At 37.2% G+C, this 138,849-nt stretch overlaps 3 protein-coding genes across 3 annotated transcripts; 1 reads left to right on the top strand and 2 right to left on the bottom strand.

Moving 5' to 3' along the window:
• Nucleotides 1-10,279: 10,279 nt before the first annotated feature.
• Nucleotides 10,280-10,708, bottom strand: LOC149782330 (cytochrome P450 2U1-like). Its single transcript, XM_089935115.1, has one exon. It carries the CDS (start codon nucleotides 10,706-10,708, stop codon nucleotides 10,280-10,282), a length of 429 nt encoding a protein of 142 aa, XP_089791241.1.
• Nucleotides 10,709-74,736: 64,028 nt separating this feature from the next.
• On the top strand, nucleotides 74,737-112,059 carry LOC149782329 (cytochrome P450 2C23-like). Its single transcript, XM_089933711.1, has 4 exons — nucleotides 74,737-75,308; nucleotides 88,911-89,429; nucleotides 102,712-103,152; nucleotides 103,643-112,059. Exons 1-4 carry the CDS (start codon nucleotides 74,951-74,953, stop codon nucleotides 103,795-103,797), a joined length of 1,473 nt encoding a protein of 490 aa, XP_089789837.1. The 5' UTR covers nucleotides 74,737-74,950; the 3' UTR covers nucleotides 103,798-112,059.
• A 3,095-nt stretch (nucleotides 112,060-115,154) lies between these two features.
• On the bottom strand, nucleotides 115,155-128,555 carry LOC149782328 (cytochrome P450 2U1-like). The gene is made up of 4 exons (XM_089933709.1): nucleotides 128,420-128,555; nucleotides 121,743-122,267; nucleotides 116,203-116,643; nucleotides 115,155-115,565 (listed from the first exon to the last, which is right to left on the bottom strand). The coding sequence occupies exons 2-4, from the start codon at nucleotides 122,152-122,154 to the stop codon at nucleotides 115,369-115,371; spliced, it is 1,050 nt and encodes a 349-aa protein (XP_089789835.1). The 5' UTR covers nucleotides 122,155-122,267; nucleotides 128,420-128,555; the 3' UTR covers nucleotides 115,155-115,368.
• Nucleotides 128,556-138,849: the final 10,294 nt, after the last annotated feature.

Genomic DNA, 138,849 nt, shown 5'->3' with positions numbered 1-138,849 from the left:
AGGTTGTTTAGTCGACAATAACTGATAACACCAGCTCTATTCGCTCCATCAAGAGTAAATATGCTTCTTAAATTCATCTAGATAAATATTTGTTTTCAACGTGTCCCATTATATTATTAACTTTTCTTAATTGCAATCTTTAATGTATCTGTCGAGATATTCTTTGGCGTCGTTTATTTTATTTTCTTATGAGGCGTTTGTTATTTCAATATATCTTATCAGCATTCGGTATTTTTTGCCTCCACAAGATACACATACTAATGTTTTCACGTTAATGCACACTCCACAGTTCACGCAACGTTTTTGTCCAGCACTGCCTCGTCGAACACCGGCCAAATATATATCTGATAATAAACGCCGTTGTACAAGGCTAATTATGGGCCCAGCAGAACTGTAAATACGGCGTCGCGTGGTGTACTGATGTCAATAAATGCGTTTTTACACGACGGTACAAATACTGTCACGGTCGTTAACTACTACGATTGTGATTAGCTGTAGTTCATTTACTTCATGGTCTTCAATAATGGCATATTCGTCAATAAACCTGTTGTCGATGCTTAACGAATTTCAATTTGACGTTGTAGAGTCGCCAATAGACTATTCACCTTAATTATTCCCCTCAACGTAGACTATTTGAGCTTTAACGGGAACGATTTCCATCTCTGCCGGTTCTACTGTGTTATTGTTCAGATGATACAGGTAGACAAAATAGTTAAGTCACGATTCCAGGAACGGATACACAAGGAAAGCTAGCTCTGATTGAAAGTGTTCAAATTTCCGCAGTTTATTGAGCGGGCTCTGTCACAACAATCGTCGAGTGATTGTAAAGACGTTATTGGCTCCGCCAACGACTGGTGCGTCTATCCACGTTAAACAAACAATTAGCTGGTTATGCGCAAGAACACAAAATGAGTCAGTTTGATTTTGATGTTTAATTTATCATGACTCGGAAACAACGACAACACGATCACTGCCCCTGCTGTAACATAATAATGTTGTGGCAACATTTTCTAATTAAGTATGACAACTTACCGTGCGCATAATTGATAATTGTCTCGGCCACACGCGAAAACTTCGCAATGACATGTCTTGAATTTAACAGACTTAGGGGAGCGAACTCCCTCGAGTAACAACCTCCGATCTTTCTTTCTTTCCTAGAGCGAATCCAAACTGGTGGTAATTGTATATATTCAGGAATTACCTGTAATCGTCCACGGACAAAATCCACGTTGAGGAGCTGTTGAATCTAGTCTGTAAATTGAAGGCCTGCCAATTGATTTTGCCATCCTCGAAATTTCATGTGTGTTTACAGTCCAGACGAGATCAGTAGCTTGCATCACCCTCAAGTTCAACAGATTCTTATACTCAGGATGTGTTTTTTCAGGATCACATCGATGGGTTTTATAGGAATTTCACGAGTGACTTCACTGTTGAGAGCGGTTTTCACATGAGGTAGTCTGGTAGCCCATTCATGAGATCTGACCATGGTCAGTAATTCCTGTGCGTACAGATGTCCAGACAATGGCTGAGCAAGTGTTAAATTAAATCATTCAACGATTAACTTAGCACGATGTACCGCGATGTGTACACGTCTGATCTTAGCGTTATGGTGTCGCCTCAGCAATCTTACTACACAGAGAAATTCTTTGCCAGGATCAACCAATGATAGCTGTGGTCATTGCAGGCCACCACGTAAATAATATCGTTAAAACGCGGCTGAGACTTCAGTTGTTGTATTAGTCCATACCGCATCCTCCTCTGATTATCTACTTGCAATATCAAGGACTGTCAACGCGTATTTGTATGTGTGCAGTTTACGTGATGTGCCAATGGCGGCATTTTGACAAAATCATGATATGTGCGTCAAGATCTTCGTTCGACGTGCTGACATCAAACCTTCCATACTCGATAGTTTTGGTACGTTGCAAATACATTTGCCATATTGATTATTAAGGCAACCAATCTGCGGAAACTGAAGGTGTGACAACTGCTGCATGGAGAGTTTGCTAATGGCTGTTGTGCCCTTCAGGTTTCATCTTAGACTACAATAAATCTACTCCATTATTACTAACTAGTTGACAATTACTTACCTGCACCCACGGCTAACTTACCACTCATCCCTGATCTTAGCAACAAGTTTGCGAGTGATTCACGAATATGTTATTTTGTTTATAGATTTCAACATGTGAATCAGCTTGATATGACGTTGATACAGATCTTTATTTTTATACGCGACATCATGAGTATGGCACGCATAATTAACCGCATTTACTGGAAATCCATTTGCTTTTGGTTGACATTCTTTCGTCAAGTCTAATATCAATTCGTGTTCCATGACCGCAATACTTATATCCTGGAAGATGCTTTTCCCCTGGGTCCTTAGCCTATGGCGTACCTGGTAATTTTACGAGTGTCTCAGCAATATCGCCGCCATTGACTGTGAAGCTTCTCACAATTTTTTTTTAGAGCCACATTTGGCATACTTGCTGGTAAGTGATCGCCTTTACGACGTTGTTGCTTTTACCCGGTTGTATCCGCGACCGTCTTGCATCAAGCACAATATAAACTCATGATTATAAATAATACAGTATTCGTGCAATATGAATGAGACTGACCTTTCATACACGCGCAAGCCAGCACTGGTCAAGAATGATCCAATGTTAACTATATTTGTTCAAATTTGGGCATGGTAAAACGCAGTTGTTGCTCCGTCTTATAATGAGGTAGCTCAAATTGGAAATAAGTTATTTAGTGGCACTGTCTGTGGATTCCCGACCGTACTATAATGTTCTTAAGGCATTCAATGATACCGCGGGCGATATAGGTGTTATTTAATTTATCACTGACATCACTGAAGCGCCGTTCATCAAAGATTTTGATGGAAGGGGGTGTACGTGTGAATAATCTTGTGGTTTACGATGATGTCATGGTTCACAAACAAACAATTCAATCTGGAAGTATTTCACGAGGCATACATAAAACACAGATGTCATTTATGGTACACAGACGTACACTAAAATCCCCCAAGGTGATCGGATACAACTGTATTTTGTTGATTATTCTTAACGGTGTTGACACGCATACAATACGGAATATTCATCAGACATAAATATAAATAAGTTTCGTACTTTTTCGCATACGCTCAGACAAATCCCGCATGGACTCATCACAATACGTTTACACGGTACACCAACACGTTGTCAAATTGGCCTCGATAAAATGTTTTCTTAAAGAAATACATTTACTTTATAATGAACCAAGAAAATATGATCGAGACTATTTTTGAGATCGAACAATTAATTACAGCAAGATGGTCTAGCAGTTCAGCTTGGTGTTCAAAATATTCAGATCAAATAGTCGCGACTGATATGGATATTGCAGGATGGCTAAAAATAATATACTATATTGTACGTAACAAGAGCTGAGCAAATGTGTAATACAGATCGATTGTTTTAAGAAAGGTTACTTACTGTTTGGGTGACTCACATTACGTACCGTGCTCATGTGCAGTTTATACACACATTAAAAATGAAATCAACTTCTCATGCCTAAACTTTAGGAGATATAACATCTATGAAGTATTCGTGCAAATGAATATATGACCATTGACCTAAGTCAGCAACTGTGACATTGACTTTTCACACAGTAACAAATTGACCTAAGTCAGCAACTGTGACAATGACGTTTCACATAGTAAAAAATTGACCTAAGTCAGCAACTGTGACAATGACGTTTCACATAGTAGAAAATTAATCTAAGTTCACAACTGCATGTCTGAAATTTCGTTCCAGACTTAAATGCCTCTAATTCGAAAAAGTACCCCCTATCATTTGCATCTTGGCATTTCATGATTATGTTCCTTTAAACATACTTAGCTTATCTGAACACTAGGCCTATGTCTCTGAAATCTCATTGATAAATTGAGAAAGCAAATAGGCGATTATTGAAACCGTAATAACCTTATATAATTCAAACAGTGGTAAAGAAACAAATACGATAATAAAGTTCACAAAGCATTTCGATATATCGCTCTGTCCACTGATTTTCGTAGATAGGAACATTAATGGTTGGGACAATATGCTTTCCGTTCACTGCATGCTCTAATAACAAAGCATGTATTTACTGAATGAACGTAACACACACTTGCAGACAATCAAGATGCATTGCTTCTAAATGTATGTTCAGCATATATTTTCATCCGAATGTGTGCCTGTAATCTGTGCAGGAATGTTGCAATTTATTTCCAACAAGATGACATCTGAGCAAGTTCATGTGATAGAAAACAAATAGTTTGCAGTTATCACTTACTTGTATGTATATCTTACACCTTGGTATTTACTAGTGCATATTGAATCTTTGTACCTATATATATATATCTTTAATATTGCATGTATGTGTTTTACATATCTGTACTTGCAGGTACATCTTACATTTTTGTTTTTATGTATATTCCACATATTTGTACTTACATGTATATATTACATCGTGCATGTGACTGTCTTACAGCTTACATCTTTGTACTTATATCGTATTTGTTTGTACTAACATTTATATCTCACATGTTTGGACCTATAGGTATATCTTACATCACTTTACTTAGAGCTATGTCTTACGTCTTTTTTTACAGGTATATCTTACATCTTTATATTTACATGTATATATTACATCTTTGTACTCATAGGTATATCTTACATCTTTGTATTTATAGGTATATCTTACATATTTATATTTACAGGTATGTCTAACATCTTTGTATTTACAGGTATATCCTACATATTTGTACTTACAGGTATATCTTACATCGTGCATGTGACTATCTTACATCTTTGTACTTACAATATATCACATCTTTGCACCCATAGTTATATCTTACATCATTTTACTTAGAGCCACGTCTTACATCTTTTTTCTTACAGATATATATTACATCCTTATATGTGCAGGTATATATTACATCTTTGTACTTATAGGTGTATCTTACATCTTTGTATTTATATGCATTTTTACATCTTTGTATTTATAGGTATATCTTACATATTTATATTTACAGGTATATCTAACATCTTTGTATTTACAGGTATATCTTACACATTTCTACTTACAGGTATACCTAACATCTTTGTAGAAACAGATATATGACGAGTATAATTTAACTATAACAGCACAGACAAACCTTTCTAGCATGGAAAGTCATTAAACTGAATCGATCTTTTCAACCAAATTAATTGGTGTCATCATCATGTGTTTCCAATTCCAAAAGAAATAGTGGACTATGAAATGTACATATATTGTATATTTTGATCTCCATCTCTACAAACATGCAAGCTCAGCACAAGTAGAAACTACCTAGATATTAGCATGCTTAAGAAGCGCAGCGCAGGAAAAATTAATCAAATTTAGCGCATTAAAATATATTCATAAAACAAAAACGAACAAATGTGTGTGTATGTATCTACAAAGAGCACCTGTGTGCATAGGTTATAAGGGGACTGTTTTGTCGCCCCAATGAAAACAAATGATAGTAAATTACAAATAGATCACACGTTTTCCTTATATTTTGTTACAATGATATGACAAAAACGCAGATGTTTAATGCAAGACAGTATTACACTTTTTTGTAAACTCGAAAAGTAAATATTGACAAGTAATATACAAATTTTCTTAATGTAACATAAGATCGTATTGATTGCTTGTATCTAGTTTATGAGTTATATCTAACCGTAAAACAATTTTAGGGGGCTTCTCTTATTGCCGACGCTTACTTGATTTCAAGCTTCGTTTGTTATGGGTTGAAGTTTCCTCATCTATAAACTGTCAGCGACTAAACGTACGTGACTACTTGTTATGTGTAACCTTTACAATAATCAGTGTATCTGCAATCCACAGTGACAAACGGTAAACATTTATTGGTGAAAAAACCTCTTGAATAACTACGGTAATGCATTTTTTTTAACAAGCAGTGTTACCGAGCATCACAATATAATTTGAAAAACAAATGATTGATAAATCGGGCATTGATTAATATTGGTTGCAAAACGAAATTAAATAACATTTGAAAATAGGATTTAGCGTCTGATACCGAACGCTCTCTCTCTCTCTCTCTCTCTCTCTCTCTCTCTATATATATATATATATATATATATATATATATATATATATATATATATATATATATATATATATATATATATATATATATATATATATATATATATCTGTATGTATGTATGTATGTATGTATGTCTGAAATGTGCGAGAGGTAGTAAACAGTGCATTTTAAAACAAAGGAGTCTAAATGTACACAATGTGCGAATTTGTTCTGGTCCTGAGACCAAGGGAAAATAAATCTAAAAATATCACAGGTAAACAACGAAACGCTGATACAATCATATCAATCATTATAGTTATTGCCGATTGTGTTACACACGTTTTCCTAAATGCTAGTTTCAGTCCTTCCTTACGAGAAAGATTCATCTTATCGTATTTGTAATTTTTTTAGTTTATATGCAATTTATTCCTTAAGTTCTGTTTGCCCCGCATGTCCAGATGATTGAGCAGTCTGTACAACGGAAACAGTTAACAAGATCATTAAAAAATCCTTCAATTGCACAATTACATTAACACCATGTTATTCTCTAAGAGGGAAATGTTTTTCATATATGTTACATTAAACAATATCAGTTAGCCAAACTATTCATAAGCAACATCACAAATACTTTAATCGCCATGCAAACTGAAGGTGCAGAATAAATACATATCTTGCTGCTCATTAATTTGAAAAACTATTTAGGCACATTCTGGCAATGGAAGGTACAAGAGTGCTCTGGAAATCCATAATTACATGTATGGATTCGTGGTGCGCGGAGAGGGTTTTGCGATTTGACAGAGAGAGAGAGTGAAAATATCTAGTTTCACAATATATAACTTATTACATAGCAGAACATCTCAATCGCTGCTGACCAAAGTTGGAAGATTTTTTGTTCAACATGCGAATCAAAACATTAATAACTTTAAAGTTTTAAAATGCTGATACTGTAACCCCTCGCTCTTCTGCCCTCTACTCTCTCTCTCTCTCTCTCTCTTTCTCTCTCTCTCTCTCTCTTTCTCCCTCTACTCTTTACATATTATAAACACATCGATAAATATGGCTGACTTTGTCTCATGGCTCGAGCCACTACGCTTTCAAAAACTAAATGTCATCGAGTGTCGAAAATATTAATTATTTCAACATAGAGAAATAAATACAATTCAACCTTTATTACTGAGATAATTACCTTAACTACGGTAGTGCGAAATCACGCAACAAAACCTTTGAAATTATGACGAAACATAAATTTATTTCGTTTTACAATATGCAATATATACAATGCACCAAAGTTCACTCGTTGTTGATACCATTTGGAATATTTTGTTCAACTGTGAATTTAAAATTAATAATTTAAAGTTTCGAAATGCTTATAATGTCACTCCTCTCTCTACTTTCTAACTTCCCTCACCCTCTACTATGTACATTGAAAGGACACCTATACATATTGCTGACTTTGTTTCATAGCTAGCGAGACAACACATTCAAAAACTAAATTCCATCGAGGGTCGAAACCACCAATTGTTAAAACAACGACAACAAAAATAAATACAATTCAACCTTTATCACTGAGATAAAATATGTAACTACGTTAGTACGAAATCAGGCAGAAAAACTTTGAAATTGAAATTAAAACTAAACATAAATACTGGCAAATGCAGGAATAAGAACGATTCTAGAAAAATAGAATTGCTGTAAAACAAGGTTAGATTTAAAATAGTACACAAGGATCTAATAGATGGAGTTGCTGTTTTTAATAAAAGAAAGAGAAATAGAAACATTTCACATTGATCTGCAATATATATATATATATATATATATATATATATATATATATATATATATATATATATATATATATATATATATATATATATATATATATATATATATATATATGTTTAGGTATATTGGGGATATATTGTATATTGCAGAGGTTCCGGTAGTAGGTGGAATTCCTGATGGTTTGATCATAACGCACAAAGATAATGTAGTAAGCGTTCAGTTCCCTCTGTAAGTATTTATGCAATTGGCTAATTAAAAACAAACTAGTATTCCAGGCTCACATACATTAACTGACTGTGGTAACAAAATAAATGGAGCAAAAAGAAAGTGACATATGCTGAATGTACAGAATGGTGAATATTACAATCTACTTAAACATTAACAAGTAATGGAGATAAAGCTTTTCATCAAAAGAGTCAATATTACTCGCGTTGATTACAAGCAGCATTTAGACAGTTTTGACATGCATATGAAAAATACCACGATGTCTAAAACTGCATTTCTATCAATTTTCAAAACTGCCATTATAAAGCCTCTGCTGAAGAAACCAACACTAGAACATAACGATTTAAAGATCTACCGGTCAGTTTCTAATCTCCCTTTCATATAAAAAATCTCAGAAAAGGTTTTTTCTATCCCAGCTTGTGTCTCATCTAAATTCAAACAGTATTTTCAGCAATGTACAATATGCATATCGCCCTTGCCGCAGAACTGAAACTACTCCTCTAAAAGTAGTTAATGATATTCTCTCTGCTTTGGATAGTGGAGAGATTAAAGTCTTCACCCTCTTTGATTTGTCTGCAGCATTTGACACAACACACCATGATACATTACTTCACCGTCTCCAGCATGCATTTGGCATTCATGATACAACCTTAATGTGGTTCAGTACCGGGGCACAGCAATGTGGAATTAATTGCCCACTGAACTTAGACACAAAAACACAGTGATCTCATTCAAGAGTGTTCTCAAAACTCACTTATTTCGACTGCAAGAACAAGCTTAAAGACCTAATAATGGTTCCTACCTTAAATATTCTCAGCATGTGTTGCATGTTTTCTAATTTCACGGTAATTGTTTTTGTAATCATATATTTAAATGTTTTTTTTATATTATCTTATAGGTGTTGTCTAATGTTGTAAAGCGCTTAGAGCTTCTAAAGATTAGGCGCTATACAAAGTCCTCATTATTATTATTATTATAATTATTATTATTATTATTATTATTGTTATTATTATTATTATTATTATACTAATACATGTCTGTACAAAATACTCATGTGCGAGAGAGTGAAACAGTAAATGGGAGATGACATAAACGATGGTGTCAAGGAATTAAATTAAAAATATCTAGTTTGGTGAGGGAAAATAGTACTAAGGCAAATAAAGTTAAGAAATGGATGAACATTTCAAGACACGTGTTTTAAATGTTTATTAAAACGTTGTACATAATGCAAACATATTTCTCATCTCAAAAATGTTTAAGCGGAAGAATGGACACAGACACGCACCCAAACATGGAACAGCGAACATTAATAAATCTATATATCATGATACATAAAACCTAATATGCTATACAACCTGTAGACATTAAAGTGTGTCATAATTCCATAAAATGTTCCGTATCATGCTTCATCATGTCTCAGAATAGCCCGAATGTAGAAAGGTTTAGGTGAATGAGTAGCGACGAAGATTCCATACACATCTTTAATATCCAGTTTCGCGTGTTTCTCTAGCATTAGCACAAATCTCTGGACAAGAGCACTGATGAAAAGAAACAGCTCCATTTGTGCCAAGGACTCACCGAGACAGTTCCATCTCCGTGAAATTTTAGAAAGGGTCAATAAGGCGGTTGGTCAGACATTAAATGGTTTATTTGAACTCATAAATTGAAACGGTCTTTTGACTTGAATGGGCGATGCATCAATGCGATTAGCGCATTAAATCGGCGATGTTTGCAGCAAATGGACAGAGACTCTTTATCTCTTTCTCTCTTTCTCACTCACACACACACACATTATATATACATACATAAAATTCTTTTGTTCCCAAAATCGAACCCACCATGCTGTAGAAAAATTTGACATCCATGTAAGGTTCCTGTTTAAGCTAGTAATTTTTTTAGCAAGTTGTTATTTACTCTTTTATTTGTACCTAACTAGCGTTTAACAAATGTCCGGCATTGTTATACATATACAAAGTTTATCTTAAAATAAAATTCATTTCCATCAAACAATGTTAATGTTGGATCTTTTGCTGATTTGCAAAGGAGAGAACTGATTAATTTTTTTCTCTAACATCATTACCTTTCATTTTTGTAGAAAATTTAATGTATATGATTTCATGCTCAAACACATTGCTCGGGAAGAAGAACGGAAATTGTTCGGAATCTTGAAATATAAATTTTCAGTCAAACTTTACCAGTGAAGAACGGAATGAATTTGTCTTGTCTCAACAATCTTCCCTCCTCACTGACGAACCTCTCCGGTCTGAAGTTCTCAGGATCACCCCAAACTCTAGTATCCGACAGAACAGAGTGGATGTCTGGTACAATTCGCATGCCTTTGGGAATGTTGTAACCACGAATGCAAACGTCCGTCACTGGAGCATGTGCTATGTTTAAAATTACGATGGTGGACATTCTTAAAACTTCCATTATGAATGCCTCGGTATAAACGAGGCTCTGCTCATCCTGCATCGATGAGAGTCTCTCAGTCCCAACATTGTCTTTAATTTCTTCAGAGATCCGATTTTGTATATCAGGTCTTGTTGCCAAGTAGAATGAAGCCCATGTGATTGTGGTTGATGTAGTCTCCGTTCCTGCAATAAAAAGATCCATTACTATAGCTGCTAAATAATCCCCTGAAAGACGAAAATATGTCATTGAATGCAAAATGATACACATGTGTTGGTAATTAAGGTCAAAGCGTGTCACATCAAATTCATGACGTTGTCCTCACATCACATGGCTACTCATGTCCGCCAATCATAGTTATTATGAGACGAAACTATTAGAGGTTAATTGTGTAGATTAGAAGACTTCAGCGTTGATCAGTAACCAAACAACTGGTTATTATATACACGCTTCTGAAATGTGACAGAACCATCGATGTCTTTACAAGTTCTGGCACTAGCAAGAAGCAAGTATGAAGCGAGTATAGATACAAACACATACGCATCCACTATCCACTAAATAATGTCATGATTTATATCAACGTTCGGGTGGTAAACCGGCCGACCACTATTAAAGGCCTTTTCTTACACACACCATTTAAGGTTTTAGCCAGGTAACTATTATTGAGTTTAATTGGGTCGACATTGTTTTAAGACAAATTTTACAAAATGTTGCAGATATACTTGTAACTGATTATTCAGACTTCGCGACTATTTATTTGAATGCCATTTGCCCACTTTTTCAGATTACAATAAATGAATAACTTAGCTACATGATATATACGCACATGTCTGTGATTTTGCTGGCGTTGTGTGTTGGGTTTGATTCTAGATTATGTCTTAAAGGTGGTAACTGAGAATAGCGGCATGTTCATCTGTCCTTACCAGAAACATCTGTCCGCAAGTATTATTGCGTGCTGACGAAGACTCGCCGAATTTATGATTGTAGCAATAAACGACAACATCAACTAAAGCAACTAGGGCGAGAGCGTGGAATACAAATGCCAAAGAGAATGAGACAAACTGACATACTTGTAATTTTCTGAGTTTCTCCAGAGGCGCCTCAGTTAACCGTGAAGCAACTACCTGAAATAGCATCGCAGTATTATATCAAGATTCCCACGTGGGCTATGCAGGCCGTAAAAACACACGTGGTTGGTAATGATTGAGAACGTCTTCCCAGTATTCAGCTGTTATTGTCACTGATTCACTTACTGCATATATTATTTCAAAATTTAGCAACCTTAGCAATGACTGTTTAAAGATTACATACCAAATCATTCAGTTAATTCACCTGCAAAGGAGTGTCTGTACGAATACATGCGCGGATGTACAAGTCTGCTGAAACCCCGTCACCACCCACAGAGGCAATCCTTTTGCGGTTGTCTCCTGAAGTATGTCTGCAAAAGACATCGTAAACTCAGACAATGCATCGTCAGCCTTTTGCTTGTAAAACCCTTGGCAACTATCATGATCTATATTTGAAAGCAGATGTATTTGAGGAGATCTGGGGTACGGTCATTCGCGAGTACAAGCATTAAACAGCACACATCTTTCTTCACCATAATTGGCTTTGCGTAGACGCACTGTTGAATAAAACGTGCGTCCAGCTGAAGTTGTTGAATGCATTTACAAAATTCTGTTTGTGAAACGTTGATTTTATGATGCGATTTTGATGGCGAGCCACCCATACGCTGATTCCACCAATCCACTATTTCACGGACACGATCCCTCTGTCCCAAACGATTCCTCCATCTACTTGAAACATGCAGCTTGTAGGCAATAATGCATACCATGCCGGTCAGTGAATTTAAACGGAATTATCATTAGTGCAAGTGAATAATGCATACGAGAGTATAATGAAAACGGAAACTTCGGATGCATCTTTTATATTGACCTGTAATACCTTGGAACATCTTCAAAGCAGCCACAATAATTACCCACTGGCCCCAGAAACGCTGTATAAAAGCAAATGAATTTGATGAGATCTGAGGTATGGCCTTTCGCGAGTACAAGCATTAAACACTCACAGCTTTCTTCACCGGAACTGGTTTAGCTTGGGACGCGTTGTTGAATAAAACGTGCGTCCAGTTAGAATTTTCTTTAATGCATTTACCAAAATCTATTTGTATCTGTATCTAAAAATGTATGTTCTACTCCCTCAAAAACCCAAGCCAAACCAATTCCGGTAACGAAAGATGTAAGCGGTTTAATACCTGTACTCTTAAATGGCAGTAATCCAGATTGCCCAAACGCATCTGCTTTGAGTTATAAATCATCATAGTTGTCAAGGGTTTTACAAGCAAAAGGCTGACAAATATTGCACAAAATATCCTTGTGTAAGTGCGGAAGTATAAATGATACCTGACGCAGGATTACGAAACGCTTCAAACTCGTTATGTTCCAGAGAACTAACAGCGGCTATTTAGTACACGTACTAAAGCTCCAAATATATCTGCGAGTGTGTATGTGTTACCTTTTGCGAAGCTCATGATTGGCGCCCTACATACAAATGAATATGAAAAGAATGATCGTTTCAGACATTATTCCATGGCCTAGTCAGTATAATTTCACACAGACGTAAAACCAGGCCTCAATAATGCACAATCGCACGGTTCACCTGAAAGAGGAATGGATGACTGTTGTATAAGTAATATCAATAATTGGATAGTGTGTTTGATGGCTGCACCTGACGAAGGCCGAGCCATCAAACAATAATACTAATAATAACCTTATTAATAGAAGAACTATGGCAGAACCTCTTTGTTAACTACACGTAAGCATATTCGAATCAGAACAACAGCTACGAGGTGAAATCACCAATAGAATGAAAACACATGTGTGAAATGGTAATCTCGTTACGTCTTAATTTGCGACTCTGGCCACATATTCTGAACATCCCTGATTTACCGACAGTGAAATTCGGGTAAAGGTTCGAATGTTTATTAGCGAAATGAAATCTTCGTGTAAGAGGCTGCACCGTATGGTTTTGGGATTTGAAACCGTAATCATGAGTGGTATAGTGGTATGATAATAAAAGTTTATATCAATGTTGATATTAGTTAAATTCTTCTACCCCAAGTTAATATCTTCTTGTATGGGCGCAGCAAAGAAACACTTTTTGTCGGATTAGCGCGCAAGCTCACGTACATGCGTTTGTGATGTGAGGATATAGTCATGCTAGGTGTTGGTGGAAAATAAAAGACTGACCAAGCTCGTAAAAAGAATCGACATTCTTCAAAGACTTGTTTTATATGTCAAGAATCTGAAAATACGTTTCACTATATATTATTGCAAACATTTTTTTCGTACATTATTGAAAATGGTGTTCTGTTGATATAGCTATAGTAGATATGTTATTCGCAAATTCCAAATAGTCACAATGCCTCGTAAGTCTTATTAATATTCATTAAGCGGTAACTGCTCTTCAAATAATGGCACATGGTTCATACAGGGGAAAACTTGGTGAACCAAAGAGACAGAGATTTCGGAAGGAGAAAGAATTACATAATTAGTTACTCCACGTCATTAATATTTGACTACATAATATATATTTTACTTTTTCAGTCTGCTAATTTTATCGAAAGTGAATCACACTTAAAAGGAACATAATGATAAAAGCGTTTCCTGTGGAGTCGAATGTTTCATTTCGAGATCCTGAATAACCCTGGATAAAACTGAAACCATTAATGAGTTAAACATTCCGAACTAAGTTTCACCAAATATGACCATTATGCGAAAGAATTATATATACAACCAAACACGTTAAGTGTATTTGAATTATTATACATTCATTAGTCTGCAGATGGTGAAGGAAACGTGGGTTGGGTATGAATGCAATATTCTTTTCTCTTCTATCTCGAAAGCAAGAATGCAACAAGAAGTATATTATATTGTGCAAGAGTGCAAAACACAACGCATGTTTTGGATAGTGGACAATGGCGATAGAGATAAAGCTTTTTCTCACGTTTCGCATTACAAATATTAACTTTCGATCGTGCGTTCTAGTCAATATCTTCATTTTCAAATTAGAGGGGGGACTTTTGGCACCAGTCTACTTACATACATGGTGAGCAACTGAGTGAGAGGTAACCAAATGAAGGGTCTAGAAAGCAAGAACACCCATAGGTCAAGGAAATGAGCATAATTAATATCCGCAGAATGGATGACGGCTAGAAATTTACATGAATGGTCATTTAATACTTATGAAATCGAGATAATTTGGAACGGATAAGAAAAATATATTTGTTCATCGTAGAAATACCTATAAACTATATCGATGTTTACGTTTCAACTTAAATTTCTTGTGAGCAAAGTGTCATGTGGACTTTTTCAATAAGAATACATGTGTGTATGTGTGCTTGTAAATCACTGGCTTGCATCAACGACACACAAAAAAATAAAAATGAGATGCACAAATAGCGTCATGTTTTCTTTGCGTAAACCCACCTTGATATAATTTAATCGGATTGTCACATTGAATGACATATTATTTCGGTATAGTAGGTTTTTCCCTTGAAATGAATTTAATTCAAATTGGATATTTTAATTTGCAATCTGAGGAGGTTATATGTTTCTTTCAATATAACAGTATTTCAGCAAATTAGTCCAGCACACTGAGTGAGCCTATCATTCGCAAACCTCAAACTGCCATTGTCCCACATAATGTAACAAATACCATATCCTCATCGGTAAAATGCAATGTCTTCCTCACATCTGAATAAACTTACAAGACCCTTATTATAGAGAAGGGCATCTGTAAATTTAGCCAGAGAGCAAAGTAACCTGGTAACACTTTTTATTCCAATAAACTTATGTTTGAAACACTTCAGCCACGATGAGAGGGATTAAGGGGTAGTCGTCTACTAGATCCACGAACTGGACAAGTCAGCTTCAGATAGTTATAGCGTATGTGCTTGGTCTACAGAGAGGACGTATGCTGATGTCTTGATTGGACACTGACGGCAACCCGTTCTTTGGCGACGAAACCGATTTGCGTCATAAAGACCGCAGAGGTATCTGATTAAGACTGAAGGTATATTAAATCAACAGAGGGCATGTGATACATTGACTCTGAGTGTAGATGTTAAATCTATAAGGAAACTGGTTTTGTATGAGAGGAACTTCAGCGATGTCATGTCTAATTACTCGAAATGTGTAATTCAGCCACGTTAGAACCTATAAAAATTCCACTTCATAAACAAAGTGAGTGATTTAGGCCAGTGGACCTCACGATTGGTCAAGTCCAAGGGATCATAGGCATGACCAAGATCCTCTCAAACATGATGATGGAACGCCTCCGAAATGATAGCCCTTAAGAGTTATAGGAGAAAAAAGTTTCCCCTCGAACAGACAAACAAAAAATAGTTAGCTATTTGTGGGGCAGACAAACCCAAAGTGACGATGTTTGTGCCATTGCATCAGTCACTAAAACTAAGCCACTTCAGTTCCTACGCCTTTAAGGCAGGTGTTCTAGCTAGTGTACTTCTTTCTAAAACTGGATGACTAAATTTATTTTGCTGAAAGGTTCTCCAGAAAAGGACTAAACACAAAGAAATATGCAGTAAGGGCAAGGATGAAACACGTGGGTCCGGTGCTGTATGATAAGATTCTGCTACGCCTGGATATTATTGGGTAGATCTATTGCTAGATCGAAAATATCGTGGATCCAGTTTCTCCCAAATGAGAGAATCGAGCGTCGACTGACGAAACTTTGAGATCGGGTACCGGATAAACTACTATGGGCAGTTTTAGATTCCAGCTGCTTGCGAAAATATCGATCATTGGTGGCCCCCGTAGCAAGCAAATCTGGTAAACAACCGCATGGTTGGGGAACTATTCGAAACGGTCGCTATTGCAGGAGCACGTCATCTGCAATGCGCGCGTGTAGATGCAACCGAGCAGGACAAAAAGCCTTTGCTGTATTAAATAATCCGAGGAGATGCAGAAACTCCATATCTGTAACCCATTTCCTGATAGATATATGCTCTGCTAGATTGACGTCTCAGACCACTCGAGGCTGGGAAGACGTACGAGGTTGAAGTGAGTACTAAAATGCATCTTTGAGTGTAACAATATCGGACAATTTTTTCCGATAATAAAGCGTAGATGATGTTACAGTTAAATGTATTGGTTCTATTATTTGAATAAAATACAATCTACCGTATGTTTCTCGAGGACTTCATAGAAGTACGCCGCCGTGGGAGTAAATGCTGTCTCACGGAACATGAAGGCGATAGAGTTGAATACTATTTTAAAAGCCACATAACGTATGCTTAAGCCGAACGGAAGGGAATAAAATTGACGTCATGTTCCTTGGTTTGCGATTACAAGAGATGAAGCGGGCGACTGATTTCCTCATCGTCCTTATCAGCTGTAACAGAGTGAGATGGTGGACATTCTGAGTTCGACACTACTCGATAAAGTTCCTCTGTAGCTGCTTTACATCTATAATTTCAGGTTTATGATAACACCCAATATGTGGGTCATCCTGTTTGGAATCAAGATCTAATTCCCGATAATGCTTTCCCAAAGGAGTAGGCAATCATCTCTAAGGCTATAACGGTACAGTCCAAGAGGATGCACCAGAAGCAAGCGGCTTGCCGTATCAGAAGGATGCAGTTGCCAGATCGGTACCGAGGGCATGTCGAATCAGAACCGATTGGAACAGGAGTCCCTCGTACGGAAGGTAGTATATGCAGTGGTACAGCCAGAGAAGTGGTCATGATAGGAGAGACCACGGATCTATCTATACGATCGCGGAAAAGCTAAATTTCCATGTCGTGAAATGATACACAACATAACCCATACGATCACTGAGAAGTATGGGCTGATGGTCAGACGTTAAGATCGAAAGCCGTTACGTCATCACCTGGAGATGATGCTACAGGGCACAGCTTATTCATACCATTCATACTCCCCTGCTTATAATGCCTAAGGCCGTGCTCGAACATGCAGGGCGTTGGGACTTACGCACCATGGACCACCTTGAAGTTGGTGGAAACTTCCTCAGACTGCCTAAATTCTCGCATAAAACAGAATAAGTCGGATGGAATGGGAAACATTCATTTATAACTAATCACCTCTGATGTCGTCTGCTGTACAGAATAACCCACTAGTAGCTCAAGAGACGGCGTATATGGTGTTGGGGAAGTGACAGCTTCCTCGATCATCTAGGTGTAACAGTATCAGTAGGTAATTTTCCACGCATCTTCGTTGTGGGATGGGGTCAATGGCGTCACTCGCCAGGCAGGACTACATACATCATGAATTTCAGTGATAAATACATCAGTACTTTCAGCATTTTACATTGTATCTTTATCCATATTCTTTGTTTTTTTCCTTAGAACTGTCAACAGTGTAATCTCAGAGAAATTGACGCACATGCTGCGTATATCCGACAATGAACAGTTTGCAAAGGAGAAGCAAGAATCATGTAAAGCTTCGCTGGCGTTGAATATATTACACATATAAAATTTTATCATCACTGAATGTTCTGAAATGACGAAGGAACAAAATAAAGAAAGATTAATAGTTAACTACGTTAACAATGTCAGAGACACGCTCTGTGCTAGAACTGTTAAATAAATAGTGTCCGTGAACACGAACTGCAAACACGTTTTTCTAGTGATATAAAGACATGCACTTTGATGTCTCATAACGCAGAGACTAAGTTCACTTAGGTACAACAAATTCATTTAAATATGCTCGAAATAGGAAGAAGAAAAAACAATACGTTTCTTGTTACGAGTATCTTGTCTTAATCTCAGAAACGTAAAGGAGCGAAAACCAACACATATTGAAAATTCAACACAATGATGTACTTCCCTATAATAAAAAGTGAAATTGAAAAAGAACTTACAGTATCGTGAATTAAATCCCAAACAGTCCTAAACCTTTTATCACATGTCCTAATGAATAGAGTTCCACTTCAATGCCGGAGTTGTTCCAAATAGATTATAATATTGAATGTGTTGATGTGTCAATAGTCTTGAATGTCCTAATGTTCCAATGACCTGGAATGTGGTGATGTGTTCACAGTTTTTGGCGTATCATAATAATATAATCCAAAACTGCACTTGACTGAATTCACTCTAATTCCAGAATATTGGTTAAGTGTTACTCAGCACTTTGTAATTCAAGTGAATAGCGTAAATAAAAAAAATACCGCCCAAAATTAAAATCTGAGCAGAAGATAAGATTGATTACACTTCGGATTTTAAGGTAGGAATGAGTAATTTTTCAAGCAAACAATATTGATATATAAAGCTATGGCACAATATAAGAGCCAGGAAGTGGGTCTGTCTCATTTCTAAAACATTCATAGTTGTTAACAGGTTTAAGAATTTATAAGTTGCAAAATGACTTCCTAGACTCAGATTACAATACATATGTTACCTTTAAATAATAATGATTTGAATATTTAATGTAAAATTTATATTAGGTAGATATTGCGTTGCATACAAAATATATGTCTTCAGACAGGCTGGTCATGAACTTGATTTTCTAGATAGATTAATATATATATATATATATATATATATATATATATATATATATATATATATATATATATATATATATATATATATATATATATATATAATCATGGAATAAAGTAATACACAATTAAATGAAATATAAATAGCAATGTCACCTTTTAAAGCAGACAAACTAAGACGGAAATTACTGTAAGCCTCAATAGATGGGATGAAACAAACATAAATATCATGACGGTTTTGAGAGTCCGAGTGAAAGAATCTCTTAGTTTACTGCAGATACTGTAAAACTAGTGCCACGTGCAGTCAGCAGGGGCAGGTAGTGAACAAGAATGATTTGATTTCGTCAATATATTATGGAAAGAAAAGATGAATTTTCGTCTTTGCGAGGACTGGATTCGGGAGTTAGTTGGACTTATACTCCTATCGTTAATGTGATTGGACAACGTATTCGAAGGACACATTAATGTTCCTCTCATACAAATGCCCCGATTTATAAAGGACAATGTGTCTCATAGAAAAAGCACACCTCTTTATACGAGGAAATATTGCTCCTATAAAGGACTCTCGCTCATGAAAGAAAATTTTTAGTTCAAAACCTACACCGTTTGCATTAAGAATAAAATATGTCCTAACAAATACACTAATCCATAAAAGACAATGCCTCTTCTGAAATGAACTAATTCTCATAAATGACAATATTCCTACTAAAACAAGCAAATTAAAAATAATATTCATAAGGACATAGTTCGTCTTGAAAAGGATTCGTTCTCATCAAAGACATTGTCTATATACCTTTGCTTTTTATGGCATTTTGTATTCGTTTGTTTTGTTAGTTTTCTTATTCTGGTAGTGGCAATAAAATGGTTTCCTTACTTGCAAAATTACTCCTCGTTCCTCTGTCGTCCACCCTCTTCATTTCTGATCTAAAAGCATCAACGAAATCAGCGATATTCCCATCATCGAATTTCTTCACGTGTTCCTCAGTGAGTTCATTCACAAAATCTTTTACCACTTGCATTTTTCGAGTTATGTTTTTGACTCCAAATAAATCCCCTGGAATGAATCTTAATATGGGCCAGAACATCACCGAAGATCCAACTGAGACGAACTTTAGAAAGGAACTAAAGCCATCCATCAGTGTTTTAAACCTAGGATCTTCGTGACTGAAGTGGCCACCGAAAACGAGATGTGAAATAACATTTCCGACCCTTGTCTGTATAGCGGCCATCATTTGAAAAGGCATTTGGTTGAGTTTTTGTTTTATTTCAGACAGAAATAACTTCATTTCCGTATGAATTTTAGCTTCGAATGTTGACTTCCCGAATCCAAAATTCCGTAGAGTCACAAGATTAAATTTCCGTTTATTCCTCGACGTTTATCCCGAAACTGCTGTGATACCTGTTAACAAATCAAGAAATAACTGTTATAGTGATTTGTTTCAAATTGGAATAAATAGATGTTTGAGTTTCGTTTATACAGACAACATGCATGTTTAATGCGGTGAAAGACTTCGTCTTTACCAGTTATGATTACGACGCTGTCGGTTTACTTCTGAAATTGAAAATCGCTAAATTCAGTAAGGTTATATATTCGATAGACTTATTAGGTCTGATATATTTTTTCTACATATTGAGATTCCAAATGAAATGACTGTCACCGGATAAAGGTCGAGTTGTCATCTCGACTGGATTTAAGTACTATACGTGTGGAACATTTTTGTTTCCATGTGGGCTGTATATACTTCAATATTTTAATTATATAGTAATTTTTTCACATGTATTTATTCATCCACTTATATCTAAATATACAGATATTTAATTCTATAATTGTTAGGCTGAATGCTCGCGTGGCATATCTTATCATTGCTAAGTTTCAGCACTGAACAAAATAAATCCCATTCTTGTCAAATGAGTTATGTGGTCCCACTAGAAATATATAAGGAAACGAGAAAAGAATGTGAACGATTCTAAAACATTAAATATAAGTCTCTTTTGCGTGGTTAGTGTTTTAATAACGTGGTATATTTTATTGCAATGAATACGGTTTTATCTAAGGGCATATACCTATGGGTTTCTTAATCACATAGCCATTAAGCCTGCACCTTTGATCTAGTTCTGGATAAATGTTCAGTTCATATGCCAGCATCCCATACCCAGACTGAAATTTCTGGATGTATATAACATCTGTTTACCCTCTTGGTACTGATTCCCATTTATAATGTATGTGATGCATGCGACAACATGTGGACATTACATATGAGTGTCATCTAATACATGTTAAACAAACAAACACAAGTTATGAATGTATTAGACTAGTGGATTAAATATATACCTACGCAATATCAAATTAGTTCTTTCCAAATCATTCTTCACGTGAAAAATGAAACCACTTTTTTAAAAGTCACTTCGTTTCATTATTCTGAGTTTCATTGATTAAATATTGATTAATTTATTTCTGTGTTAGAAATATGCACATGAGCTCTATTTTCGTGAAATGTAAACAAATTGTTAAATATTTGGCTCCATATATAGTACAACATTTCTAATACATCTTTTTGAATCAAGCAATATCTCATTGTGTTACAAGTTAAGGTTGTCAAATCCTCCAATACTTTTCAGGCTTTCATACCGTCAAATACTTTACTATTTGTTGCTCGTCACAGCGATCAGAAGATACATACTATTTTACTTACATCGTTATTTCCATTTAAGATCAGGAATCGTGTAAAACTCCATCTGTATGTATAATGATTAATTGTAATGGAAACCCAAGTAAACACCTCTGACTATGTACAGTGTTGCTTAAGAGATGCACTATCACCAGTATAACGTTTATATTTAGATTAGATAGCAGCTCTGCAAAATCACCATGCATACAGTCCTTGTATGCAAAAAGCATGGCATAAGTCACCATTACATGATATGTTTCTGAGTTCCATGCACCTTAGAACGTTATCTACCATAAACCAAAGCTCTCTAAGATACTAGTTGGCAAATTTGTAATTTTATAATTTTGCAGCAAAAGCAAATGAGCAATAAAAATAACACGAGTGCGAAAGTAATTCTTCTAACAGTTTATGCCGACACCGACAACAGATCTAAAACATAGGTCAAAGGTTGTTAGCTCTAAGATCCAACTTTCGTGTGATGAAAACCACACGGACGTGAAATACAGCAGCTGTGGTGGATTCCAGACCAAACAAAGGTAAAATCCTGCTACTGCAGTTTTATCATAATTTTATTGAACATTGACTACCAAATCCAAGAAAAGAAGGCGAATACAAAATGTACAGAGGGCGAGAGAAAAATATAAAAAGAGACGTAGATAAAAAGGAGGGTGATCTTTTCCTCCTATAATAATAAGTCCCCCTAGATGGGCAGCTGGTCTGTCTGAAAATTCTACCCCACGTTTGATGAAGATCTCTCTTACGGCCTCATAACCACAGATGATAATCGTTGGACTGGGTCCTAGGTATAATTTGTAGATGTCGCCATATTTCTTTAGTAGCCTTCTTAGGGATATTCTTATATCGGGGTCACTCTTCAGCTCCCTTCCATTACCGACCAGAGGGATCCACGTGGGTCCAGGGAGCTCTTTGCAACTGTTAATCTGTCTCAAGAATAGGATTGGGAACAAACTAACAAGCAGTAATCCAAGAATAGTGGAAAGTGTTAGTCATACTAGAGTTGTATACATCTTGGACATTACTCCAACGTTATTGTATAACTCAGGTAGACTAGTGGATAAAGCTAATAATTCCCTTGACTGGAATACGGCACATCCATTAGGATTACCTGTGTGACTTATGATAGCGTGATTGAGAAGACTGCAAAAGTGAAAAATCCTTTCGTGAAAAGGTTTACGAATTTTAACAAATCTGCCCATGTTCGCCACAAGATATTTGGAGAACACGGTCAGGGGGTCATTGCAGATTTTTGCTGGTTTTTAACTTTGCTGCAAACAAAGAAAGACCTTAAAGTTCAAATGTAACTTATCAGAAACAAGATGAATCACTAGCCTCCTTGATGTTTGGATAAATTTGTTCTAGGACGAAGTACAGTGAAACCGATGATAGTACACATTTTATGACAGGCAGCAAATTGACTGCCATTCGGTTAAATGGATTTATTAGGCTTCTTGTATTGGCTTGTATGTAATGTGTTGGTCTATAATATTCCTTCAAAAAGATTATAAGGAGACTATTAAAAGTACGATTTTAAAAGAAAAATGAACTAATAAAATTACTTTTTGAATGGACAATGCATTTTGTTAATTGTACATGTTGGTATATTTTGTATGTTTAGAGAGAGAGACAGAGCGTATGTTGTGCAATTTGCAATATCCTTTTTGAAGCTGAAAAAGTACGAGTCGGATACAAATTTGTCAGTATATTTTTGACCCCCACATTTTTTATTTGACCCCCAGTTCTGACACCAAGTTTTTTTTTACCCTCAGTTTTACACCCCTGATTCACTGACGTCAGAACTGGTCGGCCTAGTTCAGCAAGCATACATGTAGCATGATGTCCCAACCAGTCACATTTTCCTTACGATAATGTGACTGGGTGGGACATCATGTTACATGTCTGCGGCATGATGCCGCATTGTAGGTCATCATTATAAACTGCCAGACTGCATACATCGTAGCAATATGACTGACAAACTCTTAAAGCTACGTTAAAATTATAAATCACGATTTCAGTGCTGCAACTTGATGACATGCAAGTGTTGAACCAAACAATTATACAATTAAATGCCGTTACATATGGTTATAAATAGATGAATAAATACATAAGAACATAGTCTTATAGGATAATGAACATATTGAACACCTATAACACTTAAATCTGATCGAGATGACAACTCGGCCTTTATATTTTGACAGTTACCTCTTTTGGAATCTCAGTATGTAGACAACAATGTATCTGGTATTTAAAGACTATCGAATGCATATCCATATAAAACAAAAATTTAAGTTCAGTAAACCGAAGGGTCTCTGTTATCTTGAAACGTCGTAAGCGTAACTGGAAAGACGAAATATTTCATCGCATTCATCATGGTTGTCGTCTATATAAAACAAACTCAAACATCTATGTATTCCATTCTAAAACAAATAACAATAACAGTTATTTCTCGATTTTTGACAGGTAACACTGCAGTTTCGTGCGATATGTGGTGGAATCAAATTTATTGTTGTGACACTTCGGAATTTCGGATTCGGTAAGTCAACACTCGAAGGTATGATATCCACGAGTGTGAAGTTATTTCTGTCCGAAATAGAAAATTTAAACCAATGGTCTTTTCAAATGATGGCCTCGTTAGAAACAAGTGTTGAAAATGTTACTTCACATCTCGTTTTTGGTGGCCACTCCAGCAGGTCTAAAACAATAAGGGATGGCTTCAGCTCATTTTTGTAGTTCGTCATAGCTGGATCTCTCGAGATATTCTGGCCCATATTAAGATTCATTCCATGGGATTTATTTGAAGTCAGAAACATTACTCAAAAAATACAAGTGTAAAATATTATGTGAATGAACGAAATAATTAACAGGTGACGATGTTCGATAACGAGAAAATGGAGGATTTCGTGATTGCTCAATTGTTCTGGTGTAAGATCAGAAATGACGAATGCGAACGACAGAGGAAAGATAAATATTTTTACAAGTAAGGAAACATTTTAACCTTTCACATCTAACCATTATATTGTCACTACCAAAATATACAAACTACCAAAATCAACTTAACAGCAATGTCCTTTAAAAGGATGTATATGGACCAATCCTTACGAAGGATAACAATGTGCATGGTTACTTTTAGCAGGAATATTTTCATTTATAATGATGGATCCTTTGCAGAAAAGCCCGTGTCTGTATCGGTTATTGTGCTTGTAAGGATCATTTTATTTTTTTTATAAAAAGGTGTACGTTTTCAATAGAGAATCGTCTTTTACGAGCGTTGTCTTTCATAGATTGAGTATTCTCCCATGTAAACAGGTAAGCTTTTCTGGGAGGCAAGTTGCCCTTTATGAATCGGCTATTTGTTTGAAAGGAACATTATTTTGTCCTTAAAATCGTTTTTCGATCACATTATTGTTTGGAATACAATTCCAATTACTTCCCGAATCCAGAACTCGATTGAGGCTTATGTCACTTTCGGAATAATTATGTCTTATTGAGCATTGTAACTGAAACAATGCTTCTGCTGCTAACCAAGCATACTGTTTACTTTCTCATCAACTTCAAAGTATGTTCTGCTTTGCACACACAGTATTTCTTATTGTATACGGATAGCTCCAGCACGTAAAACAAGCCCATGTTAATATTTCCCTTTCAGTCTCGGAGTTTGAGGACAACATGATCACCTGATATTCAATCTTTCTTCGGTAAAATTAGGTGGGTATCCTTTTGCAGATAGTATGCAGTAATTTGAAATAGTGGTTTTATCAATTTTTTGTTTGTTTATGGAGTCCCAAATCTGACAGTTGTCAATAAAGAAAATAGACTGGATCATGCATTTTATATTTTACCTACATTGCCCACCTTGATTTTGATCATGTCTGACCTGTGATAATTGTGAGTGTATCCGTCAATTCGCTTCGTAAACGTCAACCCAGTTCCTGATTTCATACGAAGAGAAAGATTTCCACATTCTAGTATTTATGATGCTATTAAACCTCCATACATTTTATATTTGATATAAAGTTTCCATTTCCCGTTTCGCGATAAATTATGCCGACTGATGTATACATGGACATGTTTACAAGTACGCATGCTAAAGGAGTCTGAACACATCATTTAATGGATTGCTTACGTTTGATATTCAATTTGAAATCTATTCACATGGTAATACTAAGAACTAATCGTAGAAAAAAGCCCTCTCATTAGGTGAAACTTAAAAGAACTATGTCATTTTGCAATGAGTAGAAGGTGATTAATCTCAGTCGTAGCGTCACTCTTACATAGGTTTTATATGGGTCAATATCCTAATTTACACAGGCCCTAGAATAATCTGTACCCGAGGCGATGATCATCTTCCGATCCCCCTCCCCTCACACCCCTCCACAATCCACACCTGTTCATATTGTCAGAGTTGAATAACTTATTACTAATTTTCTCTAAATCCGGCTCTGTCCCGATGCACATGGTTTGTATTTTTCTTTCCCAATGACAATTAATGGACTGTTGAAATTAAATAATAGAACATAAAGAACAAAATGCAAAAATTACAATACGTATACTTACTTGTACCGGAACGTGACTATAATTTGGTTCGGTTTTGTACAAGATTTCAGAATATGGAACTCAGAACATAGATTGTAAAGTTGGAAATAGTGCATCATTAGAACCATAATGCCGTATTTCTCATATGTTCGTAAACCGACTTTAAAACACTAACATGCATACGCTAGCATCATCAGAAGTCCACTATTCCTAAGTGAATGAATGTGCACTGAGTTGGTCTCCATATTCGGTGCAAATAGAAAATATCAGTTAAACATGTAGACCTACATAATATAAAATAAACAGTGCAGCTGAGATGAAGGCAAATTGTCGTATGTACTAACATTATCTGCGTGGCACATGAGTGAAAATGTGTGTGTGTGTGTGTGTGTGTGTTTGTGTGACAGAGAAAGAGAGTGCGATAACGAGACAATTTTATGTGTATGTATGTTAAGGGGAAGTTTTATCAGTCCGAAGAAAACTAATCATGTTACGTGGTCGAGTAATGTGACCAAACATACTCCATATCATATACTTCAGTGAAATACGGACACTTTCTAATCATACCATGCTACTATTAAAGACGCATTAACACAAGTGAAATATAAAAACATGTATTCGAATTAATTTTCATGTTTTTCATTCCTATATTTTTATATGTAAACCTATATCCCTATTGTTTCACATGTGAAAATATTAGATTTCCAATCATACAAAGCTAAGAAAGAAAGTTTGAGCCATTGTGAAATAGAGCGAAGGAATAAAAACTGACATACACTTCAGACATTCATATTAATATTTGATGAATAAATCTGACAAGACTTGTACTCGTATCTCTGAAACTTTTTCTCCAAAATTCCTTGACAACAATTGACCCGCTGGGATGCATAGCTGAATCGGACGTGCTTAGTTTTCAAATATGTTCAGATAGTTTAGAAACTGTCAAAATGCAATCTACTGTGACAGATTACATCAGACCAATCATAACGCTTCCTTAAAGCAAGAAAATGATCAGACCATGAATGCCAATGTCGTGAATTTGCGAAAGAGGGATGGGGAGGGTATTGTGCTGATGAATGGGTGTAATATTCAAAACTTCGTTTCTAGAGCAAGATCATCTTAAGTTAACAAATGCGATATATTGTAACTCGTGTTTCACCATTCGTCAAATCTGTGTACCACACATTCATATATATATATATATATATATATATATATATATATATATATATATATATATATATATATATATATTATATATATATATAGATATAGATATATATATATATATATATATATATATATATATATATATATGTGTGTGTGTGTGTGTGTGTGTGTGTGTGTGTGTTAGTATTATTAGTATCATTATTATTATTATTATTATTATTATTCAGACATATGTTTGAATCATGCAGGTAGATACCGATGGAATGAAGATGAATTAGATTATGTGATATCACCATTTCTGATATGAAAGTTGGGAACTTTACAGTTTTGAAACAAAGGTGAAGAATGTTAAAATTAGTTTTATTTATATAATGGTAACTTCTATATATTTAACTAAGGTAAATCTAGGAATACTTACTACTCTTCTTTACTAGAACTGACCATTATCATTAGTTGTATAATTTCACCAAGAAAACAATTCTTAATGATACAAAAAAAAAACGTTTTACGCGTGATACCGATTTTTTTTTCTTTAACAAAATTGTTTACTAAATTGAAGTAATGTCTAAAATAACTAATAACACACATGTAAGTTTTGGTAAAGAGAATAGTGGAAAAACAACACGGACTTCCACTTACACGTTTACATACACACTGCAACACACTAACAGGACAATTGATATATATATAGAGAGAGAGACAGACAGACAGACAGACAGACATGAACAGTCAGACACGTTATCTTTTAGTGTGTTCCGTTGTATGTCGTGATAATTTGCATTTAAAACGCAGTAAATACCATTCTATGAAACACTCGTAAAGAAGTCAAATTTAGAAAATTGTTATAAAGGAGGTTCCATGAAGTATTCGTATTGTAAATATGTTTGAAAATTAGGTGAGTCTGAGAAAGGGCCAAGTTGGGGAAAATACATCTTTGATCTATTGTAAATAATGGTGTGTCACCACGCTAAATGCAGGCATGATTTGTTGTAGTTTATCATATAACATTCATACAACATCATCCTATTCTGTTTTTGTTAAAGACTCAAGTCCATTTGAACTATTAAGAATGAAGAACCTTACGCAAACTAAATACATAACGCTCTTTATGTTAATGCTGAACAAAGTTTCTTAACAAAGTTTCTTGGTACTCACGACTGACATTCTAAATTAATATATTAACCCTCCAGCAGTACTACGTTCCGCTTTTTGGCCAATGTAAGTACGCCCTTGACAGAGTGAATAACAAGAACTGAACTTAATAAACCCAGTGTGTTCCTACGTAATGGAGCAGACGATATTGTACCCTCTAGTGTCTAATGAATCCAGTTGGTGAAATTTCCATATGAATACTGAATCACTGGAAAATCACAGGGGTTTGTATCGTTGCTTACAATTTAACTATGTGGCAAGTACTTAGTGGTTTATAGCTCTGTACAAGATTCATTCGAAAACATTTTAATGTTAAGAAAAAGGAACGGTGTAATTGATGTATTCAGTTGCATAACTTCTCAAATTACAAATATTAAAGTCGCTATATTATTTGCTTGTATCTAATTGACCGTGCGCAATTTCATCTATATAGTTGTCGCCGAGATGGCAAAAACCAGTCAAAGTTTGGTATTTCCCCAACAGGTTCATATATATTTTATTTTAATCTTAATATATATTAGTTTTCTTTGATGTACTTACATAAATTAAAACCACATATTTCTTTACAAGTTTGTTATGTTATTGCTTCAATACCAAAAAGGAAGGATAAGTGCTTTGGCAAATTTATAAATGGCATTTGTATCTCTCTTTCTCCAACATATTTAAAATGTACGTCCTCTCAAGTTATGCAAACTTTCCATCATTTGTAACAAAACTAGGGTAAATATTTATATAAGCCAACAAACTACACATATAGTTCTAGTACTTTTACTAAAATACATTTTAAATCTTATTCAAAGATTCATGTTTTACGCGTGCAGTCCAATTTTTTTTTAAAAGTGGACCAGTTTGTAAGCAATAAGGTATTATGTTTCATAGCAACTGACTCCATTATAAATCTTCAAATAAGGGCAAATGAAACATTTTACAATTAATTCCTGCTGAAAGACGATTTCAGAAGCATGAGAGGTTTTAAATCACTCGACGTTTTACGATACAAGTAAAGAATGGTATTTTTTCGAGCGTTTATGTTACGTATTTGTTTGATCGCCCTTTCCTTTGTTCAAATATATTGTTACAATGCTCCCAGGAAGAAACTAATGTATGTTTATTGCAAGAATGATAAATCTGCAGTTATTCTTTAAGGGAAGTAAACAATGTTATCGAACTGGACTACACAAGATACAGAACGAAATGAATTCAAAACAAATAGGGATTTAAAAATGTTCGATATTTTGCATCGATAATAATGGATGCACGGTTGTCAGTGAAATAATTTAACAGATCTGTTCTTGATATGTTTGTAGAAATATCGACTCAAAATGTGTATCAAACACCATATTAAACAATACAAAATTAAATGAGCATGTAATGTGGAAACATATAGGTTTACAAGCAGATATGAAACAGTAGTCATGCGATAAAATATATAACAAGAACATTATGAAATATTCATGTGTTATAGTTTATATTATGAAGGAAATATCTATCGATGTTTATGCAAACATTCCATGCTATTCCTCTCTTCTTCAGTATGTTTTTGAGGAGCATTTACCTCATGTATGTAAGTTCTTCGTTCCACAGGTAATATTAGCAAATTGGATAGACCCATATTTGTAGCTAGCGTATACGGTGCCAATGATGATCACATACATGAGATTGAACGATTAAAAGGTTCGTGAAGTTAGAAGAGGCTCACACTAAAACTTACTACAGATTAAATGTTGTTTATTTTCAATGATGTGCAACGCAAATATCGCAAACTACCGTACAATTATTTACGGCTATGCTTGCTTATAAGTAGGTTTCAACTGCAACTTGCTACAATCCAGATCTTCGCATTTGGTACAGGCAGTTTTCGGTCTATGCAGTTTGTTATAAGTAATCTGTAAAAAAATATAGAACTGATCACGGTATGTATTGTGTTCAGTTGCACTCGAATCCTAAGCAAGTCTGTTCGGGTAAGTTATATGTAGAAATAGAAATATCAATAAATAAATGACACCACCCTCGCATACGTCAAGATACAAGAAAATCGATTAAGTTTTACGAACTGCATAGCCTGGAAAATAACTTTTAGTTAATTTAAGCAGTCAAATGCCCTGTTTTGGTTGTTTAAGCCGTCGCAATCATAACGGAAAAGACGATTTCTTATATCGCATCAATAAGTGTCTTCCAAAAATATGATAAATGTCGCTGAATTCCATTCCGTCCAAAGAGAAACAAAAAAAGTTATTGCTTGATTTTTTTAAACAGGTATTGTAGCAGTTTCGGGAGACACGTGGAAGAATCTAAGGAAATTTATTCTCATGACTCTCCGGAATTTTGGATTTGGAAAGTCAAAACTCGAAGAAAAAATTCACGTGGAAGTGAAGCTTTTTCTCTCTGAAATTGACAATCTCAACCGAAAGCCTTTTCAAATGATGCCGCATATTCAGACAAGTGTTGGAAATGTAATTTCACATCTCGTCTTCGGTGGACACTTTAGCCACGACGATCCTAGGTTTAGAACACTAATGGATGGCTTTAATTCCTTTTTACATTACGCCTCCGTTCGATCTCCGGTTATGTTCATGCCCATGTTAAGATTCATTCCGGGAGATTTCTTTGGAATCAAAAACATTACTCGAAAATTGCAAGTGGTGAAAGAGTATGTGTTAGAACTTACAGTAGTGAATAGGGATAGTATAGGGTCTATGGGACTTATCATTAAAAACACCCCTGGGAACATATAGGGTCTATGTAAATTTAACATGGAGAAAAATCGTGGGACAATATAGGGTCTATGGGAATTAACATGGCCAAAAACCCATGGGACTGTATAGGGTCTATGTAAATTTAACATGGCCAAAAACCCCTGGGACTGTATAGGGTCTATGTAAAATTGAAACAGGGAGGGTCTCTATTTTTAAAAAAAAAAAAAAAAAAAAGGGTAGGCAATGGAAAGGCTATCTCTTTTCGAGAAATATGGCTGGCCCTGAAAAGGGCCTTTGGGTTTATGTTAATGTATTCATTAACATAAAGGGCACCGCATTGGTCTTCTTCTTGTCCTTAGGCTACGTCTCACTGTTGGCCCGTAAATTAGCACTCTTTTTAGGCATCCTTGTCTTTCGACGTAGATCCTACGTATCCACAGGCTGGTGTTTGTCCTGTGGACAACGGTCCACTTGGATCGGACATACATGAGCATGTCTGTCCTAAACATCATGGAAGACACAAGGGTGGATGACTCAACTGTGGTCCACATCTTGAAGCGACGAGAACAGGTGAATCAATGCACTGAACTGCGCTTATTTATAGGCAGAGGTAGGATTGAAACGGATTGAGTTCATTCACCAATCCGAACACGCGTTACAGAATTCAGTCAGCCCGCATCCAATCCGAAGAGAGCAGTCTGTGACGTCACGTAGTCTATATAGATTCGCTAGCGCTTGTGTGCAGTCAATCTATGCGACAGTGATTCAACATGACGGAAACTCAGAAAACGATTCAATGGGGTGCACCAGCAGGGGAGACCGCCCAAGGGAACCCGGACTTACTTTCAGAAGAGGTGAATTGGGATTTTGTGGATTTTCTCTCCTCGCAAGAATTTGTTCCGGAACCTTCGTTACCTTCTTCATTACCGCAAGTGGAGAATTTTAGACAGAGACAGAAAGAAGAATTGGAGAAATTTATACAACGACAAAAGGAAGCGGAACAGGCTTTTCTCCTACAGCAACAGCAACAAGAAGAAGAGGTAAGAAAAAAAACAACAGCAACAACAGCAAGAAGAAGTAGCAGCAAAGAAACAAGAGGGTGAAAATACAACGGTCACGGTACTGTTGGACATTTTAGCGGAGTTAAGAAGTCTGAAACAAATGTATCAGACTTCTTTATCACGACCGAAGAGAATACGACCTTCCCGAGCTAAACACGTCAACCCTGTGACTAAGCCTACCGTACCACCCTTAGTGATTTCAACCCAATCATTATCATCATCATCATCATCATCAACATTACGCAGTCCAGAAGTAGACCTTGGCCGTGGCAAAGGCATAAGGCAGTTAAAGTTGATTGCTTAAACTCACCCCTACATCATAAAGAGAAAAAGGCCCTTTTCAGGGCCACCCACATTTCTCGAAAAGAAATACAATTTCAATTTGCCAATAACTCAAAAAAACCCACCCATTTTACCCTTATAGTACGTGTCTGTGTATCAGTGCGTGAGTGTACGTTCTTATTTTAAAATCAAAACTCAAAGACACTTAATTTATATCATTCATTAATTCTTTTATCCATTTTTTACAATCCAATTCACAATTCACAACGCAACACTTTAATAAAAAGTTCATTGACTTCTTCTTTCTCCTTGTTTAGTCTCTCTGTTTTTTGAATTTCTTCACCGTCTTTTCCTCATTTTCTTCCCTTCTTCTTTTCTTCTTCTCCTGTTTCTTTGCCTCTTGTAAATAGAATTGTCTTTTTTCTTCCTCTTCTTCCTCTGAAGAATCCCTCTCTTCTTCCGAAGAATCCTTCTTTTCTTCTGACTCCTCTTGTTTCTTTTTTGGGCAATCTGGAGACCAATGTCCTTTTTCTTTACAATAATAACAGGTATCTTGACTTTTGTCTTTTTTAGTCCCTGTTTTTGTTCTTTTTTGACGGTCTGGACACTCTGAAGACCAATGCCCTTTCTTCTGACAGATATAGCAAGTATCTTGACTTTTATCTCGAAAGGAAGGAGAGTAGTCCGTAGGCTGGTCTGAAGAGAATTTTTTAATGACCCCTCGCAAAGCTCTGACGAAACGTTCCATCTGGTTAGTGTCTTCCATCGTTGTGCTCGGCTTGAGAGTGAAATGAATAGTGAAAGGATAAGACACACACCCTTTTATATACGCTGGTCTGCTATGACTATAAAGTAGCTCATCGTGTTTGAACTTGAGTCATTTGACTTTTTGCTTTCAAGATGAAACGATCCCATTCATTTGAGAAGAAAGAAGAAGAAAGTAAGAGGCAGAAACGTGATCTATCGCCTCGAACCAGGGCTGAAATCTTGGCACAAATTCATGCCAGTGATTTTGAAGAGGACATGAGTGAACCAGAATTTGAAGCCTCTAAACCAAGTTCACCACCCTTAGTCAACCCTGAAAAATACTATTCCATTCGAGAGACGGAAAAGCGCTCCTCTAGAAAATTTAGAACTACGGCTTACAAATACACGGTGAAGTTTAAAGATTTCAAGTCCGAAGTACCGTTAGAGAAAGCAGAAGGGTTCATCACCGGAGTGTGGGATTCTCTGCTCACTGCACTCAAGCGACAATGTCAACCCAAAGAAGACGACCGCTTGAGACTTTCCATACAACACGACGGTTTGAAATCCTCTGTTTGGATCGAGTTTAGCACCCCTGCAGAATTGACCGCTTCCAAAGTCATGGACAAGATTTAACACGTGCAACAATCTAATGACCAGTTTGACATCACCGATGGAAAAGCCACATTGGACATGACCCAAGTGTCTCCTCCTCAAGGGACCGGACGCAAAAAGATGTTATTGGTGAACGACCTTCGCAGCATTAAGCGTAGCCTTGTCCAAATTCACAATCCTCATGAGCAGATGTGTTTAGCCCGTGCCATCGTGGTGGGACGAACCTATGCCAACAAGAACGACACGGTAGAATGGAAAAGAGACTGGGAGAACATTCGACAATCGGACCGAGCCAAACAACGAAGTGAAGCAGAACTCCTGTTACGACAAGCTGGCATGTCCAAAGACACACCCTGTGGCATTCCTGAGATGCAAAAATTGCAAGATGCCCTAGCTCCACGATACACCTTGAAAGTGCACCCTCAAGAAGTGCGCGGGTCTTTGTTGTTTCGAGGGCAAGACTTTAAGGACGGAAAATACATTCATGTCTATTATCACGATGAACATTTCGATACCATTACCAGTATCACTGGATTCCTGGGATACGGTTATTACTGTGAGAAATGTGATTATAATAATCGAGAGCAACACAAGCATTGTGGATTGAAATGCTCAGGATGTTTGGCCTCTTCACCCTGTCTGAGCGAAGAACCAGTTCCTTGTTCAACTTGTCTGCGCACGTTTGTCAGCCCTACCTGTTACCAACAACATCTGAAAACGCAAGTTTCACAGAAGAAATGTGCTTGTCAACTCCTGAGATTGTGCCCTACGTGTGAACAAGTCATATGTACCAATGCTGCCAAGGCACACGTATGTCGAGGAAAGAAAAAATGTCACATTTGTCACCACATCGTGGACTTGGAACACCAATGTTACGTGCAAAAATACCAACCCCCACCAGAGAAAGAGGACGGTCACAAGAAGAAAGGCAATTTCATCTTTTTCGATTTCGAATGCATGCAAGAAACCGGCATTCACATCCCTAATTTTTGCGTGGCTCATCGAGCGTGCGAGAAGTGCATTCAAGAACCTATCTTCAGTCATTGCCCTCACTGCAGCAAGATTCCTGGAGGACGTGAAAAAATCTTTCGGGGGCCAAACACGTTAGCCGATTTTGCCCAATGGGTCTTAGACCCCGTCGACAAGACGTGGAGCCAAGAGGACATCGAACGTTACGGAGATTGTCATCGTCATGCCACAGTGATGGCTCACAATTTCTCCGGATACGATGGACAGTTTCTTCTCAGATATTATACGGAACAAGGCACCGAACGTCCTAAAGTGACTTTGAACGGAGCCAAAATCATTTTCATGCAAGTGGGACAAGTGCAGTTTAAAGATTCGATGAGCTATTTGGCCATGCCTTTGAGTCGAATGCCTAAAACGTTTGGAATGACAGAAATGGCTAAAGGGTACTTTCCACACTTTTTCAGTACGGAAGCCAATCAACACGCCGTTCTACCCCATTTACCTGAGGCTCACTATTACGACCCCGACAACATGCGTACCGAACAACGAGAAGCTTTCTACGCTTGGTGCCAGGCTCACGACTCGGACCCTTTCGACTTTCAGGAAGAAATGCTAAAGTATTGTCGTTCCGACGTGGACATTTTACGACGTTGCTGTGGACAATTTCGAGAACTGTTCATGGAACACGGAGGGGTCGATCCTTTGAAAGAAGCTTGCACCATTGCCAAAGCGTGTTCCTTATTGTATCGACAACGATTCATGCCTGAAAACACCGTGGCTGTCATCAGTCCTCAAACGACCTACTATGTCAAACGTCAATACTCGGTCAAAGCCCTACGTTGGTTACATTACTTGTGCGACAAGGAAGACAAGTGGATTCAGCATGCCCGCAACGGAGGGGGCGAAAAGACCATCGGAACGTATTCGGTCGATGGCTGGGACTTAGAAAACCCCAAGATCGTGTACGAGTTTAACGGTTGCTTATTTCACGGATGTCCCGTCTGTTACCCTGACCGTGGCACTAAAAATCAGTTTTTGCAACGAACCATGGAAGACTTGTACCAGGACACTTGTCAGCGGCGCCTAAAGTTAGAACAGCAAGGATACCAAGTGGTGGAAATGTGGGAACACGAGTACGATCACCGTATGAAAACCGATCCCGAGTTTAAACGCCTCGTGGAAAGTTACCAGTTCATGGACCCGCAGAACCCGAGGGATAGTTTCTACGGAAGAAGGACCAATGCCACCTGTTTGCTGTACCAAGCCGACGAAAAAAAAGGAGAAGAAATCAAATACTTGGACGTGTGTTCGCTGTATCCCTACGTGTGCAAATATTGTCGCTTTCCTGTAGGGCACCCGCAATTGCTGACGGAACACATCGACCTGAAAAACATTCGACAATACGAAGGCTTGATCAAGTGCAAAGTTTTGCCTCCCACGAACCTCTACCATCCCGTCTTACCTCACCATTGTCAAGGCAAACTGATGTTTCCCTTGTGCCGTACTTGTGCCGAAACGTGCAACCAGGACCAGCTTTGCCATCGCAGCCAGGAAGAACGTGCCTTGACGGGAACCTGGGTCAGCGTAGAATTGTTGAAAGCTCTGGACATGGGATACCAACTGTTAGAAGTGTACGAAATTTGCCACTTTCCCAAGACACATCAATACCGCAAGGGTGACCCTACTCCGAAAGGCATTTTCGCAGACTACGTGGATGCCTTTTTGAAACTGAAGCAAGAAGCCAGCGGCTATCCTTCCTGGTGTCACACTCCCGAAGACCAAATACAATTTAAAGAGAAATACTACGAACAAGAAGGCATCACTTTAGACCAACTCGAGAAAAACGAAGGCAGGCGATCGTTTGCCAAAGTGATGTTAAATTGCTTGTGGGGTAAAATGGCACAACGACCGTGTTTACCCAAGACGGAATATTTGACAGAACCTTCCCGCTACTTCCAGATGATTCACGACAAAACCAAATACATGAAACACGTGGACGTCGTTCGAGAGAATTTGATCTTGGTCAATTACGAAGAAGATCTGGACTTTGTACAAGACGACCCTTTTGGAAATGTCATCATTGCGGATTACGTGACAGCCCATGCTCGCTTAAAATTGTACGAAGCTTTAGAACTGTTAGAAGAACGCGTCCTGTACTTTGACACGGACAGTTGCATTTACATCCATCACCCGATTCAACATCACCTTAACATCGAAGGAGACCGTTTAGGAGCCTGGACAGACGAGCATCCCGACGACAAGATTCTAAGTTTCGTCAGTGGCGGTCCCAAAAATTACGGCTACGAATACCGTGACAAACAAGGAGAAGTGCACACGACGTGCAAAGTGAAAGGACTGACTCTGAATTATCGTACCAGTCGAGTGGTCAATTTTGGGGTATTGAAAGAAGCCTTGCAATCGGGAGAGGATGGAAACGTTAAAGTGACCACCTATCAACCGAACAAGATTGTACGTTTACCCACTCACCACATCGTCAGTCGACCCTTGGAAAAAGTCTATCAAATTGTATACCAGAAGCGAGTGCGACTTCCCAATCACTTTACGTTACCGTACGGTCACGTCGGTATTGGTCTGTATATAAAAAGGAACCCTAGACAAGATCGATAGTTCATTGGGACTACCAAGACCGAACGAACAAGATGAATACTTTGAAAGAGACATCGCTCCAGTTTGGGGATTGTAAAAAAGTTGTATCTTCCTCTAGTGTGACTAATATTGGATGGATAAGACCCAGGCATTGCGACGGAAAATGTCCGGAAGGAAACTGCGATTGTCCATGTGGTTACCATTGTAATTGCGTAACGGAGTTTGCAGACGAGTGCGATTGTGAGCCTTGCGATGGATACGATGCTGTACCTTGTGACCTGAGCGATGCCGTAAAGCATCATGGGAACTTTGTTCTCACTGCCCCTATCATGGAAAGTGATGCTGTGCGTGTCAAACCTGAGGGATGCGAAAGCGATGCCGCTCGTCCTCTTAGACATTTTACCGGGTTTAAAGGTGAATGTCGACCTTCACGTTTACCTCCCTACGGATGTCATCCAGCCCTGAGCAAACTCCTGCCCATGTCACTCAACCCTCATCGAAACGAACCTGTGAAAGACGAATATTCGTTTCCTGTGCGTTTGTCGGAATACTGCGACTTTGAAAATCGTCTTCAATCGTTCAAAGGAAAATGGCCAAAGTATCTGGGAGGACCGACCCCTGAAGAATTAGCCAGAGCCGGATTTTTCTACTTGGGCGAAGGAGATAAAGTCAAGTGCTTCAGTTGCGGTGTGTCACTTCACCACTGGGAACCGCAAGATTCGGCCTACGTTGAACATGCTCGATGGTCACCGAATTGTCATTACTTACCTTTAGTGGGACCGAGACATTGAAGTAACTTCTTACCATAATAATCTGTTCATGGATACTTTACAAGAGAACATTCGTGCTTTGCCTGTGGAGTTGAGAGAACGCATTTATCGAGAGCTGGTCAAAATACAAGTGAAACGTAAAGAACAATTGCATCCGTTACGTCACCGGTGTTTGAACCACTGGTACCTGAAGGCTATACAAGGATTGATTCAATTGAAAGTGTTTCATCGGACAGACATTGATGAACGATCGTCTAGTTTTAAAAAGGATTGGTTTGGTATGGACGATTCTACCTACATCATTGTAAACGTACTGCATCGAATTCCAGAGGAAGAGTTAACGAATTACCAACATCTTGAATACAATGTCAACTTGGTGAAAGAGGAAACTTCTGAACGAATTGTAATGTGTAGATTAGTGACTCAACGATTTAAATTCGACACTGAAGTAAAACCATGTTTGTGCAAACAGTACATTTCTTGTGTCAGACCAAAGAGGATTTAGTATGACCTATTCATGGATACTTTGCTAGAGAACATTCGTGCTTTGCCTGTGGAGTTGAGAGAAAGGATTTACCGAGAGCTGGTGAAAATACAAGTGAAACGTAAAGAACAATTGCATCCGTTACGTCACCAGATCTTTAACCACTGGTACCTGAATGGTATAAGAGAACTGATTCGTCAGAAATTCTTTCAATGGTCAGACATTCTTCAACACTTTGAGGTCGCTAATGATCGACATGTTCATAATTATGGTTACTTCGAGATTCACCTACAGCAATACATTGAGGAAGACAAGGTAAAGGATTACCAACATTTGTTACGTGGAATCTACTTAGCGGAAGAGGAAACTTCTAAACGAACTCTGACGTTTCGGTTACAGTATGCAAGATTTAGATTCCCTACTGGAGAACGAAGATCTCTGGCTAGAAAGTACGTGTATTGCATCCAAAAAAAAGAGAATATAAAAACAGGCTGCCATGCCACGGTATATGTCACATGTCATCCAACAGATTCCGTGGAAGGAACTCAATGACCATATTCAAACCGTGGATCATTACCATCAATTATTACAAGAACTGTATCCATTCAATTTGGGACGACAAGTGGTGTGTGTCTTAGTGACTTGTTTTTTGGGATTTCGTTTACCAGCCGATTCTTTGTGGACTCTTTACGATCAGTACTTACCACCTCAATGGCCTTAAATGGTCACGAAAAACTCCTTTTGCTCAAAGCCTTGCGTTTTCATCTGGATACTTCTCGACCTCAACAGGAAAAAAAGATTCGTCAACTTTTAGCTACCCAAGACGTGTATGACGATGTGTGTGTAGCTTGTGACTTACATCCCCATTGGACAGATGTCCGTGACTGGAAAGAATGGGGTTTTGAGGCTTGGACCCAAGAAGTGGCCCAGTATGCACGAGAGTTGTTCAAGGAAAAAAGTTACTTTTCAACCCGTGTTAGTGACGGTGCCAGAAGAACCCGTCACCCAGGAAAGGACTGTCGTGGACAGACCTGAAAGACCCTTTCGGGAGGACACTTGTGTGACCTTACCCCCTACTATAGAACTGGTTAGAACATTACCCAAAACATGTTGTACAGACACTTGTGTTTATTTCACGTTCATCGTTATCATGTGCCTTTTATACTTGTATTTAGGCCTTTGGCTTTTATGTATTTTTGTATTTCGTATTCATGTTTGAAAAAAACATTCAATAAACGTGTTCTGAAAAAGTATATAAACTCTTGTCTTGTTTGTTTTCGTGTCACAAGTGACATTTCTCACACCATGGCTACCTCTGCTGTCTCTGCTCCCTCTTCCTCTACTGTCAAAGTCATCGACGAACACTTAGATCGTGCCAGTTGGGAGGCTTTGTATCTTCGCCATCCCTTTAACATGCTCATTGCTGGACCTAGCGGTTCAGGCAAAACCGAATTCGTCAAACGTTTGATCGAACATAAACATCATTTGATCGATCGGCCCCCTCAACGGATCGTGTGGTGTTACAAAGAGTGGCAATCGGCGTACAGCCTCTTGCGAGAAAGTCAAGGCGATTCCATCGTGTTTGTGGAAGGCATTCCTAAAGAAGATGACGGCATCGTCTCTGACTCCCGTCAAACCCATTTGGTCATTTTCGACGACATGTTAGGAGAAGACGAAGAAGAAATTAAATTGTGGTTTACGCGCAAAGGGCATCACCGTAATGCCAGTGTCGTTTACATCACCCAAAATTTGTTTCAACAAAGTAAAGCCCATCGCACCATCAGTCTCAATGCGCATTACGTGGTCTTGTTTAAAAGCCTTCGAGATAAATCGCAAGTGCAAGTCTTAGCCAAACAGTTAGGAACGCCTTGGCTGACTCAGGCGTACGACGATGCCACTCAAACGCCACACGCCTATTTACTCGTCGATTTGAAACCTACGACTCCCGAGGATTTGCGATTTCGTACCCACTTGTTTCACCACTGGTGCCAAGACGGAGGGCCTGTCCTGTACACGTCTCCGTCCTTGACTTCATTTCACTCCCCATCAAAAAATCTATAAAAACCTCAGACCCTTTCTCGTCTGTCTCACACAGTGTGAACATGACGTCCCTTCAGTCGCATCTTCCCGTCAAATTGATTCGTGCCTTGTATGGCATCAGTGGAGAAAAAGATCCACAAACACGAGCTCGTGTTTTAGAAGCTAGACTCAAAGAAGTCTTACGATGGTTCACGGTGACGGCACGTCAATTACTCCAAGGAATCATTCAGATTCCTCATCAAACCCAACGCTTTTTCGATCGAAACAAAGTCGCTTTGGTCCAACTGGCCGATCCCCGCATCGATACTCAAACCAAAAAACAAATCATTTTGAAACCTGGAGGGAGCGGTACTCTAGGAGGGGTCATCATTCGCTCATCTTAAGATGGGATCCTAATGCCCCCAAAGTTATCCCCAAGACAAAAGTCCAACGAAGCCCCAAGAAGAAAAAGAAAAAGACCAGGTCCCCAAGAAGAATAACTTCTCCAGTGGCAGGACCCTCCTCTTACCAGACACCACCCCGGAAAAAGAAAAGAAGCCCCCAGAAAAAGAAACAGAAAAAAAGTCCCCAGAAAAAGAAAAGTCCACAGAAGAAAACTAGTCGCAAGAGGTACTTCGGCCAGGACGCAACCTTACACTCGCAAACCACGACCTGCCACAGCGGTGACTACGTCTCCGGCAGCCTCACGTTTGTCCACTTCTCCGTTAATGACACCCAGAACTGAAGAGTACTTGGAGACGTTGATCACACCAAGAACTTCTCCGTTGATGACCCCCAAAAGAACTTCCCCAGTGGCAGGACCCTCCAATTTAGCGGCAGTGGCTGCTGCTCACAAAGTACCTTCTCCCAAAATCAAAGTCCATGAAAGATCGGGTATGTTACAAAGTTTACTGGATTTGTCCAAGCAAAAACTGGCTCGATTTAGTCCGTTGCGTACTCCTGCACGACGTGTCATGCCTGTCCTCAAACTGATACGACGTAAAGACAATCAGTGGCGACGCGTAGCAGTATAAAAAGACCTGTGACCAAGTCGGGGTATCAGTGAACTTGTAAAAGATGTGACCTCCAAGAAGCCACAAAAGAAAGAGACAAAGGCAGTCGCGTCATCCGACAAAGCGCTTAGCCAAGCATCGACGTTACCCTAAGAAAAGACACAGTCGTTCCAAGAAAAAGAGGCGTCAACAAAGGGGAGGATTCCTTGGCGATTTTGGGAAAAACATTGTCACCTTTATGACAAAGCGATAGTCCCAAAAAAAAGATAAAAGGGTGTGTGTTAAGTCATCGACGTTAGTGTCTGTTTGGTGAATGTCCCGGAACCCACAAGCAAAGATGTCACCCTCCAGAAAACCCCAAGGAAAGAAAAGGAAAGGACTACCACCACGTTTAGCCAAACATGGGAACATGTTATCTGTCCTGTCCAAAGCTTCTCCACCCCTACGAAAAAAACTCATTCAAACGGCCCCCAAAGAGGTCATCGATACCGTGTGCGAATGTTGTTTGAACGTTTTGAAAGGCACGATCCCTTTGTCCAAACACCAGAAACAATGCTTAGGCAAACATCGTCACGTTCTTCGGAAAATGGTTCAAAAGAAAATTCCCATTCGTCAAAAAAAGAAGATGTTGGTCCAACGTGGAGGTATTTTACCTCTCTTGTTAGGCCCCATACTGAAAGGAGTCTTGGGAACCATGTTGGGAGGACTGGTGGGAGCAAGATAAAAAGGCCCTCGGAAGTCCCAAAATCTCAGAATCAACCCCTGACAACCCCATGGAAGGACGAAAACTAGCTTTAGTGCCTTACAAACGATGGATGGAATACCATCGGTGGCAAGAACAACGCACCCCGCATTTACCTCCCAATCCCAATTTGAGCGAGATGTCCCAGTTACAACACGAATTGCAATCCTTGATGGATCGCCAAGATTTGTCCGAAACAGAAAAATCGCAAAAGTACGGTCAACTCTTGCAAAGACTGCAACTCTTTCACCAGAAAGCTTTAGACGAAACAGCTTTACCCACTCTAAAAGATTTTAAGACCTTGATGAAAAGTCCAGCACCATCATCATCATTACCACCACCACCACCACCACCACTACCATCCCCAAGGGTCACCAGAGATGCTACCCCACAACGACCTGAGGAAGAAGAGATGCGCGAAGTGTTTCAAACACAGTCAGCAGCTCCCATTTCGAGTAAGATTGCAGCATCCTTGTTGACCCCGTCCCCCACACCCCAACGAGAAGAAATGAAAGCTTGGGTTAAAAAGATGATGTCAACGCCTCCTTCGACAGAAGTGAAAAAGAAAGAAGGGAAACCAGAAGCGAAAAAAGAAAAGAAAACCAAAGCCATTCCATTGCCACCTCCACCATCACTACCTTCGACTTCTACTCCCGTAGCCCATCGGACACGTAAATCCGTTTCCAAACCACCCTTTCGTCCCACCCAAAGTAGCATCACCGAAGAGTGGGTGACTTATTAACACACCAACACAAAATAAAAAATGGAAAAAGTCTTAGCCAGCATTTACTACGATCCCTCGCATCCTGCAGGTTACGCAGGAGTTCAAAAATTGTATCGTTCTGCCAAAACGCGACTGAAAAGTCTCCGTTTACCTCAAGTGCAACGATGGTTACAAGAACAAGCTACCTACACTTTACACAAACCCATTCGACGCAAGTTTGCCAGAAGTCGCACCCGAGTGGAAGGCATGGATCATCAATGGCATGCCGATTTAGCCGATGTCTCTCATTTGGCCAGCTACAATCGTGGTTACAAATATTTGTTTTGTGTCATCGACGTCTTTTCCAAATTTGCCTGGGTCGTGCCCTTGACTTCCAAATCCAGCAGCGAGTTAGTCGAGCCCTGCAACGGGTGTTGAAACAAAGCGGTCGTCACCCTCTTCGATGGCAAACGGACAAAGGCACCGAATTTCTGAACCAAGCTTTCCAAAAAGAATTAAAGAAACGTGACATTCATTTTTTTTACCACCGAGAATCCCGAAACCAAAGCCAGCATCGTGGAACGTTTTCAACGCACTTTGAAAGAACGCATGTGGAAATATTTTACGCATCACCACACTCTGAAGTACATCGACATCTTACCGCACCTGGTGCAAGCGTACAACCAATCTTACCATCGAAGCATCGGACGTGCCCCGCAAGACGTGACTCCCGACAACGAAGTGCTGGTGTTTGAGCGCCTGTTCGGTACGTCCCCGACGAGGGCTGTCCCCAAGAAAAGTGGAGAGTTGGCCGTAGGAGATTGGGTGCGCATTGGCAAAACCAAACGCACTTTCGACAAAGGTTACTTACCTAACTGGACGACCGAATTGTTTCGCGTCACTGGACGAGTGCATGGCCGTCATCCTGCCGTCTATAAATTGGAAGACATGAACGGAGAAGTACTCAAAGGAACGTTTTATTTGCCCGAGTTACAACGTGTCACCAAAAAAGAAGACGACGTGTACGACATCGAAAGCATTCTCGAACGCAGAACCCGTAAAGTGGGCAAACGACGTGTCAAAGAAGTCAAAGTACGTTGGAAAGGATATCCACCCAGTTTCGATTCTTGGATCGACGCTTCGCAAGTCATCGACTATAAAAAGAAGAAGTGACCATCATGCCCTTTCACACAGCAGACGCAGCTACGTCGACCACTCCTTCTTCCCCTAGTTCTTCTGTGCAAGATTTACAAAAACAACCCTTGTGGGTGTGGTGTGGAGAACGTGTGCCTAAAACGCAAATCGTCTTTTTCTGCCAAATCTTCGTGGTGTATTGTGTCATCGGGGCAGCCATCGCCAATTTGAGTTTGCAGCAAGGAGACAAACAATTGTGGACCATTTTATTGAGCAGTTGCATCGGTTACCTGCTTCCCAATCCCTCCCTGAAATTCTCCTCGAACGGGAACGTTGTGTCCAGTGCCAGTGCCAGTCACCACTCCAATAACAACCAGAACCCCATTTTGGGCGGAGACACGCCTCTGACATCCACTAACCCCTCGGACAGCCACAGAACTCTGGAATTATGAGTCACGAAAACCAATTTTACTCGACCTTACCCAGTGACAGTTCCATGGAGGTGTTTCCCAATAACACGTTGTGCTGTTACACGGCCAAATTACCTCAAGCCATCTCCTTAGATCACGAAGCCCATTGGGAAGTGGCTTTAGTAGAAATGATTCACCCTACACAAATCCAAAACATCACCGAAAAGCAAAACACTTTTGAGGTGGAAATCCTGAACCAACAATTACAAGAGGCCATGACTGACATCGGATTTTCAGGGATCACAAGACCAGCCAGCAATCCAGCCTTCAGTATCTACACCGTGAAAATTCCGGCAGGGTTTTATTTTAGTGGCCAACATTTGGTGGACACTATTGAGGACAGGTTCGAGTTCGCCTTTGGCAAAGCCCTGATCAGAATAAAAAAAAGTGTCACCCTGGAGTACCATAAAGTGGCTCGTCGCTTACTGATGAAATTTCCGGATACCCAAACGTTGTCCATCAGTTTTAATCGTGACTTGTTTGATATTTTAGGTGGAGACACAAACATGGCTCCAAATTTTAATCCGAAGATCAACAGCAATATGGAATTTTACAAGTATTTTCGATTCCCTGGAGAACTGAACCAAGGACTGAATTTGATGTTCGTGTACTCCGATGTGGTGGAGTATAACGTGGTGGGACACACCTCCGTACCGTTACTGCGTGTCATTCCTTTCAAAGTGGATAGTACCGCGACCAGTGACCAGGAAGGTGGAAACACTTACCACGTTCACCGCGAATTTGTCCATCCCCACTATTTGCCTGTCAGCAAGTCGTATTTGGACACGGTCAACATTGCTATAAAAGGAGATTTGGGACAAAATATTCCATTCACCAAAGGAAAAGTCACGGTGAAACTCCATTTTCGAAAACGGTTCTCTCACGATTCGTAAGTAAGTCATGTATCCAGTGTACCGAGGGGTTGCTCGACAGCGAGGACACAGTTTAGGAGACATGTTAAAATCGGCCATTCGTTCGGTGGCCCCGGTGTTGAAACCGATGGTGACACGCGGATTGCACGCCTTGAAAGATGCGGCACTGACGCAAGGCAAAGAATTTCTCCAAAATGTCATCATCGACAAACAAAACCCTAAAGAAGCCTTCATGAGGTCAGGCAAAAATGTCTTGCTGCAAACGGGCAAAGACATTTTGGGTCGACGAGACACACCTATAAATGCCCTGCACGCTACCGAGTCAGGCATTCAGCAAGGACAAGGCAGAAAGAGACGACGAAGAAGAAAACACCCTTTCACCAGACTTCAAGCGAGAAAGGCCAAGAAAAGAAGAAGAACCGTTCGAGACTTAGACGTTTTCGATTATTGAGACACAGCAACAAAAAATGATGCACCGAGAGTCTTGCGCTTGTTCCAAGACGGAACTGGATCTGTTTGCCATGCCCCCCCCCATGATGACCATGAAAGAATCCCAGTGGGTGGAATTTCATCCCGTCTCCTCACTGACCGATTCCGCTCCCATCGAGTTTGAAATCAAAGGACAGCCCGAAGATTACATCGATCTGAATAGCAGTTACTTGTACCTGAAAGTCAAAGTTCTAGATAAGACAGGAGGTGATATAGACACTGAGCCAGTAGCTCCCGTCAACAATTTCATGCATTCCTTGTTCAGCTCAGTGGACTTGTACTTGAACAACAAACTGGTTAGCAGCAGCATGGATACTTACCCTTACCGTGCCTACCTGGAAAATCTCTTGACGTACGGAATAGACGCCAAGAACACTCATCTCAATGCCTGTGTGGTATGGGAAGCTGACGAAGCAGGCCAGTTTGAAACATTCGAAACTGATACAACTGATAAAAAGAAAGAATACAATGAGGGATTTGTAGAACGAAGAAACAGAATCACGGGAGCCGACAAAAGTTTAGAACTGATGGATCGTTTGCATTTGGACATGTGGTTGCAAGAAAAGTATTTGCTGAACGGGGTGGATGTCCGCCTGAGACTGAATCGGAGCAGTACCGCTTTCCACTTATTCGCAAATAGTGACGAGTACAAATCCAAAATCTTAGAAGCCAGACTCTAGGTACGCCGTATGGAAGTGTTACCTAAAGTGGGAAACGACATCAGTCAGACGTTGAGGAGAACGACCGCCAAGTATCCCATACGACGCGTGGAAGTGAAAACCTTCACCATTCCCAAAGGACAGCAATCCATGATCCAAGATCATCTGTTCCAAGGACAGTTACCCAAACGTTTGATCGTTGGTATCGTCGAAAATGAAGCCTTCAACGGAGCTATCGCTAAAAATCCTTTCTACTTTCAGCACTTTGGCGTGTCCAAGATCGAAGTCAGTCGCGATGGCAAGACCTTGTGTACCCGACCTTTCGAACCTAACTTTAAAGAGAAGAATTACTTGAGATCGTACTTGTCCCTGTACGAAGCCACGGGACAGTTAGGAACCAACACCAGTCACGGTATTACGTACGAGGATTATGCAGGAGGCTATGCTTTGTGGGCTTTCGATTTCACTCCAGACCAAGGCAGCGACGAGGGACATTTCCACCCTATAAAATCTGGACAGATTCGTGTGGAAATTCAGTTTGCAATCCAAGACCCCAGCGCTGCTAATCCAACGTTAAACGTCATCCTGTATGCAGAATTCGATAATACCATAGAAATCAACAGTTTGAGAGAAGTCATTCTAGATTACTAGAAGCCATGGAAGACTGTTATCCCTCTTTACCTAGTGGAGAAACTTTAAAGATGGAATGTGAGGAGACTGTGGAAAAAAAAGAAGTGATCATGATGAAGTCGAGATGGCCAGAACAAGAAGCCCATTTAGTCTCCTGTTTTGCCAAACACTTGGTCGACAAAATGACGGAATTGATCAAGAAAAATTGTTATGGATGTCAAAACGATCATCCCAGTCAAATTCAACACGATAAATGCCTGATGTTGAGTCAAGAAGAAAAATTGGACGAGTATCTGGACGAAGCTTGGAGTCTCATCTCGAACAAAGACGTGTTGCATCAGTGGTATAAAGACTTGCGCGAACATTCTTGTCCGCCATTAACCACTCAAGAGATCCATCGTATCGAAGCTCTCCTGAATCAGAGTGAGGAAACAGAACGAATAACCGTTTATTCGTCAGACATTTTCAAGCAAAAAGTCAGGATCGAATTGACGACTTATTATTACCTGTGAAGAAGAAACACAAAACAATGGATACCTGGGAACTTTATTAGCTTTTGAACCACAGTTCGTATACGGCTTCTAGGAATCCTGTCGTCTGTGCTAAAGATGAACTCCCTCATCGCAAACCTAAAGACCATCAAGCTTACGTGATCAACACGGACGACAGTCATCTCCCAGGAACCCACTGGGTAGCCGTCTACTTTCCTCAAGAAGGATGTGTGGAATATTTCGATTCGTACGGATTGCCCCCTTTGGAAGACGATATCATCGACTTTATGAGAAGAAATGCTCAAACCACCCGATTCAATAACGTGAAATTACAAGGAACAGATTCCTTGGTGTGTGGACAGTACTGTGTGTATTTTCTGCATCATCGCAGCCTGGGCTATTCCTTAGAACATTTAGTGACTCATTTCGATCCTCGTTCTTCTGCTAGAAACGATGTGAAAGTAGATCGATGGTTTTGTGACCATTATGCTTATCTTTTGTCTCAAGCTAGGAAACGTAGTGTCCATCAATGGCCTAATGATTTCCAACAGTGGAAATCACAATTTCATTCACAACGTTGTCAGCCCTGTTTAAAGTAGATGGTTAATTGAGAAAAAAATGTTTGTAATTTGAAAAATGTTAGATGTTATAATGTTGGATTATTGTTAAAAGTGTTAGAGTTGTTGTTTAGTGTTAAGTGGTTTTTGAATAAAAAATGTTGTGTTTTGAAAAAAATGCCTTTGTGGTTTGTTTAGCTATAAGAATGTTGGATTGATGCTCTTTCATTTCTTACTATCCCTCTCATGAGACTCACTGAACGGACCGACTCAAAAACCGTTTGGGGATGTTTTCCTTCACGTCCGCGCTTTGACTTTAAGAACCGGGTTGTTTCCAGTCTAACCATCCACTGTCGACTCATCCTCCTAAGAAGATGTGCTCCAAACTAGCTAAGCTCAACGAAGCCTACGTGAATCTGCATAGGGTCAGACACAGTCTGATACCGAAACCAGAAGAAATAGAGAATGTGAGAATGTTAAAAATCACTGAAGACCTGATAGAAGAACTCTTCAGAGAAGAAATGAACAGGGAAAAAGAAGAATGGACAGAGAAGTACAGACTTCAGAGAAAGCAGCAACAGCAGCAGCAACAACCTGAAGCTGACAGAGGCTTTGTCGATTGCCGTATCGACACCAAAGAGTTCTTCTTCTCTTTCCGAAGAAGCAGACCTATCGCCAGAAAGTCTATCCTCAGAGGACATCGAATTCTTAGAAACTAAAAAAGGAATGCCATAGCAAACAAAAAACAGCCCTTTTCAGGGCTACCGAATACTCTAGAAAAGAAATAACGATCGATTTGCCAATGTGTAGGTAGAGTAGTGTGAAAATAAAGACTAACTCTTTTTTAAAAAATGTGAGGGTATGTGTTTGTGTGTTAGTAAGTGCTTAAGTAAGATGGTGTGGATAGTAGATTAAAATCATGTTTTTTTTTGGTGTTTGAGGTGTATATTTGGAGTTAGATTGGATTGCTTTGCATATGTAAATAGTCTATTGAAGTGATTTATAAAAAATTTTGAAATAGTGATGGGTAGCATAAAAAGTGAGTGAGTGTTTCTTTTAGGTCCGCGCGTTGTTGTTATTTTTTGGTCATGATCTAGGTAAGATCAATTTTATGTTATTAGGGGGATGTTTTCCATCACGTCCGCGCTTTCACTATAAATTGAAACTCGCTGGGCAGTCTAGCTACCCTTGTTGATTGATCAACACAGCCAGAAGAATGAATAGCAGAATTGTGAAACTGTTAGAACTCCAGATGCACCTGGAATATGCCAGGCGCATAGTAAACGAACTATCAGCGGAGGCTATCATAGAAGAAGCAAGAATGAAGAAAGAAGAGGAGGAGAGAAGAGAGAGGGAAGAAGAGGAAAAGAAAAGAGAAGAGAGGATGTCGTTCAATATTCCCGAGACAGAGGATTGGGGTGTTGAAGCGAATCATCATCCCTCTGCGCTCCCCAGAAGAAAGGTGAAAGAAGACTGGGGAAGAAGATGCGTGTGTGGCGCCAGGCCAGGAAGGTGCAACCATTAGATAGGTGCATCAGGAGTTCAAAAAAAACCAACAGCCCTTTTCAGGGCTACCCAATACTCTAGAAAAGAAATAACTATCGATTTGCCGATGTGCGTAGGTAGAGTAGTGTGTATATAAACACTAACTCTTTTTCAAGATAGTGTGAGGGTATGTGTTAGTGTGTTTGTGTTTGTAAGAGTAAAGGTATGTTTGTGCGAATAGTAGATTATGGGTTTCTTTATTGTTTCTTAGCAAATGTGAAGAGTATAGTTTGGGTTATATTATATGAAATGAAAAAAGTAGGGGGATGTTTTCCTTCACGTCCGCGCGTTGTTTGGTCATGATCAAGGTAAGATAGATTTTATGTTTTTTAGGGGGATGTTTTCCTTCACGTACGCGCTTTAAGTATAAGAACCCACAATATTCGTCGTTCAAACCATTCTACATAGAAGATGGCTTCAAACCACCTGGATAAATTTCAATCATTGCAAGACGTCTTTGACAATTTGGGCATGATAGAACAAATGCTCGTACGACTCGTTGAAGACCACTATTCTTATAGTCCGCATAGAGTAAAAATGGAAATTAACAACTTAAGAAAAGCAAAGGACATGATCAGTGGTGTGATGAAGGAAAAAAAGGAGGAGAAGGAGGATGAAGAGGAAAAGATAAGAATAAGAACATGGAACGAAAAAGTTGAAAAAGAAGAAGAAAATAAGAAGAGGAAGAAAGAAGAGGAGGAAGAGAAGAAAGAAGAGGAGGAGAAAATAAAGAAGAGAAAGAGTGTTGGAGATAAAATAAGAAGTTGGTGGATGAAAAGAACTTAGAAGCAGAAGAAGAAAACCCAAAGGCCCTTTTCAGGGCCCCCATATTTCTCGAAAAGAGATAGCCTTTCCATTGCCTACCCCTTTTTTTATTTTTTTTTTTTTTTATTTTTTTTTTTTATTTTTTTTTTTTTTAAATAGAGACCCTCCCTGTTTCAATTTTACATAGACCCTATACAGTCCCAAGGGTTTTTGGCCATGTTAAATTCCATAGACCCTATACAGTCCCATGGGTTTTTGGCCATGTTAATTCCCATAGACCCTATATTGTCCCACGATTTTTCTCCATGTTAAATTTACATAGACCCTATATGTTCCCAGGGGTGTTTTTAATGATAAGTCCCATAGACCCTATACTATCCCTATTCGCTACTACTTACTGAGGAACACTTGAAGAAATTCGATGAAGGAAAAATCGATGATTTTATCTATGCTTTTATATTGGAAATGAAGAAGGAGAACGACGGAGAAAAGAAGAATAATTTTACGAGTAAGGAAAAAAATTTAATCTTAAAACCCACACCAAACTTGTTTTAATATTGAAATATGAAAAAGCTACAAAATGAACCGGTAATGATTGTCGCTTATGAGCAGGTGTTTTTTTTAAAATATTTTTTATCAGGAATAGTATCCTTTATAAGCATGTGCACGTTTGTGGCACGACGAGTATCCTTTTACACTCAGATGTTCATTAGTATCGTTTGCTGACAAGTGTTCCTTGTTTGTAAGAGGAACATTGTGGTGTATTCGTAGAAGCTCTGTAGTAGGGTAAACTTTGTCCTTTATAAGCAATTGTTATTTCTAGTTGTAAAATTGTCCTTATGTGTAGGAGACCCTTGTTATGAGGAACAATGTCCTTATTAAGAATTTTGTACTTTTCGATGAGCGGTGTCCTTTATTAGCATGAGTCTTATTTTTTTAGTAACAACGTCAAATACGAGAGTTATTTCTCGAAGGTGAAGCTATATTCCTTATAAGAATGTGTTCTTTATATGATGAACAATGTTTTCATAAGCACGATTCGTTATATGGGGAGCAGTTTCCTTTATGAAAAAGAGTCTTTTTTTAGGAATAACATGTCCTCTGTGAACTTGTATTTTAGGGGTCTATATGTTCTTTATGAACATAAAATGTACTTTTTGAGAGGAGCATTGTATTTGATGATCAAGAATTCTTTTCTGGAAAAAATTCTCCTTCATTTACATGTGTCCTAGTTAGAAGAAACTATATATGTTATAATAATGAAACCTTTTTAAGGACATTCTTACTTATGCGGAGATTTAATTATACAGGTAAAAAATTGACTTTTGTAAGCATGATTTCCTTTCAAAGGAAGAACATCATTTTTATGAAGAAATGTGCATGTTTAAGAGAAATGTTGTCCTTATTGAGCAAGTGCAATATTTTGGAAGTATAGTGTCCTGAATAAGCAGACAGTATCTCTACGCAGGTGTCTTTAGCAGGTTTTACAGTATGAACTGACCAACTTGTTCTTGCAGCTCCTCGATATTTCTTTCCATTACAAAGATAAGTATCATTATGCAACATAGGGCAATTTAAAATATTTGTGGAATGAATTCCCATCTGTATCTAATATATTAAAGGGATTGAGAACTCCACTAGGTTGACATATGTACATGCCCGTATGGGAGAACATGTCTATAATTTAAATGATGATGATCCACTAGGTTAGCAACAAAGAGGGCGAACAGCCTCTAATTGACTTACTCTTGAATCGCAAAATTAATACTTCATGAAAATCGCCAAAAAAAAAAATCGCAAATGAAAGGATCGCTAGGGTGACTGGGGATGAACCAATTCACAAAAATGAATCCGTGCGTGATTATCAATTTTATTCTTATGACGCACGCGTACCTAATGTACGAGGAAGAATGGAATTGCAAGTCCATGATACAAGTAAATATTTTCTACCTCCGAGGCGTTTATTGACGTAGAAGGTGAGCGTGTAACAGATGTTGTTGCCAATACACCATACGACACCGGGGCTATGGTTGGTTTTGTTAATAATGGTATTATGGCGTTATTTGACAGCGCCACCTACATGATTGATGGATAAAACATCGATAAAATTCAGAAGGATGTTGATATTGCCACAACAACAATATGGCTAGCAAGATATTCCGACGATTATTCGAGATCGGCTTGTCCGTCGATTATATTTAACAAAGATAACTCTGATCATCCTGATCACAGTTAATTTCTTCGAGTACAAGTACCACGAGGTACCGCGAATGCCCCTCAACCACCTGGAGCGATAGATAGACCAGCTGCTAAATTTTTGATTCTGCAAAGCACCAACGACGATTACAATCTTGGATTTGCAACGCGTAAAAACGTGCTAAAAGGTAACCGTAGAAGATTTTCTTGCGCGATGCCACTGTCACATATCCTTGGATTTTGCAGAATTGTAAGAAAAGTTATCTTTGGAGCGAAAAACGCAGTTCTGCTATACGAAAATATAACGATCATGATGCTATTTGGCGTGCTGGTGGAGCTGCTGCTGGTAAGGTGAACCTGTTTAAACTTTCACTACTGATGACTTCAATGACTCAATCGATCGCTGACGAAGAACAATTACTTTCGTTCATGAACACAGGCGGGAAGTCATTGCTGTCATGGCACACAGTGTCCACGGATAGCATTCAGAGACATATTACCGAAGTATTTACGTTGCAAATAGCAACTAACCAAGGTGTTTCTGCACCAAGACACATATTTGTTGCGCTGCATAATACTGATCTGCTGGGTAGTCAAGAACACAGTCACGTGATATTTGACCCCCTTGGAGTCAGTGAGGTTTCTTTACGAATAAACGGAAACAAAGAACCATCCGAAGATATAATCTTGAATTTAAAAAATAATAGTGTTGCGCGCGCGTATCATCGATTAGTGTCGTATATGGGACGTGATCAAAACATAGACACTGATTTACAAATCTCACAGTTGGATTTTAAAACACTGTATCCGATCTATTACTTTTAACTGGATCATCTTGATTTATTCAGACAATATGTCGTTGATATACTCTTTAGAGCTAGAGTAGATCCAGGTGGTGTTAATTACAGAACACTCGCGGTTATACTTAGCGACAAGGCAATGTTGCTTGAAGGTTTTGTGGTCAAATGAAACTTGTTGCGGCACCAGTGGAAAATATGTGACGATTTAAAAACACGAGTATTTTATAAAAATGTCTTACCGCCACGTTAGTGTCAGTCTCTTGGTCAGATTAAAAAACTACAATCCGCCTCGGTGAATAAAACAAGAACCAGAATAACTCTAAAGCACGATCAAATCTCAGGCGGTGAAAAAAAAACTGCCGTTGACAGCGCGTCAACTTAAACACCTCGATAAAGCCAGACAAACCAAAACTGGAATACGACTTAAAGTTTCCACTGGTGTCGTCAGTTACACCGCTAAGACCGGAGGTATCTTTCCATTACTCAATGCATTACAAGAGCTGATAGCCGCTGCAGCCCAGCCGTTGCAAAAGCGGCCGCGCTAGGTGCTGGTGGAACCGCTGCTGGAATGGCATTACAAAAGCAACGGGAAAGGGGTTAAGGCTTCCAGGGACTCATCCTCGAGGAAATGGTCTGAGACTTCCAGAAACACTGCGTTAAATTTCGCCGATGCCAAAGTTTGACTTACTTATTGCTGCCAAGTAACTAAAAAAATTATAGAGCTGTTTTTATGCACGATCAGTTACCGCAGCGACCAAACAACACCGAGACGGGTATTATTAATCACAATAATAGTACCGGTTTAGGAACTCATTGGGTAGCATACGCAATTGATCCCAGTGGAATTGTCTATTTTGACCGTACGGGTTAGCTCCACCGCATAAATTTATGCACTATGTCTCTGCGGACGAAGTCAGACACAGAGAAACTTTCGAAAATGTAATGATATCGCAGAGGAATTCTTTGGTACTAACTTGAGGGCTGACGTGAAACTCTCTGATATCAAGACGAGCATTGAAATGATTAAAAAAACACTAGTTGTCGTAAGTTGATTTTCTGATATCGTTAACAAAATTGATCTGATTAAAGTTCCTCACAAACAGATCACCAATAACGTATACAGGATATCATCAGGATTCTCAACATGGTCACAGCAAAATAATACTATCAAACATAACACTGGAGTCAATGGTGTGTACATGTTGTCTGTGTTTAGCGCTGCAAAATTTGGTATATACACTACATATCCCTCGCGGCATTCAACCGATAAGCTTTCCGGGGTTGTGTCTGTTGTGTTAAATAGCGGAAACAAGAAACGTTTATACTGGAAGTAGCTGATAAAAAAATTAACCGCAACATCATACTGGTGGTGTCTGGAATTTGTTGCTGTGTACAATATAATGGATGATCAAATATTTAGATATGATCAAGTACTTGAATGGAAAACAATGCTAAAATCCATCGCTGACAAGTATACAACGAAAATAACAAAATACCAAAGACGTGTAGTTGCCATCGATGTTGTTGTATACTCGGTAACTACACTCGTTGCGTCCACCGGCATAGTATTGTCAGCGCTAACACCATTAACGGTAGCAGTAGCAACAATATGTGTTTCTTCCTCAGGATCTATTGTTGCTGTTTTTAATATTATCGCGAAATAGCTGTCCACGTGCACGAGCACAACATTGCACGATTATGCTGTAAAATTACACACTGCAGCTACAGCGTATTTTAAATTGTCGACGCTGATATCATCAAGCCTTGACAATACGACGATATCAGATTCTGAATTGATATAATGGTTAAGACATACAATAAAGTAATTGATTTAGATAACCATGATTTGAAAAATGGGAGCTTAAATAATGACAGAAATACTTTAGCAGATAGCCGCAAATGCAAGTCCGCTGATAACCACGATGACATCAGCAAGCTCATTCAACCCTGAATTCAGTATTAATTTTCCAACCGCCATTCCATTAAAACAAATCGCCCTTGCGCCGTTGCGAGTATAATACAGTTGGCCAATATCCGGTCAAGATCGTTCGGCGGTCTACAATCGAATAATGAGTTGGTATTTGCAAATAAAAATAAACCAAATAGAACACCTGACTGGGTAGTTGTTGGAATACCAACCGGCAGTTGTCAGATCGAACAGACCAAGGATGAATTTCAATGTACAATTAAATCTGTTACGGGGAAAGAATCCAAGATAGCCATAACCAGTACACGAACCAACGTTATCGTCCGCGATAGAGATCAATTCACCGAATTATGTCGTTGATATATATCAGTCGTCGATCATATCAGTGTTAAGATGGCCTGAAATTGCTCCACCGATACTTCCACCAACACCTGATCCAAAACAGTCTGATATCATCACCGACGAAAAGAAATTTATGAAGGAGCCAGAGTACAGAAAAGATATTTGGGAAAGGGAATTATTTATGACTTTTGGTGACACAACAATACCAACAGAAAAGCACTGGGGTTTGTTTACGACTTCTAATTTTACATTAATTGTAAACGAAAGATACATTAATACTTTTTTGGAAGCAATTATGCCTGAATTTATACGAGTTTATGTTAGTTTAAAAAATGTATTTGCTAGTATCACTCAATAGTATTCTGATGAAATAAAACAAATCATCGAAACGATGCAGCATTTAAATCAGGTTACAGACGATATTGAGCACATTAATTGGCGAATTTGTGATAATGTCATGAATGCTAAGAGTATCATGACTATGGACGATGCAAATTCGTTTCAGATAAGGTATTTCTTGATCACTATAAAATAACTGAAGAATAATTAACAACATCTGTAATACCATCACTTGCAACTGACAAACTGAAAAAATCAATCAGCAATTTTATCAACGAAAACTTTCCTAAAATGCTTGAACAATGTAGAAAGATAACACCACAGCAGGATAACATTCTCAGATACAGCAATGGACAACATGGACAAGGCCGTCATATTTCACCGGGAATTGTAAATATTACCTCAACGATCGCGGTCAATATTGAATGTGACGTAATTGATGGAAGCTATCAGACAAACAGAGAAATATCAAATCAAGCCCCACAAGGATATATCTTATATACTTTTGCACAGCAAGTACCACCCGGCTATCTGATTGTGCAAGAACCGATCAATCCTGTCTATCTACGATGTCATAATCCGCTATTATCAAGAATAAATGTCAAACTAACCAATCCGGCAACTTGCTTGACTTACAAAATTAAACACTGAGTCTGAATTTATATGTGAAATCTTAAAAATCTACTATTTTATCAAGGACAAGGGAACATTACATTCCTGAAAGATGACACAGACGCGTAATAGAGATCAGGCACATTTAATGCCCCTGATTTTATCAAACGGGTGGATATATTTTTACTGACAAATCGATTAAATCAGCGAGAGGAAGACTAAAATCTAACATAATTTCAATTTCCTTTCCACTCTAACTTTCATTTTCATTACCACTGACAGTTTCTGACATAATCTTTCTTAAGTGTCTTATGCAAGTATTGATTGTCTTTTTTGCCTCATATTCACGAGACAGTTCTGACATAATTTGTAATCTTGTGAGACAGAGAAAGAGGGATGAATTCCATCACTTCACTTTCTTTTACTATAGCCAACGATTGAACCATCCCCGTTTGAATTTGCTATATGAACCTGTGTTATGATGGTAATGTGTATCCCCCTTCATATTTACGTTTTTGTAATGTTTCAGAATCAGAAATACTTTTTTCAGGATTTAGTTCATCAGATATATTTATGCCGTCATGTTTTAATTTTTAAATAGCAGAAATAATATCATTGCCATTTTCGTAATTCATTATACAGTTCATAATATAGCTTTAAATTATATTTCTCAACTATGTGATATAAAACAATTGTGTAAAACGCAACCTCTAGATTACCGAAGAAAATATTTCACTTACCTTTGCTGCTTACACTTCAGTTTAAACTGACTAGGAAGTTACGATTCTCTGTCTTTATAGTTATACACATATTTCCAGTGATTCACATGATGAGTCATTGGGTATTTACATGATAGTTTTTGGCGGAATTCACGGCAGAGTCATTTGGGAACTTATATGATGAGTTATTTTGGGAGCTTAAATGATGAGTTATTTTTGGAACTCATATGATGAGTTAGTTTGGGAATTCACATGAATCACTGGAAGTATGTGTATAACTATAAAGACGGTAATCGCGACTTCCTAGTCAATTTGGACTGAAGTATAAGCAGAAAAGGTAAGTGAAATATGTTCTGTCAATAATCATGTAGACATTTAAATTGTGTGATCGTGCCAGCTCATAATGATAAAATAATTAATCAATAAAATATATAACTGCTTAATTAATCTACCGGAGAAAACGTAGCTCAATGGATTTGTCTCCGTTGTTTGTTTTTTTTTTTTTTCAAGGATGTCATCCGTATCTAACATTATTGGAACATAATACAATGAAATCCATTGTTCATTCTTCTGAGAAAACGTTGATTTGGTTATTGTATCTACATATTGAACCAAGCATACGCTAATACCGAAATAGCTGCCAGCCGCGTTCGTTGACTGAAATATTATTTCTTCACCGGTCCCAGTATTTATGAATTTAACTGCTCTCCTCGAAAAAGGTTTATATTTTCCAGTATTCCCACGTGCAGAATTATCGCTCTGTGTAATAGCTTGAAGGATGTTTAAAGAGTTATTTTTTTATCCTGGTCAATATGGTCAATCACAAGACCGTTTTAGATCACCCGGTGAAAACTCTCGTACACAAACATGTGGCAGTAATACTTCTTCCCCCCCCCCCAGCGCAGAACGTTAGATAACCAGTATTATCAACAGTACAAACTGGTTTTTTAGTCGACACTTTCTGATTGTACCATCAAGAGATGCTTCACAATTATTGATGATAGGATGTCGGACAAATTCTTTTTGCTCCATTATATATAATATTATTTGTCTAAATTATAATTTGTCTTTACAAACCTAGCTATAAAATCTTCAGAGTTTCTTACAACTTTATGAAGAGCAGAGTCAACGTTGTTATTTTGTTATCATACTATTATTTTAGTTCTCTATATCTTTTACCACCACATTCCACACACAACTGCGTTTTCTCTCTAACTTCAACACCACACCGTAAACACGGTTTTGGACCAAGACTTCCTCTTCTTACTCTTTGTAAATTTTGTCCTTATAATTCATTTACACAGGATTTGTTACAAGGAGTTACAAGATCCTACCATCAGCGACCGACATTGATTCCTTATCTGAGTCATTCCATATATAATATTTTTTATTTATATACTTGTCTAAAATATAATATGGAAGAGTTTGGGAGATTACGATCAAGCCCTGGAAATCTTCGTTTCCTGAATCCAGATTCGATCTTGACAGAATAATTCTTGAATTGCGGAGGCGAGCTCTGGCTCTTCCGACGAATAAACTGATTAATAATATTCAGAATGCTAAAAAAGAATTTTCGACGATAGGGCATTTCACTTGTTGTCAACATTCAAAATTATGAGCGATGACAAAGTCATCGAGAAAGGTGTCGACGAAGTCATTGATGCTACAAAGAACGATGAGCGGGCGGAAAAGATTATTAATTATCTCAACGATCAACGATATATTTTCAGAATAAAATTTATTCTGCTAGCAGAAACAGATTCCGCTGAGTGGATTATCCGTGACAAACGTGACTCTGTCCTTGCTAATGGAAACACCGCTGTGCTAAGTAAAAATTCCAAGCCAGGAATGCTGACTGGTATTGATAAACGATATTATGTTCGAGCGTATCCTGCGACCGCAGTTATTAATAGAATTTATCAGCTAAATGATAACGCCAACATTAATGATCTTTTCGCCATTGAGATTTTCAAAACTGAACTGTATTGCCGTACGAGTAATTGAACATTTTACAAACGCGATGCGAGGAAATGGGTTAACGGATCTCCAACGTGAAACAAATAAACAAATGGGCTGAATCGGTTAAGAAACTGGAGCTACAATGAATGCTGTCGCCGAGTTAGGAAGTAAATTAAAATTTCCAAAAATAAGTAAAAGCGATAATCGGAAAGATTTTATACGAATCAAAGAATAAATTGAAGGGAGCTCCAATTGAAATTATTGATCATAATGCACAAGCCTGGACCAGCGGATTAACAATATTTAAACGAGATCGAACAGTAAGATTTTACCCCTCCCCCCCCCCCCCCGAGAAGTATGGGAGGGGAAATATGTTTGATTTTATTCGCCAAATAAGTAAAAGGGATCCTGTGTCAATATGGCTATTGAAGAGTTTAGATGATGAAAAATATGATCAATTTGTATGACCTAACGGCGAAATATATCGTAAAGAATCTCTCCAATAAGAAATGAAAAATCTTGTGCAGAACTTTTCAACAGAGAATACTGAGCAATTGCTACAAAATTGTTTTACAGATCAATCTGGTGCATCTCACTTTGCAGGAGAGAAAACTTCGTTGATGCTAAAACGATTTGAACTTCTTGAAGAATTGCAGCTTGGCTGATGTGAATACGGACACGGTGGATTGTGGGAAACCAGGTATGACCACAACGACGTTATTTCCGTGGATATGGTCCTTGAAGTTTTCTTCGTTACGGAGGTTGTTCTGAGTAAAAAGAGGCACAGAATATATCTCCAAAAATCCGTCAAGACGACAGATCATTAACCTTTTGGCAAGGGAGTCAACAAATGTATACCCTGGATAAACCAATGTGCCTTCCTAGTAAGCAGCATCCTTGCTGATGGAACCTACCTCCTCGCCACCACCGGACATTAAATTAATAAAATTACATAGCACATATTAATTACGTGGAAAGGCTCTTTTTCGTCTCTTCGTGAACAATTAATTAACACTCCACAAGGGAATAAAACCCTAGGTGTCACGATGTATCGTCAAAGTAGCGACCAATCGCTATTGGCGTCACATACTGCCTGATTGAAACCTAGCGCAGCGTATGCAGACTGAATTGTTATCTTTAACTCGAGTGTGTGCTTGGTCTATCCCCACTCGAGTATATCCTTACATTCAGGTCGCTAGGGTCTATGACGCCAGTCATATTGACCCAACACCTGATGGCTCAATCAAATAGTGCCTTTTATGCACAGTAATGCCTGGGGGATGAGGCTCTAATTCCTTCCCCCGAGGTCAATTAAATTGTCTGCTTATTGATATTGACCATATGTACGTACATACCCGGAGTTGCGAAAAGGTCTATAATTTAAATGGTGATGATGGTCCACCAGATTGCTATATAATACCAATTCCTGTTAGCTTGTAAATGGTCTGTTTAAGCCTATGATCAATCGAATAGAGAGGCTTACTCTGCCGGGCTTAAATTACAAACGTACTTACATCGGTTAGAGGTTTTAGTTTGGTCAGTATTGCTTCTCTGTTGAGCTGTCATGAGGTCATCATATGTTCCTCTGTTCCCCCCCGCCCCCAAGCATCATGAAGTGAACATTTGTTAAATTTTGGGGGACAAGGTCAGTTAACATTGGACGATTTCCGCTGCATTAACATTGTTAGAACCAGCAAACGACGTAGCCTTTTAGTTCAAAGCATGCATTAAGATATTAAATTTGAATTAAAATAAACATCAATTTGTTATATTACTTGCTTGTGAATAACCTCAGATTTAGAAGGATGAAAAGGGAAATATAAATTTCATATTTGGGTATTTTTCAAACATCGCAGCCCAGCACCATACATTGAAAAAGACCCTAAATAATTCAAGTAGAAGGGACACACAATTAAAAGTATGCAAACTGATAATAGACCGATTAAATGTCATTTACGCACGATGCTATCAATATTAGTTGAAGCAAAGGAATATATACGTTTGTCAATAATGAGATGCGGTTCGCGTCGATCCTTTACACAAAATTCCTTACTGTGAGCAAAGACAAAATCGTGTTATCATTTGTGCGATTCTGATTTTGTTGTTTGTCTTAGTTACACACAAGTAATTTACTTTAAAGTTAGTAACACATGGAAAGAGCATATCTTGTTATCCATGTTTGTAATTATTGTCTGTTTTTTATGTCAAATATCTGTCGAAAGATTCAGAATCGATCGCCAGCCCTCTGATACGAATTGTATTCTTAACCATATTTAATTGGATATCTCGCTATCCTTTCTACTTGCTTCATCTATGAAGATTCCATGGTAGTTATATCATCAACCCCAAATACTAGTGATTCCATAAAATATGGAAATGACTTTGCTGTAAATTCTCTATCCCTCGTCGATACTTCGAATGTTCATTATATTTATTTGTTCGACTTATTGTGTTTAAGAATGTTAACTAGTTCACCAGTCACTGAATTCTGAAACAATTCTGTAAATCAAATTTCAGTATGGATAGCTAATTATAATTCATGTTCGAAAATTAATATTCCTAAGGTGGTTGTATACAAAATATGGCATATCTAGTTCTACAATCACCTTACCGAAACATGGTCTTGTTTGGAACAGGTGCACAATACAGTAAACAATTTTGCGCTTTTGTTTCCCAGAAATATTAATGAAATGCATATTCTGCAAACGAGGTAACGAAATTATTGAATTAACCAATAAGGACAACATGAATATTTTGTACAGGGATTTAGCCACCTCGTTCTCATTTACCTATGTACAAATTAACGAATAATTAGTATTTAAAATCTACTTACCGTTTCCGTTTTTGCCTATAATTCTTTCATACAAATATCCCTCTTGCTCAGACTTAGAAAATAGAACATGTACTTGCCTTCAGTTTTACCATCAGTTTTATTCATCGAATTTAAGCTTCTAATGTTAAGTTCGTTTCACTGAAATTCAATTTTGATAAAGTCAGCAAACTGTCAGTGGGTAGAACTAGATATTCTCTTGACAAATACTAATAGCGTTGAGTCTATGATGTCAATGATTACTCTTCAGAAGGCCCTGTATTTTCTTCGCTCACCAATATTACTGATCCATCAATCACGTGTCATGGTTTAATAAAGAGTCGGCTTAATAACTATGCATACGTATTATGGTGCATTGTGTGAAAACAAATACCGACCAATTACTTCATGGTAAGAAAATTAAACTTGTATTTTCCCAGAGTACGTGAAAAATCCCACTCATGCCATGTGACCTATTCACCCGTTGTTCAGAGTCAGCATAGGTCACCTTCCAGTTCATATTAATTCCAAAACACAGAAATGACTTTTCAATAATTATTGCATAGTCCCCTCTTATTATTTTGAGCGAAAAGTCAAATAGTATGTGTGTAGTTTTATGTAGGTAAGAAGCATAATAAGGTGGAATTTCCCGTTCCAACATTCGTTATAATATAGCAGCTTTGACATATTTTTAATGAATCTAACTGAAAGGTGAATATCAGATCTTTCATATATACACCGACATAAATATAAATCTTCCCAATACCATAAATTTATATTGATATTTTTTTTAAAAATCATTCAAAACGTAATGCAATGTTGCATTTTTCCTTTCAGTGGAATACTTAACGGCTATTATAATGGATCTGTTTCTTGGTGGAACGGAGACTACATCAACCACGGTAACATGGGCGTCATTCTACTTGGCCACAAGACCTGACATACAAAGTAGAATCTTTGAAGAAATGAAATCGAATGTTGGAATGGAAAGACTGCCATCTATACAAGATAAACATAGCTTGGTTTATACAGAGGCATTTATAATTGAAGTCATGATAATGTGCAACATCGTTATTATTAGCGTACCGCATGCACCGTTGACTGATGTTTGCATTCGTGGTTATAACATTCCGAAAGGAACGCAAATTTTCCCGGATATCAGCTCGGTTCTATCGGACTCTGGTTTGATTAAGATTTCTACCGACCGTAAAAAAATTCTCTCTCTCTCTCTCTCTCTCTCTCTCTCTCTCTCTCTCTCTCTCTCTCTCCCCTTTGGTCAGTTTAGCTTAACTTATAGCCTCATTATTGAAACATCGTCGATGACACAATCTAAAATCCAAGCAAAATTCCTCTAAGCTCTTCTTTTCATGAATTGTCGTGCGTATCTTACTACGATGAGAGAGAGAGAGAGAGAGAGAGAGAGAGACGGCCTTAGAACATTTTCAGATTTAGTTTATAATAGGTTTAAGAAACAACAAAAATGGGAGGAACAATAATAAAGCATTAAATGCGTTACTGTATGGGTGTCTTGTAACCAAAATATTTACTGTATATTGTCGGCAGCAATTGCAATTTCATATCATCATTTATCTAAATACTGCAGATAAATCCCAAAGAATGTGTACATCGACACTTACGACGAACACTATTCTTGTATGTTACTACGTGTAAGTCCAGTCTTAAGGTTTTCATTCAGCCCATTTTTTTCTCTCTCACTCCAGATTTCTGCGTTTTTTGTCGTCTATGTATGAGAGGGTAGGGTGGAAAGGAAAACATCAGGAATCACGATTAGATTGTTTACCCTATTAACTTCATTTAGAAAACTGAGATTATTAATACCTTTTATCGTTATTTTCCTACGTCACTACTGATGAATGAGTAGAAACTTATCATCAATGTAGATTCAACATTAAACAGGTGTAAGATTGTTTATATTGCGCTATGGGTGGATGACAATTTGATATGCCAATATTATTGGTATACTAAACTGTTTTATACCAACACTTTAACATCCGTGTTATTCTTAATGTGTGTGTGTGTGTGTGTGTGTGTGTGTGTGTGTGTGTGTTGGACAAATGCTGCAAACAGTGTTGCTTTTTATTAGGACTTGAAGAAAACATTAATATTCTGTGCAAGCAACTAATTTACTTGTTTTTCGAATTCCAGGGAAAAGAAACTGTTTAGGCGAGTCCTTGGCTAGAATGGAGCTACTTCTTTTCATCAGCGCTCTTGTCCAGAGGTTTGAGTTGATGCCACCAGAAGGAGAGGTACTGGACATTAACGATGTGGATGGCATCTTCGGTACCACTCATACACCTAAACCTTTCTAAATTCGGGCAATTCGGAGACATGACGACGCATGACCAAGAGCTTGCTTTGTATTGGATTATGATAGGAGTTTTTTTTTCCTGGATTTATTATAACATGTTAGGTTTAGTTTATCACGGTATATAGAGTTGGTAATTTTATTCCCTTTGTGTTGTTCATTGTACTTCGATTTTTCCATCACATGTTTCGGTTGGGATCCATTTTCACCCCACAAACAACTTTTATGAAATGGTTTTCTTCGGATGTTCATGTCCTGCATAACATTGGACTTTGTACATTTTACAGATTTGCTCCACTTTGTCAATAAAGAAGCACTGGTGACTAAAGGCATATATACCTGTACACTTCTTACTCTTAAGGCCAAACAGAGAAGAAACTAATTAAGCTTCAACCAAATATCTAGTGTTTTTTTTTTTTTCATGCGACGGATTAGTACTTTGAAATAGCTGCTATATAGCTTAAGAGTGAAATGACAAATTAATGTAAGTCTGGGAAATAGTTGACCAAAACAAAATTGACTGAAATCTTTAATAATACCTTGGTGGGGGGGGGGGAATAGGTTCATATTTACATATTTCGATTGTTATCGAATGAGTGTTTTCTGCTTTAAGGTTGAAGCTTATCTGCGTACTTTCTATGATGAGCACAACACGTTCTATACTTCTTTAAGTTCAAGCGGTTGACTTTATTATTTGTCCTTTTTGCATCCAATTTAACAGATTCAAGAGATGGTTGATCACAAACGTTGAATAATTTAAGATCATTTGTTCATCATATGTGCGATACTGAACAGTGTTATATAATCATGATTCTCAAAGCAACGTTATTATATGATAAGCAATCACACTCTTGACGTCAACTATTGTGAGTAGTGTCGTTTATGGCATTGTTGAAACATCAGGCTTTGCAAAGGTTTCGACATTTATTTGTCAATTGCCTTCCGCTGGTTAGCTGAAATCTAAATATTTGAAAGTTATCAAACTTGCGCCCCACACAAAATGACAAGCGTAACTTAAAAGTCGATAATAAAGTGAACCAGATAAATTACTATAAATGTTGTAGCTCTAAAAATGATAACATATCTGTGGCGATAAAAGTATCATCGACCATGTGGTGATATAAATATTTTGGCACCGATATATTTCAACATCTACCTTTAATTGTGATTCTACCTTTAATTCAGCTAAATATTTTTGACAAGTATATTGTGAGTTCTTTATCATAATCTTCAAAATCTTTTCAGATTTGTACTCATCGAAATGTTTGTTGTACAGAGGAAACTCTTGCTAGTTAAACATGCCCACAATATTGTCCCTTTTTTCAGTCTCCCAGTTTAAAACATGATAACCCATGATTACTTGCCGGACCTTGAATATTTCCTCAGTAAAGTTATCTAGATATTCACTTGAAAATTTAGTTCATTATTGTGAAATATTAACTGTTTTGCCAATAATGAATTTTGAATTTCCTGGTGTATCATTTGTCACAAGGAAATATATTGAAGACTCATCTTAATTACTCGGCTGTATAGTTGTTTGTTTTTGTATAATGTATATTGTCTGTGTTATCTCTGTTCCATTCCTATTGTCCCTATATTAATAAGTCCCATTGTTCCTATACAGGCCTAATACCATTTTGACTGGATTTTTCCAATGTCCCTATATATCCTGCCCCTATACAGGCCCAAGGGTTCTGCAATGCCTTTTCCCATTGTCCCCAAAGCGCCGGTCCTGTATTTCCCATGTTAAATTTCCAATCGTGCCCGGCCTTTTTGACAGGGTTTTCCATTGTCCCTAAACAGCCCCTTTCGCTACTGATGGGATATTCGTTATTACTCATGTGCCTATACCATTCTATGTTCGGGCTTTAAGGAGGACGTGACGACGCATGTTCAAGAACGTTTCACTGTATTGTATCATGATATGAGTATGTCCCTGTATTGGGTTTAGCATGTTAGGTTTTGTGTATCACTATATATAAAGCAAGTAATTTCCTCCTTCCGTGTCATTTTTTTTTTGTACGTCGATTTGGCCGCCACATAATCGTTGGACTAGGATTTACTTTTGCACCACAAACAACTTTGCATGAAATATCTTAAATGGTTTCCTTCTAATGATCACGTCGTGCAAAAATTTAGACATGACATTTTACACACATATCTCCTTTGTTTAGTGGGCATAGGCTATATAAACCTGTACAGTTCTTACTTTTAAAGCCGGTTGGAGAACAAACTGAATTGGATTCAATGCAAAGCTTTAGATTTATTTTCCATATTGATGCTCAGAGGTGTTTGCATATCGAATTGGCTGCAATATGATTTAAGAGTTAACTGACAAATTAATGAAAGTCTGGGAATTTGCTGTCCGAATTGACCGAAAATGTTAACAGTATCATTGTGAGAGAAATAGGTTCAAATTAATATATTTCAATCTTGAAGAATAAGCATATTTTCTGTGCACTTTGTGATGAGCACAAACAGTTCTATACTTCTTTAAGTTCAAACGGATGACTTTTCTTCTTGATCCTTTTATTGTTAATTTTAACAAATTAAAGAGATGAGAGATTACCAAAGTTGAATCATTCAAGATCATTAGTTCATCATTGAGGAGATTTTCTAATCTAGATAATCTAAAGAACTTTAATGCATGATAAGCAGTTGCTCGCTTTATGACAACCATTGTAAGCAGTGTGGCTAAAGGGCTTGTCGAAAATCAGGCTTTGTACAGATTTCAACCTCTAGTTGCTCTTTTGTTCCGTTGCTTGCCTGAAATCTAAAGATTTGAAATGTATCAAACTTGCACTCCATACTAAAAGGCAAGCCTGTTTTAGATAGAGACAACTAAGTGAAGCATCTACCTCTGTTTCATATAATGCATGCCTTTTGTAGTTACATTTGTAAAATGGTTGGAAGAAATATGTTAACCAACGATGTCACGATATCCGGTAATGATTTAAGCTTGTTATCAGGGTTGTTCCAAATGGATAATGTTACTTGAGGTGATTCACAAATTTGTATCTAGATGTTCCATCCATTTCTTTGCTGTCACAGTAACTGAAAACTCGCTGAATTTGGCGAAAATTGGGATGCAAGTTAACAGTGCTTCTTAAAAAATTGCATTGCCATATTTAATCACGAGGTTGTTTCGTTAAAAATGTTTTCCCTTTGTCAATGTGTAGTACAGGTACACTGAATACTGTATCGGTGACTCATAGCAAGTAGATGTGTATGTCCAGCCACTGACAGTATATTTTGATGTATGTAGAAAACTAACCACTAATGGGATTATTGTAGTTCTCAAAAATAAATCATCACTTTGGCGATAACCGTACTCTTGTCCATGTGGTGATACATATTTACTGGCACTGACATGATTCAATATCTTACTAACGAATGAATATTGTTATTCTACCAATTATTTCAACGACATAATATTTTCTGCCGGCTGCACAGTTCTCAGTGAATTAACATTTATTTCATTTGATGAAGGCTTGTGATTTTTTTCAAGGTCTACAAAATCTTTTGGACTTTGTACGCATCATCCTGTTTGTTCTACAGAATAATATTGCTTGTTCAACATGCACAAAATATTGTCCCCGCTGCAGTCTACCATCATCAAAACAACAGTATCACACCGGGTTAATTGCTTATTTTAACATTTAGGGTGTATTTTATACTCATTATGCAATAAATGCTTTTTGTGCAAGTAGTTTGCAATGTACGCAATAGTTTAGTTTTTCAACCAATACTTTTTTTCCTTGTATAGGTCTACTTTACCTCACCAAACTATGTCTTTATGAAGACTTTTTCTTTGAATATTTCCTTGAAATCATCGTGTATGTCATCTTCTGAATTTTGTTGTTCTCTCTAAGCACACGTATTTTGAAACGACGTCTCTCAGTATCAAGATACGTTTACATATGCATGCATGTCAGTACTGTATGTCGCGGAACTGTTATCAACGTGAATAGGATAGACGATTTGAAACGGAAATCTTTGTATTGGCTGCTTGTGTAATGTAGGTAGACTGTACTAGTAAACATTCTAAAAATTTGTCATATTTTGTTGTACTGTTTCATCGGCGTAATTTGCACCAACGATGGATTAACATTTGTATAATCTCGCTTTAATGCTTTTATTTTGCAACAGGTGATTAAATGTTATTTTATAAAATCCAGAGACGATTTTTTATACTGATAGATTATCTGTAGGTGTTATCAACAAACCATCAAGACATCCATCTATAACAGGAGGATTATAAGATTACATACGCATTATGAAATGCCACCTAATCACTTTGCTGGGATCAAACCTGGCACGTTTGATAATATACACGTATCTTGTCTACTAATATATCGTGACTGACCTTGTTTTGTTCATTTAGGTATACATTTATCTATTTATTATGCAATCTTCAACGTAACAAAGAAACTCGGAGCAGTGAAACATGATAATGCACATGCGCATTGACGGCATGCGTGTATGCAGGTGACAAGTGAATGGTAACCTGAGACGTACAACATAGCGATATCATGATCACCCTGACATTGGAGGATAGTGAAGGCACAAACTAGAACATTGTGGCTAAACTTTAGTAAAACAAATTTAGAAACAGCATTAATAATTACATTATCGATGTGTACGATAAATATTGCAGTTATATTTTGTATTTAATGTTCTTTGTTTTAATTTCGTAAGTTATGAATAGTTGCTTAGTTTATATGTTTAAACTTCAGATTGGTACATCGCAGAAAACTCAATAATGTCTTGATGAATAGAAAAATATCTCAGGAGTAAAACACGCCATATAGTATGGTTGTGTGCCTTAACAAAACGGAAATAGCATAAGGAAGTCGAGGGTCATGGGTGGAACGAAGCATTTTGAAGTTCCGTACGTTCTCTCATATATTATGACAGAGAGGGTCCTATGTCAGAACGGGTCATGTGGGGTAATCTAAGGTATTTTTGTCACTCTGTGTGATTTTTTTCCTTTAGAATGATTGTTCTTCCATTGCAAGTTTTAAAGCAAGTTTATATGCCAGATGGAATGTGCCGAGGTTCATGAACACATTGGCAATAACGTCGCAACCTTCTGCAAGTGACCAAAATAGTGGATCTGATGTATGGAAGTATCAGTGTACGGTCTACTACAGGAACACTATAGAAACCTTCATAAGTTCCATGAATAAGATGCTTCAAATATCGTGCCTCACCGAGGACACCCTCTTCTGAGTGCAGTAACGTCAACAGCATTGGAATGCCATGAGGAGCGACATCCACTGTATGTGCAAGTAGAGCTAGGACCCGATGGTGGTATAACTGGTTGGCTGGATCCGGCGGATCCAGCATCGTACGTTTGCCTTATAACCCGCACGATTATGCCGGCGTGAATGATTAGTGAGAATTGTTTCCTAATGTCGGTACCAACACCAAATAGGCAGTCGTTGAGCAGAAAATGTTTGATAGTTTTCTTCTAGATTTCTGTCAAGTGCACAAAGTGGATCATTCATGTCATACAAAGTTGATCATAAATTCATCCATGTGTTCTTTTGCCCAGGTCCACTGCCTGTTGTTTGTCTTAATTTAGCATAAAGTCGTAGGCATGTGCCGATTCAAACAGTTCGCAGGCAAATACGTTCGTACTGCTGTCCTGATGGGTGACGACAATGGCACATTGAGGGAGTGAATTATCAAAGATCGCCGTGGAAGCAGTCCACCCGCTTTCTACATTGCATTTGTGCTGGCTAATAAATGTATGCCATGATTTGGCGGTTCTGTATGTTGAAATGCGAGCCGATGACTACACATATTTACGTGTGTAACACGGCTCTCGCTTTGAAGTTATGTTATATCTTCAGCGTTCAACTGGGACGCTCACCAGTTATTATGTACTTTTGAGAGAGTGACGTATGTACAGTGAAGTTGTTTGCATTTAAAACATGTAAAATGGAGAGAATTGTGGCATACCTCTATGCTATATTAATGTAATGTGGATGATATTTCTTTGGATATTGTACATTTTTGAAATTGAACATGATTTAAGCACACTGCTAATTAAAATGACTGATCCCTTGTGCTAAAAAAATCAGCCTGAATTAGTCTAAAGTACACTGTCCATAGCAGCGATTAAAATACAGAAAATGAACTTTGTCAGACTAGACAATACCAGCTTCTAAAAGTGCAATGAATGAATTACCAAATGTATACAATTTTTAAGAAAAGTTTTTTATACAATTTACCTCTGAAATTCAGGAAGTGAAAATGACCAAGTAGAGCTAGCACTTTTTTTAAAGGTGCACATCTGGAGCAAGGCCAAGCTGTATACTCTATAACCCATATTACACCCATCAATCATACATCAAAATAAAGGGAATTAAAGGTTCTTTGAATTATGCCTAATATATACAAGGTCTTATTTAAATAACCAGTGTAACCAGTGAGGAAAGCCGGGTAATTCTTTTTCTTTAAAATTCCCTTATGCAAAATACGAAACTGTTGAGCGCCACCAACACTTGTTCGCGTCTTCTGTGAGTTTGTTTGACCCGTGGAGCGAATGGTATTAGTAGTGAATGGGGGCGATTTAGGGACAATGGGACTTGCCATTAAAAACAGGGTCCCGGCACTCTGGGGACTATGTAAATTTAACATGGGGAATATCATCAAGGCATTATAGGGGCAATGGGAATTTAACATGGGAATATATTTTGGGGCTGTCTAGGGACAATGGAAATGGAACATGGGAATATATTTTGGGCCTGTCTAGGGACAATGGAAATGGAACAGGGGAGAGGGATATAACACAAACAATAAACAACAGACATTTTTATAAAATAAAAATGAAAAAGTAGGCATGAAAGGGAATCTCTTTTCGAGACATGGGAGTGGCACTGAAAAGGGCATTTGGTATTATGTCAACATATCATACTGTTAAAACAGAGGGCACCGCATTGGTCTTCTTCTTGTCCTTAAACTCTGTCTTACTTCTGGTCCGTACATCAAGACCCTCTTTAAGCAACCTTGTCTTTCGACGTATATTCTTTTCCACACACAGATATCCGTCCTCTTGACAATGACCCACGACGATCGGACGTACATGGGTAAGTCAGTTATAAACATCATGGTAGAGACAAGAGTAGACGATTCTACGTTGGTTCACATCTTGGTGACGAGAACAGGTGAAGGAATGAAGTGAACGGCGGTTATTTATAGGGAGAGGGAGGATTGAAACGGATTGAGTTCATTGACCAATCCAAACAAAATTCAGTCACCCTTTGTCCAATCGGAAGAGAGCAGTCCGTGACGTCACATTCCCTATATAGAGGCACTAGCGTTTGTGGGCAGTCAATCCAAGCGACACAGTGAGCATAAACATGGCTGAAACTCAGAAGACCATGAATTGGGGTGCACCGACCGTGGAGACTACCCAAGGGAACCCGGAGTTACTTCCAGAAGAGGTAAACTGGGATTTTGTGGATTTTCTTTCGCAAAAATTTGTTCCGGAACCAGTACCTTTGCCACCTTCTCATTCTTTAACACATGTGGATAATTTTAAACAGAGACAGAAAGAAGAATTGGAGAAATGTATACAACAGCAAAAGGAAGCGGAACAAGCTTTTCTCCTACATCAACAGCAAGAAGAAGAGGTAAGAAAAAGAAAACAACAACAAGAAGCAGCCAAGAAACAAGAGGGTGAAAGTCAAACCGTGACGGTACTGTTAGACATTTTAGCGGAGTTAAGAAATCTGAAACAAATCTATCAGACTTCTTTATTACGACCGAAGAGAAAAAGACCTTCCCGAGCTAAACAACCCAACACTGTGACAACACCTGCCATACCACCCTTAGTAATTTCTACCAAATCATCATCATCATCATTATCATCATCGACAGTACGCAGTCCAGAAGTAACAAAGGCTTAAGGCAGTTAAAGTTGATTGCTTCCTAAGTTTTGTTATTTAAAAGCCACCAAGACTCAAAGGCCCTTTGCAGGGCCACCCATGTCTCTCGAAAAGAGATAGTATTTCAATAAACATCAATTAAAACTCAAAAACCGATTTTATTTACCCTGGTATACGTGTAAATGTGTGAGTGTAGATTCTTATTCTAAAAATTAAAACCAAAAGATGCTTGCTTTTTCTGTGTGTGTGTGTGTGTGTGTGTGTGTGTGTGTGTGTGAGGACAATCGTAGCAAGATACGGGATAAAATCTATATAGTGACGATATTAGAGATTTTCGTTTGGTTTTTTCCAACCCACAATGTCTATGGACTTATGAACGATGGTTAAAGTTAAGTCACACCGACCAAAGGATGTGTGTGTGTGCGTGTGTGTGTGTGTGTGTGAGAGAGAGAGAGAGAGAGAGAGAGAGAGAGAGAGAATTGTAAAGGAAACCGACCACACAGAGAGACAGACAGAGAGAGACAGAATTTATGGTCGGTGTTATTGTTACTAAAACAGAGTAATCACTTAGACCAACTGTAAATATATTAAAATATTTTAATTACCTCTTGTTGGTTCATCATTTCGCTTAGTTTCTATTCCGACATTAACTTCCATGCGCTGGTACTTGAATTGCAAAGCTTTCATATGTAATGGGGTAGCTAACCATGTGTTTGTAGTGCTCTACATTTATCATTAAAACCATCGTTCATCTATAAATCATAAGTGTTTATTATATTGATTTAATCATTGTGAAGACAAATAGAAACTATAAACTAAAAACAATCAACTTATCAATATGCAAAGGTGATTGTAAACAGCCATAAAAAGCATACAACTACATTTTGTAGCAGACACAATCGGGGATATGAGGCGTTCATTAATTCATATATATATATATATATATATATATATATATATATATATATATATATATATATATATATATGTATGTATATGTATATACAATATTGTACAATATGCATGTTCGTATTCAATCATCAGTTAGAACAGGACAGGCAATTATTAATTAATGTAAGAAAGTAGATGAAGTAGAATAGTTAATATGATATAAATTAAAATATTGCAATAATAATTAGAATATTTAATATTATATAAAAGACCGAATCCGATTGAGAAAAGCCAAATTAATGTACAAGATATCCTTTCAGTGTGGTCCTGAATATTTACAATCGCTATTCCATTATAGGCTAACTGGTAATACTCCACATCTGCGATCGATGTCTACCAAACATTATAAAATTTTCAAACCATATAAGAGATCATTCAAAAACGGTATCCAGTACTCAGTAACTTTGCTTTGGAATGGTATTCTAGCTGATATTAGAAATACCCGTACTATTTCTTTCTTCCAAACCCAATATATCCAGTGGCTAGAGAGAAGCGTTTAGAATAAATAAATTCCTTTGCATGATGGCCTCAATGTAAATTAGTTCTTCAGCTAATTGTGTTACCCTCTTTAAAAAAAAGTCATTATTATTATTATTATTATTATTATTATTATTATTATATGAATGTTACGAAACATTGCGGTTATTTGTGTTTATAATAGTAACTTCCATATTTTTAAAAAGCAAAGAACAGCAATTTTAACCACACATCCTTCCTAAAAACAAATTGTTGGTTAAAGTTGAATGATGTCATCAGGAATGCACGGTTTATAATGCAGTTTCTAAATTTGTTTTACTAAAGACTGGAATTAACAACAACCTAAAATATAAACATTAGAAACAGCATTGCGTCAGACTTTTTGTTCGACAGGCATGCGCACATAGGTGCAAGCAATGTCATGGCCTGACCTGAAATGTTGATTATACATTACCATTTCGTGTATAAGTCAGTGTTGATACGGTACGCAGCACACGATTTGTACCTTCGAGTTAATGCACTTGTTCAGTTCGATGTAATGGTGAAAGTCATTAGAGATATATGTTGTGAATTTAAGACTGTGAAGATATTTACAGCTTAAATAATATAAACCACACCTGTTTAATTCATTGTGTAACTCGGGTCTTTTCGATTTATTGTCTTGGTTCTAAGATAACATTGGATTATCAGTGCAATGTCTTCACTTCTCTTTGGACTTGACATATTTTCCACATCACTTGGATTCCTTGTTGTTAGTTTGCTCGCAATCTTATTCTTTAGAAATCGCTATCATGGCAAAATGCCCCCAGGGCCCGCCTGGATACCTCTGGTGGGTAATATGATGGAGCTGACTGCTGACCCCGATTTAAGAATATGTCTAAGAAAGTTACAAAAGAGATATGGTGACATCTACAAATTGTACCTGGGACCCATTCCAACGATTGTCGTCTGTGGTTATGACGCCATAAGAGAGCTCTTCATCAAACGTGGAGAAGAATTTTCGGACAGACCAGCTGCCACACTTCCGATGATAATTCTTAATGGCGGAAAAGGTCTCTCTCTCTCTCTCTCCCTCTCGATAGATAGATAGATAGATATATAGATACGCTAACACGTCCCTCTCTCGATAGATAGATAGATACGCTAACACGTCTCTCTCTCTCTCTCTCTCTCTCTCTCTCTCTCTCTCTCTCTCTCTATATATATATATATATATATATATATATAGATTTGTGTGTATATGTATGTATGTGTGTGTGTGCGACAGAGAGAGACAGATAAACAGACAGAGAGGGAGAGAGAATATTTGCTTGCAACGACTGTTGTTGTTGTTGTTGTTGTTGCTGCTGCTGTAGGGTTTAACGCCAGTATTAATAGTGGAGGAAGAACCCGGGAAAACCCCGGAAAGAACCACCGACCCACATGAAGCTACTGGCAAGCTTTCGCACATACACACATTGGCTGAATCCGAGACTCGAACCCACGCAGAAAGAGGTGAGATGGCAGTGATCCGTAACGGAGAGCGCTTTAGACCACTCGGCCACTAATGGCCCCTGTAACGACTGAATAACTGATATATTTCATCAAGTGGGTGAAAACTCCATATTTCATGAGTGCAAGGAAAGTTTATTCTTTATAACATATTGAAATGGCATTTTCTTAGGGATCACGCGTTATCTCCGCGGTTTACCGTTTATTTTTTTGCTGCGTCTTGTGATTATTCACAGAAAATCTAAGTAAAACTGCACATTAAGAACAAACAATTCGAGCTTTGTTTGATTTGAACTGTATATAAATCATTTGGTGCCACAGAAAATATTAATAAATAACTCTCATTCCCAATTCAAAGTAAAATAGCACTTTAAGAAAAAATAATAATTCGTGCCTTATTGGAGTTGGACTGGATTTGTCTGTATCGGGAAACGGGCATTTGCACCACTTGGCTAAGTCTGCATCTAAGAATAACTTCGATTTTCACGATAGTCTTGTGATCAGCGCGGTAATGAAATTATTTCTCTCCAGTGAAATATTATAAATATTTTGATTGGAATATCAGGTAATTCACGTATTAGTTCAATATATATTTGTAATGCAATGTACTTAATCTTATATACCTCGATTTATTTCGTATTATTCCGGAATGATTGTGTAGATAGATGAGAATTATTACTAGGTTGCCATGACAGTGTGTCTGATACGCACGAGTGCATGTAGCACAGACTGGTGTTGCTTCCTTGTGTTTTGATGCATACGTAGACGTAATGGAATATGGACTGGTGCGTGGAGGCCGGTAGGTGGGTGTCGTTTACACGCGGACCTGGATTCAAATATTCGTATTGTACGAATCGATAGGTATCTAATCTGTACGATAATAGAATTGGTGTTAAATATTGATTATGCCTATAATAAAAGTCACATGGGTCATGTATGCATATTTACTCAGTTCAAATTAAATATAAATTTTTCTTTTAAAATTTAACAATAATTTTCTGTAAACAAAATATATTCGATCCAGATTATTGAATGTTCTGTACATGAACTTTCACCAAGAATCTTCCAGACAAAAGTTATCTATCGCAATTGACCTTTACAACGGTAGCAATAAACTAAAATTGGGTCAACAAAAGAGCGCGTCGAGTGGTATCGTCACAATCGAGGGTATTACGAATTTGTTTATCAATATGCGTGATATCAGTAGTTAGTGGGGGCGATATTGGGACGAGACGACTTGCCATTAAAATATCCCCCCCCCCGCCCGGGCTATATAGGGACAAGATTTATATAGACAATGTGACTTACGATTAAAATATACCCTGAGGCGATATACGGACAGGATGTATAGGGACAATGGGAATTGAACATGGGGAATTTTAACATGGTTCGAACTATAGAGGAACAAAAGCAAGTATTTGGCATTTGAAGGGACAAAGGGAAAAACGAACAGGTGGGTGACGTCACAGTAATGGCTTTTGGCAGCAATGTGGCAAGTGGCTGACCTGAATACGTGGCGTCTTTGGTAAACACATGTAGAATACTAAATAAAAATAGAAAAAAATAGGCAGGAAATCAAATCTTTACGAGGCATATCAGTGGCCTAGAAAAGAACCTATAGTTTTCTTCTTTTAATTCCTTATATTACTCCACCAGCTTATTATTTTCTGCCCTACACTCTTTGCCTTCCTCTTCTGATTCTTTTCCTCTTTCTGCTTTTTATTTTCATCCTCCTCTTTCTTCCTCTTTCCATTTTCCTCTACCTTTTCTATTTTTCATTCCACTCCCTCGTTAGTTTTATGTTCTCTTCATCGTCCTTTTTTTATGTTTTCCTCCTTTATTATTTCTCTTCACATTTCCTTTGCCTTCCCTATATTATTTATCTCCAATTCGAGACGGTGGTGAGTATAGCCATAACAATCCTCCAATCTCACCAATATTTCCTCCACCATCCCAATATAACAAATCATTTATTGCAGCTTTATAATTTTGTCCAAATGATTGCTACCCATTTTGTTGAGTATTCAATGTTGATTGGAGGGAATTACGAACGCTTAATTTTATTTATGTCTAGCACAGACGTGAACTAAAACATCACTTAAACTCACTTCGCATAGTATCTACTATCCACGCAACCGTACGGGAATCCATACAAACACAAAATCTAATATCCACACAGGAGAAGAAGACGAAAAAACAATTTCAAATATACTATCCACACACGGTAAGAAGAAAAACTAGTATTAGCTATCCACAAACCCTAAAACCTACTATCCACACACGGGGAAAAAAAAAGAAAGAAAAAAATCACACAAATACTATCCACACACATGAAGAAGACAAATTATATACTATCCACAAACCCCAAAATATGCTATCCACACAAGGAAAGATGGTAAAAACCACATTATCTACTTTCCATACAAACGTACGCGAACGCATACAAAACAAACACACACACACAAACACCCACACCCACATAATCACACCAGGAAAAGAGTGACTGTTTATAGTCACACTTCTCCACATGCACACAAATTGACATCTTTAATAGTCTCTTTTCTAGAGTATTTGTGTATCCCTGATACAGGTTGTTAATATGAACTCCAGATGCACATGATTAATTGTTGCACCTATCAGGCCGGACATCACAGACACATCGACGGCTCTAATCGTTATTCCAGTTGATTTGAATAGTCGGAAGCGCAGAAAGGGGATGAGTAGCCTGATCGTCCAGTTGTCACTTTGTAAAATAGTGAAGACTTTCCTCCTTCTTCAATGCCACACCCGTGGACGATGAGGTTGCGGTGATGGTAGTGGCCGCGGTGCTGGTACTGGTTTTAGTGGTTGTTGTGGCTGCTGTGGAAGTTGTGGATGTGGCTGTAGCTGACATAGTATTGGTTGTGTAGGCGTCCTCACTTCAGGCTTGACCTCACACCGTGAGGAATGATTAATTTTTCATTCTTTTTTTTTTCTCTCCTCTTCCTCCCTCTTCGAGTCTTGCACTTTCCTGGATTGCCTCCATGACCAGCAAAACCAGGAGGCGCCTGGCATATTCCAGGTACATTTGGTGTTCATGCAATTTTTTAATTATGTTATTCATTCTTTGTAGTTCACGAAACAACGACGTGTAGCCAGAATGACGAATGCTTTCTCTTTATATCTGTGAAGCGCGGACGTGAAGGAAACATCCCCTGTTAGAAAAACTTACAAGACCCATATTATCACAAAAACATGGAATGCACGGACCATTAAGAATCACTCACTCACTTTTGTAATTCCAAACACTAACTACAAACAAATTATATTTTTTCATTAAACAAGGAAATGAAATGCTTATATACACACTTTTAAAAAAGAGAAGAAAATATTGAAGTGCTTATAGACACACGTTTATTTATTTAACTTACTAACATACAATTGGTAATTGAACTAGTATATTTTCTAGAGTATTGGGATAACTTTGAAAAAGGCAGTTTGTTGTCAAGGTGAAGTTATGGCAATTTTGTGTCGTCTAAGATTGCTTCCACGTCCGGCAACAGCCTTTCCCACAGGATAGGGCCTGCTTCTTCGGAAAGAGAAGGCTAACTCTTTCGCGTCTATAAATCCTCTGTCTGGATCATGTTGTTGCTGCTGTTGATCTATCTGTTCTCTTTGCTTCTGAAGTCTGTATTTATACGTCCATTCTTCACTCTCTTTCTTGGGGCCCCGAGTGGCCGTGTGGTCTAAAGTGCTCACCGTTCTGTATCACTGCCATCATACCTCTGTATGCGTGGGTTAGAGTTCGGTTTTGCTTGAAGAGCTAGGTCCGGCAATTAACATGTTACAGGGATGGCAAAGATACAAGGCCTTCTAACTGACACAATCTATGTGTTCGTCGATGCCTTTGTAAGTGGAGGAAGAGGATTTAGAAACAGTAGAATCTGCCATACTACTGCTAATGTCACTTGTGACACGAAGACAAACAAGAGTTTATATACTTTTTTCAGCATGGGAAATGTCAATGACCGTCCGGTCTTGAAAGGAATTGTTGTCCTTCGTGTCAGGTTCTCTTTTCTTCTGACACTATCACTAACGCAGGTATAAAAGTTAATTTTTCCACTGGACACTTTAATTACACCTTTTCCTTTGAATGTATAACACAAATCTAGTCCAATTAAGCCTCATCTGTTGTCCAAGCCTCGAAACCCGAACGTTTCCAGTCACGTACTTTTCAGTAAGAGTTTCACTGTAAGTCGTAAACTATACACAGATCTTGGTAAGCGTCCTGGGTGACTAAAATTTATCAACGAAACATTTCTTCAAACAGAGATCGTGAAATTTGTAAATGAAAGCGAAACAAATTAACAGAACGATTTTCTCGTAGACATTTGAAGGAAACACCATCATTTTATTTGTTTTGTACAATAGAGAACGTACCGAGCCCACAAAGAATCGTGTGGTAAATGAAATCCCAAAAAGCAAGTTACAAAGACACACACCACTCGTTGACCCCAATTCAACGGACACGTTTCTCGTAGTAAGTGCTGGTAATCGTCCACAGTTTGAATACACTCATTGATTTCCTTCCACAGAATATGTTGTATCACCACTGACAAAGGTCGTGGCATGGTAGGCCATTTGTATACATCTTTTTGTCGGAGGTATTAAGTGTACTTTCTACACAGAGATGATTGTACTCCAGGGTCTAATCTAAACGGTTTAGTCACTAACTTCCACATTAAGTTTATATCGTGTAAAAGGTTTTGGTAATCCTCTAACTCATATTATCTCATTCGATCAGTATATCTACCTTGTAGAATAAAGAATGAATCACAACAAACCAATATTTCTCGCCCACGTCCAGTTTAACAATGTCTGACTACTGGAACACTTTGATAAGAATCAGTCATCGTAGATCATTCACGTACCAGTGGTGTGAACTTCAGTAACGTAACGGATGCAATTGTTCAATGTGTTTCATTTGCATAATGACCAGCGTTCGTTAAATTAGTTATATCAACTCCGCAGTCAAACCACGAATGTTTCTTGTTAAGTATCCATCCACAGATTACTGAGATTGTCCCACTAAAAGTAGATATTGACAATCCGGAGACCATCGAACATGCTCCAGGTAAGTCGAATATTTCTGCCCCCGCTCGTGAAATGACACACCACTACAGTAGCACTTGACTTAATCCTCTTCGCCCAATTAGAAAATTGGGCTCTGGCTATTTTGCCGGAGGTAGGTCCTCTCAGAGAGTTAGGCCACTTTCCTTGGAACATTTGTAAAAGACTTTGAAAGTTGAGATATTCAGGCAATCGCATATGGAACTAATGCTCGTATTTCACGGGCTCATTTAAATGATGGTAGGGTGAAATTCGCAAGAGCTTTCTCAATTTTGGATGACATCTGTAGGATGGTAGGCGCATGATTTCACTTGGAGGATGACATCCAATTGGAAAACCAGTACAATGTTATGTAACGAGTGGCATCTCTTTTGCATCCATCAGGTATGAGACGCACTTTCCATGGTAGATATAGTGGTAGTAGAAGTCATAGCAAAGTTCCCATGCTGTCCTGCTGAAGTAGTCGTAACAAAGTTCCCATGATGTTCTTCTGAAGTGGTAATAGCAAAGTTCCCATTAGGTGGAAAGGAATCGCTGATGTTACAGCGTTTGGCATTGCACTCATCGCAAGGCACAGCATCGCACTCAACTTGAGATTCACCAAACTTGAATGATGTCTGTTTAAAAGTATTCATTTTTCTCTCTTGGCGTTTGTATTCACAATGAACTATATGTCTTCAACGTGTTCCTCTTTATATGCTGACCAATATCGCCGTGTCCGTATGGTAAGGTGAAGTAGTTGGGATGCCGCACTAGCTTCTTGTACACGATTCGATACATTCTTTTCCAAACGTCGACAGACGATTTGGTGCGTTGGTAAACGTACAATATTGGGCGGTTCGTTGGTGTTCACTTTAATGTTTTCATCCTGTCCAGACTGCAACGCTTCTTTCAGCGCGTCAAAGTTCACCACACGACTGGTGCCATAATTGAGAGTTAATCCTTTCACATAACACTCTGTGTGCACTTTACATGTTGGTTCCCGGTCATTGTAACCGTACTTTTTAGGACCGCTACATGCAAAAGTTAGAATCTTGTCGTCGGGTGCTAGTCTGTTTAGGAACCTAAACGCTCTCCTTCGATGTCAGGGTGACGTTAACCCATGCGATCGATGTAGATGCAACTGTCCGTGTCACAATACAGGACGCGATCTCCTAAGTTATAAAGCTTTGTACAATATTAAGCGAGTATGGGCTGTCACTTAAGTCGCACTAATGACATATCCAAAATGGTCGGCTTCTACAAAATCCAGTTCTTTTTCGTTATTGTATAAGATCAAGTCCTCGCGAAGGACATCCATGTGTTTAATGTATATGGTTTTGTCGTGAATCATGTGGAAGTAGCGGGATTGTTCTGTCAAATACTCCGTCTTTACTCGTTGTGCCTGTTTTCCCCACAAGCAATTTAACATCACGCTCGCCTTCTTTAGTTTTTCTCGACGTGGTCCAAAGTGATGCCTTCCTGTTCCCAGTATTTCTCTCTAATTTGCTTTTTGCTTCGGGCGAGTGTTGACAGTATAAAAAAACGGCATCCACGTAGTCTGCGAAAATACTTTTCTGAGTCTCTTCGCCCCTTGTGGTACTGTTCTGTTTCTGGGAAAGCAGTAAATTTTGTACACATTTGGTTTCCCAAATCCAGATCTTTGAACAATTCCATGCTGACCCACGTTCTTCCTGTGTGTGCTGTTAAGGTTGATCTTTGTTGCTAGCTTCGTCACATGTAAGGCACACTGGAAACATCAATTTTCTTTTGGAATAGTGAGGTAAAATGGTATGGTAGGAGTCAGTGTTCGCAAGACTTTGTACTTGATCAATCCTTCGTATTGTCGAATGTTGTCAAGATTAATGTGTCTCGACCGCAATTGTGGGTGCCCTGCGGAAAAGTGACAATATTTGCTCTCGTAAGGATACAGTGAACACACGTCCAAGTATACGATTGTTTATCCTTTCTTCCAATTGGCTTGGTACAGCAAACATGCAGCATGTGTCCGTCCTCCGTGCAAACTGTCCTCGGGTTCAGTGGATCCACCAACCTGTAATTTTCCGATGCGTTTAAACTCGGGATAATTTTTAAAACTGTGATCGTACTCGTGTTCCCACATTTCCACCACTTGGTGTCCTTGCTGTTCTAGCTTCATGCGCAGCGGAAAAGTGGCCTTGTACAAGTCTTTCATGATACGTTGTAAAAACTGTTTTTTAGTGTCACGTTGAAAGTAGCAAAAAGGACATATGTGAAATAAGCATCCGTTAAACTTATACAAATCCTTGGGGTTTTCCTTGTCCCAGCCATCCTCCGAATACCTACCGATGCTTTTTTGCCTGCTAAGGTGCGGGCATGTTATATCCATTTGTCTTCCTTCCTTGTCGCACAAGTAATGTTGCCATCATAGGGCTCTGACCGAGTATTGACTTTTGACAAAGTTCGTCTTTTGAGGCATTATGACAGATAGGATGTTTTCGGGCATGAATCGTTGGCAGTACACGAAGGAAAATGCTTTGGCAATATTGCTGGCTTCTTTTAAAGGATGAATTCATCCCTGTTCAGGGAACAGTTATCGAACTTTTCCACAGCAATGGCTATTAATGTCTACGTCGGAACAACACTACCTTCACATTTCTTCCTGAAAACAGAATGGGTCCAAGGCGTGAATTTAGTACCAAGCGTAGACAACTTCTCTTTTTTCGGTGTGCAAGTTATCGGGGTCATAGTTGTGATCCTCAGGTGAATGGAGTAGAATAATGCGTTGTTTGGCTTCGGTTTTGAAAAAGTGCGGAAATAGCATTTGGCCATTTCTGACATTCCAAACGTTTTTTGGCTCCGTTGAAGGTCACTTTAGGACGTTCGGTACTTTGTTCCTTATAGTATCTCAAAAGAAATTGTCCATCATATCCCGAGAAATTGTGAGCCATTACCGTGACATGGCTATGGCTATCTTCATAATGTTTGATGTCTTCTCGGCTTCACATCTTGTCGATGGGGTCTAAGATCAAACCGTGCGAAATCGGCTAGCGTGTTAGGTTCCCGAAATATTTTTCACGTCTTCCATGAATCTTGCACAGTGAAGGAAATGACTAGAGAAAGGCTCTTGTATGCACCTTTCGCCTACGTTGGATTGGCCACTCAAAAATTAGAAATCTGAATGCCGGTCTCTTGCATGCACTCGAAATCGAAAATCGATGAAATTCCCTTATCCTCATCTTGTTTGCAATGTGTTTTTTTTTCATGTAACACTATTGGTACGAACGCCTTGCCCACAGGTAGGGCACAGTATCAAACATTGACAAGCACACTTCTTCTGTGAACCTTGTGTCTTTAGATATTGTTTGTAACAGGTAGGGCTGATACAAGTGCGCTGACAAGCAGTGCTAGGCACTCGTTAATTTCCTTCGTCTAGACAGGAATGAGAGGCCAAACATCCTGAACTTTTCGATCCGCAATGCTTGTCTTGGTCTCGATTGGTATAGCCATGGTAACATTTTTCACAATAATATATGTATCACAGGAATGCGGTGATACGGGTTTTGGCATCGAAACGTTCATCGTGAAATGGTTGCCTCGAAACAACAGAGTTCCTAACACTTCTTGATGGTGCAGCTTCAAAGTTTAGAGTGGAGCCAAGGCGTCTTGCAATTTTTGCCTTCAGGAAAGCCACCGGGTGTGTCTTTGGATTGTCCCGGTAGCTGTAACATGACTTCTGCTTGTCTTTGTTGTTTGACTCGGTTCGATCTTGAATGTTCTTCCATATCTTTTCTATTCTGTCGTGTCGTTCTGTTCAGCGTACGTTCGTCCAACCACGATGGCACATGTTAAACACATCCGATCTTCAATGGCGTTATTTTGAGCGAGACTACGCTTGATGCTGAGAAGATGGTGCACCAATAACACTTTTTTTATTGTCCGGTTTCTTTGGAAAGAGACACGTGGTTCATGAATAGTGTCACTTTTCCATCGGTGATTGTTGTACGTGTTGAATCTGTTCCATGACTTTGGAAGGTGTTAATTCTGCTGGGTTGCTAAACTGGATCCTAACGGGGGATTTCAAACTGTTGTCCTCTATGGTTTCACGATGCCGTTTCAGTGTGGTTAACAAAGAATCCAACACCTCGGTGATAACCTCTTCTCCTTTCTGAAGCAGCATGTAGGACTTGAAATATTTGAACTGCACCGCGTACGTGTAGGCCGAAGTTTTACATTTTATAGACGAGCATTTGTCCGTCTATAGAATGTGTTTAAATGCTTTATTAGTGGCGCTGGTGGACTTTGTTTGGGTGTAGACTCTCTGGGTTTGGATTCGGGCTCACTCATGGCATCTTTGATATCCCTGGCTTGAACTTGAGCCAAGACTTCCGCTACTGCGCGAGGTGATAAATCAAGTTTTTGTCTTTTACTTTCTTCTCCGTTATCCACGTAATAATGCGATCGTTTCATTTTGACTACAAAAAGTAAAATGACTAAATTTTAAATGTTATGAATCCCAATATCAATCTCAGACTAGTGCCTTCCATATATAAATGATCCGTGTCTTCCCTCCCAGTATTCATTTCACTCTCAAACCTACCAGACCAATGGAAGAGCCAACACAGAACTTTGCTAGGTGTCATACGAAAGTTTTCGTCAGACAAGCCGACGGTTTCCTCCTCCTCCTTTCGTGATACAAATGAAGATACTTACTATATTTGTAAAAGGAGAGAGCATTGGCCTACATAATGTAATGACCGTTAAAAGAGCGATACAGGTGTCAAAAGAGACAAACGTCAAGACACATGTTATCATTGTCAAGGATAAGTACATTTGTCTTCAGACAGCCAAGCGAGAAGAAAAGTTGGATTTTGAACAGGAAAAGGAAGGCATCCTCCAAAAAGGAAGAACCATGACAAGTCCAGAAAGACAAAAACAAAAAAATGAGAAGAATAGAAGACGAGACGAAAGTGAGAAGGAAGAGGACGAAGAACCTATGAAAGAGAAAACATTCAAACAGGAGAAAGGGAACAAAGATAGAAGAGGTCTATGCACTTTTTAAAGTGTTGTGTTCTGAATTGGATTGTAAAATTTGTACCAGAATATACCGGACAGGAAACGCTATTGTCTGTTTGTTTTGCTTTTTAGACTAAGGAACTACACCCACGCGTTCACACACGTTCATCGTGGGCGAACATGGGATTTTGAGTTCTGGCTGATTTTGGCAAAGTTAATGCCATGTAATTTTGAGAGACGTGAGTGGCCTTGAAAAGGACCGTTAAGTGTTTAAAACAAAAACTTAGGAACGGGATGTAATTTGACTGCATTATACGTTTGCCAAGGCCAAGCCCTATTTCAGGACATGCACCTGTCGATGATTTGATATAAATCACTAGGTTGGGTCTCTGATGCGTAGTAACATGTTTGAGCTGTTTGGCTAGTGTGGGATTTTTAATATTGGGTCATATTAAAAATGTGTGATACATTTGTTTCAGACTCCTTAACTCAGCAAAAATGTCTAAGAGTAGCGTCACCGTTAGAGTTTCACTGTTCTCTTTTTATTTTAGGCTTATGTTTCTTCACTGATGATTCTTCTTCCCGTCGTTACTTTTTTGCAGCTTCGTCTTCTCGATATTGATGTTGACGAAGGCAAGCTTGTTCTGCTTATTTCTGCTACTGTACAATTTTTCAAACTCTTCAGTCTGTCTCTGTTTAACATCATTGACGTGTGGTAAGGAAGGAGAATGTTGCGAAAGTGCTAATATCGGAACAAATTCTTACGAAGAAGAGAGAATATCAACTAAATGCCAATTAAAATCGATCTCTTCTGGAAGTATGTCTGTGTTGACTTTTGTAGCCACTACTATACCATCGCTTCTTGTCTCTACGGCTGGTGCACCCCACTTTATCGTCTTTTTAATTACATGTATCGTCATGTTTGACAACTCTGTCGCATTGATTTACTGCGCACATATGCTAGCGTATCTATATAGAGAACGTGACGTCAAAGTCCTCTTAGGATTGAAATACAAACTTCGCACTGTAACTCTATTTTGCAATGCGTGTTAGGATTGGTTAAAGAACTAAATCTGTTGCGATCCGCTCTTCCACTATTAATAATCGCAGTTCACTTCATTTCCCTTCACCTGTTCTCGTCACAACATGTGGACTAATGCTGAACATCTATCCTCGTATCGTCGATGCTGTTCCGCACCGACTTACCCATGTGTGTGAACTCATCATGGATAATCGATGTGTGTGAACTCATCATGGATAATCGTCCGGATCACCGATGCAAGCATTTGGAAAAGAACAATGTATGTATAGAGATCTACGGTCCAGAAGTCAGAAGAAGTTTGATGAAGAGATAAAGACCTATGCAATGCCCTCTTTGTTAATGGAATGATGCAAACATAAAAACCAAAGGCACTTTTCAGGGCCATTTTATTCCTCAATAAATGAAAATTTGGTCCCTCTATTGTCCCATCCATGTTAAAATTCCCAATGTTCAATTCATATTGTCCCTATATATCTTGTCCCTACATCGCCCCTGGGTATCGTTTGATGGTAAGTCCTATTGTCTACATAACTATCGTCCCTATATCGCCCAGTGGGGTATTTTAATTATATATCATTGTCCCTATATGCCCCCATTAACTACTGACATCACAGCGCGCGATTTTCAATCTGAATTGTACTAGATCACACCTTCTGGTTAATTTCCTCCAAATATGTCTACGTAATTTAACATTATGTTTCCCGTATGCACATATCGAGGCATCTAAATAGTGACCTTCCAAATGAATAAGGATGAAAACCAGTCCAAATGAAATGAATACCTGCAACTTAAATGTGTGGTCTCAAATTCTAAAATGTTATTGTTATTATTGTTATTGTGAGGTTTAACGCAATTTTTCAGCACACGATAGGCTATACATGGCGGCTAGTATTAATGGTGGAGGAAGAAACCAGTAAGACCCGGAAAGAACCACCGACCCACGAGAAGCTTCTGGCAAGCTTTCTCACATACCCACATTGGCTGAATCCGAGACTCGAACCGGCGCAGACAGAGGTGAGATGGCAATGATCCGTAACGGAAAGCGCTTTAGACCACTCGGCCACTCGGAGCCCCTTATTCTAAAAAACCCCCGTTACTGAAATAATTGGTGTTGAATGCCTACATGAACCTTGCGACTTGTACTATAGTATTATCCAGCACCTACCTGTAGAATCCAGGGATTGCATTTTTCGCCCTATTTGGTGTATATTTCTCTCTCTCTCTCTCTCTCTCTCTCTCTCTCTCTCTCTCTCTCTCTCTCTCTCTCTCTCTCTCTCTCTCTCTCGTTATATATAATGCATCTTTATATAACTGCATCTTTATATATATACTGCAAACTTCAAATAATCTAGATCCCGAACTGCAGTCCCAAAACGAACCGGTCTTAGGATATATATTGTTTCTTGATCTTGCACTTCTAACAAAGTGAACAGATCCATCTCCGTTGGCGCAATATTTTACCGCAGGTTTGGGTCTGAGCAGTGTAGGGTTAGGCCCGATCTATAAGCGAGTATATGCAGTAAATTTGAATGTAGAAATACAATTTTAAGTAAATAAAGGCGAGAATACTCTCTTACGTTCTTAGGAAACAATGAAATACCAACAAAATATGACGCTTGTGTACTTCGTGTGGAACAAAATATTTCATATTAAGTTGACCAGAATATGTGCATGTTCTGGCTTTTTCATTTGCTTCTTTGTTCGTTTAAACAGTTTCTTCATATCTGATGACTTCTTATGAATATCCTATTGATAGCTTTTAAGTCTTGATAATATGAGTTATTTGGGGTAATTGTGGTAATTCTTCAATATATTGAGATTAATACCCAGCTTTTATAAAATTAACAAAATATTCAGTTATCTTTCAGTTAATGTAAGCAGTAAAATAGCATGTTTCTATATTTTAAATCGACGGGAGGAAACCAGAGGAGACGGAATATTTCGCTTTGTTAGATATGGTTGTCGTCTGTTCAAACACATATAATTTGTTTATCAAAGAAAAGCTCAAACAGTAGTTATTGCATTATTAGTTTTACAGGTGTCACATCAGTTTCTGGAGACGTATGGAAAAACCAAAAGAAATTCATTCTGGCGACACTTAAACATTTTGGATTTGGAAAGTCCAAGCTTGAAGAGAAAATTCAAACGGAAGTGAAGCTCTTTCACTCTGAAATAGAAGGATGCAATCAAGAGCCGTTCCAAATGATGGCCCCTATTCAGACAAGTGTCGGAAATGTGATTTCGCATCTCGTTTTCGGTGGTCATTTCAGTCACGACGGTCCTAGGTTTAAAAAACTTATGGATGGCATCGATTCATTTCTACGTTACGTCTCAGTTGGATCTCCGGTTATGTTCATGCCTGTATTAAGATTCGTCCCAGGAGATATTTTTGGAATCAAAAACATAAGTCGAAAAATGCAAGCTGTCAAGGATTTTGTGAATGAACAAATTGAGGAACACATGAATAAATTCGATGAAGGAAATATCGATGATTTTATCGATGCGTTTATATCAGAAATGAAGAAACAGAGCGACGGAGAGAAGACTATTTTTACAAGTAAGGAAATATTTAATAGTTAATCGAAAAAACGTTAAGGTCAATATTAAAAAAGGAAAAAACACACAGAATAAACTAATTCCTTTGTCCTATACGAGCATGTGCACTTCTTAATAGGAACAATACCCTTTATGCACCAGAATAGTTTTATTGCCAGAACATCGTCCTTCATAAGTAGGTCTTCTTTATTAGGAGGTGGTATCCTTTACTAGTTGTTGTTCATGTTAGGAGAAACATTTCCCTTTCGGAGATGAAGTTATAATTGAAAGATTAATTACATATGTGTATGCATGAAGAAGAACAATCCAATGTCAAATCCATTAATGATACCTGTTATATCTTTCATGCAAGTGCATGGGCGCCCGAAGGATTTTTTGCGGGGAGGGTGGGTCACTCAGCCAGAGCCGGGAGAGTTGTTTGCATAGTTAGTGTAGTGAGCAGTCTGAGACTAAAGCCAATGTTCACTAAGCTTTTGTGCAGAATCTTGTGATATATTTTCAGCTTTATTTTCATTATTAAACCTGGATGAATTTTTTCTAATTATATATATATATATATATATATATATATATATATATATATATATATATATATATATATATATATATATATATATACTATGATTTATAGGGGGTCACTTGACCCCTTGGCGTATGCTGCGGTAGCCCATGTACATGTCAAATGTTTGTAAATGTCATAAAATATGTTCTTAGCTCTCTGATAAAAAAGATAAGGTACGAATCCAAAATGTTCAAAAATGTTTCCGTTGGATATATTTCTCAATTGTCTCAACGTGCTTTTATATCATCAACTCCAATTTCTCTCATTTCCAAAATAGTACAATATTTCTGCAGTAAATATGTAGTCACCCTCTGTTCTGCCGATGTTGAGTATGCTTATGTTCTCGTAATCTGGGTATCCATTTTTTCCACGCCATTAATCAATTTCTCTATCAGTGAATTACTCACATCCTCTGTATATTGACTCGATCCCAAACTCGCACACTCGACCATGAGCGTAGATATTTTTTGTATAATACATCTTTAAAATTTCATATTCTTAAGACCTTTGTGGACAAAATACTTTATATCTAGCTCCACGTTATTTAACTGCCAGAATATGCATCATGTTTGGAACTATTGCACTATATATTACACTTGTGCTGCATTCTTCTTCCAAACTATGTCAATACAATGTTAAATTCATACTCGGAAAAAGTTTTTGTACTTTTTGATTTAAACAACAAATGAACATGATTAATTGTTTCCCAAACCCTGTTCTTTTGTCACTACTTTTTCCAAACTAATGAATAAATAAAAAGCAGTTCTCACTTCAGTGTAAGCAACAGGAAGGGCGGACAAGCTCTAATTGGTTCACTGTCCGTTTCGCAAAATAAGATTTCCGGAAAAATTGCAAAAATGTTTCGCGATTGTCTCATATCGGGTATGAGACAACCCTGCCAACGGGCCAAATGACTTAGCGATCGCGTCGGGTGTCAGCGTTATATCGTTGCCGCTATTAATTAAATAATTATTATATCAGTAATTGCTAAACTTGATGTCGCATATACCACTAAATTAGCTCGAGAGAGTGATAGAGACAATACAACTTTTTTTATTGTTGTACGAGATAGTGTCAGACAAACATTAGAAGCAAGACAAGAATCTCAAGTTGAATTTGCGACGGGTGCAGTGCGATTATTTAAGCCTATTACATCGGTCACTGAAAGAGTTGCCAAAGCTACAGAAGTTTTCTTCCACAATCCAAAGAAACCGATGAGCAAACTGAAAAAAATATCTGCAAGATCTGAACAAATAAAGAAGATTTTACAAGCACTTCCAACGTAGTTGGCTGCCGCACAACCTCAACGTCAAAAAAACACCTGAAGGTGACCCTGGTGAAGAACCAAGAAAGGGATTAAAGGGGACTGGTTTTTGGAGAAATTTGCTGAAAACAGTATACATTTAATAAGAGGAACTCGACCAATGCAACATGGTGCGTTTGCTGCTAAAGGTTATCATTTAAGAACAAGTTTTTTTAAAACCCGGATATGTTAAATATGTAAATCGTGATACATGGATTAATTGGGTATTTAAAATAAATGAAAATGTTAGTGAAAAAAAAAATATTTTATATCACATATTTACCAGGAGTAAACAAATATGATAAAATGATGCAAGAACAGAAACGATAAACATTAGATAAATCAATGTTATATGACGGTATTGGTGGGCGAATTGAAGTTATTGATGCCCCAGTGGAACATATGTAGACTATTAGACCGACTGCGTTAATTATAAAACTGTCACTCTGACTCCCAGTCAGGTGAAAACATTACAATAAAAAAAAACGCGACCGCATGCGGGACAAAAATACATTGAAGCAAGAGATCAAATTGCTAGTGGTGGTCCAAATACCCTATCGTTGACTAAAACTCAACTGAACCATTTTAAAAAAGCGCAAAAAGCAAAAACCGGAGTTCAGCTTGATTTCGCTCCAAGTGCCATCAAAGACATGAATAAAACCCGTGGTATATTTCCACTTCTCGAAGCAATACCAGCATAAATTGCTGCTGCGGCCCCAGCTGTTGAAAACGCAGCCGCGTTAGGTGCTGTTGGAACCGCTGCCGGAATGGCATTAAAGAAAACAACCGGGAAGGGATATAAAGAAGGACCGGGACTAAGACTTCCAGGAACTCCGCCCTCATGGTACCCAAAACGTTTTTAACACAGTTTTTCACCGGTCTAATTTTGATTTACTCAATGCTGCTAAGTATCATAAAATAAAAAAGTCAGAGGTGTTTTTATACGAGATCAGTTACAGAGCTAACCGAATACCAAAGAAGCAGGAATTATTAATCTTGATTACAGCGATGGACCAGGAACTCATTGGGTAGCTTACGCAATTGATCCACGTGGAATTATTTATTTCGATTCGTATGGGTTAGCACTGCCAGTTGAATTTCTAAAATATATCTGTAGATTACAAAATACTCCGTTTGAAATTCCAGTTTTGGTACTCAACGCTACCAACACAAACATTAACCGATTCACCAATATGCGGCTGTAAGGTAATTAATAAACTTTACGCGTTATCAAAATCAACCAAACAACCCCACAAAGTTGTGCACGAGTATACCTCAGCAACATTTAACATTTTAAACAACCCTTAATAATAATATGATTGATATTTACGGAAGATCTCTCAGCAAGAGCAAAGGTTAAAAAAAAACGCGATGATATTGATTTATCAAAATGAGGGACTAAAGATGAAATATCTGATCTCGTGAACTTGTGCGGGGTCGACCTAGATGAGATTGTTGTTTTTCAGGATAAATACGGCGTTTTGAAAACGAGTAACATTAAGTGGAATGATATAGTTCGACGAGTACACGGTGAGGTTACGGATAACTTCCTGTGTTTACTGACGTCGGTAGAATCAGAGATTCAAGTATATCGTTTACAACCACTATAGATGAAACTGCACGAAGCGCTGCTAATCGCTTAAACTATACCGGTGACCCAATGACAGGTGAATTCAATACGAGCGGAAGTAAAATAGTATCCGTAACAGAGCCAACATCCGACGAAGATGCCGCGACCAAAAAATGTGTAGACGTTAACTATAGCACCGTTGGTGGTAAATTATCCACGTTCGGGTCCGAGTATGACGGTCACGTCAATATGTTTACAAATCTCCGCAGAAACTTTGGAAACATTAATGAAACCGCAGATGAATTCTTTGGTACTCCGCTCACCGCTGATCTGAAACTCTCTGTTATAACAAACAAACATTGGATACGACTGAGAAAACACACGACGATATCGTAACTGAATTCCTGATATTTTTAGCAAAATTAGTCTGATTAAAATCCAGCTTGGAGTAACTCAGGGGCTTATTACTAACATAGTATACACAGGGTCATATGGATTAGCAGCATGGTCAAAACAAAATAATACTATCAAACACACCCCAACAGTTATTGGTGTGTATAGATTGTCTTTGTTCATTGCTGCAAAATTTGAGATTTTCACAACATATCCATGGCGTCATTCATCTGATAAGTTTTCCGGGGTTGTGTATATACTAGAAGTAGCTGATAAGAAATTAACCGCAACATCTTACTGATGGTGTCTAGAATTTGTTGCTGAAACATGCCAAGTGGTTCCTGAGTAAAATAATAATGTCAACCACAACATTAGATGCACACCAATATACATATATACAATCAAGTACGCAAATGGCAATCGGAGTTAAAAACCATCATCGACCAGTATACGCTGAAAGTAAAAAAAATACAAGCGACGTGTATTCGCGCTGGATCTTATAGTTTATTCGGTATATACGGTAGGTGAGTTCACCGGGGTTGTATTATCAGCGCTAACGCCAGTAACAACTGCAATCGTGGTAACAATATGCGTTCTATCATCGACTGCCATTGCTGGTGTTTTTAATATTATCGCGAAAAGATATCCACGTGCACGAACGCAAAACTCAACGACGCGGTTGTACAATTAAACACGGCAACAACAGCATATTCTAAATTATAGTCACTGATACCATCAAGCATCAAAGACGAAAAATATCAGATTCCGAATTCGCGTTAATTGTTAAGATATGCGATGAAGTAAACCTCAATTTGAAAGAAGAAAAAATAAATAATAACATAACTATCTCCGTCAAGAACAACAATATCGATAAGCTTGACCAAGCCTGAATACTTTCGAAACTTGGTCGTCGGGATAAACTCCAACGACCAGGATAAGTCATCGATTAGAACAGTATGAAATAGTTCCACAGACATTACCGATGCCGTCGAAACCTAAAACGTCTGATTTTACCAAGGACAAAAAATCTTACCACGATGTTAACCCATTTTACAAACAACGATTACTTGATATAAAAAATTATTTTATGACGTTTATATAAACAATCCGATGAATCTTATCTTGTTATCACTAGTCCAAGTGAAATTATTGGTTTCTTTGCAGGAATTAATCAAGAACAAAAAAAATAACTACAACGACTACGGCAGTGCTATCAAGAATATATTTTTGATTGCAGCGAACTCATTACGCAAATTGAAATATTAAATCAGCTCGTATCCAATATGGAATATATTAACCAGCGAGCGATTCAAAGAATGATTAATGCTAAAATTATAGACCACAGACAACGATATTTAAACGCGTATTCGATAACAGAAGCTGAACTTCCAAATTTTATACTTCCCGGGTATAACGCAGTCGAGTTAACAGAATCCGTCGACTATACAATTGATGAGTTCTTTCACAAAATACTTACGCAACACCATTTGAAAGAATAAAAAATAAAAACTGATAGAACGACTTCAACAGATAGCGGCAAATACAACTCCGGCAAAAGCAACATTGATAACAGTATGCTGAACCAAGCCTGAATTCAGTATTAATTTTTCAACTGCTATTCCGGTAAGCGAAATCGCCCTAGCACAGTTGCGCGTATACCATAGCTGGCAAATATATCAGATCAACGTCGTTTGGCAGATTACCTTCCAATAATTCGTTGATGTTTGCTAATAAAAATAAACCAAATGATACTCCCGCCTGGAACTTTGTTGGAATAACAACCAGATGCTATCAAATCGAAGAAATTAATGAGGAATTAGCGCGCAGATTAAAACGAATCGCAGGAAAGGAATCAAATATAGCTATAACAGCTGATGAACCAACGCTATCATCTGCAATCGAGATATACTCCCCCGACTACGTCGTGGATGTATATTAGTCAACGATCAGAACAGTGTTAGGATGACCTGAAATTCCACCTGAAGTCCCAGCGCATCCACCTGAACCAAAAAAGTATCATTATACAACGGATAAACAATCATGCTCAAAACATATGGATCGTGGTGATAGTCCCTATCGATTATTTGTTTATGTGCTATCACTTGTCATAGCGGGTAAAAATCATACTGTTACCTTCCATCAATGAGTTGGTTTGAATATATCAACCTCGAATATAAAAATATCTGATGAAGAAATCAACTTTGTTATTTCAGATTCTACTGAGGTTTACAAAAACTTTACTAATGGATTTACGTCAGTATATTACAGAATACCTCGCCGATACAAGATCAAATAACAAGGATAATATCATTGAACTGTTTGAATCGTTTAATCAAATTATTGCCGATATCGAATACTTTAATCAAAGTTGCTTACAAGCGGTAATTAACTCAGAAGATAAACTAAAGCAACAATTTCGTAAGATATACAAGGTAACAAAACCTGATCTACCGACATTTAAATTTCCCGGCTATGAAGTAATCGACTGATTTGTTAATTCTAAATGGTAATAAGGTAGTAAAATTCGTGTAAATTGATTGATTTGTTAATTCTGAAGAGTATTTAGGTAGTAAAAATCGTGTAAATCCAACAAATCTCAGTGGAAAACAAAAAATATAATATTTTAGTGAAATCTGTCAGAAATTTATTTTTTACTGAAAACCTAACATATTACTTTCATTTTCATTTCCACGAATAAGTCTAACTTTCGTTTTCATTAGACATACTTTTTCTTAGTTGCCTTACACGAGAATTAATTATCTTCTTTGCTTCATATTCACGAGATAATTAAAATCTAATTGTTTTAATGGCCCGTGAGAGAATAACGAACTCCTTTGCTCTTTCTTCTATTGTGATTGACACATAGCCGTCTGAATCTTCTTTATAAATCTGTACCGAGATGGTAGCGTGTATGCTCCTTCCTCCTGTCGCTGCTGTAGTGTTTAAAAATCAGAAATGATCGGTAAATTTACCCAAGGTGGAGCATATGATCACCGAAGACATTGCGCAAGATTGATTATGGATGATACTGAATATGATTTTATAATCCCTGATGCAACAGCGAGAAATATATATTGTAATCGGGAAGACGCTTACTTGTCCAACGGAAAAAAGTGTGGCACACTTGTTAGTTACATTGATGGATAATCACCGCAATACACACATCTAAGATCTCCAATGCTCGCTTATGTATGTATAAATGTATTATCGATGATAAATATATTTCATGACACCGCGGCCAGAGTTGCCACGGAAACATTTTATATCGATACAAAATATTCAGAATTACTGACTCGTTTTACAACCAATGATGTATCATACATTTCGTGAAGAATAAAAGAAGAAAATGTACGTGATTATTTAGAATCCGCGGATGTTACGATTACAGATATTAATCGCAGTGATCAGATATCAGAATTGTCGTCTGCGGCGCCCGTGTATGATCCAGTATCCAGACACAAGACGGTCTATCTAAACGGACCGGGAGGTTCTGGTCAGACAACTCGGGTGATCGGATTATATCGAAAGAATTGTGATGTCATGATTGTGCAAACACCAACATGCACACTCGCCATGGAGATGAAACAACGAGGAGTTTAATGTTGTACTTATCACAGCGTTTTTCGATACAGCGGTGGCACATGTAACACAAATAAAAATTATCAGCGTTACGTGTACCGTGGTGTTTTAGACCAAATGATACACGACGACATACTATCGATGTTGATATACAATGACAGACCGAGAAACGTAATCTTGTATTAAATGATGTTGTTTTAGTTCATGTCAGTGTTGCTGATGATGCGCTATAAGCAAAAAAATCTCCGTGGACGCTAGGATACGGGATGACAATTCACTCATCACAAGGATTAACTATTACTGATACAGTTGTTTGGATGCTTGAATCTTCGTATCGAATGGTCATACGTAATTTATCTTAATGTGTCCAGAGTTAGAAAAAATATCTCAGATGCGAAGAATTGTCTTGGACGAGTCAGAAACCATTAATGATGATATTAACAACTATATAATACGAAATAAATTAGCCGGTTATAAATAAAATGCCCCCCACCCCCCAAAAAAAATCCGATCTCGATCTTGACGCTAAATCTGTCAACGCGCTGAAACAACATCAGAATAATCATTGTGCACGTTGTAATTGTATAACGTTATGGCAGTACTCGAGTAATGATCCAAGACAATTTACCGTGGATATAAAAGATCACAGTCGCGGTCATACACGAGAAAATGTGATGCTGACCTGTCTTGAATGTAATCGACGTCCAGTTGCTACCACCCTTGGTGCTAGTTAAGTGATCGCGTGGTAATTGAGTGTCTTCGGAAATTACTTGTAATGGTTCACGTGTATTCCACGTTGATGAGCAGTTGAATCCATATGTAGATTGCGGATTTTACCACGTTGGAAACTTTGTGCGTCGTAACACTCCAACTAGGATCAGTTGCTCTTTGTTTACCAGCTTCAAGTTCACCAAGCTGATATAAATATCTTACAGTCACATTGCCAAGCACCGGTTGTTTTGAAAAATCACGTCGCTGCATTGATATACGCGCGCTTTTCATTGCATTAATTGGTTTCAACGCAGTTGCTCGAGTTATTTCATTATTTAGCGTAGCTATCAGTCTTGGTAATCTTGCAACCCATTCAATTGATCTCATGTTTTGAATGAATTCCTTTGCGTACTGATATCCAAATAACCGCTCAGTAAGTGTTCGATCAACATTTGCCTGATCACGACGAATAGCAGTATGTTCTCGTCTAATAGTGACGTTATATCTTTTTCATTAAAGATGATACTGCACCCTGAAATTCTTTGCCAGGATCAACTTGAAACAGCTGTGGCTATTGTAGACCACCTCGTTAATAAATTCGCTTAAACGCAAAAGCTGCTTAAGTTGCTGTCAACGGCTCTGCTTCTTTTTATCTACTTGCAACGTCAAGGACAGTCAACGCGTATGGGTACGTGCTACGACGTATATTATCATATAGTAAAAATAAAACATCAGCCTGATGAACTTCATTTGGAACACCAACATCAAAATGTGCAAAGTGAATTCGTTTAGGCCGTGGTCGATACATTTGCCATATTGTTTGTCGTGCTAACCATTTTCAGCAGTAATGCGTATAACATTTTCTACTTCGGCGAGTTTACTAATAGCTGCTCTGCCTTTCCAATGTCCTCTTGGGGAATAAATCGATTCCATTTATAATTAATTACCAGCACCTAGCGCTAATTTACTTTTCATTGCGGATCTTACTAACCAATTAGTCAATGATTATTTGAAAGATTTATTTGTAATGGAATTTAGCGCGTGAATTAATTGTATTCTGAGATATGCATCCGCTAAAGATCTTTACTTTTATCAGTAACATCATGAGCATGACACGCTTTATCAATAGCGTTTATCGGATATTCACCTGGTTTTGGTTGGTCATGGTTGTCAAGACTGATATCAAGTCGTGTTCCAGGGCCACATTAATTATATCCAAGGATATGTTTTTCTCCAGGGAATTTAGCCCACGGAGTCCCTGGTACCTTTGTTATTTTTTTATGCAATATCACCTCTTCGTTTTTTCAAAACAAATATTATTTAGCTTTGGCTTTGGTTTGTAAACTGACAGCGCGGGAATACATTTAAATTTCTTTGTACCACACCTGTAACCGCTGATCTGCTATTTGTTGTTGTAATAGTTGTTCGATCACTGGTTGGGGTACGTGCCCTGCATTTGACACATTATAGATCCATATTAATTTATATATTTCTATAACATGAATATAATTGATTTATCAGCGACAAGGAAATAGAACCAGTTAATCATCATGCTGCGTTACCAAATTATATCCCAATGATTATCATAAGTCCGTCTGCATCTGGTAAGACACAAATGTTCTTTAAGTTTGATAAAGTGGTGGTTGAAATGGGATAAGTTGTATTTGATTGTTCCGTCGGTAGATGACCAGCGGTGTTAGGATCTGGTGAAAGACTTTCATGAAAGTGTAAAATCGTTAAATGGCGATGGTGTTATCGAGTTTATTACTGATATTAGTGAAGCGCCGTTTGTAGATGTTATTGATGGATCCATTAACAATATAGTTGTGTATCACGATGTGAAGTTGGACAAACAGGCAAATCCTGCTTGGATATTTTCTCGAGGGAGACATAACAACACAGATGTAATTTATGAAACCCAGCGATATACTCAAATTCCAAAAGTGATTAGAGATAAATGTAACATTCTTTGTGTATTTAATGGAGTTGATACACACAGGTTACGAAATATTCACCAAACTCGGTATAGCGGCGATATGCACATAATTAAGTTTAGAAATTTCTTTAGTCAGGCTCAGTCAACTCCGTATGGATTTGTAACAATACAAATCAATGATCCTCGACCAAGGTATCGAATTGGTCTTGCTCAACAACTTTAATTAATAGCGGCATCGAGAGAACACTAATACCCGACGCGATCGCTGCGATCTTTTGCGATAGGCTGGGTAAGTCCGTTGACAGGATTGTTTCATACCCGATATGAGACAATCGCGAATGTTTTTGCGATTTTTCCAGAAAGCTTATTTTGCGAAACGGAGAATGAACCAGTTAGAGCTTGTCCGCCCTTCCTGCTGCTGTGTATAATATTAGACAAGTTATCGGATTCATTGTTATCCATAGTAATATTGTTCTCTCTAAGGAAACATTTGGTCCGTTTCAAACAGCTTCAGTTCTATTAATTGCAAGTCACATTCGACAAAGTCAGCAAACTGTGATACGGTAAATTAATATGTCGTCAATACTAGTGGCATGAAACAGTAATCACTTCTTACTAAGGTCTCACAGCATCAGATATATGTGCTTTAGCTCACCAAATATTTTAGCTCTTGCAATCACTTCTCATTGTTATTTTGAGATTGGCTCTGGCTTAATAAATGTTCATACGTATTCTGAGGCATTGTATAATAACAGTTCGGGACTGCTCGGTGCCTTGAAGCGTCGGCACGTTCACATTCTAAGTCAATAACAAACTCGGCCTACCCAAATCGACCCAGTCTAATTCATTTATATTCTGTATAATGATAATTTTGAAACTGTCCTTTTCATGTCGCTATGCTTGTTGTTAACTGAGTATAATGTGACACGTGTCTCATCTTCTTGTGATTGTAAAGACATGTTCACATGCGTGTATCTGATTACTGTCGCACGTACCATCCGTATTCTGTAAATTAAGTTGTCAACGTACTCTTTTCATTGACCCGAAATAAAGTGCAGTAAAAGTCCATAGGATGAACAGTTTTCGTCTCAACATTTTTCTGATGATATTTAAGGTGCTAAGCATTTAACAATCTGGACGGAATTAATTTCGTAAAGAAGTAAATATTTTTATTGTAGAACAACACGTATTATTTAATTTAATCTAAGTACATGCGTCTACGAGACAAAGTTAACGCACATTAATTCACTTCAAGAGTACACAGTTGACAAAACAATCGAAACATGCGATATTTTTACCTTTTTTTCAGTCATTAGTCGCAATGAATTCGTCACTGATATAACCATGAAAATGTTTAGCAACGTTTTATTTTTAACACTAAAATGCAAATTGTATTCAGCACCGGGTCCTTGAGGGACCGAGTGGTCGAAAGCGCTCTCCGTCACGGACCACTGCCGTCTCACCTCTGTCTGTGTGGGTTCGAGTCTCGGTGTGGGTTCGAGTCTCGGGCTCGGCCAATCTAGATATGTTAGAAAGCTTACCGGTAGCTTCTCGTGGATCGGTGGTTCTTCCCGGGGTTTTCCCGGGTTCTTAATCCACCATTAATACTGGCCATCATGTATAGCCTATCTTGTGCTGAAATATGGCGTTAAACCCTATAACAACAATAACTAGAATAGTTATTACCACATTGTTTTTTGGTCATTTCATTTGGGGGAAAGGGGGAGGAGGAGGACAGGGTGTATATCGATTTTTGCAAAGATGAAATTCCGATTCATTTTCTATCATGATTGTACTCAAAATGACTATTTACAAATAAGACGATTGATCTCACGGTAAATCAAACCGTCAAGTTTGCATAATCACATGTTTCAATACATAAAGGAGTAAATTCAACGATCATGACTTGAAACTTTGGTACGAAATGAACATTGTTTGCTATTTATTTGTCAGTAACAATACGTTTTACAAAGACATTCGATATGAATGGCAAGGCCGAGTTTGTTGTGAGCTGACTCTGCAGTGGGCCAAGTATGTTATGTTCAGATTTCGTTCATTATTTAATTTGTTAGAGCCGATTCTGTAATGGGCCGACGTTGTCACGAGCCTTTATGGGTCGAGATCTCCAGTCACATGTTATAGCAGGCGCTGACCAGTCGTTGAAGAGTATGGAATCTAAGCCTATGCTAAACCAGTATATTGAAATAAACCCATGTTTCCCTGGTAAAGTCTTAATCTAACATAGCACCCTTTTGCGGTTTTTTTTCTTCCCTTTTTTTTCCTTCCTTTTCTGTTGTGTGTATTATAACAATATATCATATTTAGATAGGGATAAGAGTTATAGGGATGAAGGGATCGACCTCTTTAGTGGAAACAGAACGGACCTAGAATATTAGGGAGCTTGTGGATTTACTATCAGTCACTAGCACATTTGGATCATGGACTCCTCTCGCAAGATTAATTTTATATTTTGTAGATATGTCTCTGAATAAACAAATAAAGACGACTATTATACTAATTTGATCCTTTCTTTTAAGTCAGTCCTTACATGTTCACAAGGGATATAACTACAATGCATGATAGCAACACGCATATAACATACAGAGGAATTACATTAACCCCATTTAAGGATCACTAGTAAAACAACAAGGCATCGAAAAGCACCCATGGAAGTACGAGCCTTCTGAATCAATATATAGTTCTGAACAGCAGCAGGATAATTAATCACAAAATAATGTTAACGTTTTCTAAATTAATTTTGATTGTTCGGTAAGACACATAAGTACAGACTCTGTTGGTTCCATATGCAGAGATAACATTCTTAAAATCTTTCGGACTAAAAATTTCAAACAATGCTTGTCATCTTAACCATAGGTGGAGGGCGCCGAGGGGTCCATGCCAATAAACGTATCTGACAGGCTCTCTCATCTGTCAGTGCAATTTAAGTTTGAAACAGCGAAATAATTCTTTTATAAATAAGCCGACCTCTGAATGTATTGATTTAGACAAAGATTTGTGTGTGAAAATTCTTCCATACACTATCGGATTTTTATAAGTTGTAAATTGACGAAAATAAAAATTGAACAACTTATATTCGACACACATAACAAAATACAAGACCTTTCTAATACTTTCAGGATCTCGTGTCTTTGGCAAAAGATGAGTAATTTCTGACAAATAAAAAATAGTTTTTAAAGGGGATATCATTTTTTTATTTTTTTTCTTTCAGATGAATATTTAGCGGCTATAGTAATGGATCTATTTATGGCGGGAGCGGATACTGCATCAACCGCATTCACATGGGCTTCATTCTACCTGGCATCAAGACCCGATATACAAAGTCGGATCTTTGAGGAAATCAAAGCAAGCATTGGAACGGAAAGACTTCCATCAATGCAGGATAAGCAAAATCTTGTTTACACAGAGGCTTTCATAATGGAAGTGTTGCGAATGAGCAGCGTTGTTTTTCTAAGCGTTCCCCATGCTCCTGTGACGGATGTTTCCTTTCGGGGTTACCACATTCACAAAGGAATGCAAATTTTACCGGATATACACTCGGTTTTGTCGGACCCTAAAATTTGGGGTGACCCCGAGAACTTCAGACCTGAGAGGTTCGTCAGTGACAATGGAACTCTGTTAAAACCAGATGAATTTATTCCGTTCTTCACTGGTAAGGCTTCGTTTCTCTTTATTTTAAAGTCTGAATCATCCCATCTTGTGTCATATCATTGAACCATTTGATTACATATTAAAACGTCTATATTATATTTGTGCAATTAAAATTAATTCTAATACTATTAATAACATAACTAATCATAGATGCAGAACGACAACAAATCGATCTTTTCAAATGGTCAAACTAACCACCTTTATCAATCTTGGGTATAAACATTTATATATCTGAACTAATACTCAAGGTAAAATAAAGAACTTAATAACTAGTTTGAGAAAACTCTGTTTTTAAAGGACACATTTATATTGCAGGAATCGTTACTTTGTTGTGCATCGTTATTTGCATGTGTTAGAAGTTTTGCTGCAAAACGATTTAGTCGTTTTTGCTGGGCAAGCATATCAGGTTCTACGCTGTCTGCATTAACGTTTTTGCGTTGAACCGCATGCAGTTTTAACAATAAGTCTTTTAAAACTTTCTCAATTTCCAGGGAGAAGAAGCTGTCTGGGAGAGTCGTTGGCAAGAATGGAGCTACTTCTTTTCATCAGCGCTGTTGTCCAGCGTTTTGAGCTGATGCCACCAGGAGGACAGATACTTGATATTAAAGATGTGGACGGGACTTTTGGTGGCACTCATGGACCTTAAACCTTTCTACATCCGCGCTATTCATAGACATAACAAAGCATGATCACGAACATTTTGTTTTATATGTTCAGTTGAAGCGACTGCGTCTGTATTTCCTACCTTTTGTTGTCACCATATATAGAGTTTTTAATTGTATTCTTTCCTCGTTTTCTTTGTACGTAGATAATTGTGTCATATTATCTTTGAAAAGGGGGACCTATTTGCACATCATAAAGATCTTTTAATGAGTTTTGCAGACCACGTGTACATCAGATAGATGTTGAGTGTTGTTTGCGCAATCTGAATTTGAGAAAATTTTGGGTCTTGAGACGGCTACAACATGACAAACCATTAACATGGCAGATAACCACTAAGTTGAGAAGGCTCCTAGATTTGCAATTGGATTTTATTGCGGGATCCAATTACTTTTCATTATGAATATGGATTGGCCGCAGCTTATATTTGCCTGTGATTTATTTATTGGTTGCAAGGCAACACTAAAAACAAACTAGTTGAAGCTTAACAAATTTAAAGGTTTAATTCCTGTAGGGACAGTCATGTATTGTTTTGCAAACATAACCGTTTGTCTGTTTTATTTATTTGTCTTGTCTCTGTTTTGTATTTGCCTTTGGAAAAGACTGTCTCAATGAATATTCGAACGTGCTCATGCTATGATGTACTCCTAGTCACATTAATGAAAAGAAACACTGCCAGCAAAGACTATTCTACGAAGTACACATATTTTAGTCACTATAAAAGAACTGCCAGTAACGACTATTCTTTGAAATACTCATCTAGTAATCACATTAATAAAGCACTGCCATTAAAGAGTTTTCTATGAAGTACTCTTATAGTAGTCACATTCAAAACATTGTACGAAAGACAGTTCTATTAAGTACTCGTAGTAGTCACATTAACAAGGAATATTCTATGAAGTTGGCGTATTGTAAATAGTAGCAGAAATGAAGCGACCGACCCCGAGAAAGGTGGCGTCGATCTTGAGAGGACCACCCATCAAGGTGTCATTTTGTAATCCAAGCCTAAACAAATGGCAAAAGGATATGTACTGATCAATATTAATGTATGCATTAACACCATTATAAGCTGAATGGAAAATTACTACTACTGGTTACTGTTTATTTTGAACTCAGTTGCAAAAATACTGTCACGTGTACATTGCGTGATGTTCGCTCACTCTGGTCTGTTTTGGCTTCAGTGGGAAATTACTGGTACTGGTTACTGTTCATTCTGACCTCAATTTGAAAATTACTGTCACGGTAACATTGCTTGCTCATCATACACTCTGTTTCTTTTTTTTTTTTTTTTGTTTTGTTTTGACTTCAATAGAAACTTTCTGGGCGATTGTGCATTGCATGCAATGCGCTATTCTCAAACAATGGTCTGTCCATATCCGTGCATTTGAAACATACACGTGGGACTATTTACATGTCATCTGCTTAACAGTTAGCATGTGTAGAACTTGTCGTTTGTTGAGCGTACTAAAGTGGCAATTATAATCTTATCCATTGGCCTGTACAGCTTATAAGACTGTAAATATGTGCTGATACTGGCTGATTTTATAAGGGATTTAAAACGCACTGCGCGTGGAGAGGTTTCTTTGAATGGTTCAGCTATCAGCTGCGTAATCTCCCATCTCCCATCGCATAATGCACCAGTATATATGTAGGTGTGTACATGTATAATAAAACGCGCTACTTTAAGGTCAATAATACGTCATGTGAATTCCTAAATTGCAAGCAGAACGTAGGGCTTTATCGGATTTTTTTTTTGTATTTTAATAAAATTACGTAACATTACTGTGTATACTGAATTATTTCTTTTTATTAAACAGCTTTGATGTGGCCGAGTTATATATACAATTTCCTATGTTCTATACAAAATCTGACTTACTATCAATATACTTTCCAGCAACTATGATTAATTTAATTCTTGTGCATTTCCTATATCAATAATACTAGTTCTAATATGTTGTTGTTCTTTTTTTTGTTTGGTGTTTCCTTGCTTTTCCTCGTCCGCTGTTCTCCCTCTTGGTTTTGGCTTTCACGTTTGTTAAAATATAGTATCTCGCTTGTGGGAACTAAAATGATCAGTAACAAGACGGTCACCTATCACAACATGGAAGCAGTCATAAACAAATATGTGGGAGATATTGTTTCGACACAAACTCGCATATAACCACTATCAATGACATACCCAAAAGGTTGTTTAGTCGACAATAACTGATAACACCAGCTCTATTCGCTCCATCAAGAGTAAATATGCTTCTTAAATTCATCTAGATAAATATTTGTTTTCAACGTGTCCCATTATATTTTTAGCTTTTCTTAATTGCAATCTTTAATGAATCTGTCGAGATATTCTTTGGCGTCGTTTATTTTATTTTCTTATGAGGCGTTTGTTATTTCAATATATCTTATCAGCATTCGGTATTTTCTGCCTCCACAAGATGCACATACTAATGTTTTCCTGTTAATGCACACTCCACAGTTCACGCAACCATTTTTGTCCAGCACTGCCTCGTCGAACACCGGCGAAATATATATCTGATAATAAACGCCGTTGTACAAGGCTAATTACGGGCCCAGCAGAACTGTAAATACGGCGTCGCGTGGTGTATTGATGTCAATAAATGCGTTTTTACACGACGGTACAAGTACTGTCACGGTCGTTAACTACTACGATGGTGATTAGCTGTAGTTCATTTACTTCATGGTCTTCAATAATGGCATATTCGTCAATAAACCTGTTGTCGATGCTTAACGAATTTCAATTTGACGTTGTAGAGTCGCCAATAGACTATTCACCTTAATTATTCCCCTCAACGCAGACTATTTGAGTTTTAAAGGGAACGATTTCCATCTCTGCCGGTTCTACTGTGTTATTGTTCAGTGGATACACGTAGACAGAATAGTTAAGTCACGATTCCAGGAACGGATACACAAGGAAAGCTAGCTCTCATTGAAAGTGTTCAAGTTCCCGCAGTTTATTGAGCGGGCTCTGTCACAACAATCGTCGAGTGATTGTAAAGACGTTATTGGCTTCACCAACGACTGGTGCGTCTATTCACTTTAAACAAACGATTAGCTGGCTATGCGCGAGAACACAAAAAGAGTCAGTTTGATTGTGATGTTTAATTTATCATGATTCGGAATCAACGACAAAACGATCACTGCCCCTGCTGTAACATAATAATGTTGTGGCAACATTTTCTAATTAGGTATGACAACTTACCGTGCGCATAATTGATAATTGTCTCGGCCACACGCGAAAATTTCGCAATGACATGTCTTGAATTTAACAGACTTAGGGGAGCGAACTCCCTCCAGTAACAACCTCCGATCTTTCTTTCTTTCCTAGAGCGAATCCAAACAGGTGGTAATTGTATATATTCAGGAATTACCTGTAATCGTCCACGGACAAATCCACGTTGAGGAGCTGTTGAATCTAGTCTGTAAATTGAACGCCTGCCAATTTATTTTGCCATCTTGTAAATTGCATGTGTGTTTACAGTCCAGACGAGATCAGTAGCTTGCATCACCCTCAAGTTCAACAGATTCTTATACTCAGGATGTGTTTTTTCACGATCACATGGATGGGTTTCATAGCAATTTCACGAGTGACTTCACTGTTGACAGCGGTTTTCACATGAGGTAGTCTGGTAGCCCATTCATGAGATCTGACCATGGTCAGTAATTCCTGTGCGTACAGATGTCCAGACAATGGCTCAGCAAGTGTTGAATTTAATCATTCAACGATTACCTTATCACGATGTACCGCGATGTGTACACGTCTGATCGTAACGTTATGGTGTTGCCTCAGCAATCTTACTACACAGAGAAATTCTTTGCCAGGATCAACCAGTGATTGCTGTGGTCATTGCAGGCCACCACGTAAATAAGATCGTTAAAACGCGGCTGAGGCTTCAGTTGCTATGTTAGTCCATACCGCATCCTCCTCTGATTATCTACTTGCAATATCAAGGACTGTCAAGCGTATTTGTATGTGTGCCGTTTACGTGATGTGCCAATGACGGCATTTTGACAAAATCATGATATGTGCGTCAAGATCTTCGTTCGACGTGCTGACATCAAACCTTCCGTACTCGATAGTTTTGGTACGTTGCAAATACATTTGCCATATTGCCTATCAAGGCAACCAATCTGCGGCAACTGAAGGTGTGACAACTGCTGCACCGGAGAGTTTGCTAATGGTTGTTGTGCCCGTCAGGTTTCATCTTAGACTACAATAAATCTACTCCATTAGTATTAACTAGTTGACAATTACTTACCTGCACCCACGGCTAACTTACTACTCATCCCTGATCTTAGCAACAAGTTTGCGAGTGATTCACGAATATGTTATTTTGTTTATAGATTTCAACATGTGAATCAGCTTGATATGACATTGATACAGATCTTTATTTTTATACGCGACATCATGAGTATGGCACGCATAATCAACCGCATTTACTGGAAATCCATTTGCTTTTGGCTGACATTCTTTCGTCAAGTCTAATATCAATTCATGTTCCATGACCACAATACTTATATCCTGGAAGATGCTCTTCCCCTGGGTCCTTAGCCTATGGCGTACCTGGTAATTTCCCGAGTGTCTCAGCAATATCACCGCCAGTGACTGTGAAGCTTCTCACAAATTTTCTTTAGAGCCACATTTGGCATACTTGCAGGTAAGTGATCGCCTTTACGACGTTGTTGCTTTTACCCGGTTGTATCCGCGACCGTCTTGCATCAAGCACAATATAAACTCATGATTATAAATAATACAGTATTCGTGCAATATGAATGAGACTGACTTTTCATACACGCGCAAGCCAGCACTGGTCAAGAATGATCCAATGTTAACTATATTTGGTCAAATTTGGGCATGGTAAAACGCAGTTGTTGCTCCGTCTTATAATGAGGTAGCTCAAATTGGAAATAAGTTATTTAGTGGCACTGTCTGTGGATTCCCGACCGTACTATAATGTTCTTAAGGCATTCAATGATACCGCGGGCGATATAGGTGTTATTGAATGTACCATTGACATCAATGAAGCACCTTTCATCAAAGATTTTGATGGAAGGGTGTGTGTGTGTGAATAATCTTGTGGTTCACGATGATGTCATGCTTCACAAACAAACAATTCAATCTGGAAGTATTTCACGAGGCATACATAAAACACAGATGTCATTTATGGTACACAGACGTACACTAAAATCCCCCAAATTGATCGGATACATCTGTATTTTGTTGATTATTCTTAACGGTGTTGACACACATACAATACGGAATATTCATCAGACATAAATATAAATAAGTTTCGTACTTTTTCGCATACGCTCAGACAAATCCCGCATGGACTCATCACAATACGTTTACACGGTACATCAACACGTTGTGAAATTGGCCTCGATAAAATCTTTTCTTAAAGAAATACATTTACTTTATAATGAACCAAGAAATTATGATCGAGACTATTTTTGAGATCGAACAATTAATTACAGCAAGATGGTCTAGCAGTTCAGTTTGGTGTTCAAAATATTCAGATCAAATAGTCGCGACTGATATGGATATTGCAGGATGGCTAAAAATAATATACTATATTGTACGTAACAAGAGCTGAGCAAATGTGTAATACAGATAGATTATTTTAAGAAAGGTTACTTACTGTTTGGGTGACTCACATTACGTACCGTACTCATGTGCAGTTTATACACACATTAAAAATAAAATCAACTTCTCATGCCTAAACTTTAAGAGATATAACATCTATGAAGTATTCGTGCAAATGAATATATGATCATTGACCTAAGTCAGCAACTGTGACAATGACTTTCCACATAGTAACAAATTGACCTAAGTCAGCAACTGTGACCATGACTTTTCACATAGTAACACATTGACCTAAGTCAGCAACTGTGACAATGACGTTTCACATAGTAGAAAATTAATCTAAGTTCACAACTGCATGTCTGAAATTTCGTTCCAGACTTAAATGCCTCTAATTCGAAAAAGTACCCCCTATCATTTGCATCTTGGCATTTCATGATTATGTTCCTTTAAACATACTTAGCTTATCTGAACACTAGGCCTATGTATCCGAAATCTCACTGATAAATTGAGAAAGCAAATAGGCGATTATTGAAACCGTAATAACCTTATATAATTCAAACAGTGGTAAAGAAACAAACATGATAATAAAGTTCACAAAGCATATCGATATATCGCTCTGTCCACTGATTTCCGTAGATAGGAACATTAATGGTTGGGACAATATGCTTTCCGTTCACTGCATGCTCTAATAACAAAGCATGTATTTACTGAATGAACGTAATATACACTTGCAGACAATCAAGATGCATTGCTTCTAAATGTATGTTCAGCATATATTTTCATACGAATGTGTGCCTGTAGTCTGTGCAGGAATGTTGCAATTTATTTCCAACAAGATGACATCTGAGCAAGTTCATGTGATAGAAAATAAATAGTTTTCAGTTATCACTTACTTGTATGTATATCTTACACCTTGGTATTTACTAGTACATATTGAATCTTTGTACCTATATGTATATCTTTAATATTGCATGTATGTGTTTTACATATCTGTACTTGCAGGTACATCTTACATTTTTGTTTTTATGTCTATCCCACATATTTGTACTTACATGTATATCTTACATCGTGCATGTGACTGTCTTACAGCTTACATCTTTGTACTTATATCGTATTTGTTTGTACTAACGTTTATATCTCACATGTTTGGACCTATAGGTATATCTTACATCACTTTACTTAGAGCTATGTCTTACGTCTTTTTTTTACAGGTATATCTTACATCTTTATATTTACAGGTATATATTACATCTTTGTACTCATAGGTATATCTTACATCTTTGTATTTATAGGTATATCTTACATATTTATATTTACAGGTATGTCTAACATCTTTGTATTTACAGGTATATCCTACATATTTGTACTTACAGGTATATCTTACATCGTGCATGTGACTATCTTACATCTTTGTACTTACAATATATCACATCTTTGCACCAATAGTTATATCTTACATCATTTTACTTAGAGCCACGTCTTACATCTTTTTTCTTACAGATATATCTTACATCCTTATATGTACAGGTATATATTACATCTTTGTACTTATAGGTATATCTTACATCTTTGTATTTATATGCGTATATTACATCTTTGTATTCATAGGTATATCTTACATATTTATATTTACAGGTATATCTAACATCTTTGTATTTACAGGTATATCTTACATATTTCTACTTACAGGTATACCTAACATCTTTGTAGAAACATATATATGACGAGTATAATTTAACTATAACAGCAGAGACAAACCCTTTCTAGTATGAAAAGTCATTAAACTGAATCGATCTTGTCAACCAAATTATTTGGTGTCATCATCTTGTGTTTCCTATTCCAAAAGAAATAGTGGACTATGAAATGCACATATATTGTATATTTTGATCTCCATCTCTACAAACATGCAAGTTCAGCACAAGCAGAAACTACCTAGATATTAGCATGCTTAAGAAGCGCAGTGCAGGAAAAATTAATCAAATTTAGCGCATTAAAATATATTCATAAAACAAAAACGAACAAATGTGTGTGCTTGTATCTACAAAGAGCACCTGTGTGCATAGGTTATAAGGGGACTGTTTTGTCGCCCCAATGAAAACAAATGATAGTAAATTACAAATAGATCACACGTTTTCCTTATATTTTGTTACAATGATATGACAAAAACGCAGATGTTTAATCCAGGACAGTATTACACTTTTTTGTAAACTCGAAAAGTAAATATTGTCAAGTAATATACAAATTTTCTTAATGTAACATAAGACCGTATTGATTGCTTGTATCTAGTTTATGAGTTATATCTAAACGTAAAACAATTTTAGGGGGCTTCTCTTATTGCCAACGCTTACTTGATTTCAAGCTTCGTTTGTTATGGGTGGAAGTTTCCCCATCTATAAACTGTCAGCGACTAAACGTACGTGACTACTTGTTATGTGTAACCTTTACAATAATCAGTGTATCTGCAATCCACAGTGACAAACGGTAAACATTTATTGGTGAAAAGACCTCTTGAATAACTACGGTAATGCATTTTTTTAAGAAGCAGCGTTACCGAGCATCACAATATAGTTTGAAAAACAAATGATTGATAAATCGGGCATTGATTAATGGTGATTGCAAAACGAAATTAAATAACATTTGAAAATAGGATTTAGAGTCTGCTACCGAACGCTCTCCCTCTCTCTCTTTCTCTCTCTCTCTCTCTCTCTCTCTCTCTCTCTCTCTCTCTCTCTCTCTATATATATATATATATATATATATATATATATATATATATATATATATATATATATATATATATATATATATATATATACACACACACACACACACACACACATATATATATATATATATATATATATATATATATATATATATATATATATATATATATATATATATATATATATATATATATATATATATATTTATATATAGTTATATGTATGTATGTATGTATGTCTGAAATGTGCGAGAGGTAGTAAACAGTGCATTATAAAACAAAGGAGTCTAAAAGTACACAATGTGCGAATTTGTTCTGGTCCTGAGACCAAGGGAAAATAAATCTAAAAATATCACAGTTAAACAACGAAATGCTGATACAATCATATCAATCGTTATAATTATTGCCGATTTTGTTACACACGTTTCCCTAAATACTAGTTTCAGTCCTTTCTTAGGAGAAATATTCATCTTGTCGTATTTGTAATTTTTTAGTTTATTTACAATTTATTCCTTGAGTTCCTTTTGCCCCGCTTGTCTATATGACTGAGCAAGCTGTACAACAGAAACAGTTAACAAGATCATACAAAACCCCTCAATTGCATAATGACATTAACACCATGTTATTCTCTAAGAGGTAATCTTTTTTCATGTATGTTACATTAAACAATATCAGTTAGCCAAACTATTCATAAGCAACATCACAAATAGTTTAATCGCCATGCAAACTGAAGGTGCAGAATAAATAAATTTCTTGCTGCTCTTAATTTGAAAAACTATTTAGGCACATTCTGGCAATGGAAAGTACAAAAGTGCTCTGGAAATCCATAATACATGTATGGATTCGTGGTGCGCGGAGAGGGTTTTGCGATTTGACAGAGAGAGAGAGAGAGTGAAGATATCTAGGTTCACAATATATAACATATCACAGAGCAGAACATCTCATTCGCTGCTGACCAAAGTTGGAAGATTTTTTGTTCAACATGCGAATCAAAACATTAATAACTTTAAAGTTTTAAAATGCTGACACTGTAACCCCTCACTGTTCTGCCATTTACTCTCTCTCTCTCTCTCTCTCTCTCTCTCTCTCTCTCTCTCTCTCTCTCTCTCTCTCCTCTTTACATATTATAAACACATCGATAAATATGGCTGACTTTGTCTCATGGCTCGAGCCACTACGCTTTCAAAAACTAAATGTCATCGAGTGTCGAAAATATTAATTATTTCAACATAGAGAAATAAATACAATTAAACCTTTATTACTGAGAATAATTACCTTAACTACTGTAGTGCGAAATCACGCAAAAAAACCTTTGATATTATGACGAAACATAAATTAATTTCGTTTTACAATAAGCAATATATACTATGCACCAAAGTTCACTCGTTGTTGATACCATTTGGAATATTTTGTTCAACTGTGAATTTAAAATTAATAATTTAAAGTTTCGAAATACTTATAATGTCACTCCTCTCTACTTTCTAACTTCCCTCACCCTCTACTATGTACATTGAGAGGACACCTATACATATTGCTGACTTTGTTTCATAGCTTGCGAGAGAACACATTCAAAAACTAAATGCCATCGAGGGTAAAACCACGAATTGTTAAAACAACGACAACAAAAATAAATACAATTCAACCTTTATCACTGAGATAAAATATGTAACTACGTTAGTGCGAAATCACGCAGAAAAACATTGAAATTAAAACTAAACATAAATACTGGCAAATGCAGGAATAAGAACGATTCTACAAAAATAGAATTGCTGTAAAACAAGGTTTGATATAAAACAGTACACAAGGATCTAATAGATGGAGTTGCTGTTTTTAATCAAAAAAGAGAAATAGAAAAATTTCACATTGATCTGCAATAATATATATATATATATATATATATATATATATTATTCCAATTGGCTAATTAAAAACAAACTAGTATTCCAGGCTCACATACATTAACTGATTGTGTAAAGTAACAGATGCTAAATGTAAAGAATGGTGAATAGTACAATCTACTTAAACATTAACAAGCAAAGGAGATACAGCGCTACATTAAAAGAGTCAGTATTACTCGCGTTGATTACAAGTAGCATTTAGGCAGTTTTGACATGCATATGAAAAATACCACGATGGCTAAAATTGTATTTCTGTCAATTTTCAAAACTGCCATTATAAAGCCTCTGCTGAAGAAACCAACACTAGAACATAACGATTTAAAGATATACCGGTCAGTTTCTAATCTCCCATTCATATAAAAAATATCAGAAAAGGTTGTTCTATCCCAGCTTGTATCTCATCTGAATTCAAACAGTATTTTCAGCAATGTACAATATGTATATCGCCCTTGCCACAGAACTGAAACTACTCCTCTAAAAGTAGTTAATGACATTCTGTCTGCTTTGGATAGTGGAGAGATTAAAGTCCTCACCCTCATTGATTTGTCTGCAGCATTTGACACAATACACCATGATACATTACTTCACCGTCTCCAGCATGCATTTGGTATTCATGATACAGCCTTAATGTGGTTCAGTACCGGGGCCCAGCAATGTTGAATTAATTGCCCACTGAACTTAGACACAAAAACACAGTGATCTCATTGAAGAGGGCTCTGAGAACTCACTTATTTCGACTGCAAGAACAAACTTAAAGACCTGATAATGGTTCCCACCTTAAATATTCTCTGCATGTTTTGTATGTTTTCTAATTTCATGGTTATTGTTTTTCCAATCATATAATTAAATGTTTTCTATTATCTTATAGGTGTTGTCTAATGTTGTAAAGCTCTTAGAGCTTCTAAAGATTAGGCGCTATACAAAGTCCTCATTATTATTATTATTATTATCATTATACTAATACATTCTGTACAAAATACTCATGTGCGAGAGAGCGAAACAGTAAATGGGAGATGACATATACGATGGTGTCAAGGAATTAAATTAAAAATGTCTAGTTTGTTGAGGGAAAATATTACTAAGGCAAATAAAGTTAAGAAATGGATGAACATTTCAAGACACGTGTTTTAAATGTTTATTGAAACATTGTGTATAATGCAAACATATTTCTCATCTCAAAAATGTTTAGCCGGAAGAATGGACACACACACACACACACACACAAACATGGAACAACGAACATTAATAAATCTGTATATCATGATACGTAAAACCTATTATGCTATACAACATGCAGACAGTTAAGTGTGTCATAATTCCATAAAGAGTTCCGAATCATGCTTCATCATGTCTCGGATTAGCCCGGATGTAGAAAGGTTTAGGTGAATGAGTAGCGCCGAAGATTCCATCCACATCTTTAATATCCAGTTTCGCGTGTTTCTGTGGCATCAGCTCAAATCTCTGGACAAGAGCACTGATGAAAAGAAACAGCTCCATTTGTGCCAAGGACTCACCGAGACAGTTCCTTCTCCCTGAAATTTTAGAAAGGGTCAATAAGGCGGTTGGTCGGACATTAAATGGTTTATTTGAACTCATAATTTGAAATGGTCTTGGGACTTAAATGGGCGATGCATCAATGCGATTAGAGCGTTAAATCGGCGATGTTTGCAACAAATGGACAGAGACTCTTTATCTCTTTCTCTCTTTCTCACTCACACACACATACACATTATATATACATATGTGTGTGTGTCTGTTTGTGTGTGTGTGTATGCTAAGAAATTAAAATTATTTTGTTCCCAAAATCGAACCCACCATGCTGTAGACAAATTTGGCTTCCATGTAAGGTTGCTGTTTAAGCTAGTAATTTTTTTAGCAAGTTGTTATTTAGTCCTTTATTTGTACCTAACTAGCGTTTAACAAATGTCCGGCATTGTTATACATATACAAAGTTTATCCTAAAATAAAATTCATTTCCATCAAACAATGTTAATGTTGGTTCTTTTGCTGATTTGCAAAGGAGAACTGATTAAGTTTTTCTCTAACATCATTACCGTTCATTTTTGTAGAAAATTTGATGTATGTGATTTCATGCTCAAACACATTGCTCGGGAAGAAGAACGGAAATTATTCGGAATCTTGAAATGCAAATTTTCAGTCAAACCTTACCAGTGAAGAACGGAATGACTTTGTCTGGTCTCAACAATCTTCCCTCCTCACTGACGAACCTCTCCGGTCTGAAGTTCTCAGGATCACCCCAAACTCTAGAATCCGACAGAACAGAGTGGATGTCTGGTACAATTCGCATGCCTTTGGGAATGTTGTAACCACGAATGCAAACGTCCGTCACTGGAGCATGTGCTATGCTTAAAATGACGATGGTGGACATTCTTAAAACTTCCATTATGAATGCCTCGGTATAAACGAGGCTCTGCTTATCCTGCATCGATGGGAGTCTCTCAGTCCCAACATTTTCTTTAATTTCTTCAGAGATCCGATTTTGTATGTCAGGTCTTGTTGCCAAGTAGAATGAAGCCCATGTGATTGTGGTTGATGTAGTCTCCGTTCCCGCAATAGAAAGATCCATTACTATAGCTGCTAAATAATCCCCTGAAAAACGAAAATATGTCATTGAATGCAAGATGATACACATGTGTTGGTAATTAAGGTCAAAGCGTGTCACATCAAATTCATGACGTTGTGCTCACATCACATGACCACTCATGTCCGCCAATCATAGTTTTTATGAGACAAACTATTAGAGGTTAATTGTCTAGATTAGAAGACTTCAGCGTTGATCAGTAACCAAACAACTGGTTATTATATACACGTTTCTGAAATGTGACAGAAACATCGATGTCTTTACAAGTTCTGGCACTAGTAAGAAGTAAGTATGAAGCGAGTATAGATACAAACACATACGCATCCACTATTCACTAAACAATGTCATGATTTATATCAACATTCGGGTGGTAAACAAGCCGACCACTATTAAAGGCTTTTTATTACACACACCATTTTTAGTTTTAGCCAGGTAACTATTATTGAGTTTAATTGGGTCGACATTGTTTTAAGACAAATTTTACAAAATGTTGCAGATATACTTGCAACTGATTATTCAGACTTCGCGACTATTTATTTGAATGCCATTTGCCTACTTTTTCAGAATACAATAAATGAATAACTTACGCTACATGATGTATACGCACGTGTCTGTGATTTTGCTGGCGTTGTGTGTTGGGTTTGATTCTAGATTATGTCTTAAAGGTGGTAACTGAGAATAGCGGCATATTCATCTGTCCTTACCAGAAACATCTGTCCGCAAGTATTATTGCGTGCTGACGAAGACTCACCGAATATGTGACTGTAGCAATAAACGGCAACAGAAACTCGGGCGAGAGCGTGGAATAAAAATGCCAAGGAGAATGAGACAAACTGACATACTTGTAATTTTCTGACTTTCTCCAGAGGCGCCTCAGTTAACAGTGAAGCAACTATCTGAAATAGCATCGCAGTATTATATCAAGATTCCCATCAAGGGTCTAGAAAGCAAGAACACCCATAGGTCAAGGAAATGAGCATAATTAATATCTGCAGAATGGATGACGGCTAGAAATTTACATGAATGGTCATTTAATACTTATGAAATCGAGATAATTTGGAACGGATAAGAAAAATATATTTGTTCATCGTAGAAATATATATAAACGATATCGATGTTTACGTTTCAATTTAAATTTCTTGTGAGCAAAGTGTCATGTGGACTTTTTCAATAAGAATACATGTGTGCATGTGTGCTTGTAAATCACTGGCTTGCATCAACGACACACAATAAAATAAAAATGAGATGCACAAATAGCGTCATGTTTTCTTTGCGTAAACCCACTTTAATATAATTTAATTGGATTGTCACATTGAATAACATATTATTTCGGTATAGTATGTTTTTCCCTTGAAATGAATTTAATTCAAATTGGATATTTTAATTTGCAATCTGAGGAGGTTATATGTTTCTTTCAATATAACAGTGTTTCAGCAAATTAGTGCAGCACACTGAGTGAGCCTATGGATCATTCGCAAACCTCAAACTGCCATTGTCCCACATAATGTAACAAATACCATATCCTCATCGGTAAAATGCAATGTCTTCCTCACCTCTGAATAAACGTACAAGACCCTTATTCTAGAGAAGGGCATCTGTAAATTTAGCCAGAGGGCAAAGTAACCCGGTAACACTTTTTATTCCAATAAACTTATGTTTGAAACACTTCAGCCACGATGAGAGGCATTAAGGGGTAGTCGTCTACTAGATCCACGAACTGGACAAGTCAGCTTCAGATAGTTATAGCGTATGTGCTTGGTCTACAGAGAGGACGTATGCTGATGTCTTGATTAGACACTGACGGCAACCCGTTCTTGGCGACGAAACCGATTTGCGTCATAAAGACCGTAGAGGTATCTGATTAAGACTGAAGGTATATTAAATCAACAGAGGGCATGTAATACATTGACTCTGAATGTAGATATTAACTCTATAAGGAAACTGGTTTCGTATGAGAGGAACTTCAGCGATGTCATTCTAATTACTCGAAATGTATAATTCAGCCACGTTAAAATCCCATAAAAATTCCACTTCATAAACAAAGTGAGTGATTTAGGCCAGTGGAAGTCATGATTGGTCAAGTCCAAGGGATCATAGGCATGACCAATATCCTCTCGAACATGATGATGGAACGTCTCCGAAATGATAGCCCTTAATAGTTATAGGAGAAAAAAGTTTCCCCTCGAACAGCCAAACAAAAAATAGTTAGCTATTTGTGGGGAAGACAAACCCAAAGTGACGATGTTTGTGCCATTGCATCAGTCACTAAAACGAAGCCACTTCAGTTCCTACGCCTTTAAGGCAGGTGTTCTAGCTAGTGTACTTCTTTCTAAAACTGGATGACTAAATTTATTTTGCTGAAAGGCTCTCCAGAAAAGGACTAAACACAAAGAAATATACAGTAAGGGCAAGGATGAAACACGTGAGTCCGGTGCTGTTTGATAAGATTCTGCTACGCCTGGATATTATTGGTTAGATATATCTATACGATCGCGGAAAAGCTAAATTTCCATGTCGTAGGATGATACACAACATAACCCATACGATCACTGAGATCAAAAGCCGTTACGTCATCACCTGGAGATGATGATACAGGGCACGGCTCATTCATACCATTCATACTCCCCTGCTTATAATGCCTAAGGCCGTGCTCGAACATGCAGGGTGTTGGGACTTACGCACCATGGACCACCATGAAGTTGGTGGGAACCTCCTCAGAGTGCCTAAATTCTCGCATAAAACAGAACAAGTCGGATGGAATGGGAAACATTCATTTATAACTAATCACCTCTGATGTCGTCTGCTGTACAGAATAACCCACTAGTAGCTCAAGAGACGGCGTATATGGTGTTGGGGAAGTGACAGCTTCCTCGGTCATCTAGATGTAACAGTATCAGTAGGTAATTTTCCACGCATCTTCGTTGGGGGATGGGGTCAATGGCGTCGCTCGCCAGGAATGACCACATACGTTATGAATTTCAGTGATAAATACATCAGTACTTTCAGCATTTTACATTATATCTTTATCCATATTCTTTGTTTTTTTCCTTAGAGCTGTCAACAGTGTAATCTCAGAGAAATTGACTCACATGCTGCGTATATCCGACAATGAACAGTTTGCAAAGGAGAAGCAAAAATCATGTAAAGCTTCGCTGGCCTTGAATATATTACACATATAAAATTTTCTCATCACTGAATGTTCTGAAATGAGAAGGAACAAAATAAAGAAAGATTAATAGTTAACTACGTTAACAATGTCAGAGACACGCTCTATGCTTGAACTGTTAAATAAATAGTGTCCGTGAACACGTACTGCAAACACGTTTTTCTAGTGCAATGAAGACATGTACTTTGATGTCACATAACGCAGAGACGAAGTCCACATAGGTACAACAAATTCATTTAAATATGCTCGAAATAGGAAGAAGAAAAAACAATACGTTTCTTGTTACGAGTATCTTGTCTTAATCTCAGAAACGTAAAGGAGCGAAAACCAACACATATTGAAAATTCAACACAATGATGTATTCCTCTATAATAAAAAGTGAAATTGAAAAAGAACTTACAGTATCGTGAATTAAATCCCAAACAGTCCTAAACCTTTTATCACATGTCCTAATGAATAGAGTTCCACTTCAATGCCGGAGTTGTTCCAAATAGATTATAATATTGAATGTGTTGATGTGTCAATAGTCTTGAATGTCCTAATGTTCCAATGACCTGGAATGTGGTGATGTGTTCACAGTTTTTGGCGTATCATAATAATATAATCCAAAAATGCACTTGACTGAATTCACTCTAATTCCAGAATATTGGTTAAGTGTTAGTCAGCACTTTGTAATTCAAGTGAATAGCGTAAATTAAAAAAAATACCGCCCAAAATTAAAATCTGAGCAGAAGATAAGATTGATTACACTTCGGATTTTAAGGTAGGAATGAGTAATTTTTCAAGCAAACAATATTGATATATAAAGCTATGGCACAATATAAGAGCCAGGAAGTGGGTCTGTCTCATTTCTAAAACATTCAAAGTTGTTAACAGGTTTAAGAATGTATAAGTTGCAAAATGACTTCCTAGACTCAGATTACAATAAAAAAGTTACCTTTAAATAATAATGATCTGAATATTTAATGTAAAATGTATATTAGGTAGATATTGTGTTGCATACAAAATATATGTCTTCAGACAGGCTGGTCATGAACTTGATTTTCTTGATAGATTAATTTATATATATATATATATATATATATATATATATATATATATATATATATATATATATATATATATATATATATATATATATATATATATATATATATATATATATAATCATGGAATAAAGTAATACACAATTAAATGAAATATAAATAGCAATGTCACCTTTTAAAGCAGACAAAATAAGACGGAAATTATTGTAAGCCTCAATAGATGGGATGAAACAAACATAAATATCATGACGGTTTTGAGAGTCCGAGTGAAAGAATCTCTTAGTTTACTACAGATACTGTACAACTAGTGCCACGTGCAGTCAGCAGGGGCAGGTAGTGAACAAGGATGATTTCCTTTCGTCGATATATTATGGAAAGAAAAGATGAATTTTCGTCTTTGCGAGGACTGGATTCGGGAGTTAGTTGGACTTATACTCCTATCGTTAATGTGATTGGACAACGTATTCGAAGGACACAGTAATATTCCTCTCATACAAATACCCCGATTTGTAAAGGACAATGTGTCTCATAGAAAAAGCACACCTCTTTATACGAGGAAATATTGCTCCTATAAAGGACTCTCGCTCATGAAAGAAAATCTTCAGTTCAAAACCTACACCGTTTGCATTAAGAATAAAATATGTCCTAACAAATACACTAATCCATAAAAGACAATGCCTCTTCTAAAATGAACTAATTCTCATAAATGACAATATTCCTACTAAAACAAGCAAATTAAAAATAATATTCATAAGGACATAGTTCGTCTTGAAAAGGATTCGTTCTCATCAAAGACATTGTCTTGTCCATATACCTTTGCTTTTTAAGGCATTTTGTATTCGTTTGTTTTGTTAGTTTTCTTATTCTGGTAGTGGCAATAAAATGGTTTCCTTACTTGTAAAATTACTCCTCGTTCCTCTGTCGTCCACCTTCTTCATTTCTGATCTAAAAGCATCAACGAAATCAGCGATATTCCCATCATCGAATTTCTTCACGTGTTCCTCAGTGAGTTCATTCACAAAATCTTTTACCACTTGCATTTTTCGAGTAAAGTTTTTGATTCCAAATAAATCCCCTGGAATGAATCTTAATATGGGCCAGAACATCACCGAAGATCCAACTGAGACGAACTTTAGAAAGGAACTAAAGCCATCCATCAGTGTTTTAAACCTAGGATCTTCGTGACTGAAGTGGCCACCGAAAACGAGATGTGAAATAACATTTCCGACCCTTGTCTGTATAGCGGCCATCATTTGAAAAGGCATTTGGTTGAGTTTTTGTTTTATTTCGGACAGAAATAATTTCATTTCCGTATGAATTTTAGCTTCGAATGTTGACTTCCCGAATCCAAAATTCCGTAGAGTCACAAGATTAAATTTCCGTTTATTCCTCGACGTTTCTCCCGAAACTGCTGTGATACCTGTTAACAAATCAAGAAATAACTGTTATAGTGATTTGTTTCAAATTGGAATAAATAGATTTTGAGTTTCGTTTATACAGACAACATGCATCTTTAATGCGATGAAAGACTTCGTCTTTACCAGTTATGATTACGACGCTGTCGGTTTACTTCTGAAATTGAAAATCGCTAAATTCAGTAAGGTTATATATTCGATAGACTTATTAGGTCTGATATATTTTTTCTACATATTGAGATTCCAAATGAAATGACTGTCACCGGATAAAGGTCGAGTTGTCATCTCGACTGGATTTAAGTACTATACATGTGGAATATTTTTGTTTCCATGTGGGCTGTATATACTTCAATATTTTAATTATATAGTAATTTTCACATGTATTTATTCATCCACTTATATCTAAATATACAGGTATTTAATTCTATAATTGTTAGGCTGAATGCTCGCGTGGCATATCTTATCATTGCTAAGTTTCAGCACTGAACAAAATAAATCCCATTCTTGTCAAATGAGTTATGTGGTCCCACTAGAAATATATAAGGAAACGAGAAAAGAATGTGAAAGGTTCTAAAACATTAAATATAAGTCTCTTTTGCGTGGTTAGTGTTTTAATAACGTTGTATATTTTATTGCAATGAATACGGTTTTATCTAAGGGCATATACCTATGGGTTTCTTAATCACATAGCCATTAAGCCTGCACCTTTGATCTAGTTCTGGATAAATGTTCAGTTCATATGCCAGCATCCCATACCCAGACTGAAATTTCTGGATGTATATAACATCTGTTTACCCTCTTGGTATTGATTCCCATTTATAATGTATGTGCTGTATGCGACAACATGTGGACATTACATATGAGTGTCATCTAATACATGTTAAACAAACAAACACAAGTTATGAATGTATTAGACTAATGGATTAAATATATACCTACGCAATATCAAATGAGTTCTTTCCAAATCATTCTTCACGTGAAAAATGAAACCACTTTTTTAAAAGTCCGATAAGTGCGAATTTACTTAAGTCACTTCGTTTCATTATTCTGAGCTTCATTGATTAAATATTGATTAATTTATTCCTGTGTTAGAAATATGCACATGAGCACTTTTTTCGTGAAATGTAAACAAATTGTTAAATATTTGGCTCCATATATAGTACAACATTTCTAATACATCTTTTTGAATCAAGCAATATCTCATTGTGTTACAAGTCAAGGTTGTCAAATCCTCCAATACTTTTCAGGCTTTCATACCGTCAAATACTTTACTATTTGTTGCTCGTCACAGCGATCAGAAGATACATACTATTTTACTTACATCGTTATTTCCATTTAAGATCAGGAATCGTGTAAAACTCCATCTGTATGTATAATGATTAATTGTAATGGAAACCCAAGTAAACACCTCTGACTATGTACAGTGTTGCTTAAGAGATGCACTATCACCAGTATAACGTTTATATTTAGATTAGATAGCAGCTCTGCAAAATCACCATGCATACAGTCCTTGTATGCAAAAAGCATGGCATAAGTCACCATTACATGATATGTTTCTGAGTTACATGCACCTTCACACGTTATCTACCATAAACCAAAGCTCTCTAAGACACTAGTTGGCAAATTTGTAATTTTATAATTTTGCAGTAAAAGCAAAGGAGCAATGAAAATAACACGAGTGCGAACGTAATTCTTCTAACAGTTTATGCCGACACCGACAACAGATCTAAAACATAGGTCAAAGGTTGTTAGCTCTAAGATCAAACTTCCGTGTGTTGAAAACCACACGGACGTGAAATACTGCAGCTGTGGTGGATTCCAGACCAAACAAAGGTAAAATCCTGTTACTGCAGTTTTATCATAATTTTATTGAACATTGACTACCAAATCCAAGAAAAGAAGGTGAATACAAAATGTACAGAGGGCGAGAGAAAAATATAAAAAGAGACGTAGATAAAAAGGAGGGTGATCTTTTCCTCCTATAATAATAAGTCCCCCTAGATGGGCAGCTGGTCTGTCTGAAAATTCTACCCCACGTTTGATGAAGATCTCTCTTACGGCCTCATAACCACAGATGATAATCGTTGGACTGGGTCCTAGGTATAATTTGTAGATGTCGCCATATTTCTTTTGTAGCCTTCTTAGGGATATTCTTATATCGGGGTCACTCTTCAGCTCCCTTCCATTACCGACCAGAGGGATCCACGTGGGTCCAGGGAGCTCTTTGCTACTGTTGATCTGTCTCAAGAATAGGATTGGGAACAAACTAACAATCAGTAATCCAAGAATAGTGGAAAGTGTTAGTCCGAATAGAGTTGTATACATCTTGGACATTACTCCAATATTATTGTATAACTCAGGTAGACTAGTGGATAAAGCTAATAATTCCCTTGACTGGAATACGGCACATCCATTAGGATTACCTGTGTGACTTATGATAGCGTGATTGCGAAGACTGCAAAAGTGAAAAATCCTTTCGTGAAAAGGTTTACGAATTTTAACAAATCTGCCCACGTTCGCCACAAGATATTTGGAGAACACAGTCAGTGGGTCATTGCAGATTTTTGTTGGTTTTTAACTTTGCTGCAAAAAAAGAAAGACCTTAAAGTTCAAGTGTAACTTATCAGAAACAAGATGAATCACTAGCCTCCTTGATGTTTGGATAAATTTGTTCTAGGACGAAGTACAGTGAAACCGATGATAGTACACATTTTATGACAGGCAGCAAATTGACTGCCATTCGGTTAAATGGATTTATTAGGCTTCTTGTATTGGCTTGTATGTAATGTGTTGGTCTATAATATTCCTTCAAAAAGATTATAAGGAGACTATTAAAAGTACGATTTTAAAAGAAAAATGAACTAATACAATTATTTTTTGAATCGACAATGCATTTTGTTAATTGTACATGTTGGTATGTTTTGTAAGTTTAGAGAGAGAGAGAGAGAGTATGTTGTGCAATTTGCAATATCCTTTTTGAAGCTGAAAAAGTACGAGTCGGATGCAAATTTGTCAGTATATTTTTTACCCCACACATTTTTTATTTGACCCCCAGTTCTGACACCAAGTTTTTTTTTTACCCTCAGTTTTACACCCCTCATTCACTGACGTCAGGACTGGTCGGCCTAGTTCAGCAAACATACATGTAGCATGATGTCCCACCAGTCACATTTTCCTTACGATAATGTGACTGGGTGGGACATCATGATTACATGTCTGCGGCATGATGCCGCATTGTAGGTCATCACTATAAACTGCCAGACTGCATACATCGTAGCAATATGACTGACAAACTCTTAAAGCTACGTTAAAATTATAAATCACGACTTCACTGCTGCAACTTGATGACATGCATGTGTTGAACCAAACAATTATACAATTAAATGCCGTTACATATGGTTATAAATAGATGAATAAATACATAAGAACATAGTCTTATAGGATAATGAACATAGTGAACACCTATAACACTTAAATCTGATCGAGATGACAACTCGGCCTTTATATTTTGACAGTTACCTCTTTTGGAATCTCAGTATGTAGACAACAATGTATCTGGTATTTAAAGACTATCGAATGCATATCCATATAAAACAAAATTTAAGTTCAGTAAACCGAAGGGTCTCTGTTATCTTAAAACGTCGTAAGCGTAACTGGAAAGACGAAATATTTCATCGCATTCATCATGGTTGTCGTCTATATAAAACAAACTCAAACATCTATGTATTCCATTCTAAAACAAATAACAATAACAGTTATTTCTCGATTTTTGACAGGTATCACTGCAGTTTCGTGCGATACGTGGAGGAATCAAATTTATTGTTGTGACTCTTCGGAATTTCGGATTCGGTAAGTCAACACTCGAAGGTATGATATCCACGAGTGTGAAGTTATTTCTGTCCGAAATAGAAAATTTAAACCAATGGTCTTTTCAAATGATGGTCTCGTTAGAAACAAGTGTTGAAAATGTTACTTCACATCTCCTTTTTGGTGGCCACTCCAGCAGGTCTAAAACAATAAGGGATGGCTTCAGCTCATTTTTGTAGTTCGTCATAGCTGGATCTCTCGAGATATTCTGGCCCATATTAAGATTCATTCCATGGGATTTATTTGAAGTCAGAAACATTACTCAAAAAATACAAGTGAAAATATTATGTGAATGAACGAAATAGTTAACAGGTGACGATGTTCGATAACGAGAAAATGGAGGATTTCGTGATTGCTCAATTGTTCTGGTGTAAGATCAGAAATGACGAATGCGAATGACAGAGGAAAGATAAATATTTTTACAAGTAAGGAAATATTTTAACCTTTCACATCTAACCATTATATTGTCACTACCAAAATATACAAACTACCAAAATCAACTTAACAGCAATGTCCTTTAAAAGGATGTATATGGACCAATCCTTACGAAGGATAACAATGTGCATGGTTACTTTTAGCAGGAATATTTTCATTTATAATGATGGATCCTTTTCAGAAAAGCCCGTGTCTGTATCGGTTATTGTGCTTGTAAGGATCATTTTATTTTTTTTATTTAAAGGTGTACGTTTTCAATAGAGAATCGTCTTTTACAAGCATTGTCTTATGCATATTTAATTTGTATTGTTTGTTGATTTTCTCCACGGTTATATGTTATGTATATCAACATTTTGCAATGGACCTTAGTCGAGAATCAAGTTCATAGCTACCTGACTAGTGACATACATTTTGCAAACAAAATAAGCCATACCAATTTTTTTTATAGATTTAAATGCCATTATCATTGGAATTAAATATGATTATTTTAAGCTGTGTCTATGAAGTTATTTTTTTCACTTGGAAATGCATAAACTTTTAAAGATTTAAAATTAAAACTGAGCTACAACCGGGTTATAGTATTTAATCTGAGATTTTCATATCAATATTGATTACTTTATTCATACCTACCTTAACATCCCGGGTGAAAAGAATCACATTGTTGTGTTCAGATTTTCTTTTGGGTGGTTTTAATCAATTGAATTATTCACTGGAATTACAAAGTGCTCATTAATAATAACTCTGGAATTTGAGTGAATTCAGTCAAAGGAATCTTGGATTATATTATGACAGTCCCGCCGTTCATTGTAACTGAAAAATTGCTTCTGCTGCTAACCAAGCATACTGTTTACTTTCTCATCAACTTCAAAGTATGTTCTGCTTTGCACACACATTATTTCTTATTGTATACGGATAGCTCCAGCACGTAAAACAAGCCCACGTTAATATTTCCCTTTCAGTCTCCGAGTTTAAGGACAACATGATCACCTGATATTCAATCTTTCTTCGGTAAAATTAGGTGGGTATCTCTTTGCAGATAGTATGCAGTATTTTGAAATAGTGGTTTTATCAATTTTTTGTTTGTTTGTGGAGTCCCAAATCTGACAGTTCTCAATAAAGAAAATAGACTGGATCATGCATTTGATATTTTACCTACATTGCCCACCTTGATTTTGATCATGTCTGACCTGTGATAACTGTGAGTGTATCCGTCAATTCGCTTCGTAAACGTCAACCCAGTTCCTGATTTTATACGAAGAGAAAGATTTCCACATTCTAGTATTTATGATGCTATTAAACCTCCATACATTTTATATTTGATATAAAGTTTCCATTTCCCGTTTCGCAATAAATTATGCCGACTGATGTATACATGGACATGTTTACAAGTATGCGTGCTAAAGGAGTCTGAACACATCATTTAATGGATTGCTTACGTTTGATATTCAATTTGAAATCTATTCACATGGTAATACTAAGAACTAATCGTAGAAAAATGACCTCTCATTAGGTCAAACTTAAAAGAACTATGTCATTTTGCCATGAGTAGAAGGTGATTAATCTCACTCTTACATAGGTTTTATATGGGTCAATATCCTAATTTACACAGGCCCTAGAATAATGTGTGCCCGAGGCGATGATCATCTTCCGATCCCCCTCCCCTCACACCCCTCCACAATTCACACCTGTTCATATTGTCAGAGTTGAATAACTTATTACTAATTTTCTCTAAATCCGGCTCTGGCCCGATGCACATGGTTTGTATTTTTCTTTCCCAATGACAAACATTCGACTGTTGAAATTAAATAATAGAACATAAAGAACATAATGCAAAAAATACAATACGCATACTTACTTGTACCGGAACGTGACTATAATTTGGTTCGGTTTTGTACAAGATTTCAGAATATGGAACTCAGAACATAGATTGTAAAGTTGGAAATAGTGCTTCATTAGAACCATAATGCCATGTTTCTCATATGTTCGTAAACCGACTTTAAAACACTAACATGTCTACGCTAGCATCATCAGAAGTCCCCTATTCCTAAGTGAATGAATGTGCACTGAGTTGGTATCCATATTCGGTGCAAATAGGAAATAGCAGTTAAACATGTAGACCTACATAATATAAAATAAACAGTGCAGCTGAAATGAAGGCAAATTGTCTTATGTACTAATATTATCTGCGTGGCACATGAGTGAAAATGTGTGTGTGTGTGTGTGTGTGTGTGTGTGTGTGTGTGTGTGTGTGAGACAGAGAGAAAGAGAGTGCTATAGCGAGACAATTTTATGTGTATGTATGTTAAGGGGAAGTTTTAACAGTCCGAAGAAAACTGATCATGTTACGTGGTCGAGTAATGTGACCAAACATACTCCATATCATATACTTCAGTGAAATACGGACACTTACTATGCTACTATTAGAGACGCATTAACAAAAGTGAAATATAAAAACATGTATTCGAATTAATTTTCATGTTTTTCATTCCTATATTTTTATATGTAAACCGATATCCCTATTGTTTCACATGTGAAAATATTAGATTTCCAATCATGCAAAGCTAAGAAAGAAAGTTTGAGCCTTTGTGAAATAGAGCGAAGGAATAAAAACTGACATACACTTCAGACATTCATATTAATATTTGATACATAAATCTGACAAGACTTGTACTCGTATCTCTGAACCTTTCTCTCCAAACGTCCTTGACAACAAATGACCCGCTGTGATGCATAGCTGAATCGGACGTGCTTAGTTTTCAAATATGTTCAGATAGTTTAGAAACTATCAAAATGCAATCTACTGTGACCGATTACGTCAGACCAATCATAACGCTTCCTTAAAGCAAGAATCTGATCCGACCATGAATGTAAATGTCGTGAATTTGCGAAAGAGGGATGGGTAGGGTATTGTGCTGATGAATGGGTGTAATATTCAAAACTTCGTTTCTAGAGCAAGATCATCTTAAATTACCAAATGCGATATAGTTTAACTCGTGTTTTCACCATTCGTCAACTCTGTATACCACACATTCATATATATATATATATATATATATATATATATATATATATATATATATATATATATATGTTAGTATTATTATTATCAGTACTATTATTATTATTATTATTATTACTTTTCAGACATATGTTTGAATCATGCAGGTAGATACCGATGGAATGAAGATGAATTAGATTATGTGATATCACCATTTCTGATATGAATGTTGGGAACTTTACAGTTTTGAAATAAAGGAGAAGAATGTTAAAATTAGTTTTATTTATATAATGGTAACTTCTATATATTTAACTAAGGTAAATCTAGGAATACTTACTACTCTTCTTTACTAGAACTGACCATTAACATTAGTTGTATAATTTCACCAAGAAAACAATTCTTAATGATACAAAAAAAACGTTTTACGCGTGATACCGATTTTTTTTTCTTTAACAAAATTGTTTACTAAATTGAAGTAATATCTAAAATAACTAATGTTTTGGTAAAGAGAATAGTGGAAAAACAACACGGACTTCTTCCACTTCCACGTTAACGTACACACTGCAACAAACTAACAGGACAATTGATATATATATATATCTATATATATATATATATATATATATATATATATATATATATATATATATATATAGAGAGAGAGAGAGAGAGAGAGAGAGAGAGAGAGACAGACAGACAGACAGACAGACAGACAGACAGACAGACATGAACAGTCAGACACGTCATCTTTTAGTGTGTTCCGTTGTATGTCGTGGTAATTTGCATTTAAAACGCAGTAAAGACCATTCTATGAAACACTCGTAAAGAAGTCAAATTTAGAAAATTGGTATAAAGGAGGTTCCATAAAGTATTCGTATTGTAAATATGTTTGAAAATTAGGTAAGTCTGAGAAAGGGCCAAGTTAGGGAAAATACATCTATGATCTATTGTAAATAATGGTGTGTCACCACGCTAAATGCAGGCATGATTTGTTGTAGTTTATCATATAACATTCATACAACATCACCCTATTCTATTTTTGTTAAAGACTCAAGTCCATTTGAACTAGTAAGAATGAAGAACCTTACGCAAACTAAATACATAACGCTCTTTATGTTAATGCTGAAGAAAGTTTCTTGGTACTCACGACTGACATTCTAAATTAATATATTAACCCTCCAGCAGTACTACGTTCCGCTTTTTGGCCAATGTAATTACACCCTTGAGAGAGTGAATAACAAGAACTGAACTTAATAAACCCAGTGTGTTCCTACGTAATGGACCAGACGATATTGTACCCTCTAGTGTCTAATGAATCCAATTTTGTAATTGTGTAAGTCACTGAAACAACATGTTGTTACTTGAAGACTGCGCTGATATTTGAACTTAAATACGTTGCTAAAACTATCCCGTCGAATTTTCCTTGGTTCAATAAATTATCTTGGAGTAGCCTACAAGATGTATACATATCTCTTTGGGCTTGATATACTTTCCACCTCTCTTGGATTACTGGTTGTTAGTTTTCTCGCATTTCTGTTTTTTCGACATCGCCCTAATAACAAAATGCCCCCTGGGCCCGCCTGGATCCCTCTGGATGGTAATGTAAGGGATATGCAGAGTGACCCAGATTTAAGAATATCCCTAAGACGGCTACAAAAGAAATATGGAGATATCTACAGATTGTATTTGGGACCCAGTCCAACGATTGCCGTCTGTGGATTTGATGCCATACGATAGTTCTTCATCAAACGTGGGGAACAATTTTCAGAAGACCAGCAACCAGTCTAACGATATTGATTCTTAATGGCGGAAAAGCTCTCTCTCTCTCTCTCTCTCTCTCGTTCAACTCTCTTTCTCTCTCGTTCAACTGCAATATATATATATATATATATATATATATATATATATATATATATATATATATATATATATATATATATATATCGGTTTAAAATGACGACGTTTCACATTACATCTAAAATGGATAATATTTATTTATGCAAAATGGCAAAATTTTGAGAACCTTGTAGGACAGCGGATTAAAAACTATTGGATGATTTGACAGCAGAAATATAAACCTATTGGACGCACTTAGATCCTTTTTAAAGCAAACGATTGATGTTATTCTAAGGGTGTGTTTATATTAATTTCATTCTAAAATGAGTACAAATGAATATGTAAAATATATGTAAATGACAACCAATATTATTCAACAGAACCGCAAAATAGTGTACTGATATGATTGTAAGTACAATCACAATCATCGGACTGTGAACCTTCACTTTGCATAATGGTATGTTTTCATTTCTCACTTAAAGATGTGTTATTATGTAAAATACAAGACTGCATACTGCTTTGTTTTGCGTAGAGATACGTTGAGGACGTTTAAAGCTTTACGTTCAACTTGAATATCAATCGAGTCATTTTATTCACTGTCTCAGAACAAATCACGTGTGTGACTTCGTATTCACAAATACGCACTTTTGAGCTTTCCAAAATGGTATCTGTAAATGATATATAACCCAGTTCGGTAAGTGCATCTTGAAATTACGTGTCATGACGTTCCCTCCATTGCGGACAATAAGAAAAGTATAAACCGCCACTTCCGGGGAGGAATGTCCAACAATGGCTAGGATACTTATTGAATAGATGGCCATTTTTTGTACCGTGCTCTGTGGGTGCTGTTTCTTTTATGTGCTCTGTGGATAGACGGACACGCAGGAACACATGGCATACATCACTACTTAAAGGGGAGGGGGCAATATGAGTTGCATGTTTTCTCTTCTGCAACCATGGGTAATAATTTTCAATCTATTGAGTACAAACTCCAAATTAAGACTAAACTTTTCAGATTGTTTACATCTTATAGACATGGATGCTTACACAAAAAATGGCAATACCGGTATGAACTTTATGTCAGGTTATTGTGGAAATAATCATGAACAATTAGAAAAGATGTGCACATAACTTTGATTTAATTTATACATAAAATGTAGTATTATGAATATCCTCTCGAAATTTACTCATGAAAAATGTTTCGAAGTAGTTCTTGGTTCGTAATGGTTTTTAGTACAATGCACACATAAATTTATTCTAGAAATCACAATGTAAGGGAACATAAATTGAACAGCATAACAAATCTGAAGAGAAATCTTTCAGTTCTTCTTTTCTTTGCTATTTAAAGTATCCAACTAACACAGACATTTTTCTTTTGTTGACAATATGGAATTATGTATCACCTAATGGTTTTAAGACTTTCCCGCGTTTAATATATCTAGTAAAAATGTCAGGGACAACTGCATGGAGGTAAAACTCATTCAACATTGCGACTATACTCTTTATCATTTTGACTTGCTCCTCGCATCATGTTTAATGCTCAGCACAAAAATAATAAGAAACGACAAGTAAACGACAGAAGTATTGCACATATTTTGGTTAAATTTCCATATGAATACTGAATCACTGGAAAATCACAGGAGTTCGTATCGTTGCTGACAATTTAACTATGTGGCAAGTACTTAGTGGTTTATAGCTCTGTACAAGATTCATTCGTAAACATTTTAATGTTAAGAAAAAGGAACGGTGTAATTAATGTATTCAGTTGCATAACTTCTCAAATTACAAATGTTAAATTCGCTATATTATTTGCTTGTATCTAATTGACATTGCGCAATTTCATCTATATAGTTATCGTCGAGATGGCAAAAAACCAGTCAAAGTTTGGTATTTCCCCAACTGGCTCATATATATTTTATTTTAATCTTAATATATATTAGTTTTCTTTGATGTAGTCACATCAATTAAAACCCCATATTTCTTTACAAGTTTGTTATGTTATTGCTGTTGTTGTTATGGGTAATTTTATTTTCAAGATTTAGTTATTCAATACCAAAAAGGAAGGATAAGTGCTTTGACAAATGTATAAATGGCATTTGTATCTCTCTTTCTCCCACATATTTAAAATTTACGTCCTCTCAAGTTATGCAAACTTTCCATCATTTGTAACAAAACGAGGGTAAACATTTATACAAGCCAACAAACTACACATACAGTTCTAGTACTTCTACTAAAATACATTTTAAATCTTATTCAAAGATTCATGTTTTAAGGGTGCAGTCCAAATTTTTTTAAAAGTGGTCCAGTTTGTAAGCAATAAGGTATTATGTTTCATTGCAACTGACTCCATTCTAAATCTTCAAATTAGGGCAAATGAAACATTTTACAATTAATTCCTGCTTAAAGACGATTTCAGAAGCATCAGAGGTTTTAAATCACTCGACATTTTACGATACAGTAAAGAATGGTATTTTTTCGAGTGTTTATGTTACATATTTGTTTGATCGCCGTTTCCTTTGTTCAAATATATTGTTACAATGCTCCCAGGAAGAAACTAATGTACGTTTATTGCAAGAATGATAACTCTGCAGTTATTATTTAAGGGAGGTAAACAATGTTATCGAACTGGTGACTATACAATATACAGAACGAAATGAATTCAAAACAAATAGGGATTTAAAAATGTTCGATATTTTGCATCGATAATAATGAATGCACAGTTGTCAGTGAAATAATTTAACAGATCTGTTCTTGATATGTTTGTAGAAACATCGATTCAAAATGTGTATCAAACACCATATTAAACAATACAAAATTAAATGAGTATGTAATGTGGAAACATAGTTTACAAGCAGATATGAAACAGTAGTCATGCGATAAAATATGTAACAAGAACATTGTGAAATATTCATGTATTATAGTTTATATTATGAAGGAAATATTTATCGATGTTTATGCAAACTTTCCATGATATTCCTCTCTTCTTCAGTATGTTTGTGAGGAGCATTTACCTCATATGTGTAAGTTCTTCGTTCCACAGTTAATATTAGCAAATTGGATAGACCCAGATTTGTAGCTAGCGTATACGGTGCCAATTATGATCACATACATGAGATTGAACGATTAAAAGGTTCGTGAAGTTAGAAGAGGCTCACACTAAAACTTACTACAGATTAAATGTTGTTTATTTTCAATGATGTGCAACGCAAATATCGCAAACTACCGTACAATTATTTATGGGTATGCTTGCTTATAAGTAGGTTTCAACTGCAACTTGCTACAATCCAGATCTTCGCATTTGGTACAGGCAGTTTTCGGTCTATGCAGTTTATTATTAGTAATCTATAAAAAAATATAGAACTGATCACGGTATGTATTGTGTTCAGTTGCACTCGAATTATAAGCAAGTCTGTTCGGGTAAGTTATATGTAGAAATAGAAATATCAATAAATAAATGACAACACCCTCGCATACGTCATTATAACATTAACTAAATAAATACAAAATCATGTATAAAGCTTAGGCACTTCGAGTGCGAAAAAATGTTTCACATCGACAAAGATGGGAATTTGCCCTTTATCCTGCACCAGTCATCCAGTTCATAATCTAACTGCGCAGAAAATAATGGATTTTATGCTACAAGAAAATCGATTAGGTTTTACAAACTGCATAGCCTGGAAAATAACTTTTAGTTAATTTAAGCACTCAATTGCCCTGTTCAGGTTGTTTAAACGTAGCAATCATAATGGAAAAGACGATTTCTTACACCGCATCAATAAGTCTCTTCCAAAATATGCTAAAATGTCGCTGAATTCCATTCCAACCAAAAAGAAACAAAAACAGTTATTGCTTGATTTTTTAACAGGTACTGAAGCAGTTTCTGGAGACATGTGGAAGAACCTATGGAAATTTATTCTCATGACTCTCCGGAATTTTGGATTTGGAGAGTCAAAACTCGAAGAAAAAATTCACGTGGAAGTGAAGCTTTTTCTCTCTGAAATTGACAAACTCAACCGAAAGCCTTTTCAAATGATGCCGCATATTCAGACAAATGTTGGAAATGTAATTTCACACCTCGTCTTCGGTGGACACTTTAGCCACGACGATCCTTTAGAACACTAATGGATGGCTTTAATTCCTTTGTACATTACGCCTCCGTTCGATCTCCGGTTATGTTCATGCCCATGTTAAGATTTATTCCGGGAGATTTCTTTGGAATCAAAAACATTACTCGAAAAATGCAAGTGGTGAAAGAGTATGTGTTAGAACTTATTGAGGAACACTTGAAGAAATTCGATGAAGGCAAAATCGAGGATTTTATCGATGCTTTTATATTGGAAATGAAGAAGGAGAACAACGGAGAAAAGAAGAATATTTTTACAAGTAAGGAAACAAATTTCAATCTTAAACCCACACCTATCTTGTTTTATTATTGAAATATGAAAAAGCAACAAAATGAACCGGTAAAAATTATCGCAAAATGAGCAGGTGTTTTTTTTAATTATTTTTTTATCAGGAATAGTATCCTTTATTAGCAAGTGCACGTTTGTAGCACGACGAGTATCCTTTTACACTCAGATGTTCATTAGTATCGTTTACTAACAGGTGTTCATTGTTTGTAAGAGGAACATTGTGGTGTATTCGTAGAAGTTATGTAGTAGGCTAAACTTTGTCCTTTATAAGCAAATGATAATTCTAGGGGAAAAATAGTCCTTTTTGTGTAGGAGACCCTTTTTATGAGGAACAATGTCCTTATTAAGAATTTTGTACTTTTGGATGAACAGTGTCCTTTATTAGCATGAGTCTTCTTTTTTTAGTAACAACGTCATTTACGAGAGTTGTTCTCGAAGGTGAAGCTATATTCCTTATAAGAATGTGTTCTTTATATGATGAACAATCTTTTTATAAGCACGATTCGTTATATGGGGAGCAGTTTCCTTTATGAAAAAGAGTCTTGTTTTAGGAATAACATGTCCTCTGTGAACTTGTATTTTAGGGGTCTCTATGTTCTTTATAAACAAAAAATGTACGTTTTAAGAGAAGCATTGTATTTAATTATCAGGAATTCTTTTCTGGAAGAAACTGTCCTTCATTTACATGTGTCCTTGTTTGAATAAACTATATCTGTTATGATAATGAAACCTTTGTAAGACATTCTCACTTATGCGGAGATTTAATTATATAGGTAAAACATTCACTTTTGTAAGCAGTATTTCCTTTTATAGGAAGAACACCGTTTTCATCAAGAAATGTGCATGTTTAAGAGAAATGTTGTCCTTATTGAGCAAGTGTGAGATTTAGGAAGCATAGTGTCCTGAATATTCAGACAGTATCTCTACGCAGGTGTCTTTAGCAGGTTTTACAGTATATCAATAAAACTATCCAACTTGTTCTTGCAGCACATCAATATTTCTTTCAATTACAAAGATACGTATCATTATGCAACATAGGGCAATTGAAAATATTTGTGGAATGAATTCCCATCTGTATCTAGTATATTAAGGAGATTAAGAACTCCACTAGGTTGACATAGTCTATAATTTAAATGATGATGATCCACTAGGTTAGCAGCAGAGAGGGCGAACAGCCTCTAATTGACTTACTCTTGAATTGCAAAAATAAGCCTTCATGAAAATCGCAAAAGAAAATCGCAAATGAAAGGATCGTGGGGGTGACTGGGGATGTCCTGGCTGCACTCTCGTTGCTGTTATCAATTAAAATAAAGTTATAACAAATAATACCACCAGCGCAAGAATCCTATACAGCTAGACTAGCTCGAGAGCTACTAGAAGCAAATAAGAAATATCATCCGTTGAGAGATGCTGTTACGCAAAAATTGCAATCGCGTCAAGAATCGCAAGTTGAATTATCAACGGGTACAGAACAATAATTTAAGACTATCACAACAGTTAAAGAAAGAGTCGCACTGGCTATTGAAGGTCTTCTTTCATCAATAAAACAAACCGCTGAGCAAACTGAAAAAATAGCGGCGAGGGCTAAGAAAACAAAGAAGATTGTACGAGAACTTCCGACTGATATAGCTGCAGCTGAGCCTCTACTGGTTGGTGAAGAAGTACAACAAAAAATATTTGACAGTATTGATAAAGTCTGCAAGGAGCTCAGTGATGTTAAGAAACTTGTTACGCCAGAATCAAAACCACCGTTAAAACCACCAGCTCAATTTACCAAAAAGGGTTATAGACAACTTCTGGAGAACTCTAGGTTCATTGCCGCTTACGGTTATCAAGTTCGTGAAAAATTATTAGATCTAAACACCGCTGATGTTTCAGAAGAAAAAATTGATTCCTTTTGGATTTCGAGAAATTGAAAATATACAAAGAACCACTAGTAAATACAAGGATAAATTCGCGCAATTTGAGAACGAATTTAAAGAGATCAAGAAACGTCACCAAGAGATATTTTATCATCAAAGTAAAACTTAATTCGCTCCACCTCGTATTGAGGAGGAAAACTTTTGCGATTAGCAACGCTTCTTGCAATTTCATCTCTGATGGTTCTGATGGTTGTAAACGATATATTTTAGTCTCTGATTATACCTCCGTCAGTATACACAGGGATGTAATCCGAGGTAGCACCGATAACTCTAGGAACTATATCATTCCATTTGATAGTATTCGTTTTCAAAACGCCGTATTTGTCCTGAAAAACAACAACTTCATCTCGGTTGACTCCAGAGATGATCATGATGACAGCGAAAACAGCGCTAAAAACCATCGCTGACAAGTATACAACGAAAGTAACAAAATACCAAAGACTTGTAGTTGCCATCGATGGGTTGTATATTCGGTAACTACACTCGTTGCGTCCACCGGCGTAGTGTTGTCAGCGCAGCCACCATTAACGGTAGCAATAGCAGCAATATGTGTTTCATACTCAGCATCTATTGCTGGTGTTTTTAATATTATAGCGAAAAAGATACCCATGTGCACAAGCATAACATTGCACGATTATGCTGTAAAATTACACAGGGCAACAACAGCGTATTATAAATTGTCGTCGCTAATATCAACAATCCTTGACGATACTCCCATATCAGATTCTGAATTTGAAATAAAGGTTAAGACATACAATTAAATAATTGATTTAGATAACATGATTTGAAAAATGGGTGCTAAAATAATGACATAACTACTTCAGCAGAGAGCCGCAAATGCAAGTCCGCTGAAAACCACGATAATATCAGTAAGCTCAACCAACCCTGAATTCAGTATTAATTTTCCAACCGCCATTCCAGTAAAAGAAATCGCCCTTGCGCAGTTGCGAATATAATACAGTTGGCACAATATCCGGTCAAGATCGTTCGGTGGTCGAAAAATTCGTTGGTATTTACAAATAAAAATAAACCAAATGGAACACCTGACTGGGTAGTTGTTGGAATACCAACCGGCAGTCGTCCGCTATAGAGATCGATTCACCGAACTACGTCGTTG

This window comes from Sinohyriopsis cumingii, chromosome 15, assembly GCF_028554795.1.
Source record: "Sinohyriopsis cumingii isolate HCF-2022 chromosome 15, ASM2855479v2, whole genome shotgun sequence".
Taxonomy (NCBI): domain Eukaryota; kingdom Metazoa; phylum Mollusca; class Bivalvia; order Unionida; family Unionidae; genus Sinohyriopsis; species Sinohyriopsis cumingii.
Note: the sequence above shows the minus strand (reverse complement) of the source record. Positions and strands in the feature narration are given on the sequence as shown.

What these genes read in the sequence shown, in the direction of transcription:
- LOC149782330 (XM_089935115.1), bottom strand. Translation starts at nt 10,708, where the DNA reads ATGGATCTTTTTATTGCAGGAACGGAGACTACATCAACCACAATCACA.
- LOC149782329 (XM_089933711.1), top strand. Translation starts at nt 74,951, where the DNA reads ATGTCTTCACTTCTCTTTGGACTTGACATATTTTCCACATCACTTGGA. An exon ending in AGAGAAGACTATTTTTACAA is followed by an intron (nt 89,430 to 102,711) that starts GTAAGGAAATAT and finishes TTTTTCTTTCAG; the next exon opens with ATGAATATTTAGCGGCTATA. An exon ending in ATTTATTCCGTTCTTCACTG is followed by an intron (nt 103,153 to 103,642) that starts GTAAGGCTTCGT and finishes CTCAATTTCCAG; the next exon opens with GGAGAAGAAGCTGTCTGGGA.
- LOC149782328 (XM_089933709.1), bottom strand. Translation starts at nt 122,154, where the DNA reads ATGAAATTATTTCTGTCCGAAATAAAACAAAAACTCAACCAAATGCCT. An exon ending in AACGAGGAGTAATTTTACAA is followed by an intron (nt 116,644 to 121,742) that starts GTAAGGAAACCA and finishes TTCGTTTTTCAG; the next exon opens with GGGATTATTTAGCAGCTATA. An exon ending in AGTCATTCCGTTCTTCACTG is followed by an intron (nt 115,566 to 116,202) that starts GTAAGGTTTGAC and finishes CTAAAATTTCAG; the next exon opens with GGAGAAGGAACTGTCTCGGT.